Source organism: Saimiri boliviensis, chromosome 19, assembly GCF_048565385.1.
Source record: "Saimiri boliviensis isolate mSaiBol1 chromosome 19, mSaiBol1.pri, whole genome shotgun sequence".
NCBI lineage: Eukaryota > Metazoa > Chordata > Mammalia > Primates > Cebidae > Saimiri > Saimiri boliviensis.
This window is the reverse complement of record NC_133467.1, coordinates 46,386,803-46,530,579: the sequence shown is the minus strand read 5'-3', so window position 1 is coordinate 46,530,579 and position 143,777 is coordinate 46,386,803. Positions and strand designations below refer to the sequence as shown.

Sequence of the window (143,777 nt, the reverse complement as noted above, 5' to 3'; positions counted from 1 at the left end):
AATGGGGAAAGGATTCCCTGTTTAATAAGTGGTGTTGGGAAAACTGGCTAGCCATGTGCAGAAAGCAGAAACTGGACCCCTTCCTGACACCCGACACTAAAATTAACTCCGGATGAATTAAAGACTTAAACATAAGACCTAACACCATAAAAACCACAGAAGAAAATCTAGGCAAAACCATTCAGGACATAGGCGTAGGCAAGGACTTCATGACCAAAACACCAAAAGCATTGTCAACAAAAGCCAAAATAGACAAATAGGACCTAACCAAACTCCACAGCTTCTGCACGGCAAAAGAAACAGTCGCTAGAGTGAATTGGCAACCAACAGAATGGGAAAATTTTTTGCAGTCTACCCATCTGACAAGGGGCTGATATCCAGAATTTACAAAGAACTAAAACAGATCTACAAGAAAAAAACAAGCCCATTCAAAAGTGGGTGAAGGATATGAACAGACACTTTACAAAAGAAGACATACGGGAGGCCAACAAATATATGAAAAAATGCTCATCATCACTGGTCATTAGAGAAATGCAAATCAAAACTACATTGAAATACCATCTCATGCCAGTTCGAATGGCTATCATTAAAAAATCTGGAGACAACAGAAGCTGGAGAGGATGTGGAGAAATAGGAACACTTTTACACTGTTGGTGGGAGTGTAAATTAGTTCAGCCATTGTGGAAGACAGTGTGGTGATTCCTCAATGACCTAAAAATAGAAATCCCATTTGACTCTGAAATCCCATTACTGGGTATATATCCAAAGGATTATAAATCGTTCTACTATAAGGGCACGTGCACACGAATGTTCATTGCAGCACTGTTTACAATAGCAAAGACCTGGAACCAACCCAAATGCCCATTGATGATAGACTGGACAGGGAAAATGTGGTACATATACACCATGGAATATTATGCAGCCATCAAAAATTATGAGTTCATGTCCTTTGTAGGGACATGGATGAACCTGGAAACCATCATTCTCAGCAAACTGACACAAGAGCAGAAAATCAAACACCACATGTTCTCACTCATAGGCGGGTGTTGAACAATGAGGACACATGGACACGGGGAGGGGAGCACTACACACTGGGGTCTGTTGGGGGGAAATGGGGGAGAGACGAGGGATGGGGAGGTGGAGAGAGATAGAAATTACAGATATAGGTGAGGGGGAGGAAGGCAGCAAATCACACTGCCATGTGTGTAGCTATGCAACAATCTTGCATGTTCTTCACATGTACCCCAAAACCTAAAATGCAATAAAAAAAAATTTAAAAAAAAAGAAAGAAAGAAACTACCCCCACATTTCAGCCCCAGGAAAAGAATACACTCCCTCACTAGGACCAAAAGGAAACTTGTTTCTGGACCTCCTAATTTACCTGTTCCTAAAAAAGTCATAATTGAATACATAGTCAACATAGTCTTTTTATGTAGTTATGTGTATAATATACTATTTAAACATTTTATATCCATATATTTGTTACAAAATAAAGAGCTTTTGTCAGTGCCTATTGAGCATCACAGTGAATATGCAGTATTAAATTATAGCTGGTATCATAGGCACACACTATCATGCCCAGCTAAATTTTGTATTTTTAGTAGAAATGGAGTTTCACCATGTTGGCCAAGATAGTCTTGATCTCCTGACCTCCTGATCTGCCCTCATCAGCCTCCTAAAGTGCTGGAATTACAGGCGTGAGCCACTGTGCCCGGCCTGCAGTATTGAAGCTTAAACCAGTATTTTGTTTAAACAAATGCATAACCTAGATTGTGACATATGTATATAAAATGTTGGGAATCCAATTCATATCATTTATAATCTGTGTTATATAAATGCAGTACTTCCCATTATTAATGATAGTTTCTGGTGTGCATGAGGGGAAATAAAAACATTATACATAAAATAGTAATTTTGCCAGGCCTTAATCCAACTGTAAGCACATTTAAAAATATTCTTAGGTTTGAGATATTTATTTAATAAACAAAAGGAATACTTATATGTTAATTAAGACAAACGTTTAATAGTAAAAAATGAAGCTTTACTTCATATACATTATCTGATATATTTAAATATTTTACTCATCCACTTAAAATTTATTGTGCAAAGGTTGCTACAATTTTTTCAGATAAAATATTTTTGAGTTCAGAAAGATGTGTTTGAACATACAAAATAAAATTTATGTTTGCTGTGTGCCAATATTCTCCATTAAATTTTGGATTAAACAATTGACTTGAGATCTTACATTAGTTAACATTACAATTCCCACAATTTGAGATTTAAGAAACTATAAGAAATTTAATAAGGAGACAAAATATGATTTATGGCTTATAAAGAGTTAAGAAATTTAATAGAAATTTGCATAAAATAGAGAAAATAGTATCTTATTCTATTAAACATTCTAGGTTCTTTGAGGAGTTTAGATGATATTTCATACATGCTCAATTTTTATAAAGTATATATTACCTGTCATTCAGATAATCTACAAATCAAGTGCAGATGAATACAAGAAATTTCTTTGCTATATATGATTCATTTTGAAGTTGTATATACAATTAATTCATAAAGTTTTAAATTTAAAATTAGAGACTAAACTAGATGCATCTGAAGTCCTACAGTCCATTCATTTAAAACACACTTCCATTGAAATTGGAAACCCAGAACTTCGTATTTAAATGAAAATCATAGCTTAGGGAAGAGATACACACACACACACACACACACACACACACACACACATACACACACACACAGAGTGGGGTGGAGAGAGAGAGAGAAAATATACTATTGGAGAAAATAGGCATCTCATCTCCACTGCCATCTTAAAGATCTTCATAAAACTTGATGACAATAATCATTTTTTTTCATTTCTTAACTTTCAAATATATCCGATAGTTGATAAGGAGTTCTAGTTTTGCATGCTAAAAATTATGTATTATTTTAAAATATAATATTTTTGGCATTCTTGAGAACAGAAGCTATTGTAAATAGATGTTAGTCTCAATACAGTCAACCTATGTAGTTATTCAGACTACAAACATTCATTTTACCATACAAGCAGGAATCTCCTCAGATGGAGAAGTGAAAGAATTACAAAACTGTGTAAAAATAAGAGTCTGTGGTTTTATTACTACAAAGAAAAATATGTCAAGAACCACTGAATTGTGGGAATGTTCGTAATAAAATATCACTTACAAAATCATATTACGCTATCGTCCTTACCCATTGTATTCATTCTCTTTCCAACTCCCACATCACCTTTTCACATCCTTGATGAAGTCATAATTTGTAGTTGGCAAAATGTTTTTTTAAAGTATCCATTTATTATATAGAGAATAAACCAGTGGTAAAACTTTAATGATATTTTCATTGTTGTTGCTGGAAAGGGTGGTTATATCTGAAATCACAGGAATTGTTTTGTTTTAAGTTTTCTTGAAGCTGATAAGAATTTATTAGTTATTTTAAGTTCTAAATATTATTTGTAATACCATAACACTGCTTAAAATTTATTAAGTAATATTTCAGACATCACATAAATTTTTCATAAAGATAAAATGTTGAATGGAAAATGATGAATATTTACCCCAAAGCCAGTTCAGGATTCAGGGATATCAGTTAATAACAAAAATGTAGTTTTATGAAAATTGAAATATTTCCCTGAGATTGGAATATCTTATCTCAATAATTAGCTTAATATGCTCAAAAAACAAGAATATTCTGATATACATAAAATAGTTGCTGGTTATGAGTGTTAATAAATAGCATTTTAAATAATTATAGATTTCACAGCTTTCCTAAGAGGTTTCCCTTATCCTTGAGTTATTAGTTTACCAAGTTTTCTCCATTAACAATATCTTAGTTTTCTTATTTAAAAAATTCATAAATTTTGTATAATTTATTATCATGAATAAAAATCATTTTATGTAATAATACTGTAGGCTAGAGATAGCATAAAGTATTATTTCCTTGTTTTTTGAGATCAATAAGAGATTATAATTAAATTTTATATCAAGTAAACAAGAATGCATTTCATGAATTCCTAAAAACATCAAACGTTTATGAAGAACACTTAGTAACTTATTTAAGAACCCAATCGAGTATAAGGATAACACAATAAAAATATGAATTAATTAAAACATATTTTCCCTATAATATTTGCCTTAATATCATATTAGTGACTGACTTCAATTCATAGAGGAACAATTATTATACATACTCTTTATGAATTTCTGATGATTTGAAATTCATTTGTGTTAGCTTCCAGATAGAAGAAGGCTGTGTAAAATGTACACTTAAATAAGAAACAAAGAAAAAACAATGAACTCACTAATGTTTCTCTCATATGGAAAATATTTGTGATATTCCTCCTTTTGTTTTTATCTTAGAAATCAGCTTATTTTTCTCTCTTGCAACTTCTCTAACAATGAAACTGAATCATGGAGCTTTAGTTAATTACCTCACATATGTAGGCTCTCCCTTTCTAGACCTTGTTTGTACTTCCTAGAAACAAGGGATGTGAGACATTAGAAGCCAAATAAAATGAGAAGAAAGCCAATATGAGGAGACTTGAGAGTATTTCCTGGTGAAATCATGGGAACCTACATCAACACAGTATAACTGTGGCATTATAAAAAGGCAAGCAGGGCACATTTAGGCAGACATTAATTAAGAGATTCTGGCTCCTCATCTTTTCTCAAGTCTTGTGTGAAACATAAGGAATCTAGTTCCTCAGAAGAAAGGCAGGACATAGCTGGGATATGGGAGAGAGAGAGTTGATCTTCATATGATAGTGAAGTTAGAAATGAGAAGACTTGGAGTCAGAATCTGTGGAGGGTACAAGTTAATTAGGAACTATGTATTAATAGAAGACTTACCTAGAAAAATGGTATTTGCAGAACCAGGGAGAAGCAGAGGGGACAAATTGGAAGCTGTGCCCTGACTGCATCCAGATAAAAGGCCACAAATTACAATGGCTGCAAACAGTTTTTTTTTTTTTCATTTTTTTTTCTTTTTTTTTTTTTTTTATTGCATTTTAGGTTTTGGGGCACATGTGATGAACATGCAAGATTGTTGCATAGGTACACACACAGCAGTGTGGTTTGCTGCCTTCCGTCCCCTCACCTGTATCTGTCATTTCTCCCCATGCTATCTCTTCTCACCTCCCCACCACCCCGCCCCTCCCCCATTTCCCCCCAACGGACCCCAGTGTGTAGTGCTCCCCTCCCTGTGTCCATGTGTTCTCATTGTTTAACACCCACCTATGAGCGAGAATATACGGTGTTTGATTTTCTGCTCTTGTGTCAGTTTGCTGAGAATGATGGTTTCCAGGTTCATCCATGTCCCTACAAAGGATGTGAACTCATCGTTTTTGATGGCTGCGTAATATTCCATGGTGTTTATGTACCACATTTTCCCTATCCAGTCTATCATCGTTGGGCATTTGGGTTCGTTCCAGGTCTTTGCTATTGTAAACAGTACTGCAATGAACATTCGTGTGCACGTGTCCTTGTAGTAGAATGATTTATAATCCTTTGGCTATATACCCAGTAATGGGATTGCTGGGTCAAATGGGATTTCTATTTTTAGGTCCTTGAGGAATCGCCACACTGTCTTCCACAATGGTTGAATTAATTTACATTCCCACCAACAGTGTAAAAGTGTTCCTATTTCTCCACATCCTCTCTAGCATCTGTTGTTTCCTGATTTTTTAATGATCGCCATTCTAACTGGTGTGAGATGGTATCTCAGTGTGGTTTTGATTTGCATTTCTCTGATGACCAGTGATGATGAGCATTTTCTCATATGTTTGTTGGCCTCCTGTATGTCTTCTTTTGTAAAGTATCTGTTCATATCTTTCGCCCATTTTTGAATGGGCTTGTTTGTTTTTTTCTTGTAGATCTGCTTTAGTTCTTTGTAAAGATATCAGCCCCTTGTCAGATGGGTAGGCTGCAAAAATTTTTTCCCATTCTGTTGGTTGCCAATTCACTCTAGCGACTGTTTCTTTTGCCGTGCAGAAGCTGTGGAGTTTGATTAGGTCCCATTTGTCTATTTTGGCTTTTGTTGCCATTGCTTTTGGCGTTTTGGTCATGAAGTCCTTGCCTACGCCTTTGTCCTGAATGGTTTTGCCTAGATTTTCTTCTAAGGTTTTTATGGTATTAGTTCTGATGTTTAAGTCTTTAATCCATCTGGAGTTAATTTTGGTGTAAGGTGTCAGGAAGGGGTCCTGTTTCTGCTTTCTGCACATGGCTAGCCAGTTTTCCCAACACCATTTATTAAACAGGGAGTCCTTTCCCCATTGCTTGTTTTTGTCAGGTTTGTTGAAGATCAGATGGTTGTGGGTATGTTGTATTCCTCTGACACCTCTGTTCTGTTCCATTGGTCTATATCTCTGTTTTGGTACCAGTACCATGCTGTTTTGATTACTGTAGCCTTGTAGTATAGTTTGAAGTCCGGTAGTGTGATGCCTCCTGCTTTGTTCTTTTTGCTTAGAATTGACTTGGCTATGCGGGCTCTCTTTTGGTTCCATATGAAGTTTAAGGTGTTTTTTTCCAGTTCTGTGAAGAAGGTCATTGGTAGCTTGATGGGAATAGCGTTGAATCTGTAAATTACTTTGGGCAGTATGGCCATTTTCAATATGTTGATTCTTCCTAACCATGAACATAGAATGTTTCTCCATCTGTTTGTATCCCCTCTTATTTCATTGAGCAATGGCTTGTAGTTCTCCTTGAAGAGGTCCTTTACGTTCCTTGTTAGTTGTATTCCTAGGTACTTTATTCTCTTTGTAGCAATTGCGAATGGCAGTTCCTTCTTGATTTGGCTCTCTTGAAGTCTATTACTGGTGTATAGGAATGCTTGTGATTTTTGCACGTTGATTTTGTATCCTGAGACTTTGCTGAAGTTGTTTATCAGTTTCAGGAGACTTTGGGCTAAGATGATGGGGTCTTCCAGATATACAATCATGTCATCTGCAAATAGAGACAATTTGATTTCCTCCTTTCCAATTTGGATACCCTTTATTTCTTTTTCTTGCCTGATTGCTCCGGCTAGAACTTCCAGTACTATATTGAATAGGAGTGGTGAGAGAGGGCATCCTTGTCTAGTGCCAGATTTCAAAGGGAATGCTTCCAGTTTTTGCCCATTCAGTATGATATTGGCTGTTGGTTTGTCGTAAATAGCTTTTATGGTTTTGAGATACGTTCCGTCAATACCTAGTTTATTGAGAGTTTTTAGCATAAAGAGTTGTTGAATTTTGTCGAAAGCCTTCTCTGCATCAATTGAGATAATCATGTGGTTTTTGTCTTTGGTTCTGTTTGTGTGGTGAATTACGTTTATGGACTTGTGTATGTTGAACCAGCCTTGCATCCCCGGGATGAATCCTACTTGATCATGGTGGATGAGCTTTGATATGCTGTTGCAATCAGTTTGCCAGTATTTTATTGAAGATTTTTGCATCTATGTTCATCATGGATATTGGCCTTTTCTTGTTGCATCTCTGCCAGGATGATTTTTGTCTCGTAAAATGATTTGGGAAGGATTCCCTCTTTTTGGATTGTCTGGAATAGTTTCAGAAGGAATGGTATCAGCTCCTCTTTGTATGTCTGGTAGAATTCAGCTGTGAACCCATCTGGACCTGGGCTTTTTTTGGGTGGTAGGCTCTTTATTGCTGCCTCGACTTCAGACCATGTTATTGGTCTATTCAGGGTTTCGGTTTCTTCCAAGTTTAGGCTTGGGAGGATGCAGGTGTCCAGGAATTTATCCATTTCTTCCAGGTTTACTAGTTTATGTGCATAGAGTTGCTTGTAATAATCTCTGATGATGGCTTGGATTTCTGTGGAATCTGTGGTGATATCCCCTTTATCGTTTTTTATTGCATCAATTTGGTTATTCTTTCTTTTCTTTTTTATTAATCTGGCTAGTGGTCTGTCTATTTTGTTGATCTTTTCAAAAAACCAGCTCCTGGATTTATTGATTTTTTGAAGAGTGTTTTGTGTCTCTATTTCCTTCAGTTCTGCTCTGATCTTAGTTATTTCCTGTCTTCTGCTAGGTTTTGAGTTTTTTTGATCTTGCTCCTCTAGCTCTTTCAATTTTGATGATAGGGTGTCAATTTTCGATCTCTCCTTTCTTCTCATGTGGGCACTCATTGCTATATATTTTCCTCTAGAGACTACTTTAAATGTGTTGCAGAGATTCTGGTATGTTGTGTCTTCGTTCTCATTGGTTTCGAAGAACATCTTTATTTCTGCCTTCATTTCATTGTTTATCCAGTCAACATTCAAGAGCAAGTTGTTCAGTTTCCATGAAGCTGTGCGGTTCTGAGTTAGTTTCTGCATTCTGAGTTCTAACTCGATTGCACTGTGGTCTGAGAGACTGTTTGTTATGATTTCTGTTCTTTTGCATTTGCTGAGGAGTGATTTATTGCCAATTATGTGGTCAATTTTAGAGTAGGTGTGATGTGGTGCTGAGAAGAATGTATATTCTGTGGATTTGGGGTGGAGAGTTCTGTAAATGTCTATTAGGTTTGCTTGTTCCAGGTCTGTATTCAGGTCCTGGATATCCTTGTTGATTTTCTGTCTGGATGATCTGTCTAATATTGACAATGGGGTGTTAAAGTCTCCCACTATTATTGTGTGGGAGTCTAAGTCTCTTTGTAAGTCATTAAGAACTTGCCTTATGTATCTGGGTGCTCCTGTATTGGGTGCGTATATATTTAGGATCGTTAGCTCTTCTTGTTGCAGTGATCCTTTTACCATTATGTAATGTCCTTCTTTGTCTCTTTTGATCTTTGTTGCTTTAAAGTCTATTTTATCAGAGATGAGAATTGCAACTCCTGCCTTTTTTTGCTCTCCATTTGCTTGGTAGATCTTCCTCCATCCCTTTATTTTGAGCCTTTGTGTATCCTTGCATGTAAGATGGGTTTTCTGGATACAGCACACTGATGGGTTTTGGCTTTTTATCCAATTTGCCAGTCTGTGTCTTTTGATTGGGACATTTAGTCCATTGACATTTAGGGATAGTATTGTTATGTGTGAATTTGATGCTGTCATTTTGATGCTACCTGGCTGTTTTGTTGGTTAGTTGATGCAGATTCTTGATTGTGTTGATGCTCTTTTACCATTTGGTGTGTTTTGGGAGTGGCTGGTACTGGTTGTTCCTTTATATGTGTAGAGCCTCTTTCAGGAGTTCTTGTAGAGCAGGTTTGGTGGTGATGAAATCTCTGAGTGCTTGCTTGTTCACAAAGATTTTATTTTTCCTTCACTTATGAAGCTTAGTTTGGCTGGATAGGAGATTCTGGGTTGAAAGTTCTTTTCTTTAAGGATGTTGAATATTGGCCCCCAATCTCTTCTGGCTTGTAGGGTTTCTGCTGAGAGATCTGCTGTGAGTCTAATGGGCTTCCCTTTGTGGGTAACCCGACCTTTCTCTCTGGCTGCCCTTAGCATTTTCTCTTTCATTTCAACCCTGGTGAATCTGACGATTATGTGCCTTGGGGTTGCTCTTCTTGAGGAATATCTTTGTGGTGTTCTCTGTATTTCCTGGATTTGAATATTGGTCTGCCTTGCTAGGTTGGGGAAGTTTTCCTGGATAATATCCTGAAGAGTATTTTCCAGCTTGGATTCATTCTCTTCATCACATTCAGGTACACCTATCAGACGTAGATTAGGTCTTTTCACATAGTCCCACATTTCTTGAAGATTTTGTTCATTCCTTTTTGCGCTTTTTTCTCTGTTCTTGCCTTCTCTTTTTATTTCATTGAGTTGATCTTCGACCTCTGATATCCTTTCTTCTGCTTGGTCAATTCGGCTGTTGAAGCTTGTGCATGCTTCACGAAGTTCTCATGTTGCGTTTTTCAGCTCCATCAATTCAGTTATTCTCCTCTCTATGCTGTCCATTCTCGTCAGCATTTCATCCATTCTTTTTTCAAGGTTCCTATTTTCTTTGCGTTCGGTTAGAACATGTTCTTTTAGCTCACTGTAGTTTCTTACTATCCACCTTCTGAAATCTGATTCTGTCATTTCATCACACTCCTTCTCCATCTGGTCTGGTTCCCTTGCTGGTGAGGAGCTATGATCCCTTTTAGGAGGAGAGGTGTTCTGGTTTCAGGAGTTTTCATCCTTTTTGCGCTGGTTTCTTCCCATTTTTGTGGGTTTATCCACCTGTTGTCTGTCTCTGTCCCAGGGAGTTGGAGCTTTATGAGTTTCCATTGCACTACTGCCTTTTTTGATTTTTCTTTCAGGTCTGACCCGCCCAGCTAGCAGCACGCCTAGCCACTGCCTGCCCGCAGGGGCTTTGCTGAGCTGCTGTGGGCTCCGCCCAGCTGCCCTGAGCTCTTCCCTGCAGTCCTTTTTATATGGGCGTAGTTAGAACTGTCTCGGCAATGGTGGCCCCGCCTCTATTATGGCGGACTCTCTCTGTTGTGGCAGGTTGCCTCGGCAACGGCGGGTTGTCTCGGCAACGGCAGCCTGCCTCCGTAGTGGAGAGTCTCAGTAATGGCGGAAGCCCCTCCCCCACCGGGCCGGACCGTCCCGGTTCAGCTGTGCTTGGTTTGAAGGGCTCAACCCAGAGGGTTTCCAATTACTGTTTTTGTTTTCGTTGTTGTTGGGGGTGGAGGGGTGGGACCAACCGAGCCTGATCACCTGGCTCCCTGACTCAGAGTCTTTTCTTTTAAGTTGAAAGACACCGCGTTCCGGTCGCTTGTTGAAAAGGCACCGGGATCTCCCGTGCTGCGACTCACTGAGTCGGCTCAAACTGTGGCGCCGGCTCCTGGCGGATTTTCTGCCCAGGAATCTCCTGGCCTGACTCGCCATTTCAGATGAATGGGCAACTCTGCCGTCTCAGGGCTCTGCTCGCCAGCTAAGAGGGCTCCCAGCCCAGTGGCTTTTGTCCAGAGAACTGCAGCAACAGGGAGTGGTCACAGCAGCCGCGCGGGTGGAATCAGCCCCGCGGGGGCCAAAACAGCCGCACCGGCTGGGACTGCGACGCTGGTGACCCCTCTGCTTGGGTATCTCCTGGTCTGTGGGCAATAAGAGTTCGTCTGGAAATGCAGCGTCCACTCACCCTCTGCACTTTCACTGGGAGCTGAAGTCCTGAGCTGTTCTTAGGCGGCCATCTTCCCAACATCACCTAGGGTTTTTCATTTTTAATTTGATAATCATAGGTCATTAGCATGCCTATCCAGTTTGCCCTTAGGTGGTGGGAGTTCAAACACACAAAGACCCACTGTTGGTACAAAACCATTCTCGTCAGTTTGGAATAGGCTGCCATGGTTTTTAACGTTATTGCAGCATGTATATTAATTATGGAATTCAGATACAATTTGCTTATGTTCTGCTATGGTATTTGATCGAATCCTAATTACAGTGACCTCTTAGTTAGCTCAGTATGTGCTTTGCCCTCACGTGCACACTGTTTATTACTTTGTAAGATGCCACTATGAGTACTGAGATTTAGAGCTGTCGAAAGGCCGAGAACTGGAAACAGCCTTTCTTCCATGTTCTATGCATTGCAAATGAGAATAATAACATTTTGGGAGCTTTTAAAATCTGACAGAAGAGGAAAGTGGCCTTCTCTGGCAGGTCTGTGCAGAATAGAGTATTTCATTCATTCCCATGCCGAGAATGAGCACTGTGCTATGGCAGTTCTTTTAGGGTTTTTCTGTGCTCTGGGCTCATGAAGATAGTGCATCATGAGCTGTGGCAGCTGTACTCTTTTTTGATGACCTAAAAAAGGATGATTTCTGAGGAATAAAGGGCTCCCATCTTTGACAGTGGATGTGAAAAACCTTTCCTAGCCTAGAGCATTTATATCTATAACACATTGTAAAGTCAGAGTTCATGTTACCTGTTTTAACACATGACTCCAAGTCTCAGTACACAAAAGGGCACTGGTTGGCATTCTTCTTAATGTATTTAGTAAAGATCATAAGAAATCCTTTAAGATAAAGTTATATATATATATATATATATATATATATATATATATATATATAGGAATGGAAATTTTTATCTTAGAATGGATAGGCACTAAATATTGATGATTGAACAGTTAATGTTTTAGGACACTTGGTATAGTGCTTTGCACACAGAAAGAGATGACAGATGAGATTATTCTTTTGTGTCTTTTCACAGTTTTAAAAATTGCTATTGATTACAGTTCACATAGCAAGTTGCTGATAAAATGTCCATTTTTATAAAACATCTCCAACAACAACAAAAAAGAAATCCTTTAAAGTTTAAATGTCCAGAAAATAAAATTAAAATGTTAATAAAATTTTTAGAAGTTTAAAGGTCCCTGGAACAGGCATACAGATTGTCAAGAATGAACTAGAGTGCAGAAAAGCCATGTGACACCTGGCTTTCTGTGTCACATGGCTCCCTCTATGTTCATGGAGCTTCTTTGAGGCTATATTGATGTGACCATCCAGACTTCTCTGGCTAATACCTATTCTTCAACCACATTGGTTACTCTGACATGGGAATTGCCTTCGTTTTCTTGAATAGAAAGGACTTTAAACAATAATCACAAACAAAAAATAATCACAAACATTATAAACGAATATATGTGACAATACTTGGCTGAAACCAAAAGGAGTTTCAGTAGACAGAATTGTACTATGTTTGAAAATCAAAGTTTATGCAGCTTAAACTGTGTATAGACTGCAGTGCCATCTACTGTTTGTGAATGTCGGCGTATTATCAGGAAAACCGTGTATACAGTCACAGTTGCATTTCCTCACCAAGTTCTTCACCAAGAGTGAAATATGTTTTTGTGCCTTTTGGTTTCAGTTAGAGGCATATTTTGTGCAAGATGTATGTTAATGTGCCTCTACATTATGAATGAATTCTTTCAGTCAGACATTGTCTAAATCATAACTTATGATGCTTGGGAAAAAATCAACATTTGAAATTTCATGAAATTCTAATGTTTGTATGCCAAAATACGTCCCATTGTTAGGATGGAGGGAGATATGTATTTGTGCTCCCTGAAGTGGAGATTCCTAGTTACTGACCATCTCCATGTTTAGCATTTTTCATGATACTTTCATAAATATGACATCAACAGGAGAGCACTAATATGATTTTACAGATGGAATAACACATTTGTCTGTATTAACTGAAAGAGTGCAAATATTGGTTCGTGGTGACTTGAACTGACTCCTCCAAAAAGCAGGAATTTATCAACGTATCAGATAAACCCAGTTTCAGAATGATCAAGGAAAAACGTTTAGCTTTTTCTTAAATAGATGACAAAATACCTACATAGAGTGATACTTTAGTTAATGTAGTAAATGCATTTTCCAGACTGACATTCAGCTTAAATATGCCTGCATGTGATTTACTCCATAGGTAACTGATGAACGCATTCTTGTCAGATTGGGTACAGATGCTAAACACTATCTGAAGGTCATTCCTAGTCATTTATATTTCTTAGGGTAAAAGTAAAGTGATTTGAACTCTCAAAAGACCTTTGAAATAATTTATCAATGTATTAGATAAACTCAGTTTCAGAATGATCAAGAATAAACGTTAGCCCAAATAATGCAGCTAATTAACAGTGGTACAATTTATAGCCGGGGGATTTAAAATGGACTTAAAGTTCGGTCTTGTGTTTTATTTTTGAACTTGCTGCTTTTGCATTCTGTGAGTTCAGTTTAAAGACAGTTAGTCTAAGTCCATATTCAGCCCTCGGGCTAGAAATTGTGCCTCTGTTAATCAGCCACATTATCTGGGCTAACGTTTTTTCTTGATCATTCTGAAACTGAATTTATCTAGTACATTGATAAATTATTTCAAAGGTCTTTTGATAGTTCAAACCACTTCACTTTTACCCTAAGAAATATAAATGACTAGGAATGACCTTGACATAGTGTTTAGCATCTGTATCCAATCTGACAAGAATGTGTTCATCAGGTACCTATGGAGTAAATCACATACAGGCGTATTTAAGCTGAATGTCAGTCTGGAAAATACATTTACTATATTAACAGAAACATCACTCTGTGTAGGGGTATTTTGTCATCTATTTAAGAGAAAGCTAAAAAGAATGGAAATCATATGACAGTGACTTAAGTCTTTCTTCAAAGTGCATGTGAGTCTTTTGCAGTACTTCATTCAGCCAAGTATCTGTTCTTTGCTTAGAAGGCAACATCAGAAGGTTAGCATTCATCAAAAACACAGAATTTTATTTTTTTCCTATTTGTGTCTGCTTATTTTAGATAACTGAAACTTCACAGACTTCAACAGCAAACAAAGTTTAAAAAATTCAGTTCTGTACTTTAGCTTCAACTATTTCTATTTTATAATCTATAAGGCTCATGCCATAGTTCAGCACCAACAGGATCCACACAAAACTGTTAAAGCATCTTCTTATTCATCCTGTGTGATAGTTTTTGTTTGTTGTTGTTGTTTTTTAAGGTAAAAGTCCTACTTTCAGACCTTGAAGTGGAATCCCTCTAGTCAGAGTATAAAACTTGGGTTGTACCTTCTTATTTTCATTGAACAGATACAAAAAAAAAAAAAAAAAAAAAAAGGAACTGTGTTCCACCATTGATTTAGGTTGTCAGTCTATATGTTGAATTTATAACACCGAAGGGTCAGAAGGAACATAACAATGCCCTGCCCTATTCTTCCCCTCTATTTTAAAGTTTTAGAAAGGTAACCAGAAAAATGTTTCATTTATTCTTTAAAATAAGGTGCAAAGAAGGATTACAACAACAAACGTCCTCATCCACACCTCCAGCAACATCTCACTATTTAGCATAATCTACCATGAACGGATTCAGGGACTCACCTAGAGCTATATTCACAGCTCCTGAATGGAGCATGTTTGCTGTACCAGAGGCCTGCTCAATGGCAGCGTCTCTCTGTTCAGGGGTCATTACAAAATACATAGAATTTTCAAATGTGGGTTCGACTGAATAGATTTGAATTTATTTAGAAAGAATCAAAATACCTATTTAAAGATTGCAATATCTGATAATCATTTTTAAAGGATTTTATTAAACCTGATAGGTTTTCTAGAAATGAATAAAAATCAGTTCTGAAACCAAAGCTGATTTTAAGAAAATTTGAAAATGTGAATCAGTCCTATCCTACCCATAATATAGCTGCTCCAAAACTTTATCTTAAAGAGTCATTTTAAAATAACTATTAAAACATGTAACTGCTATCTTAATGTTTTGAAAGTACTTAAAACATTTAAAATATGAATATCACAGTTTAAAAGAAACCAGGGGAAGGAAAAATAGAGAAAGAAATGCCAATTCCAGTCCAAAGCTTTAGTTGCCAGGTTTTCTAAGAATTACTTTTACCAATGTATGAACTCTTATGAACAGAATGTAAGATGTAAATCCTGAGCCTTTTGTCTAAAGCGACATTATTGACTGCTGTTGTGATGCTCCAGTAATGTAATAAATTATTCAATTGCTGCAAAGCGCTGTTTTTGCCTTAAAATTTTGTGTGTCTTGACAACTATAGTATTAAAGGTATGGAGACTCTGCAAATGCTGGGCATGCTTGGCATGAGATAATGTGTTTTTATGAAATTGTAATATAGCTATGCACGTGTGTTTATTAAAAGAACACAAACTAATAAAAACGTGATTAAAAGTTATGGGATAAAAATTGTGTAAAGGTTGTGGTAAAAAAACGTGGATAAAATGTGGAAAAATTTTATGAAAAGTATAAAATTTATGAAAAGGAAGTTAAGAGATTTTTAAAAATCATCATGGGGAAAAATATAAAAATAAAAGCAGGCCCATGTCAGCAAGGCCGGAAGGGGAGCTGGAGTCTCCGCCCCACCATGTCCCTCCCAACCCTTCCCAGTCATGCCTTTATTACTAGCGTAGCAAGACAAGCCCCCCGTCTAATGGGGGGAGACAAACAGACCCTTTGCCACCTTCACCAGGGCTGAATCCTCAAATCTCTGGGTGATGATGGTTGTTATTTAAGAGCCAGAGGCTGCTGGAGTTGATCTGGCCTCCTTCCTCTCACCAAAGCAGCTTCTTCCTCAGGGGGCTCCCATCTTCTTATTCAGAGAGGCAGCTGAGGCAGGACTGTAGCGCTAACTGTGGACCAGGCGAGGGCACGGGCTGCTGGGGTGACCCCCCTTCCCCAGTGTACATATTGTATGTGTGTAACGTATATTTTAGCGGTTTTGGGTGCCCCGTGTATCTTACCTGGCAGAGGTTGGAGCTGGTACATGGGTGAGGAGGTTTTAATAATTATTTGCAGCTGGGAAACTTACTTATTGATAGCAGAGGACAGAGGAAGGAGGCGGGGACAGGGTCGTGGCTCCTGGTGATGCAACTCCTGTTTATTTTGCCTTTTATTTTGGAATAAATGGATTTAGCCACACTGCTCGGCCTGGTGTAGTCCCGTTTCCCTCACTGGGTCCTGGAGTTTGTGCCCCTGAACGAGGAGCCCCAGAGTGTCTGAGCGAGTCCAGCCGGGCTGTTGGGGACCTTCCAGGCCTGTTACCTGTGTGCTGCCTGGTGACACCTGGGGGACTTCCCGGGGGCTGCGGTGGCACGTCCGGCCCTGACACCCAGCAGGCTCAGAAGCCTGATCAGCGGTGGCCGGGAAGGCAGGTACCGGCACCCAAGGGCGCTGACTCCCGCCCACCCCAGGCGTCTGTCTTCCACCCCCCGCCTCCCTCTCCTGTCTGCGCCTGGTGGCCTGCGCTGTCTGTCCCTCCAGAGTGCCGGCTGCTCCGCGGGCTCCCTCCAGGCTGAGTGCGTGGCCCTCCTGCCCCCTCGTGGCCAGAGCCGGCTGCACGGGACGAAACCAGCTGAGCTCCAGAGGCTTTCCGGGAACAGTGTTCCTTGGAAAGGGTGGGGCCTTTTCACTGCTCCCAACAGCACCCCAGAAATGGCTTGTCCTTTCCCTTCCCCTGAGCTCCAGAGAGAACACAGTCCACAGGGAACGCATTCCCCATCGTCCAGAAATGGGTTTGACTCTCAGCCGAGGGACAGCAGGAGAGGTAGAGACTGTCAGGCCACAGGGCTGCCTGCGCAGCACCTCGGTGCTTGTCGGGGGACAGGAGGGATGGCGGGGCCCGGGTGACAGGGAGGCTCACTGGAGGTGGCGCACTTTGGAAAGGCAGTGTCAGGGGACAGCTTTATCTTGTTGGGACACATGACTCCACCACAAGGACATCACAGTGACTGATTCCCAGTGCCAGAGGCGAGGCGGTCAGCCACGTGGAGGTGTGTGTATATATGTGAGTATTTATAGCTATCTCTTGAACAGGGCAGGAGCATGCCACAGAGAGGGACGGTCACACCTGGATGTGTCAGCTTACCACTACAACAGACTAAGTCACAGATGAAGGGGGCTGCCTTTGGGGCTGGGGAGTCACAGAACAGCCGCCCAGGCCGGCGTCGCACCACATGGTAGAGCAGGAGCGGGGGGTCATCTGGGCGCTGGAGCTGGCTCTGAGGCTCTGGCTGCTGAGTGGCTGCACAGACCCTGCCAGAGGCAGAAGAGACTGTCAGCCTTTGGGACCCAGGCCCGGGCCTGTGGCTGCAGAGAGGCAGCGTCACCCTGGCGTACGACCTTCAGCTCCTCCCGGGCTCCCAGCAGCCAGGAACGCCCACAGTCAGCACAGGCACCTGGGCGGACGGTGAGGGTCCGGCTGACCTCCAGCGAAAGGAGCACATGCTTTTGGGCTGTCACTCGGAAGAAGTGTCCGGAGGAAGCGTGCCCGCCGTCAGGGAGGCCGAAGCAGAAGCCTCCGTCCAGGGCTCCTGGGGATGGGGGCATTGGGTCCACTGGCCTGAGCTGGCTCCCCACCCTGGGGATTCCCCGTGGGCAGCAGGAACCTGGGGCCTGCCCTCAGCACCCACCTCTGTGTGAGAACAGCACGAGCCCGCCGTCCAGCTGGGCCTGCGTGAAGCTGCACACCTCAGTGCCCGGCACCCCCCACAGCACTACGTGCCCGCTACTGGGCTGCCTGATGGTGTAGACCAGGTCCTCAGGCCCGAAGTCACCATCCGTGCTCCTCAGAGCCTCCGCAGGGATGGGCACCGTGGCCTCCTCCCACATCTGGGGACACGGGCCTGTGACGGTTCTGCCCTGCCATGCTCACCCACCCCTTCGTCCCCAGCCAGGGCAGCCACCAGGACTCCAACCCCACTGCAGGTCAGGCCTCAGCTGGCATCGAGGCTGGCACCACTCCGGCTCCCCTGCACAAGGGGACCTCCCCGACTTCACCTTCCCTGTCACCCCAGGGAAGGCCCCAGGGAAGGCCACCCTCCAGGCCCAGCCTCCCTGCTCTCCATCCGGCCTAGTCCGCATGTCCCTCAAGGCCAGCTTGTGTCCCCTGCCCAGGAAGGCCCCAGCTCTCACCCTCACCAAGTTCTCACCCCCCAGAAACCAACTCTGACCAACAGTGCTTCCTAATTTGCCTTGCTGATGGCGCCGGGGTCTCCTTTCAGGCCCTCCATGTGTGTCTGGGAGGGGCTGGACATGGTGGGAATGGTGATTTTGGAAATGGGCCCTCCTTCCAGCTGAGGGAGGGGTGGGACGCGCCGAGAGTGGGACATCTGGAGAGGTGGGACGCATGGGGGCTGATGGCTGGCAGTGTCCTCGGCACAGAAGCAGTGCTGGGATGGGCCGGGTGCTTCCAGAGCAGTTCCGGGCCCTGCTCATGCTGGGCGAAGGGGACCCCTCTTCAGGCCTCCCACGTGCAAGGAGAGCAGGCGCCGGTTCCTGAGGTCCTGAGGTCTGATCTTGCTCGGCAGTGCCAGCATGGGGCTCACATGCCCGGAAAATGGAGCCCTTTGGCATTCCTGGGCCCTCTCCCCTGGCCCCAGGGAGCCCTCAGGCCCAGCCCTGGCAGTAGGGGCCTTAATGTGGGGAGCAGGGCCCCAGCGCTGGGCTCCCGGAGCAAACACGGGTGGATGGCCCCACCTGGTGGCCGCGCTGCCACACAGCCGTCCCGGCCCGTGGTTCCTGAGCGCTGTGTCCCACTCACTCTTCAGCGGCCTCCCCGCCACCAGGCCGCCCTCTACGGGCACATCCTAGACCACCAAAACCCCCCAGTGCCCCACATCGGAGACAGCCCAAGTCAGCCCTCTGCGGAACCTTCAGTGGCTCCTGACCACGGAGGATGCCCCCAAGAGGCTGGCGGTCAAAGCCCTGCCGTGTGGGCTTAGTAAACGCACGCCACTTCTGTTCCAGCAGAACTACATGTGCAGTCATGACAGGTTCCAGCCCATGTCCGGGCCTCTACTTCCACCCCTGCTGAATGGGGGCCCTGCTCTGCTGGGGCACAAAGGGCAGGAGTTTTGGGAGCCAGGCCATGCCTTCACTTGCTGGGGTGAAGGTGGGAAGCTTAACGACTCCCGCCCTGGCACCTGCCCTTAAGGGCTTGTAAGTGATTCTGGCAGGTGTTCTGGTCCTGAGCCACAGGAGAAGAAACAGCAGAGCCACGTGTGGCCGCTCAGAAGTCTGCCTGCCGTGCCTGCGAGTGTCCAACAGCAAAACCTCCCGCCTTGCTCTGCTTCAGCACAATCTCACATCTCTCCTTCCAGCCACCGTGTGAAGCACGCAGCAGCTCCCCATTTGCAGAGGAGGAAACTGAGGCTCAGAAAGGGGGAGCTCTGTGCCAGGAGGGAGGGGATGCTGGCCTCATTCTCGAAGCAGACATGGGGGGGTGGTCCCAGGGATGCTCTCACCTGCAGGCCAGTGTTTGTGAGGAGGATGGGGGGTTGGTTGTTGACAAGCAGGACGGTGACAGTGAAGGCCACAAGATGGCTCTGGTGGTCCGTCTCAGAGGCATCCACCATCAGGACAAATCTGTCTGTCACTGTCTCGCTCCCATCATGCACGTAGCGGATGAGCTGCTCTTCCACCTAGGGGCAGGCCCAGGGCTGGCGGTCAGGCCCCAGCAGCACCCTCCGGGTCCTGCCTTTGGGTGCAGGAGCAGACTGACTCTTTCAGGGTCTCTGTTTCCACTGTGGAAATGGGGAGAACAAGCTCCAGCTCCCGGAGGAGTTGTGAGGAAGAAAGCAGACGCAGTGTGGAGAGCAGAGGTGCTTCTGACACGCGACTCCCGACTCCTCTGTGTAAACCCCAGATGGGAGTCCCGGGGCTCCCTTCACTGGCGCCCGGAGCTGGCTGCAGCCCTGGGCCTGTCACAGCCACAGCTCTCTCCAGGAGAAGGCGCTGAGGGTCCTGGCTTGAGGTCCGTCCTCCTTCTGCAGGGCCCTGCAGGCTAAGGCCAGGGGTGCAGGTACAGGACCCTTTCAGGGATTTGCCTGAAAATCCCAGGTTGGCTCAGAGATCTCTAAACCCGTCTGGGGGCTGGGCTGTGAGCCTACAACATGGGGAGACCCCTGAGAACAACAGGTGGCATGTCTGCTCCTGGGGAGCTGTGGGTCCCGAGGGTGAAGCTTCCACCCAAACCAGGGACACAGCCCCACCCCCAACCTGCTGAACTTACTTTGTGACTCTGAACAAGCAGGCTCCTCTCTCTGAGCCCAGGGCTTTCCCCTGGATCCATGGGGGTCTGATGCAGCTCAGGGGTTTCTGCAGTAAGTTCCAGGAAGGGAGGCAGCCTCGCTGACAACCCAAACCGTTAGGCCATGGGAGATCTGCACGTGGGCCTGTCGAAGCAGGAGTAATGGCTGGAGGCCTGGCTAATGCCAGGGCTGGCACAGCGGCGGGCTCTTCCACAGGCTGGGAGCCGGCCTGGGCCTGGGGAGGAGCTGAGTGAGGGGCAGGAATGCTCAACAGGACAGGATCTGTCCCTGCGGAGTCCACCCCTGCCACCAGGCCACCTTGACACCTTGACGGCAGCCCTACAGCCATGACCCTACATCAGAGACAATCACGGCTTCATCGGCAATGCTGGCTTTTGGGGGGCGCTTTATTGAAGGGGGTTTGCTTAGGCTGTGAGAAAGTCGTGGGGGTTGGAGAGGGAGAGAACAGTGGGGGGTGGGAGATCGGGAGACAGGAACAAATATCTGGTGTTCTCAGGGAGCTGTCTGTCCCTGCAGACTTCTCTCTCTCCCCTCCTGGCGTCAGAGCCACTGGTGGGTGACTGCCCCCTGGCCTGATGTGGGGAAGCTCGCTGTTGTTGGGGTGAGTGAGAACACCATGACCTCTGTGCCCAAAGAGTGACGTGAGACAGTCCCTGCTTTTCTCTGAGCCTCAATTTCCTCATCGGTAAGATGGGAATGTTGGACAGGTGTGGTGGCTCACACCTGTTATCCCAGCACTTCGGAAGGCCAAGGCAGGAGGACTGCTTGAGCCCAGGGGTTCGAGACCAGCCTGGACAACACAGTGAGACCTCGTCTCTAAAAAAAGTAATACTCTGGTGTGGTGGTGTGCACCTGAAGTCCCAGCTACTCAGGAGGCTGAGGTGGGAAGATCGCTTGACCCTCAGAGGTTGAGGCTGCAGCGAGCCGAAATTGCTCCAGCCCTGGGGGACATGGAAAGACCTCATCTCAATAATAAAAAATGAGTGGGTAGCGGGGACCATTTCCTGACCTGCAGGGCTGCTGTGGGCTGCAGGACTGACAACATAGTTAGTGGCACGCTGGGATGTCCCTGGAGGAAAGAGCTGGCCTCTCCTGTTTGGAATTATGGACCCTCTTAAGAAGCAGAGAGAGCTGGGAACCCTTGCCCCATGGAGAGCTAAGGACAAAACTGTTCATACAAAGTCAGTTCATTCAAACACTTTTCCTACAAACTCAGTAGGAAGAGTAATACGGTAATTTCGAATCCCGGCCTATGCCCGCAGCTGGAGGAAGAGTCTTAGCTCTGGAAGCCTCTATAGAACTGACAGCTGGGGCAGAGGGCCTGTTGGAAGCAAGAGGAGAGCTAAATGGGGTGGGAGTCAGGGTGAGGCAGTGAAGGAGCAGAGAGACCAGGGAGGGACCAGGCTCCAGGCCAGACCCACAGCCTCTTGTTCATTTGCTCCTGGCCTTGAATAGAACAGAGCTCAGTGTGGCACCCGTCCCCATCCTGTGCTCACTTCCTTTCCCACAAGTGCCACTGGCCCAGGTCTTCAAGGTAGGGGACTTGGAGGTGGCGGCAGTAGCCATGCTGGGCTCCTGGTCTCCGCCACCTCGGCCAGGTCTGTGGGAGTGGCCGTGTGCACGTGTGTGTGCCCTCATCTGTCTGTGCCAGTAAGTGTGGACGTCATGGCTATTTCCAACTCCCTCAGCAGCCCAGGAAGAGCCCCAAGCCCTGCTTTGAGGGTGCTCCCAGCCTGCGTGGGGGGCTACACTTGGGCTACTGTGAGCGCGATGACAGATGCGGTATCCAGCTCCTTCGGAGCTGTGTGGGAGGCCCCCACAGAGAGCCAAGCATGGGAGGAGACTGGACTTGAGCTGATGCTGGAAGGACAGGCAGAGAAGGAAGGAGGTGACCTTCCAGTCTGAGGGTCAGAGTGAGAGCAGGGCATACAGGGATGGTGACTCCCACACCTCTTCCCTGGCCTGGCATTGCTGACTTTGAAAGGCAGAATGTGAGGGGTTGAAGTGGGACCCAGATGGGTGTACCTGGCAGGGAGGGCTTGTGTGTTACTGGGTGGGGGGGCTCAGAACTGATGGGCGTGTCTTAGTGAGCAGGGCCAAAGGGGCACCAGGTACAAGAAATTGAAGCAGGGTAGATCCTGCTGCCTCTGAGGATGGCTTGGGGGGACCAACAGTGATCAGGACAGGTGCTGAGCCTTGTGTGCACCTCTGTGCTGCCCCAGGCCTCTGGAGCAGGGCAGTGCCCCGGGGCCAGCACCCTTGGCCCAGCCCACCCAGACTCACTCGAGAAAACTGTTCCAGAGCCAAGTGGAACTGAGCCTCCCTCCCTACGCCCGCCCACCCAGGCAGGACAAGAAGGGCCTTTTAGTGCTGCCCCCTGGGGGCCCGGGGATGGGCCGCACCAGGTGGGCCTGGCGGCTGGCGATGACGGTGGGAGGGGAGTAGGGTGTGTGTGGCGCTCACGGAGGAAGTGTATAGGCTGCGTCTGGGAACTGGGCGTGCTGCACATTGTCGGTTCTGAGAAGGGATTTGAGAATGGCTCTCAGTTGAAGCCCAAGGACGTGGGAGCGTTGGAATCCCTCCTTGGCTGGAGGCTGGGCCTGGATGAGCTGACCGCCCCGGTCACCCTGGATGCTCCCTTCCCATCTCCCTGGAGGCCCAGCCCTTCCCTCAGGCCCTGAAATCTTAGGGGATCTGGTCCCTGCAGACAGGAACAGGGAGCCTGAGGATCCAGCACTGATTCACCCCGGGGGGGTCCTCCATTGACTCACTTCCCTTCCAGAAACCCCGTGATGCCCTCTCTGAGAGCTGGCTGCTCCATCTGAAGGGGAGAAGGGTGTGGCCTGGGCCCTGGTGAAGGAGGCTCAGGCCCTTCCTTGCTCCACCTTGCTCTTGGGAATGGTCCCGAAGAGGTAGCTGAGGCACTGAATCACGCATGGGAGGTGATGATGGGTGTGCCCTGAGGCTGCAGTTCTCATGGCATACCTCTCCAAAAGCAAACTTCCATTCAGCCTCAGCTGGGTCAAGCATCCGTGCTGGGACGAGGAGGTGTGGCAGTGGTGGTCCAGGGCTATCTGTAGGACAAGCCCCCGCTGGGGGGACAGGGTATCTGAGGGGCACCAGCTCTGCCTCTAGGAGGCTGAGAGGGTGGTGAGTGGGTGTCCCGCCTGTCACCAACAGGAGCAGGGAGAGAAGGGCAGAAAGAGAGCAGAGTGGCAGATAGACAGATCGGTCCACAGGGGAGCAAGTGGAGGGAGAAGGGGCAGAGCTGGGGAGCAGCTGGAGGGGTGTGTGGGGCTCCTTACGGGAAGGGTAGGGTGACACTTGCCTTGTTTCCTTCCTTGCAGCACTGCCCATTCCTGGCCCAGGGCATCTGAGGCTGCAGGACCCACTTCTCACTGGGTCCCTTTGGGCTCCAACATGGCCACCTCAAACTTGTCTGGCAAATGAAGTCTGGCCAGCATTGGGGTGGCCCCACTGGGTGTCTCAGACACTCCAAATGGGCAAAGCAACGCCCTAGGCCATCCATGCCTGGGTCGCCTGCCCTTGCTCCAACTGGAGAGCCTTGGCTAGCTAGAAACCCCATAACCTGAGATAGCGGGGTCCGTGTCCACCCCAGGGGAGATCCCTGGCAACCCCAGCCTGTGGTGGGAGAAGCGCAGCCTGCTTGACTCCTGATCTGGGGCCACTTCTGGCTCCTCCTGTCCTTTTTCCCTCCCTGAGGAACCCCTCTAGTTCCGCCAGGCTGGATCAGGGTCTCAGGCCCCTCACTCACCTGCGGATGCAAGTCTGGCCATCATAGCCAGGGTCCAAGCCAGGGCCAGGGCAGGGGCTGGAGGTGGGGCACAGCCCAGACTGCACCCCAGCGGGCTGAGCGACAGGACTTTTGAGATGTGATGGGCGGGCTCCAGGTCCATGCGGGGTTATGGTTTCTCTTGAAACCATAGAGACCTGGGTTTGAATCCCAGCTCTCCTATTTGGCTGTCAAATCTTGAAGTCCCCTTACCGCTCTGTGGCAGTTTCCTCATTTGTGAAATTGAGTTGATGAGGATTAAATGCTTTAATGTACCTCAAGTGCCTAGCCCAGGGCCTGGCATACAGTAGGTGCTCAATAAATGCTTATTCTTTCTCCTCTGACTCTGTCATTCTGCACATCCCTATGATTTGTGGTTTACATACAGCTTTCCACATATCACCTCCCTTGTGGCAAAGCTTGAACCTTCCCCTCCAGAGGCTGCTGCATACAGTTGGTGCAATAAATGCCTGCTGTGGTTGACTAAGAAACCAGTTGCTGCTGTTCTGTGGGGATTTGGGCAAACCTAGTACTTCCATCCGGGTACCCTGGGAGGCCTGGGATGGAGACTGTGCCAGGCTGGCCTCAGTGGCGGTGAAGCTATTGATTCCAGAACTTGTCCCTTGTTTTTCCTTCTCAAGTCAGCAGGACATTTGGTCCTCGTTAGGGGCTAACTACTGGACAGATATGGGCCTGGGGCTGAGGGGCTGTTGGAAGACTGTGTTTGGAGGAAAAGAGCTTTCTTTTCAGGAATGAGAAAAAGAAGAGAGAAGGCTTCTGCTCTATGAATCAAAAATTTGGGTGAAGGTCTCCACTGGCCCCATCTCCCCACTCTTTCTCCTCCCCATCTTCCCTGTTCTCCACCTACACAGATGTCTGCAGAGCCTCCAGATAGGGCGCTCCTGCCCACAGCTGAGATTCGTCGGGATTAGCTGGGAGCCTCCCCCTGCCTTGTTGCTGGCTCGACAGAGAAACACAGGCCTGGAAGATAATGGCAACCAGCAGGGCGGCAATAATCTGGCTCCAGCATCTCTGCTGAGGCTTCCCAGTTTACCAAACGTTCACGTGGTCTCTTGACAACCTTGGGAAGTGTGCGTGTTGGGAGACAGCGTCCCTGCTTCCAGATGAGGAAAAAGAAAAACAAGGGTGATTTAGATGATGTGCAATGATCCTGTTTCTGTTGCTGAGGCTGGAACCTGGTGACAGCCATGGCTGACTGCAGCCTTGACCTCCCAGGCTCAAGCGATTCTCCCACTAAAACCTCCTGAGCAGCTGGGACCACAGGCACGTGCCATGATGTCCAGCTATTTTTTTTTTCTCATAAATAGAGATAGGACCTCACTATATTGCCCAGACTGGTCTGCAATTCCTGAGCTCAAGCTATCCTTCCTCCTCAGCCTCCCAAAGTGCTGAGATTACAGGCATGAAGCACTCTACCCAGCCCGTATGTTTCTTGAACTCCTGACCTCAGGTGATCTGCCCACCTCAGCCTCTTAAAGTGCTGGGATTACAGGCGTAAGCCACTGTGCACCGCCCCATCTCTTTGTTTTATAGTGAAAATAATATTTTGTGAAAAGTACTGTGTGTTCTTTACACATTTAAGATTACACTATTAAAAGCTGAGATCTCAGTTTTTAATAGTATTGCAAATCTGCCTCTTTTTTTTTTTTTTTTTTTTTTTTTTTTTTTTTTTTTTTTTTTATAGATGGAGTCTCCCTCTGTCTCCCAGGCTGGAGTGCAGTGGAGCAATTTCGGCTCACTGCAACCTCCACATCCTGGGTTCAAGCGATTCTCCTGCCTCAGCCTCCTGAGTAGCTGGGACTACAGGTGCATGCCACCATACCTGGCTAATGTTCTGTATTTTTAGTAGAGATAAGGTTTCACCATGTTAGCCAGGATGGTCTTGATCTTCTGACCTCGTGATCCGCCCACCTTAGCTTCCCAAAGTGTTGGGATTACAGGCATGAGCCACTACGACCAGCCTATGTATTTTTTTACCGTATTTTCAGAAATCTCTTTGTTTCTCTCTCTCTATAAAGCATTGTTACTTTATGTTCTCTCTGATAATTCCAGTGTCTGTGTCTGCAGAGTCTACCTGTTGTTTCTGCTGGGTCTCAGCGTGTATTGTTTCCTTGCGGTGTTTTTGAGTTTTGAAAACTGGAGATCTCATTTTCTTTTCTTTTCTTTCTTTCTTTTTTCTTTCTCTTTTTTTTAGAGATGGGGGTCTCTCCCTACATTGCCCAGGCTGGTCTCAAACTCCTGGCCTCAAGTGCCGGGATTCCAGGCATGAGTTACCACGCCCAGTCGAGATGTTCCTTTTCCTTGGAACTTGAGCAACACAAAATCCTGAGGCCTGGTGGGTTGTGTACCCCTGGGGCAGATTCTCAACCAGGCACACTTCTGCCCCCAAGGACACATTTCAACATCCCGAGACATTTCTGGGTGTCACAGCTGTGTGTGCACACACATGTATGTCCCTGCACATGATATGGGCACTTCAGGGATAGAGACCAGGGATGCTGCTCATATCCTGCAGGAAGACTGACCCACCAGTGTCACCAGGGTGGGCTCCAGGCAGGATTTGCCTGTGCCTCTGCCAGCCACCTAGACCCTGCCACCCGGGACCACTCTACCTTCTCCCCTCATGGTCTCCAAGGCCACACTGTAGCCTGATTTCAAGCTGTAACTTGGAGGACCAATTTTTCTTCACCTTGCATGGAACCCCAAGGCTGAGAGGCAGTTGTTCCAGAGGTGCCAGCTCATCTCACGTTTCTGCTTTAGCTGCAGGGTCCAGCTCTGTGTGGGTGGTCTCCTGATGAAGTCACCCTGGGACAGACACTGTTCTGTCTCCTGCTTCCAGTCCTGTAAAATTGCCGGGAAACCCCAGGGCATGGGAGGCATCCTCAAAGTCAGATGTGGGCAGGCCCTGGTGGGCAGACCCCAGCCTCCTATCAGGGAGGGAGGATTCTCCTGGTCTGCCGCTGGCCTACCCACTGTGCTGCCGTCCACCTGGTGCTGGGGCTGTGGGGCACAGGCCTTCAGGACCCGCTTCCTTTCCTGCCAGGAGGTCCAGTCCTGGTGTCTTTATGTCCCCAGGAAAGCCCACTACCATCCTCAGGGGAGGAGGGCAGCTGCATGCTGGGCTGGCTTGGGCCTGTTCTGGGACACCCCTGCAGACCGGGTGCAGGTGGGGGCATGGCTCTGTGGGGTTGCAGTGGGCAGATGAGTGTGGAGCTGGATTCCGGAAAGGAATTGACCACTGCCTCTTAGGACCCCTCTTCTGAGACAGGGGTGCCTTGTGGGACAGTGCTCCAAAGTGCCCTGGGCACGAGGGGTCCCTGCACCCCCCACACACTGATGTTGCACTGGGGTCCCTGCACCCCCCGCACACTGACTCTGCATTAGGGTCCCTGTGTCCCCTTCATACTGACCCCTCATTGTGGTCCCTGCACCCCACAAACACTGACCTTGCATTGGAATCCCTGTACCACCCCACACACTGAGCCCGCATTGGGGTTGCTTCACCCCCCACACTGACCCTGTGGTCTGCACAGGGTCCCTGTGCAGGGATCCTGGACTGCAGAACCCATCCGTGATGTTGCCATGCCCTGGCTCTGGTGGCACTCAGTACCTCCAGGCTGGGCTCGGCAGGTGCCCCCAACCAGTACCTACCCCAGCACACCAGGAGTAGGCCTGGGCGGGGGGCAGGGAGTGATACCCAAGGGGACCTGCCCCAGCATCCTCCTGTACACTGGGGGTTCTCATTGTCTTTGGCTCAGGGAAGTGGCTTCTCCTGAAACCTGGGTTGGGCATGGCATAAAAAGGGGGGTGAGCAGGACCCCAGACCTTAGGAATCCTGAGTGGGGGGCAGAAAGACAGGCTCTGCCTCTGATGTATCTGGGAGCTGTCTGGGGGCACAGAGTGACCCCCTTCCTGGGGACGGGCCCTCCTGGGGAGATAGGCTCACAGGTTGTTGTGTGGGACTCAGCGTGGGGCAGCATCCTGGCCAGGATGAGGAAGGCCAGGACAGGGCTGGGGGCTCTGCGGGAGGCACACGCATGCCAAGCTCCCTGATCTGCTGCAGCCAGACTCCCTCAGCCTTGGCCGGGACCAGAAATCCGACGGCCATCCCTGCCAGGCTAGCATACCCCCGCTTAGAGGCCACCCCACCCCCCATCTGCTCCCATCCAAGCAACAGCCACCCTGTCCTGGTGCCCTGGGAAGGGGAAAGCTGGCCTTGGACCCGCATCGCAGCCTCCCGCACCCTCTGCGGGCCGTTTTCGGAGGTGCAGCCTGGCGTGAGCGGCGCCTTTCCCTGGAGAGGGGGCCCAGGGCAGCACCGCTGGAAACCGCTGGAAACCGCTGGAAGCCGCTGGGGTGGCCAGAGATCTGCTAACTCATCGAGGGTTCACCCCACCCCGTGTCCACTGACAGCGGCAGCAGTAGCTGCAGGCTATGCAGACTCAAGAGAGCCCCAGCCCATGTCAACACCAGGGGCCAAAACCGAGTCCAGGGCTCGGCGCGAGGTCAGCCTGGGGCTGGCCTGGGGAGCCCGATGGCAAGGGGGCCAGGAAGGCGCCAACTCAGGGACTGCGCCTGGGCCTGCCGGGGGTCTCCAGACAGAGAGGATGAGTGTGACGGGGTGCCTGCTGTCGCAGGGCTGAGTGCCAGGCCGGCCCTGGGGGCCCTGGGGCTAGATGAAGGTGGAGTCCAGAGCCCCCCTCGTCCTGCTGGCTCAGGATGGGGCCTCAACAGCTGCTTAATGGGCGTGACTCCTCCTGCTCCAGCTGCGTGATGCGCTCCCTCTTCTTGGCCACCTCCTGGGTGAGGAGTCGGTTCTGCTCCTTTGGCATGAGGATGGTCTGCTGCTGCCAGCACGGGCGAGGTGGACGTCAGGGCAGGGCAGGGGGGCCCAGAGGAGGAGTGGGCAGGGCCCGGCTGGCACAGGCCGCAGCCAGCAGCTCCCCCAGGCCCCGGGACATCTCGTGTCCCTCGGACAGTAGCCCCCCAGTGGCCAGGGACTCCCTGTGGCCCCAAAGTCCGTGCAGCCTCCGCTCTGGCCCAGGCGCGCCGCGCTCTGGGGCTACTAGGGCTCTGCGGGGCAGGGCATCGCCTGGTCAGGTGACACAGCTGCTCCGGGCTGTGGGTCCGCACTGCTGGGGCCGGTCGGAGAGCACGCATGCCCAGGGGCAGGGCCTTCCTCTCCAGGACAGGCCATGGCTAGTAGGGGGGCACCGACACCAGGAGCTGCAGCCGCGGCAGAGGCGGCAGCCGCGGCTGGTACCCTGGGGTGCCGTGGCGTGCTTGGGGCCCGGGGCTCCATCAGCCTCAGCAGCGAGGTGCGCAGGCCGGCCACGCAGTGCTTGAAGATCAAGTCGCTGCTGGCCGGGGCAACCTGGCACAGACCCTGGAGCACCCCGCGGAGCAGCTCGCGCGCGTCAGCATTCTGTCAGTGGGACTCGATCTTGCGCAAGTGCAGCAGCCGCTGGTCGTCCAGGATGTGGAACAGGGTGCGCTGGCTCTGCAGGAAGGCTCGGAGCAGTCCCTCGTTGCTGGGCGAGGGGGCAGGCTCGGAGGGAGGCAGTTAGCCCTGCTCAGCCATTATAGCTTGGGTCTCCTCTCCACCCGCCTTTGTTCCCGCGTGGCCCCATGGCTGGGCCGTCTCGGTGCGCTCCTGTATTTATTTTTAATAGATAATAAAATAATAAAATGGATTGTGTCGCCCAGGCTGGTCTCAAATTCCTTGGCTCAAGGGATCCTCCCACCTTGCCCTCCAGAGCGTTAGAATTACAGGTGTGAGCTGCTGCACTGGACAAAGAGAAATTTTATAGGCAGAACACTGTTGAGCCTTGCCATGGCATGATAATGTGGTTTCATTTTAATTTCTCCCCGTCAAATGTTTCTCTTTTTTAAAATTATTGTTTTTGGCCAGGCGTGGTAGTGTAAGCCTCTAATTCCAACACTTTGAGAGGCTGAGGCAGGAGGATCCATTGAGCCCAAGAGTTTGAGGTTACTGAAGCTATGATTTCACCACTGCACCCCAGCCTGGGCAAAGAGTGAGACCCTATCTCTATGCTTTTTTAATTTACATAATTGTACATAATTATAATTGTACATAATAATTATACATATTGTGATGTTTCAGTACGTGTACCTCCAAATGTTTCTGGGTGTGGGTATGAAGGGTCTCTGTTTCCTGATAATCATCACACAGTGTTGATTTTTACGTATCAATCCTTTTTCATGTTAATGTCAACTGAGAGGAAATGTTTGTAGATCATAAGCAGAAATACAGTTTGTTCAATCGGCAGTCATTTATCATCTCTTGGTATGTGCCAGATCCTTGTTTATCAGGGTTGGAGCTCTCTATCCTTGAGGAATTGCCCTCTATTTCTTTGAAAGCACTTATAAAACTAGAGAGTAACTGTCAAGGAGGAGGACTTGTTATGTGCAGTGAGGACACGGAGTCGAGCTTCTGAATTCTTAGTACACATTGGAAAGCTCAAAATATGTTTGCTGAGACATGGAATGAACTTCAATGCCCATCAGTAGTGGACTGTGTAGAGAAAATGTGGTACGTATGCACCATGGAATACTACACAGCCATAAAAACAATCGTATCTTTCACAGCAAGGATGGAGCTGGACACCATTATTCTAGGCGAACTAATGCGACAATAGAAAACTGAATGCCAGCCAGGCATGCTGGCTCACACCTGTAATCCCAGAATTTTGGAAGGCTGAGGCAGGTGGATTCTATACGGTCAGGAGTTTGAGACCAGCCTGGCCAACATTGTGAATCCTGTCTCAACTAAAAATACCAAAAGTAGCCAGGCATAGTGGCAGGTGCCTGTAATCCCAGCCACTTGGGAGGCTGAAGCAGGAGAATTGCTTGAACCTGGGAAGCAGATATTGCAGTGAGCCAAGATCATGCACCACTGAACTTCAGCCTGGGCAAAAGAAGAAAGAAGAAGAAGAAGAAAGAGAAGAAGAGGAAGAGGAAGAGGAAGAAGAAGAAGGAGAAGGAGAAGGAGAAGGAGAAGAAGGAGGAGAAGGAGGAGAAGGAGGAGAAGGAGAAGAAGGAGAAGAAGGAGAAGAAGGAGAAGGAGAAGAAGAAGAAGGAGAAGAAGGAGAAGAAGGAGAAGGAGAAGAGGAGGTGGAGGAAATGCCCCACTTTATCACTTATAAGTGGGATCTAAACATTAAGTGCACATGGACACAAAGAAGTAAACAATAGACACCTGGGCCTACTTGAGTGTTGCGAGTGGGAGGAGGGTGAGGGTCAAAAAGCTGCCTATAGGGTACTGTGCTTATTACCTGGGTGACAAAATAATCTGTACACCAAAACCTGAGACACACACAATTTACCTACATAAAAAACCTGCACACGTGCCGCCGAACCTAAGATAAAAGTTGGAAAGAAAAACAGAAAACAAGAAAACTAACATGTTTGCTGAAGAATGAGTGAAACTGTTAAAATATTTGTTCCTCACATAGTGTACAAAGCAGGTATTGCTTTGCTTAGGGGGATTATCTGTAAGATACAGGGATGCTATTCCGAGGTAGGGGAAACGCTGACACTCACTCTCCTGGTTAACTTCGGTGCTGTCTCCAGTGCACTTCATCTGCCAGGAACCACGTGTGTTTATGGACGACACACACACCCCGGAAATAGCTCTCCCTGGACACGTGTGGGTTCAACATTCCTGGTTTCAGCCATTCACAAGTTTCCCTATAGAGTTGTGGCTACATTGTTCCCAGTCATTTATTGTCCTGAGGTATCACTGTTTAATGTACATTTCCATATGATGGAAATTATATGATTTAATGAGGTTAATGAAGTTGGGGGGTTCATATAAGCCTCTGGCTGTACCTCTCAGAATAGAAACTCTGCTGTTGGCCTTTGTGAAAACCCATCTTGGCCAGACCCAGTGCCTCATGCCTGTAATCCCAGCACTGTGGGAGGCCAATGTGGGAGGAATATTTGAGGCCAGGAGTTTGAGACCAACCTGGGCAACATAACAAGACCCCATCTCTACAGAAGTAATAAAAATAAAAATAAATTAGCCGGGCATGGTGGCATGTACCTGTTGTTCCAGCTGCTTGGGAGGCTGATGTGGGAAGATCGCTTGAGCCCAGGACTTCGAGACTGCAATGAGCTATGGTCATGCCACTGCACTCCAGCTGGAGCCATAGTCTTATATATGTGCAGTTTAATCTCTTAAGTACCACAGTGAGTGTAATGGGAAAGTATATGAAATATCTGGGACAAAGCTTTTGAAATTGTTTTTCCATAGTACTTTCATTTTGCCTGTTTTTTTTTTTTTTCTTTTCTGTTTTTAAGCTGGATTTTTTTTTTCAAATTGTGTCAATTATAAGAAAGTTGAGGTAGAAAATTTTCCAAAACAAGTTTGTTTATTTATTTATTTATTTATTTATTGGAAATGGAGTTTTACTCTTGTTGCCAAGGCTGGAGCACAGTGCTGTAATCTCAGCTTGCTGCAAATTCTGCCTCCTAGATTTAAGTGATTCTCCTGCCTCAGCCTCCCAAGTAGCTGGAATTATAGACATGAGCCCCCACACCAGGCTAATTTTAAAATTTTTAGTAGATAGAGGGTTTTACCATGTTGGCCAGGCTGGTCTCGAACTCCTGACCTCAGGTGATCCATGCACCTTGGCCTCCCAAAGTGCTAGAATTACAAGTGTGAGCCACCATGCCCAGCCCATTTCCTTAGTTGAAGGAAGGAAGCTTGGTAAGTTGAAATGAAGCTGGAAAATTACCTTGGAGGTAATTTTCAAAAAAATTAGAAGCAACTGTGAAAACTTGTGTTTTGAATGGAACTGTTAGAAGTGTTTGAAGCTGGAAAGTGGTCAGAACCTCTCACTGCTGTCGTGCTGCCCTTACAGTGCTACAAGTACTGGCAAAAGCCCACATCAAAAGTTGTGATAATAATAACGGCTCAGCACTACCTACTAGGATGGTTAGAACCAAAACTAAACAAAATGGACAGCAAATGCTGACGTTGCTGTTAGGAATGCAAAATGGTGCAGCCACTGTGGAAAGCAGTTTAGCAGTTTCTCAAAAGATTAAACATAGAACTACTGTATTACCTGGAAATTTCACTTCTAGGTATATATTTAAAATAATTGAAACAGCACCTCAAAGAGATACTTGTACACTCATGTTCATAGCAGCACTATTCTGACTCCCTCTCTTTCTCTCTCTCTCTCTCTCTCTCTCTCTCTCTCTCTCTCTCTCTCTCGACAGAGTCCCACTCCGTTGCCCAGGCTGGAGTGCAATGGTGTGACCTCAGCTCACTGCAACCTCTGCCTCCCGGGTTCAAGCAATTCTCCCGTCGCAGCCTCTGAAGTAGCTGGGACTACAGGCACACACTACCACAACTGGCTAATTTTCATAATTTTATTACAGATGGGGTTTTACCATGTTGGCCAGGCTGGTCTCAAACTCCTGACCTCAGGTGATCTGCCCACCTTTACCTCCCAAAGTGCTAGGATTAGAGGTGTGAGCCACTGTGCCTGGTCAGCAGCAATCTTCTCAATAGCCAAAGGTGGAAGTAACTCGAGTGTCCATCAATAGATGAATAGATGAACAAAACGGTGCATATACATCTAATGGAATATTGTTCAGCCTTAAAAGGAAGGCAGTCTTGATATTTTCTCTACCATGACGGACCTTGGAAGCATTCTGCTTCATGAAATAAGCCAGACACAGGAGGGCAGCTGTTGTGTGATTCCACTTGCATGAGGTGCCTACTGGCTGTTGTATGATTTCACTAGCATGAGGTAAATTCATAGGGACAGAAAGTAGAATGCCAGAGCCTGGGGAAAGTTGGAAAGGGGAAGATATTGTTTAATGGATACAGAATATTTGCTAGGTATGATAAAACAGTGTTGGGTTACAAATAGTGGTGCCAGTTACACAGCAATGTGAATTTATTTAATGCAACTGAATTGCATATTTAGGAATAGTAAAAATAATAAATATTGTTATGTATATTGTACCACAATTTTAAAAAAGTGAGGCCAGGTGCTGTGGCTCACACCTGAATCCCAGCACTTCACGAGGCTGAAGCGGGTGGATCACTTGAGCTCAGGAGTTTGAGACCAGCCTGGGAAACATGGCAAAACCTTATCTCTACAAAAAATACAAAAACTAGCCAAGCGTGGTGGCACATGACTGTACTCCCAGCTACTCTGGAAGCTAAGGTGGGAGAATTACTTGAGCTCAGGAGGTGGAGGCTGTAGTGAGCCACAATCATGCCACTGCACTCCAGCCTGGGTGGCAGAATGAGATCTTGTCTCAAAAAAAAAAAAAAAAATTGTCAATCTAGAGTAGTGGCTTTTTCTTTTCTTTTCTTTTTTTTCAGATAGGGTCTTACTTTGCTTGTCATCCAGGCTGGAATGAAGTGGTGCAGTCATAGCTCACTGCCACCTCCATTTCCTGGGCTCAAGGGATCCTCCTGCCTTGGCTAGGAGTGCTAGGATTATAGGTGTGGGCTACTGCACCTGGCTGGAGCAGTGGTTCTTAGTGTGCTTCCCTGACCACCAACATCAGGACCATCTGGGAGCTTGTTAAAAATGCAGATTTTCACTGGCTGGGCATGGTGGCTGGAATTAGAACTGGGCACTGCAGTGAGGACGTCCAGATTTCAGGCAGCTGTTTAAGACTTCATACTTTGTAGGTTTGCAAATAGCCTCTTAGGTATAATAAGCTCATCGTCTTGTGTCATTTTACAATATAGGTACCATTATACGATGTAAGTTTTTTTCCTGAGTTTATCGGAGGGCCTTTTTGGATTTTACAGTATTGATCTAGGCTGGGCATGGTGGCTCACACATGTAATCCCAGCACTTTCGGAGGCTGAGGCAAGAAGATCACTTGAACCTACAAGTTTCAGACCAGCCTGGGCAACAGGAGGAGACCCTGTCTCTACAAAAACATTATAAAGGCCAGGCATGGTGGCTCGTGCCTGTAATCCCAGCACTTTGGGAGGCTGAGGTAGGGGATCACCTGAGGTTGAGAGTTCAAGCCAGCCTGACCAACACGGAGAAACCCTGTCTCTACTAAAAATGCAAAATTAGCTGGGTGTGGTGGTGCATGCCTATAATCGCAGCTACTTGAGAGGATGGGGCAGGAAAATCACTTGAACCCAGAAGGCGGAGGTTGCGGTGAGGTGAGATCGTGCCACTGCACTCCGGCCTGGGCAACAAGAGCAAAACTCCATTTCAAAATATATATATATTTTTAATTAGCCCGGCATGCTGGCATGCTCCTGTAGTCCCTGCTACTTGGGAGGCTGAGGTGGGAGGATCATTTGAACCTGGAAGGTCACGGCTGCAGTGAGCCATGATTGTCCAGGCTGGGCAACAGAGTGAGACTCTGTCTTAAAAAAATAAAAAATGAAGGAAGCATTGGCCTAGCAGATTTGAAATGGCTGACTGTAATCTTCCCTTTAGCCCTGTCTAGCTGTATCCCACAGGTTTTGGTATGTTATCTTTCAGTTTTTATTTGTTTCAAGAAACTTTTTGATTTCCATCTGAATTTCTCTGTTGACTCAATGATTATTCATTGAATCAACATGTTCTTTAATGTTGTTTGATTTCCATGTATTTGTCTAGTTGCCAAAGTTTCTCTTGGTGTACATTTCTAGTTTTATTCCATTGTGTCCAGAGAAGATATCTGATATGATTTCAGTTTTTGAAAATCGATTGAAACTTGTTTTGTGGCTGAACACAGGCCCTCTGCCGGAAAACGTGAAAACATTCCTTGTGTTCATGAAAAGAGTGTACATTCTGTAGTGTTAGAATGCACTGTAAATATCTGTCAGCTTTATTTGGTCTAAAGCTCAGTTTAAATCCCGCTCTTTCTTGATTTTCTGTGTAGATGACCTGTCTAATCCTAAGGTTTGGATGTTGAAAGTCCCCACTATTATTGTATTGGAGTCTATCTCTCTGATTAAATGTAGTAATTTTACAGGCTGCTCTTTGTTAGAAAAGAAAATATTTGGGGGCTGCGTTTCATTAAAAGGAAAACCTTACCCAGGACTTCCGCCATCTCACTGTCTGCCTAAATAATGTTTTCTTAACTCCTGTATCACCGACAGGGTCTGAACCGGAATGAGGTGGCACAGAGAACCCGGACTGTGCAGAACGCTTTGTAGTGAAGACGTCTAAGAGGCAGCAGTGATCTCCAGTTTCCAAATGCAGCAGTGACATCGGACCTCACCTCAGGGTTCAGTGTCCAGCCCCAGGATATCAGAGGTCTGAGCTGCGGTATCTGTGCAGTAGGGGCAGGTGTCCCTAGGTGGAACCTGCTCTAGTGTGGGCTGCGGATTCTGCTCCTAGATGTGTAGTTTCCAGCCTGGTTCTGTGGCCTTCGCCCCAGTAAAATTAGCCCCCAACACCAGATATCCTGGTTTATGTGTAAATTACAGAAATTTGTTTTCCGTAGTTTGCTCCAAGAAGTAAGCGAGAAATCAGTCTGCAGACCAGTGTCAGAGAGCAACACTGAGAGGTGTTCTTTGTGTGAGAGCTGCATCCTAAATTGTCTACCTGGCCTCTGCTCCATAGTGGAGAGAACAACAGGGAATCTCACGTCTCATAATTGATGATATACGTCCTCCCTTTTCTTTCTATGAGAAGAATGCTCTTTTAAATGAGGTTTGAAAACCCACCTGGTCCACCCACCCTGGGCACTCTGATCTCTGATCTCCGTGGATCCCAATCTGGTTGAGCAACAGGATTGCTGGCGGGGATTAGAAAATACTCAGGCAGGGCCGGGCGCGGTGGCTCACGCCTGTAATCCCAGCACTTTGGAAGGCCGAGGCGGGTGGATCACGAGGTCAAGAGATCGAGACCACACTGGTCAACATGCTGAAACCCCGTCTCTACTAAAAATACAAAAAATTAGCTGGGCATGGTGGTGGGTGCCTGTAATCCCAGCTACTCAGGAGGCTGAGGCACGAGAATGGCCTGAACCCAGGAGGCGGAGGTTGCGGTGAGCCGAGATCGTGCCATTGCACTCCAGCCTGGGTAACAAGAGCGAAACTCGGTCTCAAAAAAAAAAAAAAAAAAAAAAAAAAAAAAAAAAAAAAACAGAAAATACTCAGGCAGCTTCCTAGAACACCTGTCTCAGAGTCTTCTGCACAAGACCAAGGAATCACTTATATGACAAGTGCTACAAGTGAGGCTAATTCTCAGACACGTGGGATCCTGGTGTTCTAGATCTGGAGACCAGAAACATGAGCTCCAGCCTTGCCATAAATCCAGAATCTCTTGCTGGGCTCTGGATTTACTGGATCTCAGCACCATGTCCAGGTGATTCCTGTGCTCAAGGAAGTTCCTTGTCTAAGTGTCCTCTGGACATGGGGTCAGAACCGTGCAGTCTGCTCTGGGTATAGTCTGATGAGATCCCTTAGAACTGGAGGTCCAGGGTTCCATCCTTGCGCTCATTCTTTTCCACAGCGGGTCACTCCTTTGGTGCCTTCATCCAGGCTTGAGGTTTTAAGTATCATTTATATGGTGTGACCTCCTAAATCGATTTCTCCAGCCCAGTATATTTTTCCTTTCCCCTAAACTCTGGAATTGTCTGTCCGACTGGCATGTGAGCTCCCTCACCTGCGTTCCTAGCAGAATTTTCTCCACTGAGTGCCTGGGATGTGCCCTCCTCCGTCTGCTTCTGCCAGAGCCTCCCCATGTCCACTGACAGCAGCTCCACCCTTCCGTCTACTCACTCCTTTTACAACGATGGGTGTCCTTGATTCATCTTCCTCACACCACTGATACAATCCATTGGCAAATGCTGTTGGTCCATCTTAAAATGCGTCCAGAATCCCCTCACATCCCACTATTTCCCCTGCTCACACCCCAGTCAAGGTAATGACATCTCCAGCCTGGAATACTGCGCTCACTTCCTGCTGTTTTCCCTTCTGCCTCTCTTGTTCCTCACCTCTTAGTTTTGTTCTTAGCATAGCAGTCAGAGATCTTTTAAAGGAGAAGTTGTACCATGTCCCTCTTCTGCTCAAAACTGTCCTCTACCACCCCAGCTGACTCAGAGAAAATGTCAGATGCCTCCCCACTCCCTGCAGGCCCACCTGCTCTGGCTGTCCCTCTGCCCTCACCTCAGTTTCTCTCTGTCCGGCCCTCCTGGGTTCCTTCCTCTTCTGGGAACACAGACACCCTCTTGCACTAGTGCATTTGAACTGGAGGTTCCCCTGTTGGGAAAGGACATCCCCAGACATCCTTGTGGCCAACTCTTTCCTAAAAGGTCACCTTTGCAATGTGGCACACGCTGTCCACCCAGCACAACAGCCGCCTTCCCTGTCCCCACTCCCCACACCCTGGCTCACCTGCCTCACAGCACTCACCACCTTCTAGCACTTTCTTTCTTTGCTCTGGCTGCAGTGTATCCATCATCTGCCTCTTCCCACTGGAACACATGCTCCACAAGGTAAGAGATTTTTCTCATTTGACTTCAATTATGTTCACCAGATGCAGAACCATTCTGTCCTGTGTCTGACCCACAACCAAGGACAGTTGAATGAGTGATCACTGCAGGGGACCTCCCTGTTCTAAAGGCAATAGCTTTATTAACATAACCTCAGGCCAAATGCTGTTTTGTGGCAACTACAGCACAAGGTCCCCTCACACTGACATCGAGGCCACCTGTGCTTTTCTCAGCAGGGCTGTTTGTATGGCCCCCTCCCCCATGTCTCCTCCCACACCAACCCTCCCCCCAACACTGCAGCTCACCATCAGCCTTCTCTCTTCAGGGAAGAACAGTTCTTGGGGATGGGTCCAATTTCACAAACAAACCTACATCTAAATTAGACTCTGATTAGAGTCATGAGTTGGGTATTGGAGCCAGCAGCAAGAATACTGGAACCAGCGCAGGCAGAGGGCAGGAGAGCAGAGTGGAAGAGGAGCCCTGGAAGAAGGGCAGGAGCTGAAATGGTCTGAACATTTGTCTCAGAAAGTGCAGAGACTCCTGTGTGCAGGGGAGACCCTGGGTGATGTCTGACCCTCTGTGATCACAGCTCCAACTGGACAAGTTTCCACTGAAGGGACAAGGACAGTGGAGCCGTGAAGCTAACCCAGCTGAAGACTGACCACATGAAGCCCATGATGGACTGAACCGCAACTGGGCCCAGGCCCCATCCACACTCGGCTCCTCACAGCCCTCCCCACCCCCGCCTGCAACAAACTCGGCACAGCAAACACGCAGGTTCTGGAAGATTCTCAGGTCTTTATTTCCTCTCTCAAATTTTAGGAATTGACTTATTTAATTAACTCCTTAACCTCTCATGGCAAATATTTGAGAAAACAAATTTATATTCAGGTTCTTATTTTCAGTAGGGAAGTAAGAGGCTGCAGCTCAGTGCACCATGAAGTTGAGACAGAGATGGAGATGCCCATCCCTGAGTCTCTAGCACAGGAAAGACGACTGGGGAGGGACACAGGTCAGCGTGGGGACAGGGGTCACAGTGGGCACGGGGTGGGCTGTCTCTCCACCTCCTGACATCATGCTAACAGTGACACAGACACATTCAGATGCCTTTGCAGAAAGAGATGCCAGAGGCTCTTGAAGTCACAAAGAGGGGGGGTGTGAAGAAATCCTGTATCTCCGTCCCACACAAGGCAGCTGTCTCAGGCTACAGAAAACAATGAAGCAATTCAAGTCAGTCATGGTAAGTGATGACACTCTGAACAGCCACACACTCAAAACGGCCCAATCAAAGAATCTCCCTTACCCAGTCCTTTCCCCTCTGCCCCGCCCCCACCCACTTGAGACCCCCAGAGTCTCACCTTTAGGAGTCATGAGAGACATGTCAGAGTCCTGGGCACTGCTGGTGCCTGGAGTGGAAGAAGCACAGGACCTGGCCAGAGGCTGCAGGACCCGTGGGACAGGAGGACTTGTGGTGTGGGTGGGCTCCTCCACATGCCTGCCCCCCCACTTATATACAACCTGAGATTCACGCCCTCTTTTTCCACTTGTGGGAAGAACATGTCCTGTGAGGGTATAGAGAGGAGGCTGGGCCGTGAGATCTTAGAGGAGCCTCCTAGTCTTGGACCCCAGAGAAGTTTCCAGAATTATGACTCAGAACCTAGGGCAGGATCAGAAAACATGAGGAAAGCAGGTGTGTGTCCTGCACCACCCACCCTCCTAAGGTCTGTCCTTAGCAAGGACCTTCCCCTGACTCATGAATGCTGAAATCAGGACCCCAACACCACAATCACCAAGGTGATGAATCTGTCCTTCACTGTCACATGTGCTTCACAGAAGACCAAGTGCTGGCACACAGGGCCCCAGGCAGGGTCGGCCCATGTGTGGATGGTGCTTCCCAGTAACCAGGCAGGGACCACTTCTACCTGGGGCTTGAAACTGCCATGGGACAAGAAAACCCAGACCCCACCCCTCAGCCCTTCCCTACCTAAGTTCCTCCTCCTCCACATCAAAGCAGCAACCACAGCTCCAGGGACCAGAGTTCCTGGGACAGCTAGGCCAGCACCAATGGCCACAATGGGGATGGTGGGCTGGGGAGATGGCCCTGGGAAAGGAGAGAAAGGTGAGGGTCCCTGACCCTAGGCCTCCGCCCTGACCCTGCTGGAAGGCTCCAGAAGGGCTTCTGCTTTCTCTGAGAAGAGATGTGACCCTCATCCCCCTCCTCACCCCACCTCAGAGTGAGGGGCTCTGGCAGCCCCTCATGCTGCACATGGCATGTGTATCTGCTTTTTTCCAGAAGGCACTACCACGGCCGCCCACTTCTGGAAGGTTCCATCCCCTGCTGGCCCGATCTCCACAAGCTGTGCCCTGAGTTTGGTCCTGCCCATCCCGCTGCCAGGTCAGGCACTTCACATCTCTCATGGGACACCCCAGCAGCGTCCTTGTGATCGTCCTGAGAATGGACACCTGGGGTGTGGAAGAAAGCACAGAATCCAGACACCAGCCTGGACGCAGGACCCTGGGATAATCTCTTATTCCTTGGAAAGTTCTAGTCTCTGAGGGAGGAACAGCGACTTCTGGTCCTGATCTGAGTGGAGGTCGAGGGACTCACAAAAGCTGAAATCAGACCTTCAAACACACTGAGTGTGAGGCAGAGAACAAGGCCTGAGGAAAAAAGTCACAAAGCTCAAGATGGATGCAGGGTTCAAGGGGAGTCCCTGATCAGTATTCCAGGGACACTCTTCCCCTCCATTTCCTGAGAGACGCCATCCCTTAATTGTCCTAGAGAGCAGAGGGAGCCCTCAAAGGAATCTCAGGAAAACTCATGCCATGCTCCATGCGAGGGAGCGCGATGTTCTCTGTGATCCTATTTCCCCCCCCTCCTCGGGGAGACCGTCCCGGGAGAGCTACAGGAAATGGGGAAGGCTCCCCGGGCCCCTGGGACCCCGCGCCGCCGCGTCTCCTCCCGTTCTCCAGTTATCTGTGGCGGCGCTCCAGGCGCTCAGTCTCGAGGTAGGGTCTCGCCCTCTTCGCCGAGCGGCCCACCTCCCACTCGCGCTGGGTGATCTGAGGTCCAGGAGCGCGGGTCCTCGTTCGGGGCAGTGAAGTCCTCGGCGTCCTAGGCTTGCGGGTCACACCCGCGGAGGAGGCCCCCTCGGGCCCCACGCGGCAGCCAGTCACCGACCGGACGGCCTGAGACCCTGGCCCCCCGCCCAGGGCAGCCCCGCGCCCGCCCCACCCACCCCGCGAGGACTTTGGAGCCTCTTGGTCACACTGCGTGCCTGGGGCCTGGCCAGGCATCTGTGTGTGGAAACCAGGGAGAGACCCCCAGGCTGCGCGCAGCCCCTTCCCCTTCCCTTCTCGTCCCGGAATCCCCTGAAAATGAACGGGGTAAAGGCGCTTGGGGCTCTCCCGGGTCGGAGGTCCGGGGTGTCCCGCGGCCTCGGGGTGGGTCTCGGACCTGAGACTCGAGGGAACCCGGCGTCGCCGGGGAGGGGGAGGGGTCGTGACTTGCGCCCCGGCCGGGGTCACTCACGGGCCTCGCTCTGGTCGAAGCAGCGAAGCAGGGTCCAAAGGTTCCTCGGAAAGTCCCCGCCTGGCCTTGACCCTCCGAGCCTCCGGGTCCCAATGTCCGACCCCGCCTGCTCCCCCCACGGTGCCCGCGGCTCCATCCTCGGGCTCGCGGGGCTGCTGTCCATCCGCACGCACTGCGTGTCGTCCACGTAGCCGATTTCGAGGTACTTGGACTCCCCGCGGCGGGGCCGGGACGCGGCGGTGCGGAAACACCTCACGGAGCGGGAGCCTGGGGGCGAGGAGGGGCTGAGACCCGCCCGACCCTCCTCCCGCGCGGCTCCCGGGTCCTGCGCCCCCGCCGGCAGGCCCCTGGCTCCTGCCCGCAGAGGCCGTTTCCCTCCAGACCCCGCACTCACCCGCCCGTGTCTCGGTCCGGGTCCCGAGAGCAGCAGGAGGAGGGTTCGGGCGCCACGGACCCATCCTCGGCGTCTGGGAGAACCTGAGTCCGGGGGTGACTGGGGACTTCAGAACCGGGACCGGAGACGCAGATCGCCCAGTGGGAGTGGGAACTGGGGACGCGTCGAGAGTGTCCTGGAAGAAGGGGCAGACACAGGTGGGGAGAAGTGAGGCTCAGGGGAGTGGGGATCGCCAACGCTGCGCCTCCCCGGTGCAGACGCGGCCTTCGGAGCCCAGACCCTGAGAGCCACACCCGGCCCCTGGGACTCTGTTCCGATCCCTCTCCTCCTACACAGAGGCTCTTTGTCACACTGTCTGCCCGAGGCCTGGGCAAGGATCTGTCTGTGGAAACCAGGGAGCGACCCCCAGGCTGCGCGCAGCCCCTGCCCCTTGCCTTCTCGTCCTGGAATCCCCGTCCGGACGGGGGCCTCCCACCCCGTGGCTCTCCCCTCCGACTCCTGTACAAAGAAACTCACCAGGATGACCTGATGCCGGAGAGTGAGCTCGCCCTGGGAGTGAAGGCGTAAAGAGGGGTTTTCTCTTCAAACCTGGTGAAGTCTTGTCTGAAGTCACCGGATAGAGATTCACATGGAGACGAGTTTCCTTTTAGGTAGCACAATATTGGTAATCCCTGAATGATTAAGATTCCAATCAATAAAAGACCTGTGTGAAAACAGCATTGCAATTAAACTCTCAAAGCTTCTAAGTTTTACTTTCCCGGACTGGATCTGTGACTCTGGGTTGTTGCATGTAAAACAATCTTCATTCCCTAGCTGGCATTTCCCCCTGTGCGTCCAGAACATCTCCTGAATATAAAGAAGCAGGGTGCGTTCCCGTACATGGCAGGAGCCTGTAGTCACCACCTGAGCATTGCGAGTGCTCCGGGCAGTCCCAATGCTCTTCCCCGATGCTCCAGCGCTGCCTGCTTTCGTGAACGAGGCACATCTAAGCAGTGTGCATATTTTATTTGGACACTTGGTATCGTTGTAACTTTTTTTTTTTTTTAAATCATGGGGAGGCCATTAGTTTTTAGGCATTCCCACAAGATGTATTCAATACCGAATGCAGAGAACCCCGGCTGGGCTCTTGCACCGCTTTAGAATTCTTTCCTCTCCCTCTCCTCCCCTCCTGCTTCTCCAGTCCTTCTCTCTGCCCCTCTCATCCCTCACATCCTCCTCTCCCGCAGTCCCTGCCACCCTGTCACTCCTGAATTGTGGCACTAACACCGTCCCTCACTTCCTGCCCGTGTCTCTTCTCCCCACGGTGCTCGCCAGTCCTGCTAATGTGACTCAGGTCGTGTCATTTCTTCGCTTACCACGGTTGGATTTCGGTCTGCCATTTTGCTGTTTGTTTCCAATTTGTCTCATATTTTTGTTTCGTTTCCTCCTTTGCTACTTTCGTATATGTCAAACATTTTTTAGTTGATGGTTTTAATTATCCTGATGGCTTTTAGCTACACTTCTTTCCACTAATTTTTTATTGTTGTAAGAGTGAAAACCCTATTCCTTGACTTTTCACAGTGAAGTTCAGGTCATATTAAACTACGTCCAAGGAAATAAAGGACATTGGTAACAGCGTAGTTTTATTGAACCTACCATTACGCTATTATTCTTGTATGTATTATATCAATATGCATTATAAACTCAATGATACAATGTAATACTTTCTGTTTTAGACAAGCAGCCATATGTCCTCAGGAAATTGAGTGAGTGTGTATGTGATACGTATATGTGCCTCGTTTCTGTTTTTAATTCTTCCTTTCTCTGTATCTGGGTCAACATCTAGTATCATTTCCCTTCAGCCTGTCAAATTTCCTTTAAAATAATATGTAGTGCAAGCCCCCAAGTAAATGAATTTTATGGTTTTGATGATCTTTATTTTTGCCTTCTTCCTCCCTCTTCTTTTTTTTTTTCTTATTAGGGCATTTACATGTAACAAAATTCACCAGTTTTAGTTGTGCTGTTCGGTGAATATCAGTAATTATTTATAGTGGTGAACCTACCGCACTACCCAGTAGAGAAACACTGAATGCAAAGAACCCCCTGCTAGGCTCCTCCTCTGCTTTAGTGTCCTTCCCCTGCTCCTTTTCCTCAGGCCCTGCTTCCCCAGCCCTTCTCTCTGCCCTGTCACCCCTCAGACCCTCCTCTCCCCTCAATTCCCACCGCCCAGTCACCCCTGAACTGTGGCACTGTAGAGAACAGTTCCTTTCCCTAAAAACTTCTTTCATCCCGTTTCTATTTAGTCCTTGCCTCCCACCCTCACCCCTTCCCCTCACTCAGCCACCACTGTGCGTTCTGTCACTGCAATAGTGTAATTTATTATTTATGCAACATGTATTTTGATTTTATTTTCCTGGCAGCACAATAAGCCAGGACATGCTGAAACTAGAAATCACATCCACTTTCCAGTGATAGAAAGCCCAGTCCAGGGAGGTGAGAAGGAGACAGTCCTCATTAGCGCTGAGGATTCAGGGAGAACAAGATGGGTTGGGCAGGGAGGTTTCTACTTGGAACCTGGCGGTTGAGCAATGACATCCCCCTCCCCACCTGAAAGCCCATCCTGGGCGTCCACCTCCTGGGAGCAGGAGCAGCGCAGCAGCACCACCTGGTGGTCCACGCACTTCCTTTTGCAGATCATGCACAGCCCTCTCCTTCCTAGGCACCTGGGACTTCTTCAGTGGACACCAGCCTGTGTCAACTTTCCTGTAAAGCAAAAGAAGCGTGAGGTTGCTGGGGGAGGAATGGTGTCATCTCCACCTTTGGGGTGATCCATGTCACCGTGTTCAGGAGAAGAGCCCGGGCTTCCACCCCATGCAGAGAGGAGGCTCCAGCCATAAAGGCACCTGTGGAGAGGTGAGGACCCATTTTATCTACACTGATAGCCAAGAGCCTGCAGACCGCGGGGAAGGCTTCCCCTCAGCGCTGTCCTCGCAGGTTTTTCCAGGAGTCAAGGAGTAGCCCTGTGCATGGCCTCTGGTGTTGTGCACTGCATGCACACTTAGAAGTGAGGTCACCCTGGCTGGGGGTCCCTGGGCTGCTGGTTGTTCTGGGTGCTCAGTGTCCAGAGAGCAGGATGAGGAAGAGGATTTGTTCCAAACAGTAACTATACTCTCTGAATTATTTTTTTCAGTAGGCTTTGTGTCATAAAATGTAGGACTCCAGAGGGGAAAAAAAACTGTCTAAAATTTGTGTACTTTAATAACAAGTAAATGCCCATTAGCCACCAGGGATAGATGTTTGCAGGGCAAACCGAAAGCTCCATCATTTGCCCCAGCTCAGCAATAAACTCTTTCCTCCCCCAAATAAAAACACCTCCTGACTTTTAGGGTCATCCTTTCTTGTTGTATTTTATATTTTTATAATCCCAAATTATAATTTAGTTTTACCTTTAGAACTATGCTTTTGTTCTCCTTTATTCTGTAGATTCTTTCTCAAAATACATATTCTGTGGTAGAGTTTCCCACAGTGTGCGTTTTGCTGACTGCTCCCCAAGGTGTAGTTGGCTATGTATTTCTATAGTTTGTATTGCCTCGAAGTCGGTGACTGGCTATGGAGGTTAGCTTAGTTCAGGCTTGATTTCCTTTTCACTTGCTCTTGTCTGCTGGTACTCTACTGCGTTCTTCCATCAAGAGGAAGAACCTAACATTAGCTTTTTTTTTCTTTATTGTGTTGTTAATTGCCATTGCTGTTCAATGGCTAAATCTGTTAATTCCTTATGGGTTGCAAAACAGTTTTTATAGTCTCAGTATCTCATTCCTTCCTCATTTATTATCTGAATAATTTCTAAAGTAAGAGATTTACCCTCCTCTACTGTTTGTTTATGACTAGAAACTTGTTCATTGAGAGACTAAGCCAAGCATCGACTCCCTTATGACCCAGCAATTGCACTCTTGGTTATAAACCAATAGAAGCACATGTATGTGTGTGCTAAAATACATGAAAGTATTCAAAGCAGCACGATTTGTAAAATCTGGATATAACACAATCGTCTATCAACAGTGAAGGGACAGGAAGTGTAACCTATTTATAAAGTGCAGCATTTGACAGCCTTGAGAATGACTAGCCTATGACCACAGACAGAGATGATGAGCCCCAGGGGCGTGATGGTGACTGTGTAATGCCATTCAGCCAGAACCTGAAGAACAAATTTGTGTTAGAAATCAAGAGTGGCTCCTCTGGGGTGGGGGAGGGTGGTTTATGGCTGAGTAGGACCCAAAAGTGTTTCCCTGGGGCTGTGATTGCTGTGGTTGGATGTGGGTGTTGTTTGCCGCAGGGTTCACTTTGTGAAAATCCGCTGCCCACTTGAGGATTATTCTCTTTTCTCCATGCATGTTGTCCTTCACTCAAATATACATTTCTGATGTTTTGAAGCAATTCTATCTACAATAAGAAGAATTGCTCCTACTGCACATCCTTGCAAATGCTGCATTGAAAAATCGGTGCAATTTTTCCAGGAAATAAGTACATATAAAGAGGATAATTGACGACAAGAGCAGTCGGCTTGGGAGCTGACACCACAAAAGCTTTGGGAATGGATGTCGAGCTAGGAACCAGGAATCAAAATACAGAGAAGCCTATGGGAGGTGAAGGATGTGAAGTGATGCCCCAGGAGTGCATGAATGAATGAGTCATGGGCAGTGGCTCTGGGCTTGGCTGGCAAGTCACGAACTTGGGGAAAACAGAGTTAAAAAATTGGTATTTAGAGGAGAGAGGTACTCATAGACCTCTTACTACACAGAGAATGTGTGAAGATAGTGGTTGTGTGTGGATGCTTACTAGAGGGTCTTTTGGGGATGGGGCTCTCTGTGATCAGGTTGGTGAGATGGCTTGACGGGTGATGCCACTCAGCCACACAGGGCTTGCTCATGGAGTCCCTGCACAAAGTGGCCGTGGTGGCTGGGATGGACACTGCATGGGCACAGCAATCGCATCACCACCTTGGTGACAAGGCTGACCTGGCAGCTGCCACCGTTGAGGGCCCAGCCTGCCAAAAGCAGCTGTTACTTTGGATGGAGACAAAACAGGAAATGGTAATTCTGAATAAAATGGCATTATGACAGATAAATATGCCAGTAATGATATAGTAGAGGTTTAAATAATTTTGAAATGATGAACAAGATTATACCAACGGGAAGAACTTACTATCAGTAAAGAAGTTAAAATGGTTTTAAAACTTTTTTTCCCTTCAGGCATATCCAGGCTGTTTTGAAAATAAGTTTGACCAAATCTTCAATGAAGTTTACTGAACTTATACATAATATCCAAGAGAATAAGGAAACATAGAGAGAGCTAGAAAACTCATTATTGTTTAGGCACCAATAACACTGATCCTAAAGCCAGCTAGAGAATAGATAAGAGAAAAGTATGATAGGATAGGCACTTCTAAGCAATTAGACATAAAGATACTGAGAAAAACAGCAGTAGACGGTGTCCACCAATGAGCTATAAACAATTTAAAAATCCTGCCCAGGTTATGTATTCCAGGAATACAAGAATACTTTAACTTATCTGCAATGCATTTTACCACTTCATTAAAGAATAAAAGACAGAGACGGTCCCATTTCACCAGATGTAGATGAAATCCAACACTCCCTCTCACCTACATTTCTTCAGTTATCTCCACTTTTAAGAGCTTGTGATCATTTTTCACGTTGGCAGCATGCAGAATAAAACTGGAATGATACACAGAAGATCAGCATGGTCCCTACACAAGGGTGACATGAAAGTTCGTGAAGCAGTCCATATTTTTAAACTCTCAACAAACTAGGTATTGAAGGAACATACCTCAAAATAATAGTAGCCACCTATGACAAACCCACAACCGATATCATACTGAATGGGCAAAAGCTGGAAGCATTTCCCTTTAACATCAGCATAAGACAAGGATGGCCTCTCTCACTGCTCCTCTTCAACATGGTGTTGGAAGTTCTGGCAGGAGCAATCAGGTCAGAGAAAGGAAGGATATTCAGATAAAAAGAGAGGAAGTCAAATTGTCTTTGCAAATGACATGATTTTGTGTCTAGAAATCCTGATTGTCTCAGCAGAAAGGCTTCTTAAGCTGATAAGCAACTTCAGTAAAGTCTCAGGATACAAAAATCAATGTGCAAAAGTCACAAGCATTTATATACAACAACAATACAAAAGCGGTGAGTCAAATAATAAATAAACTCCTATTCACAATTGCTACAAACAGAATAAGAGGGCCGGGTGTGGTGGCTCATGCCGGTAATTCCAGCACTTTGGGATGCTGAAGCCGGCAGATCACCTGAGATCTCATTTGAGACCAGCTTGGCTAACTTGGTGAAATCCAGTTTCTCCTAAAAATGCAAAAATTAGCTGGGCATGGTGGCATGCACCTGTAATCCTGGGTACTCAGGAGGCTGAGGCAGGTTAATCGATTGAACCTGGGAGGTTGCAGTGAGCTGAGATGGTGCCATTGCACTCCAGCTTGCGGAACAAGAGCAAAACGCCATGTCAAAACAAACAAACAGACAGAATAAGATGCCTGGGAATACAGCTAACAAGGGAATTGAAGGACCTCTTCAAGGAGAATGACAAATCGCTGCTCGAGGAAATGGGAGAGGACACAAACAGATGGAAAAACACTCCATGCTCATGGATAGGAAGAATCAATATCGTGAAAATGGCCACACTGCCCAAAGTAATTTATAGATTCAATGCTGTTTTCATGAAACTGACATCTCTCACAGGATTAGAAGAAACTACTTTAAAATTCATATGGAACTAAAAAGAGAGCTTGTATAGCCAAGATGATCCTAAGCAAAGAGAACAAAGCTGGAGGCATCATGCTACTTGACTTCACATTGTACTACAAGGCCAGTAACCAAAACAGCAGGGTGCTGGCACAAAAACAGACACATGGACAAATGGAACAGAACAGAGAACTCAGAAATAAGACCACACATCTACAACTATGTGATCTTTGACCAACTTACCAAAACAAGCAACCGGGAAAAGGTTTCTTATTTAATAAATGGTGCTGGGAGAACTGGCTAGCCATATGCAAAAAATTGAAACTGGACCCCTTCCTTACACCTTAGACAAAAATTAACTACGATGGATTAAAGACATAATTGTAAAACACAAAACTATAAAAACTCTAGAAGAAAATCTAGGCAATGGCATTCAGGACATAGGAAAAGTCAACAATTTCATGAAGGAAATGTCAAAAGCAATTGCAACAAAAGCCAAAATTAGCAAATGAGATCTAATTAAATAAAAGTGCTCCTGCACAGCAAAAGAAACTATTATCGGAGTGAACAGACAAGCTACAAAGTGAGAGAAAGGTTTTGCAATCTATCCATCTGACAATGTCTAATGTCCAGAATTTTCAAGGAACACACAAGGACATGGTCCCTACACAAGGGTGACATGCAAGTTCGTGAAGCAGTCCATAGTTTTAAACTTCAAATTTTCAAGGAGGACACAAGGTTCTGTGTCCTCCAGGAAACCCAGGTTTCTGCTGGAGCTGCGAGGTGCAGGGACACCCTGAGAGAGAATGTGGAGGTTTTGCTGATCATGGACTGAGAATTCCAGGGGGTGCAGTGGGAAGATTTGTGGAGTTGGGGAGGGAGGATGATGTGGACAGAAGAGGAGTGTGCAGAGCCTCGTGGATTCAAGTGCAGAGTATGTGGGGGACCCAGCGTGACTGACACAAACAGGGAGAGGGCGTGATAAGCTCAGTCGTGGTGGGCTTGAGGAAGACGATGGTGCTGAGGCTGTGGGAGACAGGGGAGGAGGAGAAGGGGTGGCTCTCACCTGGGCTCTGTCCATGGAAGTGAGGATGGTGGAGTGGTTGGGTCTCCGTGCTGTGTGGACCTTTCTTGACCACCTGATGACAGTTTGGAGTTCCTGACACAGCAGGCTTCTTAGAGGATTGATTCTTGACCCCAAGGAAAGGAAGTGAGCTCATTCTAGGTCTCAGGGCTACCCTGATGCCTTCTTCAGGGGGTGCCACGTCTGGGTCCCCCGTGGATCCCAGCACAGGAGCCCTCTTCTGCCCTGCTGAGGGGACCAAGGCCCAGGGGAGCTGTGCTCAGATTTCATAATGCCAATATATAGCTCCGCACCTTGGAATATTATGTGGACGTGGAGGTGTTTTTCCCAAATAAAAGAAAACTAAGTAAATGGGACCCTAAAAAAAAAAAAAAAAACAACTGAGCAATGGAGAGTAGAAGAAAATTTTCCTACTTTTCAGTTTCCCTGAATGTTGGTCTCAAGGGGCTGGAGAGAGAAGTTGCAGGGAGAACAGAAACTCGGAGAGGGCTGGAGCTCCCAAGCGCTGCTCACCTCCACTAGAAAGACGCGCGGGAAATGGTTAAGGCAATTTCACATCACTTTGAAATTCTGTAATATTAGGGAATTGTAGTAACTCTCTTCAGTGTAATAATAATACTGTTGTCGGAAACATGTTATTTTTTAAGAGATGACCACCAAAGTATTTAGAAATGAAGGTCATGCTGTTGGCAAGTGATTGCCTAATGTTTCAGCAAAAATCGTGGACATATAATTTATTACATACACAAAGGAAATAATTAGATCTATGGTGACAATTATATTCTTTCCAACTTTTGGACTCTGAAATTTTTAAAATAACTTGGAAGAAAAAATTAAAGCTAATACTACATAATCACATGAGAAATGTTCACAACGTCATGTTGAATGAAAATTAAACTTCAAGACTGGCTGAGGTGACTCATATCCAATCCCAGAGCTTTTAGAGGCTGAGCTGGGAGGACCACTTTAGGCCAGGTATTTGAAAGCAGCCTGGGCAACATGGCGAGACCCGATCTCTCCAATACACTAAAAAGTTAATGAGCCTGGTGGCAGGTGCCTGTGGTTCTGGCTACTTGGGAAGCTGAGTAGGGGGATTGCTTCAGCCTGGGAGTTCAAGGTTACAGAGAACTGTGATCATACCACTGCAATTTAGCCTCAGTGACACAGCAAGACCATGTTTCAAAAAAAAAAAAAAAAAGTGAGAGAGAGAAGAAAAAAAAATAGATCAGGCCTTTCAAAGCATTCAAGAGCATGTGCATGAGAATGTCAGTTGTGTGTGGATGTGTCATTGTGTCGAGAGTGTCTGAGTAAGCATGTGTGTCAATATGTGTGACAACATCTTTTTGTCTGTGGGCAATGGTGTATGAGTCTATGTGTGCATTCATTCATTCATTTATTCACTCAACAAGTATATTTAAAGTAACAGTCACTGTTCGAGGCAGCTGTGAACAATCAAAATCACTGTCCTTGTCCTCATAAAGCATGTATGCTAGAGGACAGAAAGAGTATAAGCAATTAAAATAAACACATTCATAGCTGGGCACAAATGTATGTAATCCCAGCACTTTGGGAGGCTGAAGCGGGAGGACCACTTGAGGCCAGAAGTTTGAGAACAGTTTGGGAAACATATCAAGACTCCGTTTGTACCAAAAGTAAATACAAAACTAGCCGAGTGTGATGGCACACACCTGTAGTCCCAGCTACTTCGGAGGCTGAGGTGGGAGGATCACTTGAGCCCAGGAGTTTGAGGCTATGGTGAGCCAAGATTGCAGCACCGCATTCCGGCCTGGGTAACAGCACAACCCTGTCTCTCAAAACAAATAAGTAAAGAATTCTTAAATGTTAGTAAAAGGGTTGCGAACAAAAACAAAGCAGGGTGGGGTGAGGGGGATGGGAGATGCCAAGTGGGCAGTGCAGAGACAGGCTCCGGTGGGCATGAGGAGAACGTGGGGCGGGGGGCGGGGAAGGGAGCCCTGGAGATGAGTTTCAGGCAGGGGAGTGGCTGTGCAGAGGCTCTGAGGTATGGACACCTGGGGTGCTGGATAAACCGTGATGCCTGGGCGGGCCTCGGTCTGGCCCCACCGCACAGCCACACCTGGGTAAACTGGGCGGTCACCGGAGAGGGCCTTGCCCACGACAGGGACTTTTCACCATGGTCTCCGCCCTCCCCACACCCCAGTTCCTCTGCCAGAAATGAGCGCGTGATCACGCCTCGGGCGCCCTTCCCGGGAAGAAGTTGCGCACGTGTCACTGCTGTCACAGGAAGCAGGAGCGCTGAAAAGGAAGAAGGAGCAGAAGAAAACGTTTCTTCTTTCCGGGTTTCTGGAGGGTGGGCCCGGAGGGCTGGAGAGGGGATGAGGAGACAGAAACCTCAGGGGCGGCTCCAGAGCTTCCCGCTCCTCCCGCGGGTGGGGTCCCCGGCTGCCAGAGGCCGCTTCACCCCGCCGATGCCCAGCCCGGCTCCGGGTCTCTGCCTGACCCACCCCCGCTCCTCCCTCCGCTGCTCCGCAGAATCCGAGCGCGGCCCGCGGCCGTGCGGATGGGGGAGCTGCCGGGCAGAAACGGGGCGACACGGAGAGGGGCCGCTCGGTGCCAGGCGCGGCTGGGGGCGCCCAGGGGAAGGACCCGGCTTTGTGGCCGAGGCCAAGGCCGTGGCTGCCGGCTGCATGCTCTGTTTTCTCAGCCGCTCCGAGGACTCTCGCCCACGGCAGCACCGAGGCTGTTCTTCACGGACCACCCAGTCCAACCGCTTATCCATTGAGAACTGCGCACATAGGTCAGTTTTTGATACGAATTGCAGCAGGAAAAAACCTGGATGCACAGTTTGAAAATGATGAACGAATGACACCCTTGGAACAGCCCTGATGATCTGGGGTTCAGTGGAAAAGGAACAGGACAAACTTCACGAAGAAATAAGAGAATTTAATCGAAATTCAGGCTGTCGCTGTTTGTATGGAAAATGGCAACTTTAAAGAAGCAGAAGTCTTTGAAAGAATATTTGGTGGGCTGGGCGCGGTGGCTCACGCCTGTAATCCTAGCACTTTGGGAGGCCGAGGCGGGTGGATCACGAGGTCAAGAGATCGAGACCATCCTGGTCAACATGGTGAAACCCCGTCTCTACTAAAAATACAAAAAAGAAAAAAATTAGCTGGGCGTGGTGGCACGTGCCTGTAATCCCAGCTACTCAGGAGGCTGAGGCAGGAGAATTGCCTGAACCCAGGAGGCGGAGGTTGCGGTGAGCCGAGATCGCGCCATTGCACATTGCACTCCAGCCTGGGTAACAAGAGCGAAACTCAGTCTCAAAAAAAAAAAAAAAAAAAAAAAAAGAATATTTGGTGATCCAAATTCTTATATGCCTTTAAAAAGGAAATTGCTTATGATAATCTCTCAGAAAGATACATTTCATTCCATGGAGTAAATGAAGAGTTATGTGAATTATGTGCTAAGTGAAAAATCATCCACCTTTCTAATGAAGGCAGCCGCAAAAGCATAGAAAGTAAAAGAGCAAGAACAATAACTTCTCAAGAGAAACCCAATGGTAATGATGCTGAAATGGAAACCGAAGCTAATTTGGATACAAGAAAAAGGTCTCACAAGAATCTTTGCTTATCTAAGTTGAAACATGGAACCCAACAACAAGACCTTAATAAGAAAGAAAGAAGAGTAGGAACTCTTCAAAGTGCAAGAAAGAAAAAAGAAAGCAGAAGAGCCAGTGAAAGTACGATACCTGTTTCAAAGGGTCAGCTGGTGACTCCTGGAAAGCACTGAGCTAGAAAAAGACAGATGTGGCTTTGGGAAGAAGACAAGAATTTAAGCTCTGGAGTGAGGAAATTTCGTGAGGGTAACATCTAAAGTACTGTTGCAGTATAAATTCAACAACCTGACAAATGTCATGTTAAAAGGCACAATGAAGAAACTAAAATGGATTTGCTCAGACAGTGAAGACTGATTGTGTTTGTAAAAGCTTGGTGAAAGGACAATTAAGTATTTTGGTTGCTACGTTTTGTTTGAAACTTGCATCATTGATGTATTTTAAAACTTTACATTGTTACAGTATTTTTCTGTGACCATCAATTAATATGAGGGTTTGTACTATAAGAGTTAAAGTATATGCTATCGTATTCTTTAAGAACTTGATTTTGATAAACTGTAAATTTGTCGAAGCCTGCTACATTAGCATTCCCACGCACAAATCCTGTTCCAATGAAAAAATTAAAAGCTGATATAAAAAAATTTAATTAACCTATTTTGTATCTGTAGGCTGACCTCAACCCTGTAACGTAACCCATTAAAATGAATTTGCTAGATGATTGAATAACAATAGTCCTTTGGTATGAGAAAATGACTTGGTTTATGGCCTTAATATGCTACTTAATTACTTAAGACATGTATTAATAGAATGATAAATGTACAAAGTAACCTATAAGTAACATTCTTTTGCTTTCAATGGTTTCATGTAAAGAAAAAAAAACGTGAACACAGTAATACCCAAGGACACAAGTGAACGATAGACACTGGGAAGGGAGGGTGGGAGTGAGAGCTGAAAACTGCCTACCGGGTGCTCTGCTCACTACCTGGGCAATGGATCATCTGTGCCCCACACCTCAGCAGTGCAGTGTACCCAGCTAACAAGCCTGCCATGTGCTCCCTGAATCTAAAATAAAAATAAATTTTATTATTACCCATGAAACAAAATCTGTACTATTAGCAAGAGTCATTTTGCGTCTCACTTGGAAACAATTTGACTTTTGTTCCAGTGTTTAAACTTTGACAAAAATGGTTTTGAATAGATCTGTATAGCCTGATGCCATAAACATAATATAACCTGATGCCATAAATATAAGATTCTCTGATACATTCATTTAACATATCAATATCGGGCCAAAAATAATATTGTGTAAAGTTTAAATAGCTATTGACTATGAGCACCTTGACGTCTATGATAGGTAATAAACAAGGCCATACATACCTTACTAAGCAGTTTTGGTTTTTCACTAACATTGCATTTTTTAAAGATTTAAACTCACAGAATTATTGAGCATATTGACTTGTGTGCTTTATTTAGCAAGTGAGTAAAAATATTGGAATAATAAAGCATTTGCATAAAAATCAAATGGAAGTGTGTTGTAATCTGTATTTTACTTCCTATTAAGGTTTTATACGTTACTTTCCCATGGTTCCTGAATTTATCTTATTATATACTATATATAATCAGAAACATGGATAATTTTTTAAAAGAAGAATCTGACAGCTGCGCGGCGACGCCCCCCTGTGGCCACAGGGCTAAGAACGGTGGCCCTTAGCTCCATCCTCACCTGCTCAGCCGAGACCTCCCCTGGGTCTCCCTGGGCTCCCGGCAGCAGGAAAGGCGTCTGAACACAAGAGGGCGCCCCTACCCCATGTCACGGTTGGGATCGGCCGCGTCTGTGTGGGTCTATTGATGGGCTTTTTATTCTATTCCATTGATTTAAGCCTATTTTATAACAATGTCGCACTGCTTTTTATTATTAGAGGTTTATAGTAAATCTTGAAATTACTCAATATGCATCCTCCAAATTCCTTCTTTTTAAAATTATTTCAGCTATTCAAACTTATTTATATTTTCATAGAAATGGTAGCTTCAGCTTGCCAATTTCTTTTAACATTTCCTTTAAAGCTCACTGGTGTCTTAATTGAAAATGCACTTAATTTAGTAGCTCAGTCTTGGAGAAGTAATAACACTGGATATTCCACTTCTTGAATACGCAATTTCTCTGTTAATTTTGATCTTCTTTACTTTCTGTCGGTAGTGCTTGTAGACTTTAGTGTAGAAATTATACACACTATTAAAAAATTGATGCCTGAACATGGTATTACTTTGCTAATTTTTATTTTGAGACAGAGCTTTGCTCTTGTTGCCCAGGTAGAATGCAATGACGTGATGTTGGCTCACTGCAACCTCTGCCTCCTGGGTTCAAAAGATCTCCTGCCTCAACCTCCTGAGTACATGGGATTGCAGGCTTCCACCACCATGCCCGACTAATTTTGTATTTTTAGTAGAGAGAGGATTTCGCCATGTTGGCCAGGCTGGTCTGGAACTCCTGACCTCAAGTGACCCACCCACCTTGGCATCCCAAAATGCTGGGATTACAGGAGTGAGCCTCTGCACCCGGCCTGTTTTTATTGTATTAATTGAGTTGTGTTATTTAATTTGCAGTTTATTTGAATCAAACACTTCCCCATAAACCAATCTGGAGTGACATATTTTTTTTAAATTTGTATTTGAATTTATTAACTTCTTGCACTGAATTTTTGGTCTTTGTTCGAGAGAAATCATTGTTCTTGGTTCTTTTTTCTTCTAATTTTGTTGTCTGCATTTTCTTTTTTTAATCTGAGTAATGTTGGCCTCATAAATCCAGTTGAAAAGAGTTGCATCCTTTAATTTCTAAAAAGGTGTGTGTAAAATTGATGCTATTTTCAACTGTGTGTTTCATATAATTCATCAGCAAAGCCTTCTGGACCTTCTGTATTCTCTATGGGAAGGATTTCAATTACAAATTCAATTTCTACAATTTATATATGGCTGGTCACATTTTCTATTTCTTCTTAGATCAGTTTTCATGAATTTTCTCTCTCAAGGAAATTGTTCATTTGGATGTCAAGCTTATTGGCATAAAATTATTAATATTCCTTTTCTTGACCTGAAGGTCACAGTGGTCTGATGTTCTTTTATTCCTGTTATTGTTAATTTGTATCTTTTTGTCTTGATGAATCTAGTTAGGGTTTTATAAAATTTACTGATTATTTTCCCGTACAAGCAAGTTTAGGATTTGTTAATTTTATTTATCTTTCTAAGTAATTGACTTCAGTTTCATTATTATTTCCTTCCTCTGCATGTTCCTTTTCATTTCTTATGGCAGAAGCTAAGTTACTAATTTGACATCTTCTTCTTTTCTAATAGAGGTACTTAAAAATGTCATTTTTTCTCTATTATTTCAGCTGCACCCCATAGATTCTGATTTATTTTACTTTAATATCCTTCAGTTTAGAGGATTTCCTAATTTCTCTTGTGATTTCTACTTTGACAAAATTGTCATTTAGAGTTTTGATGTTTAATTTCTAAATACTTGGTATTTTTACAATCATGTATCTTAGTCCATTTCGGCTGTTGTAACAGAATACCATAGTCTGTGTGGATTATAAACAAAAGAAATCGATTTCTCACAATTCCAGAGCCTGGGAAGTCCAAGGTCAAGACAATAGCGGAATGAGTGTGTGATTCAGGTGTTTCCAGATTCACAAATGGTGTCTTTTCTCAGTGTTCTTACATGGTGGAAGGGGCAAAGGACCTGAATGAAGTCCCTTTTATAAGAACAGTAACCTAATTAATAAGGGATCTGCCCTCATGACTTAATCACCTCTTAAAGGCTCCACCTCCAAACACCATCACTTTAGGGATTAGGTTTCAATATATGAACTTAGGGAATGACCAAAACATTCAGTCCACAGGATCACCTTATTGCTACCAATTTCTAATGCGTTTTCATATGGTCTGAAAATACGTCTTGTATGATTTCAATATTTTCAAATGTATTGTTTGATGGCCTGAGATATAGTTTCTCTTGGTAAATGTATAATTCACACTTGAGACAATATATATTTTTTCACTGATGTTCATATGTATTTATATACATAAAGTCTGTGTGGTTAATGTTTTTGTTTTTCTAGTTCTTTGTTGGAATTTTCTATAGTTTTTAAATTTATTGCTAAAGTTTTAACATATCTAATCATGCTCATAGAATTCGCCGTTTCTCTCTGTAATTTTATCCATTTCTTTGTGAACTCTGAAGTTAAGCTATTGGGCGGATTTCTGACTGCATGTCTTTTTGTTGGATTGATGCTTTTGTTATTGTGAAATGTCTCTCTCTCTCTTTTTTTAATCTCTGGTAATACATTTCATTTGAAAATCTCTTCTTTACTGGTAGTAATATAACCGGTAGCAATATAATGCTTTCAACCCCCTTATGCTTACTGTTCATGTGACATTGCTTCTTCCGTCAATTTTCATTTAACTTAGACCTATGTGTGCAGGCGTTAGTCTGTTTTCACACTGCTAATGTTGTAACCAAGCGAGTTGTAAGGAAAGTGCCACACTCTGAGATAGAATCAGGAGTTCTTTGTTGCCAGTGACCAAGAGACAGCTAACGCTCAAAATTCTCTTGGCCCGGAAGAAGGGGCTTGATTCCTTTTTACACTTTGCTTAGAGAAAGGGGGTAATCACCCCCTTGCATTTTGTAAGTCCAGGAATATTCAAGTTGGATTTAGAATTGGAATGATAGAAGATCCAGTCACAGACGCCATCGATTCTTTGATTTTTGTCTCTTGGATTCCTCGTTTTTCCTGATTATCCACTCACAAGTTGACTCAGCTGGGAACCTGACCATGAATGTAGTGCTTTCTGGCTGGGCTCCGCCCCTCATCGGGAAGACCAGGTGAAAAGGTAAAGAAACAAACAAAAACCTGAATTCTCCCTTGGCAGTGTGGGTCATATCCACTGTCTGGGATTTAAAATGCCTCTTCATGTGCAAGGCGAGGTGGTCTGACCTGGAAAATGCTCGGTGGCATTTCTGGCACCGGAACGGGCGTTGCCCAGTGTGTTTACCGTAGTGCCTGGTCAGTTCATCTGAGCAGACGAATTTCCATCCACAGCCCTGGCAGTCACCGTGGTAAGGTTTCTCACCTGTGTGGGTTCGCAGGTGTGCCTTGGGATGGGAACTCTTTGTGTGGGTGGCGGTCCTTTTCTGGGACACGATCGTCTTCCCCTGTTTGGCCTGGGCTCCTCGGCAGGCAGGAACCCGGCGGCTTGAGCTCTTGGTCATGGAGCGGCGGACTTGCGGCTGAGTCTGGTCAGGCAGGAAGGATGGGTAATCGGGCCCTGGGTGGGGATGGAAGCCGGGGAAGTGGCAGGCAGGGTGACAGTCCCTGCTGCTCAGCAGTTCCTCAGGTCCCAGGGGTCGGGGGCTGCCGCCCCAGGGGGACGTCGTGTGCAGCCCGCCGTGGCCATGGCTGGGAGGGGTCCAGCGCCTGAGTGGGTGCACGAGGAGACTCCTCCTGCTTGATCTGGGGGTACGGGCGCTGCGGGCCGCCGTTGTGGGGGCCGCCACCACCACCACCAGGTGGCTGCTGTCAGGGCCGTCTTCGCTGCCGCTGATGACAACTGGCTGTGTACTCGCTGCCCGGGGGCGCTCAGTGACGCCTTCAGCACGAACTTGCCAGTCACCCCAACAGCTGGCAGCTGCAGCTGCAGCGGTGGAGTGGACCCCGGCTCCAACTGCGGCTGCAGCAGGTCCGCCGCAGAGCCGCCAGAGGGGCTCATGTTGTGGATGTCCTCCAGGTCGAAGGAAGCCGTCGGAGGGGGAGCGGACTTTCTGCCACAGAGGAGGCCTCCGCCCGTGGGGTCCCCACGTCTGGGTCGCCCCGCCGGCATCGGACAGCCGAAGCTGCAGGTGGAGGGTGCGCTGGCAGGGCCGCTGCTCGACGGGAACGACGAGGAAAACGCGGATGCTGACAAGGGTACAGTGGCGGCCACCGACTGCTGATGGACAGCGAATTGGAGAGAACAAGGCCCAGGTCCAGGAGATCGTTAGGCTCCTCGGTCTCTCTCCGGGGCAGGGGGGCCAGGTTGCTACGGCTGCAAGCTGCAGTGGCTCCGGCAGGTCTGTGGCCACGGTCGCCACCACTAGGTCCCGGCGTGGCCAGGAAGCATTGGGGGAAGTCCTTCATGTGGGAGAGCTCCTCCTGCCAGCGGCTAATCGGGTTATTTGGAGCACCTGCTTAACACAGTGTCCTCTCCCTTCCCGCCCGGCCAGACGCCAACGTGGAGAAAGGTGGGAGCAGCGCCTCGCTGACAGCCCTGTTAGACCCCCCAGGTGGCTGCCGCATGAATGTGAGGGCCCAGAAGGTCCTCGGGAGCCCGAAGCATCTGGGGCACCTGAGCCCCAAAGTCAACGAAGAGAAGACTTAGAAACGAAGCCAAAACCCAAACCCCCAAGTTGCCTGACGTCCTTCTTCTTTAGATTAAATATAAATTAGAGTCATCCTTTTTAAAAAGTTTCTTTGTTTACAAAGCTCTTAGAAAAGTAGACAATCTTATAAAAATAGACAATCAGCAAGGCAAGAAAGTAGGCCCGGTGGCCGGGCTGCCCTCTCTTCCACTCACCAGCGTCCTCCACCACTATCATGGTCACCTGGGTTGCTGCCGTGGGCGCAGGGGCTGTGGCCAGGGCAGTGGGCAGGAGGTGCCACTCGGTGAGGCTGCCACGGCGGAGAACTGGTGGGTGCTGCAGGGCACGGAGTCTGGGGAGCTGGAGTCTGGATGCACGGAGTCTGGGTGCGCAGAGGCCACAGGCGCGGGTCATGGGCCTGTGGGTGGGGAGGGGACCGGAGGGGCGGCGAGGTCACTCGGCGGCTCCTGGTGCCTCCGCTGCCTGCCACGGCCTCTGCTCCCCACGCGCCCGCTCCTTCTCTCTGGGAAACTTGGAAAAACTCTTAATATGTGCAGATTCCTTAGGCTTTCTTGATTCTTTCCGGGCCTTAAGGTAGATTTAGAGAATTATAAATTCTTGCAACAGAAAATCTGCATTAAAAAAGTCTTCCCCGGTGATCTTTAGGCAGCTCATCTACAGACAGGTTCTTAGACACCCTGGCAAGTTTCAATGTTGAAAATTGTTTCCTCTTCCCTCAAAGCAATGACAGGGCAGGTGGCCAATGGACGGGGCCGGAAACCGAGGCGGCCCCCGAGGGCGCGTCTAAGGCAGAAGACAAGGACCGCATCCTAAAGCTCGTCCCGTCCCGTGGAGCTGCAGCATTTCAGATCAATACTGCAAATACCCCCGAACTGCCAAGGAACACGGCCCAGGCACCCTCTGAGGAGGGATTCTCACTTTTAATTCCTCTGTTCTTCATCTTCTGCTCTATTGGAACCCACAACCTTCGAGTGGATCTCTCCCGTTCTGGGAGCGCAGCTGTTCCTGGGACTCGGCTCCAGCTGCTGCCCACTCTGGCCTAACCCGGCTGTGCCGTGGAGGTGGCGGCCCCTTTAAGGCCCCGCTGCGCCTGCGCCTGGGGCTCTCGGAGGAGGGGCCGGAGCGGAGGACCAAGCGGCCGCAGGGGGGCGGTGGGCGGTGGCTGAGACAGCGGGGGTGCCGGAGGGGAGGGGCGGGGAAGGGCGTGGTGGGGCGGGGCGGGGCGGAGTGGGGGCGGGGCGGGGATGGGAGGGGCGGGGTGGGGGCGGTGGCGGGGGAGGGGAAGGGCAGGGGAGGGGCGGGGAGGGGAGGGGAGGAGCGCGGTGGGTGCGGTAGCGGGGAGGGGCTGGGGCTGGGAAGGGCAGGGGAGAGGAGGGCGGGGAAGGGCAAGGGAGGGGAGGGATCGGGAGGGCTGGGGAGGGGAGGGGAGGGCAGGGGAGGGTTGGGGAGGGGAGGGGAGGGCAGGGGAGGGCTGGGGAGGGCTGGGGAGGGCAGGGGAGGGCTGGGGAGGGCAGGGGAGGGCTGGGGAGGGCAGGGGAGGGCTGGGGAGGGCTGGGGAGGGCTGGGGAGGGCAGGGGAGGGGAGGGGAGGGCGGGGGAGGGGAGGGGAGGGCGGGGGAGGGGAGGGGAGGGTGGCGCCGCCGCTGGGAGCCGCTCAGTGAGTGCGGCGCTTCTGGAAACGCAGGACAGGCGGGCGGGCTGCGGAGGGCGGAGGCGCGGGGCGTGGCGGCCGCCATGCCTGTGGGAAGTGGAGGTTTGCCGGGAAGTCCACCAGCGTTTGTGAGGTGAGGGCGCCGCGCCAGGCCGCGGGCGGGGAGTTCGGGACCCCGGCGCGCAGCTGGGTTGACGCGCGCGGGGGCCTCCGCAGCGTTTGCTGGGCGAGCCGGCCGGGGCGGCCGCCGGGTTGGAGTCCCTGCGCCGGGTTCCTCTCCCCGCGGCCGCCGCAGCCCTCCTCTCGGGGCGCCGGGAGGAATCCCGCTGGCGGGAGCGGGTCTTTGGGGCTTCTCAGATGATCTCACCGGGCGTCCTTTCACCGAAGCGCAGCAAGACTTTTGGAGCGGTGTCCTCGCTTTCCTTTTTTTTTTTTTTTTTTTTTTGCTGGTAAAGCTGCTTTCCACAGGAAGTCTTTTCTTGAAGTGCTATCATTTCTTTGGGGTACAGTGTTGCTCACCCGAAGGAATGACTCCCAGTGCTCGAGGACGTTAAAGTGATCTGCTGGTCGTTTTAAAGCTTTGTTCTGAGCTGACACGCGTTAGTAGCTTTCTTTTGTTGTTAAATTTTATTGGTAAAATTTCACCTGTGAACCAGCAGCTCGGTTTTCTATTCTAAAATGCTAGCTTTAAGATTTCTGAGAACTTTGTGTCAAAGAAGTCTTTGAAAAGTTACAGAAGTCTGTGGAAGAAGTTGACAATTTGAAATGTCCAGGTGGGGGGGCAGTGGATCACACGTGTAATCCCAGCGCTTTGGAAGGCCAAGGTGGGCAGACCACTGGAGCCCAGGAGTTCCAGACCAGCCTGGGCAACATGGCAAAACCCCATCTCTACTGAAAATACAAAAATTAGCTGTCTGTGGTGGTGTGTCCCTAGCTACCTGGGAGGCTGAGATGGGAGGATCTATCAGAGCCTGGGAGGCTGAGATTACAGTGAGCAGTGATCTTGCCAGTGCACGCAGGCCTGGATGGCAGAGGGAGAACCTAAAAAAAAAAAAAAAAAAAAAAAAAGTACAGGTAATAAATTTATACTAAGTAAAATTCACCACAGATGAAGAAATAGAACATTGCTAGATTGGGGTATATATGTAAGAGTCACGTTGTTGGTTTTAGAGGTATCAGATATTGTTGAACATTTTCCCAAAGTGGTTGTAAAACTTATCAGGGAATATTCTGCTTATCCCACATCCTTGCTGATGCTTGTCAGTTGAAAGTTATTTTGCCATTGGAGTAGAGGTGCAGTAATGTATCAGTGTGGTTTCATTTTGCCTTTTCCTGGTATTGAGGTTGAGTATTTTTTACTACCATTTATATGTCCTCTTTTGTGAAGTGCCTGTTAAATCTCTGTATCCTGTTTTCAGGATATGCTTGTTTTTCTGTTGATTTGTAACACTTTATTCTGGTTATGTGTCCTTTCTAAGATATATACATATTGCATTTCTCTTTTTTCAAACTGTAGCTTGCCTTTTCACTCTTTTAATGGTGTTTTTAAATGAATGGAGATTCTCTATTTTTTTTTTTCTTTTTTAGACAGGATCTCACTCTGTTGTCCAGGCTGGAGTGCAATGGCACAATTACAGCTCATTGCAATCTCGACCTCCCAAGGCTCTGGTGATCCTCCTGCCTGAGCCCCCAAGTAGCTGGGATCTGCAGGGGAGCACCATTATGCTCAGCTCTTTTTGTATTTTTAGTAGAGATGGGGTTTTAACATGTTACATAGGCTGGTCTGGAATTCCTGGGATCAAGTGATACACCTGCCTTGGCCTCCCAAAGTGTAGGGATTACAGGCATGAGCCAGTGTACCCAGCCTGAGTTTCTTAATTTTAATGAAATTATACTTGATCAATCTTTTCCTTTATGGTGACTGCTTTTTGTGTCCTGTTAATCAATGCCTAACCTAAGAATATGAACACATTTTTTTCTGTGTTAACCTCATAGCAATTTTATTTTAGTTTATGCTTTTTTTTTTTTTTTTTTTTTCAGACAGACTTTCACTCTATTTCCCAGGCTAGAGTGTGGTGGCATAATCTCAGCTCACTGCAACTTTCATCTCCTGGATCAAGCGATCCTCCCACCTTACCCTCTTGAGTACCTGAGACCATAGGCATGTGCTACCATGCCTGGCTAATTTTTGTGTTTTTTTTTGTTTTGTTTTGTTTTGTTTTGTTTTTTTGTTTTGTTTTGTTTTGTTTTTTTGTAGAGATGGGCATTCAACATTTTCCCAGGTTAGTCTCAAACTCTTGGGCTCAAGTAGTCTGCCCACTTCAGCCTCCCACAGTGCTGGGATTACAGGTGTGAGCCACCCCACCCAGCCATGATTCACTTTTTACTCTACTAAAAAATAGCCATCTCTACTAAAAATACATGGATGTGACTGTTTAATGTAGCACCATATATTGAACGGAACATCCTTGTCCTTCTGGACTGTGTGGCACTTTTTTTCATAAATCAGATGGCTGTATGATCATCTGATTTATGAAATCAGTGTGGGTCTGTTTCTGGACCAACCTGAGCAGCATAGTGAGATCCCATCGCTACAAAAAATCATAAATAAAGATGTAAAATGTTTTTAAGTGGGTAGAGAAGATGGAGTCAGAGGTGATAATTTATAAATGATTGTCAATTTTTGGCTACATACAGGTGTTGGTAAGTCAGATCTGTTGGGAGTTTAGGCAACATGTATTAAGAGAATTATGTGTTCAGAATGATTGCTAGATGTTCACTGACTTCAATTAGATGTTATTTGAGATTCACAGAGCTACAGGTTTTATTATTTTATTTATTTATTTGTCTTTTAAAAAATTTTACCATCTTCCTGTCAAGGCAGTAACTCTATACTTAATTGTTCTTAAGTATACCTAATTACCAGGAAAATTTTATGGATCATATCTAATTGTTAAGCCATTAAAGGACTGACGTGATGTAATGTAGACAATAGTATTCTACATAATAGTTTCAGGACTACATCAATGAAATTGTTTCTTTTTCTTCTTCTTCTTCTTCTTCTTCTTTCTCCCCTCTTTCTTCCTCTTCTTCTTCTTCTTCCTCTTCTTCTTCTTCTTCTTTTCTTCTCCTCCTTCTCCTCCTTCTCCTCCTTCTCCTCCTTCTTCTTCTTTCTTCTTCTTTCTTCTTCTTCTTCTTCTTCTTCTTCTTCTTCTTCTTCTTCTTCTTCTTCTTCTTCTTCTTCTTTCTCCTTTCTTCTTCTTCTTCTTCTTCTTCTTCTTCTTCTTCTTCTTCTTCTTCTTCTTCTTCTTCTTCTTCTTCTTCCTCTTTTCTTCTTTCTTCCTTCTTTTTTCTCCTGCATATAGTTTGAACATATCTTCTTCTCTTTGCTTTCTTGAGACAAGGTTTCGCTCTGTCGCCCATGCTGGAGTGCAGTGGTGCAGTGGTATGATCATGGCTCATTGCCGTTTTGACCTCTCAGGCTCTAGCAGTCCTCCTACCTCAGCCTTCTTAGTAGCTGCTGGCATGCACCACCATGCCAGGCTCAGTTTTTATTTTTTGTATACAGGGTCTTCCTATGGTGCCCAGACTGTTTTCAAACTCCAGGGCTCAAATGATCCTCCCACCTTGGCATCCCAAAGTGTTGGTATTACAGGTGTGAGCCATCACTCCTGGCCATTTTAGTTTTAATAATTTTATATTTTTCTAATTTAAAATATTTATTATTTATGAATGTAATATTGTTATGATTATTTTGTAAGTGTTTAATCTCATTTTCAAAATAAGCTTGTGGAAATTAGAGATCTTGTTTCTTATTTACTACTGTATTCTCAGTGCCTGACCTTGCCTGGTATGAAACAGATATTCAATAAATAGTTGTTAAATGAATGAATGAACCACATTCAACAATTCTCTAAGTATCACAGCTTTCACTGTCTAACAAATAAAATAGCTTGTATAGAATAGAGTCACAGTTAACCTGCCATAAAAGGAAATGTCAATGAAAATAGACCTTTGTATGTGTAGCTGCTAAGATTTGGGGGCTTTTGTTACTGCAACATAAACTAGCAAAGCTCAGTGAGACTGCAGATAGAATATACATATATAAATAGACCAGATAGACCAGTGGATGAGATTCCAAAGATAGTTCAATCATCATTAACTAACCACACCCACACTCTCTTAATTTCCTAACAGAAAGAATGGAATTCCTGTTCACTAAGATCTGCCCCAAATATTCCTTATTTTGTGAAAACTTCTCTGGCTACTCAGGAATCTCCCTGCTTCAGCCTCCCGAGTAGCTGAGATTGCACGTGTGCACTACCATGCTTGGCTAACTTTTTATTTTCAGAGACAGGGTCTTACTATATTGCCCAGGCTGGTCAGGACTGTTGATTGCATATGACAGAAACCCAGCCAATTCTAGTTCCTCACCGCCTTTCAATCTGCTCCTTTCTCAGTCTTCCCAGTCTCAACAAATGGCAGTTCCATCCTTCAAGTTCCCCAAGCCCCAAATCTTAATGTTAACCTTGATTTCTCTCTTTTACGTCATAGCTCGTATGAAGGCCAATCATGTTCAGACCCAGGCGGAGGTTCCTGCTGACCCAGGCTCTCACCAGCACATTGTCCTTTACTGTCCTCCTGAGGGTGTCTGGAGCTTCAGTGCTGTGTGCTCTCGGCCTCCATGCTGGGGCACCACTGACTCCTGCTGTCCAGGGCTTCCAGTGGACTCTCCGAGGCACTGATGTAGAATCTTCCCCATTCGGTTCACCAAGAGCAGCCTCATGCGGTGTGGGCTGACATGAAGAGCTGCCAGATCTAACAGGTAAAAATCACGAGGCACTGCCAGCTGGATGGGGTCAGAGAGTCCTCTCTCCATTACGATTCAGATGAGAAGGGAAGATTCCATAGGCCCTAAACATTGCAGCATGACCCGCATGTGCCACCCACGAGCTGCAGTGCGTGGTCAGGTGGAAGTTATTTGACTTCAGTAGAGGACAGTGTTCTCTTCAGGCCTTTTCCTCAGTGGCTGGATCTGCGTCCCTCTCCTCTCTCTTCCCCTCTCATCCCCCAGTCTCCATCCCCATCTCTCTCTCTGTTTCCACCTTGCTGTTCCCTTTCACCTGCTTTCACCTCTTCAACTTTCGTGATTCCCCCCTCCCTGTCCACCACATTTCCCAGGCTAAGGCTCCTGAACTGTCCTGTGTGGGGAGATGTGTCTGGATTTAGGTGGTGCCCTCTAGATGTGTCCAGGATGGGGAAACATGGCTCAGCTGCCAGTATAATGGTTTCAGAGAGTGGCCACTTTTGAAGGCCTTTCACATTTCCCATTCTAGAATTGTGTAGGACTTAAAATTGATGGGCCACAGTAGAATTCTTGGTTCCTCATGACCTTGTGGTGGTCACCTTCTTTCACTGAGCATTCACATGGTGGCTATTAGGTGCCAGGCCCTGCTCTGGGCTAGGGGCACCATAATGAGTAAATGTCAGATCACTACCCCATGGAACCCATCACTGCAGGCATTGAGAGGAGAAAGAAAGGGGCGTGGCCTGTTTGTGTTCTTTTCACGTGGTCACCTGCCAGTTCCTGGGGGAGTGGGAGCCAGTGCAAGGAGAGAAGCCCAGTGAGAAAGGCAAAGGGATGATGTCAGACCCAGGAGCTGAGGCTCACATTCCCCTGCAGCTGGGCAGCTTCTGGAGTGGACAAGGAGCAGCAGGGAACATTGTGGCCTGGTGTTCTGGGGTTCACTGTCTCATCTCATTCCTGTGGGTGCCAGAACTTGTCCAAAGGGAAGACTCAGTGTCTCTAACAACAGCAAGGCGGAGACAGAAAGTGTTTCAGAGAAGCAGGAATGATTGTCTGCCATGGAAACAGTATATGGATTTATAGTAGTGTGTCTCTCTAATAACTAGTTAGCATGTTCCTGTTAATTGAACATATCGGTGGTGTAAGTTTCCTTGGATATCCTCATCTTCACGTAAGTTTATCTGTTCCCCTATCCCTCCCTTCTTTCCTTCTTTTCCTTCCTTCCTGGGTTTTCTGATCAGGGTCATGTGAGGCTAAAATCCAGAAATGGGCTAGCTATGCTGTTTCTCTAGAGCTCAAGCTTTTATTCCAAGTTCACTGCAGATATTGGAAAATGTTTCTATTCTTGTTTGTGGGGGACTGAGGGCCCTTTTTCTGTGCTGGCTGTCAGCCAGGAGATACTCTGACTTCAGATGCCACCTGCTTTCCTCTTTACCTGTCTTTTCTATCTTTCAACCAATCACAACTCATGGAGTCCTTCTCAAGCTCCTTCCTTCTCTGACTTCATCTTCTCCAACCAGCCACAGAAAGCTCTGTCATGTATGGAGTGATGTGATTCAATCCACTTCATGCAGGTAACCTCATCATCTTCAGGTCATGTAACTGTCACATAAAAACATAATCACAGGAGTGGTGTCTCATCACCTTAACAGGCTTCAGAGACAAGGGTATGGCATGTTTGGGGACCATTTCAGAAATTCCATCTACCACAGTTGGACACTCACATTCCCCCATCTGCAAAATACATTCATCCTCTCCTCTAAAGTTTCCAAATTTCATGTCATTAAAGCATTAGTTCAACATGAAAAATGTCACATAGGCCACATCAGATCCAAAGTTTAAAATCTTATCTAAAACATCCACACCAGGTGTCAATGAGGCTTCTGAGGGTGTCCATTAAGTACAGATTATTGACATAATTGCCTTACCTCTGACGACCTGTGAAACTGAACAAACTGCTTATCTGCTCCTAATGTGGAATGGCGGGACAGGCACAGAATAACAATTACAGTGATTCTAGTTCAAAAAGAAGGAACATGGAAGGGAGAAAAAAGTCACCAATCCAAAATAGTTTGGAAATGGAGCTGGGCAAAATCCAGCAGGAGGTACTTAAGTAGGATCCACAGCCTGAGACTGACCCTCCATCCTGTGGGACTTTGCTTCTGGGATCTTTGCTCTGCATTTCTTGAAACCATTATTGTCTATCTTATTTCCCCCTACTCCTTTGGTTCTTCCCCTTTCTCCTCATGGCATCATCCTCTGCTTAATCCTTGGTCCATCGCCCCCAGCAGAATTGGTCAGATAGTGCCCGTGTCACGGTCCTGACTGTCTCCACGAGGGGCTGTCCTTGTGAGCCCGTGCTCCTCTGAGATCGTCTTCACTGTCCTGACCTCTCTCAGTCATGATTGCTTTCAGCTGCCCTGGCTGGCTTAGGAGAAAACCTAAGACTATGGAGACCCAGAGCCATTCTCTGCCCTCTCTATCTCCAGGAGAGGAAGAAAATAACAGGGATCTTCATGGAGAAATGACCCACGTGAGGGCCTGGACTCTCCAGCAGTTACAGCAGAGGAAACTCCCTGAGGAAGCATGGAGTAGCTGAACGCCCAGACTGGGAAAGCAGGGTTGTGTTAACCACTGTTTAATCCTCACATGCTCCCTGCCCCAAACTGCTAGCCAGTGAATGACAACGGACTGGGAGTAAGTAATAGGCCTATAGAACCATGATAAAGAATTGTCCAAGGAAAGACCCTTTTACTCTTTTTGCAAGGTGAAATTGCTGTATTTGATCTAAAGTTTTCTGAAAGGCAGCAGCGAGTTTCTGGAGGATGAGTTACCTGCTTTGCACAGGGAGGGTGAGGCCAAGGCTTTCGTGGTATATCTGCTGCCACTGGGTGATGAGGGAGCCTGGGAGAGTCTTAGTCTTTCTGGACTTGAGTTTTCTCATCAGTAAAGTAGGTGCTAATTGTACCTCTCTGAGGTCCCTTCCTGCTTAGTTTTCTCTGAGTCCTTGAGGGACTGAGATGGTCTTTAACACTGCCTGGACCTCTAACCTGCCTCTGACCTCTCTGGGTCTGACTCCTGACTCTGGCCCCTGTGTTTCTCCTTCAGAGCCTGAGCTGAGTTCACACCTGGGAAGCTGAGAACTGAGGGAACAGATGGAAGAAAGTCAGCAGGTTTTGGTAAAGAGAAGAACCTGTAAAGGACAAGTCAGCGCTAGAACAGGTGAGAAACAAAGCAGGGGAGATTAAGGACAAACTGGGCCAGAAGCCTCAGGGGAATGGGCAATGGGCCTGTGATCATTCAGCCAGTCGAGGGGCAGCGCAAGCTGAGCAGCGGGGACTGGGCAAGACACTTAATCCACAGGAGTCTCCTGACCCTGGTGAGGAAGAGCCAAAGGGGGGATCAGAGCTGGTTTATAGTGAGAGGCAGCACCAACTCCAAGAGGGGGAGGATTTGACCCTGAGCCCCACCTCAGACCTAGGAGCCTCCACCTCGGGGCTGCCATAGCAGTGGATGCTGTTCAGGTCAGTGTGGGTTAGAGAAGAACCATGCTTGGAGAAGGGTTGGAGATGTCTGTTCTTACATTAAACAGCTCTGCCCTAGGTCAGGTGCCAGAGTAAGTGTTTCTTGCCAGTATATGAAGCAGTGATACTTACACTATTCCTCTGCACTTTCAGTTGAGGAAGGTCTCTATATGATATGAGTATTTACTGGGTGTACTTGGGGTTCAAATAGTAGTGTTTCCCCAAGCAACTCAAGCTCATGAGAGAAAGAACACAATGACATGATTTCAAGAAAATATAGTAGTTCTCTGAAAGTGGGGTGTCATGGCAGCCCAGAGGATGGGAGTGTAGGTGAAGACATTGCTCCTAATGATAAGGGGAACCATAAGAGGAATTCTTCAGAGTAGTCCCGTTTTTCTTCCAGTGTCCCACAGAAGATCCTGGGATGTGACTGGTGTAGAGCAGGGGTCTACAGGTGTAGGAAGGGGGCTTGCTGCATCTTGGGAGAAATTATAGCATTCCTGGTAGGACATTTTGGAGAGGATTGTTGGTGATTGGATTGGATATCTATAGTCAGTTTTATCCTATCTTCAGTGAACACTGCTGAGACCTTCCTTAGTGCCAGACCCTAAGCTGGGAATCATGAACACAGAGATGAGTAGATATGATCTCAGCTTTCACAGAACTCTCAGTCTGGTGAATAGCGAGTTATGAGAAATGTAGTGATGGTGGCTTCATTAGAGCAAGTGGCTCATGCTGCATGGAGATGACCTCAGTGGATGACCGGGTCCCCCTTCTGGTTGTTAATCAACAGCTGGCTGACTTGCTCTGGGACAGTGACCCTGGATTTCTGCCAGGTGTCAGCATCTTAGGTACAAGCAACACCTCAGTTTTCTGTTGGGTCAAAACAGTTATCACTGCCAAGGTGATCAGAGGACACTAGTGACATCAGTAGCTCCTGATGAGGTCCTGGCCAGCTAGGGAAATAAAGATGTAAGTTTAACAACAATTCTAAATTTGTTCTTAACATCATGAGCAGAGAGTATCTGTCTTCTAAGTTAAATACTTTTTAGACTTCAAGATTCACCCACGTCCAAAATAAAATCTATGTCAGCCATATTACTGCCCTGAGTGATTTTTCCCTGTCCTTACCAGAAGCCTGCACTATCTGGAGCACTGAGGCTGTCTCAAGCCAGCTGATCTGCTCTCTGGATTCCAGGGACACCCGCAGAGCCAGAGGTTGAAGGCACAGGCATTGCTATCTCTGACCGTTCTGACTCCAGGTTGATCCACCCCAATGCCCATTATTAACCACACAGTAACAGGATGCCACCAACATTTTGATTTGAGGCTGTCATGTCAGAATTTTAATAAAATTTAATAGATATTATTTTTTAGAGTACTTTTAGGTTTACAGATAAATTGAGCTGATAGCACAGGGAATTCCCCTATTCTCTCTTGTCCTCTGGAACACAATTTCCTCTATCATTAGTATCTTGCATTAGTGTGATAGATGTTTACAATTGATCAATCAATATTGGTATGTTATTATTAACTAAACTCCATAGTTTACGTTAGGGTTCATTCTTTGAGTTTTATAGTTCTGTGGGTTTTCACAATTACCTAGTGTCATGAATCCTCAGTACAGTATCACACAGAAGAGTTTCACTACTGAAAACCTCCTTGTGTTCAAACAATTCATCCCTCCTCCACGTTTGGCAATCACTGATCATTTCACTATCTCTACCATTTTGACTCTCCTGGAATGTCCTAGTGTTGGAATCATACAGTGTGTAGAGTTTTTAGACTCGTTTCTTCCTAGCATTATGTATTTAAAGTTCCTCCATGTCTTTTCATGGCCTGATAGCTCATTTCTTTTTATAACGGAATCATATTCTGTTGCACAGATATACCACAGTTTGTTTAGCCATTAACTTAGTAAAGGACATTTTGGTTATTTCCAGTTTTTGACAAGTATGAGAAAACTGTTGTAAATACCTGGATGCAAGTTTTTGAGTGAACATGTTTTCACATTACTGTGGTAAATACCTAAAACTGCTATTTGCAGGATTATGTGGCAAGGCTATTTTTAGCTTTGCAAAAAACAAAAACAAAAACAAAACAAAACAAAACAAAAACACCTGCCAAACTGTTTTCCAAAGTGACTAGCATTTTGCATTTCCACTAGCAGTGAATGAGAGTTCCCGCTGCTCTGCAACTTTGGCAGCCTTTGGTATTGTCACTTGTTTGGATTTGAGCCTTTCTATTAGGTATATATTATAGTGTAGTGGCATCTCTTTGGTTTAATATGCAATTTCCTAGTGACACATGATTTTGAGCATCTTTTTCATATGCTTATTTGCCATCCGTATGTCTTTTCTGGTGGAGTATCCAGATCTTCTGCCCATTTTTAAATTGGGTTGTTTGCTTTATTATTATTGAGTTTTAAGAGTCCTTTATGTATTTTGGACACCAGTCTTTCATCAGAGCTGTATTTTGCCAATATTTTTTCCCAGTTTATCACTTGCTTATTCATTTTCTTAACAATGCCTTTCCCAGAGCAGAAGTTTTTAATTTTAATGAAGTCCAACTGATCAATTTTTTCTTTCCTGGGTTGTGCTTTTGACATTGTATCTGAGAAGTCATCGCTATGCCCAAGGTCACCTAGATGTTCCCCTATGTTATCCTCTAGGAGTCTTACAGTTTTGTACCTTGCATTGAAGTGTAAGATCCATTTTGTGAAAGGTGTAAAATCTGTGTCTAGATTTATTTATTTTTTACATGTGGATATCTAGTCATTCTAGCACCATTTGTTGAAAAGACTATCCTTTGCCTGTTAAATTGCCTTCGTGCCTTTCTCAAAGGTTAGTCTATTTCCGAGCTCTGTATTCTTTTCTAGTGACCTATTTGTCTGCTTTTTTTCTTTCTTCACCAATTTCCACACTGTTTGGTTACTGTAGCTTTATAATTAGTGCTGAAGTCGGCAGTGTCAGTTCTGTGGGCATTTTTCTTCTGATCTTTACTATGAGAACCTGGTTGGGCTCCAGGTGATAAAACTTAGAAAAATGTGAGATCCCCACTAAATCTGGGCCCCAAGGAGTTTTGAATGCTCAAGGCAGGCCACCCTCAGCTTCTAGTAATCTGTCAGTACCATTTAAGTGCTGGCTTCAGCAACTTCTGTTCCTTGTATTTGCCTGTCTGTCTTGTTTTCAGCATGGCAATTTGCCCTGTGACCTCTCTTCTAGACCCGCTAATAAGATTTGATAATTTTCAGTTTGTTCAGCTTTTTTCTTGTTGTAAGGACAAGTGGTGACCTCCTGGCTCCTTGCAGGTTGGAGTAGAAACCAGAAATTTTATTGAACAAGTTACTTGTAATGAAAGTCAGTAATCACAAATGTAGAATTGAATAATTTCCGTAGATATGTAGAATTTTGTAGCCATCACCTCAGTCCCCTCTTAGAATACAGACTACCTTTCTTCCCTCCCCAGATTCCCCAGAGGTTCTTTGCAGTCATTTTCCAATCCCTGGTCACCATGACAGAGCCTGAACAAAATTAAAATTTGGGAAACAGACAACATTACATTTCAGCTTTTATTAGATTGGGATTTTATGTAATGGACCATTGTCTTAATCTTGTGTCAACTAGAGGAAAGATTTTATTCTTAAGGACTTTCTTTATGGGAACTTAGTAGTTAGTCCCATTTGTTGCTCTCCTTGAATTGGTTCGTCTATGCTGGTAGCAGATAGTTGCAATCAAACCTTGTCCAGTGGGCACAAGTGAAAGCGCTAAAAAAAAAATCCTTCTATTAGAAATGTAGATGATGAATTTGCAGATAATGTTATGCAGAGTTACATTTGTTTGTTTTTGAGCCGGAGTTTCACTCTTGTTGTGCTGGCTGGAGTGCAATGGCATGATCTCAGCTCACTGCAGCCTCTGCCTCCTGGGTTCAAGCAATGCTCCTGCCTCAGCCTCCTGAGTACCTGGGATTACAGGCATGCAGCACCATGCCAAGCTAATTTTCTATTTTTAGTGGAGACAGGGTTTCTCCATGTCGGTAAGGCTGGTCTTGAACTCCCAACCTCAGGTGATCTGCCCTCCTCAGCCTCCCAAAGTGTTGGGATTGGAGGCATGAGCCTTCATGCTGGAGTGCTATGTGCAATCTCAGCTAACTGCAACTTCTACCTCTAGGGTGCGAGTGATTCTTGTGCCTCAGCCTTTCGAGTTGGCTGGGATTACAGGCATGCAGCACCACGCCCGGCTAATTTTGTATTTTTAGTAGACAAAGAGTTTCTCCATGTTGGTCAGGCTGCTCTCCAACTACAAACCTCAGGTGATCCACGCACCTTAGCCTTCCAAAATACTGGAATTACATGCATGAGCCACCACACCTGGCTGGGAGTTAAATATTTTACCATCTTTTTTTTCTTTCAGAATTTGGATTGGTAACATGGAAAAGACACTTCTCACCTGCCTGAAATGCCCTTCGTTATCTTCTTCTAGTTGCAAGGGCTCTGCAACAGCCCTTACAGTGCTCCCACAAAGGTAAGTATAACATTTTAATGTAGTCCCTTGCTTTTTTTTCTTCTTTTTTGTTCCTATAGGGATTAGCATACATGTATGTGAAAATATAAAAAGAGTACAGATAGGCACCTGTAACTAGTTTTCTGTTGCTACCTATTAACGCATTATAACAAGTTAGTGGTTTGAAACTACAGAAATCAGGAAAGATTGGGTTCTCTGATCAGGGTCTTAGGAGGCTGAAATCCAGTTATGGGCTGCCTGTGTTTTTCATCTAGAGATCAGGCTACTCTTCCAAGTTTACTACAGATGTATCGGCAGAATTCCTTTTCTTGTGGGTGGAGGACTGAGATCCCTTTTTCAGTGCTCCTGGCTCTCAGCCAGGAGACACCCTGACTCCAGAGGCCACCTGCATTCTTTCTCACTTTTCCCATCTTCCAACCAACAACAGCCCATGGAATTCTTCTGCAGCTCCTATCCTCTCTCTGACTTTTTCTTTTCCTACCCACTAGAGAAATCTCTGACACTGAGGGAGTGATGTGATTAGATCTGGTGCACTCAGGAAAGCACAGCCTTTGTATTAGTCTGTTCTTGCAGTGTATAATTAATGACCTGGGTGATTTGTAAAGAAAGAAGTTTAATCAGATCATGGTTCTGTGGGCTGTGCAGGCTTCTGCTTCTGGGGAGGCCTCAGGAAACTTACAGTCATGGTGGAAGTAGAAGCAGGCACGATCTTCACATGGCCAATGGGAGAGAGAGAGAGAGAGGAGCGGGGGGAAGTGCTACATACTTTTAAGCAACTAGATCTCATGGAAACTCTCATGAGATGGCACTTGGGGGATGGTGCTGAGCCATTAGAAACCTTCCCCATGATCCAATAACCTCCTGCCAGGTCCCGCCTCTAACACTCAGGATTATAATTCAACATGAGATTTCGGTGGGGACACAGAGCCAAACCATATCACTCTTTAAAGTCATATGACTGCCATGTAACAATGTAATCACAGGAATGTCTTATCAGCTTACCAGGTTCCAGAGATAAGGGTACAGCATGTTTGGAGACCATTTTAGAAATTCTACCTATCACAGTTTAACTTCTATTCCCCAGACATTCACATCCCTCACAGATGCAAAGTACATTCACCCTTTCACCTAAGGTTTCCAAGTTTCGTGTCATGAATGCATTAGTTCAAAGTGAAAAATGTCATGTAGCTCTAATCTGATCAAAAGTTTAAAATCTCATTTAAATCATCTACACCAAGTGTGAATGAGGCTTCTGAGGGTGTCCATTAAGTACGGATTCTTTTTTGTTTTTGTTTTTGAAAGTGAGTCTTGGTCTGTGACCCATGCTGGAGTGCAGGGGTGTGATCTTGGCTTACTGCAACTTCTGCCTCCTGGGTTCAAGCGATTCTCCTGCCTCGGCCTCTTGAGTAGCGGAGATTACAGGCATGCACCACTGGATTCAGCTAATTGTTTTGTATTTTTAGTAGAGAAGGGGTTTTGCCCTGTTAACCAGGCTAGTCTGAAACTCCTGACCTCAGGGGATCCATCCCCCTAGGCCTCTCAAAGTACTAGGATTACAGGCATGAGCCACCGTGCCTGGCCCAAATACAGATCCTTGATATAATTCCCTTACCTCTGTTGACCTGTGAAACTGAACAAACAGCTTATCTGTCCTCAATGTGCACTGGTGGGACAGTCACAGAGAAACGACGCTAGTGATTCTTGTTCAAAAAGAGGGAAAGTGGAGGGAACCAAGTCACTGATCCAAAACCATTTTGAAATGGGGCTGAGCAAAGTCCAGCAGGAATTTCTTGATTGGGCTCCTCAGCCTGGAACTAACCCTCTGTGACAGGGGGCTTTGTCTCTGGGCTCTGCATATTTTTCTATCGTTATTGAAAACATTTTATTTTTCTTCTTCCCCCACTCTTTTGGTTCTTCCCCTTTCTCCTCATGGCGGCATCCTCCACTTAATCCTTGTTGCATCATCCCAGCAGAATTGGTCAGATATTGCTGGTGTCATGGTCCTGACCATCTCCACGAGGGGCTGTCCTTGTGAGCCCGTGCTCCTCTTCACTGTCCTGACCTCTCGCAGTCATGATTCCTTTCAGCTGCCCTGGCTGGCTTAGGAGAAAACCTAAGACTGTGGAGACCCAGAACCAATCTCTGCCCTCTCTATCTCCAGGAGAGGAAGAAAATAACAGGGATCTTCATGGAGAAATGACTCACATGAGGGCCTGGACTCTCCAGCAGTTAGAGCAGAAGAAAGTTTTTGAAGAAGAATGGAGGAGCTGAGAGCCCAGGCCGGGAAAGCAGGGTTGTGTGAAACGCTATTCAAACCTACGTGCTCCCTGCCCCAATCTAGCAGCTAGTGAATGACAGCTGACCGAGTGTAAACACCAGGACTATAGAACTGTGATAAAGGGTTTGTCCAAAGAAAGGGGCTTTTACTCTTTTTGTTATCACAGTGGACATTGCTGTTTTTCATCTAAAGTTTCTGAAAAGCAGCAGTGAGCTTCTGGAGGGTGAGTTACCTGCTCTGCACAGGGAGGCTTAGGCCAAGGCTTGTGTGGGATCTGCTGCCACCAAGTGGTGAGGGAGGGAGCCTGGGAGAGTCTCAGTCTTTCTGGGCTTCAGGTTCCTCATCAGCAAGGTAGGGGCTTTTTGTACCTCTCCGAGGTCACTTCCTGCTCTGTTTTCTCTGCATCTCTGAGGAATTGAGATGGTTTTCAATACTGCCTGGGACCTTCAGCTGAGACCTGACTCTGTGTGTCTCCTGCAGAAGGCTGAGCTGAGTCTACACACTGGAATCCCAGAGATCAGGGAACAGGTGGAATAAAGAAACTCAGCAGGTTTAGGGGATGAGAATAATCCCCAAAGGACAAGCCATTGGTAGATGAAAACCAAAGAATGGGAGAATAAGGGAAAACTGGGACAGAAGCCTGAAGGGAAATGGGCACTGCCTGTGATCATTTAAATTCTCAAGGAGCAGCATGAGCTGAGCAGTGGGGACTGGGAAACTTACTCCACGGGAATCTCCTGCCTCTGGCCAGAGAGGCATAGGGTAGATCAGAGCTGGTTTATAGTGAGGGGCAGCTTCAACTCCAGGAGCGGGAGGATGTGACCGTGAGCCCCCACCCCAGACCCAGGAGCCTCGACCTCGGGGCTGCCGTAGCAGTGGATGCTCTTCAGGTCAGTGTGGGTTAGAGGGAATAACCGTGCTTGGAGAAAGGTTGGAGATGTTCATTCTTAATCAAACAGCTCTGTCCTGGGTCAGGTGCCAGAGTAAGTGTCCCTTGCTTGTATATGAAACAGTGATACTTATACTATTCTTCTGCATCTTCAGTTGAGGGAAGTTTCCCATAAATATTTATTATTTACTTTTCTTTATATTGGCTAAGCACTTGTGATTCAGGTATTTAATGTCTCTAAAAAAACACAAGCCAGTGAGTGGAAGAACACACACAGATCATTTCAACAAGATACGGTAGTTCTACCCAACTGACGTGTTGTGGCAGCCTGGAAGATGGGAGGGTATGTCAGAGGACATTGCTCCTAATGACAGGGGGAGGTGTAAGAGAACATTTTCAGATTGGCTGGGTGCAGTGGCTCACGCCTATAATCTGAGCACTTTGTGAGGCCGAGGTGGGTGGATCACAAGATCAAGAGATTGAGACTATCCTGGTCAACATGAAATGGTAGACCATTTCTACTGAAAATACAAAAAAATTAGCTGGGTATTGTGGTGTGCGCCTGTAGTCCCAGCTACTCGGGAGGCTGAGGCAGGAGAATTGCTTGAACCCAGGAGGCAGAGGTTGCAGTGAGCTGAGATCATGCCATTGCACTCCAGCCTGGGTAACTAGAGCGACACTCCACCTACAAAAACAAAAAAAAAAATTCAGAACAGGCTTGTCTTCCTTCAAGCTCCCACAGGAGAGGATCCTGGGGCCACGATGGTGTAGGGCAGGCGCCTCTTTAGGGAAGGGGATTTGCAGCATTCTGAGAGAAAGAGCATCCTTACAAGACATAGGGGGCAGAAATGTAGGTGAAAGAGTCGGAGGTTTCTGATCAATTTTATTCAGTCATGGATGAACACTGCTGAGAGGCCTCTCTGTGCTGGGCCCTTAGCTAAGAACCATGATCACAGAGGTGAGTAAAATAGGATCCCAGCTTTCACACAATTCTCAGTCTAGTGACTGGTGATTGATGAGAAGTGTAGTGATGGTGGGTTCATCGGAACCAGTGGCTGATGCCGCATGGGATGACCTCAGTGGATGGCCTGGGCCAGTGACCCTGAACTTCAGCCATATTTCAGCATCTCGAGGTGCAGTACACCAATACCTCTGCTGCATGTTGAGTCAAAGCAGTTAACACAGCCAAGGTATTCAGCCAAGGTATCACACTGGTGATATCAGTAGCTATTGACTGTTTCCAGCTGGGGAAACAAAGAAGTAAATTTAGTAAGTCTTCTAAATTTGTCCTTGCCATAATGATAAATAACTTTATCTTGATAATGAATTATATACTGGCAAATTAATTATAATTTGCCATAATGAGAAATAACTTTATGCTGAGTACTGCCGACACACAAGCCCTTGAGGACACATGCCTGAGGATTCTGATGAAGATAATGATGTCCAAATATGTACACATTTGGACCTACAGTTCAGCTTTGAAACAGTGGAAGACCCAGTTTCAAATTCAAGGTTGCTTTGAGTAGAATCTCACTTTACCTCTCTTTGCATGGCAATGGGGCCAATCTTCCCTAAGCTGTACCTTACAAGAAAAGTAATACTGGTAAGATTTCAGAGTTCAGCAGACAGCGGTAAGTATTTTAGTGCCAATGATTGAGATCTACTCTAACAGTGTCCAATATTATTAAATTCTTATCTTCAGATAATTTAAAATAAAATATTTAGCACTAAACTTTAGCCTCGATGACAAAATAATTTAATCAAATTTTTATTGTTCCACAGCATCCTGAATATATCCCATATTTATTTAAAACTCTGTAAGTATGCCACTGGTCAGAAAAATGTTTTCTCACATATGTATTTATATTATTGAATACTGTTTTGTAGTTCATGAGAGGTATTTGGGGAATAATAAAGAGCCACACACTGTTAATCTACTTAGCTCAATTAAATACATTGCTCCACAGAGGAACATATGTCTAAATCAATCACATTCATAGTCAAACCATTTTATATATTTGTTACCTACTATTTTAAGTAGTATTAAAAGTGTCACTAACTAGATAATATCTTATGTCTTTTGTAATTATGAGCTGCTTAAGAACATGAACACATATTTACTTATTTGCACATTTTATATTGCCTCTCATACTGCTTGTTGTTTATAAAAAAATCTGCTGCAATTAAAAAGTTAATAAAAACAATAAAATAAAAATGGTTTAAATTCAAAAGACAATCATAAGTTCTATCTGACATAATAAAAAGGAGGCCAGGTGCAGTGGCTCATGCCTATAATCCCACCACTTTGGGAGGCTGAGGCGGGTGGATCACGAGGTCAAGAGATCAAGATCATCCTGGTCAACATGGTAAAAACCCATCTCTACTAAAAATACAAAAATTAGCTGGGCATGGTGGCACAGCCTGTAGTCCCAGCTACTCGGGAGGCTGAGGCAGGAGAATTACTTAAACCCAGGAGGCAGAGGTTTCAGTGAGTCGAGGTCATGCCATTGCACTCTAGCCTGGGTAACAAGAGTGAAACTCTGTCTCAAAAAAACAAAATTATAATAATAATAATAATTATAATAATGAGAAGTTATCTAAACAGTATATGTAACAAAAGCATTTTTGTTGTTGTTATTGTTGTTGTTGTTGTTTTGCTACATAAGTAAGAAAACTTCCCAAGACACACAAAGTGGATTTGAACAAATTGAAAATAAATGCTATATCCTTGGATAGGAAGACTCCAAAAAATAATGTTGCTCTTGTTCAAGTCGACTGACAAATTTATAATTTATTCACTATGCTCCCTGGAAAATAATTAATACATCCCAACCATTGCCACAGGACTTGCAGTGCTTCACTGAGGGAGAAGACTTCCACGCCAACTGAGCTGAACCTGGCCACCTTTGGCAACCGGCTTTGGCCAAAAAAAGTAAGAAAAATTGATTTGTACCATTTTGCAGAGAAACTTGAAGAGTTTCATTGTGGTTTGGCCATGCTTTTCTCCAACATCTGCTTCAAAACTGAGATGGAAACTTTATCCCACATTGTGGTTTCAGAATGAATGTCAAAGCTAATATAGATGTTAAGATGAGATTAGTAGATCATCTGTTACTACAGAAGAAAGCGCTGATAGTTGGGAAATTGTTGCATGGAGGTTCATTGTAATCTCTACTTCATATGTGCATTTGGAAAATTTTAAAAGAACATGTTTGCAAAACGCTAAAAATGAACCACTATGACATGTTGTCATTAGAAAGATATCAATGATTTAATCTAAAATATTATTCTAGCCCTAAAAAGTCCTTCATTTAAATTGAGAAAAACATTTGATTATCAAATCAAACTTGAACCTATTTTTGTATAATGTATATGTCTATGTGCAAATTAATAATTTAATAGAAAATATTACATATGCATATTTTAAACACTAAATATAGCTCAGGCCACGCAAAGAGAATGTCTCATTTATTCTTTAAAATTCTGTCTGTTATATATGGTTTTCTCTAGTCTCTAAAACCTCAGATGTCTATATAGAGTAGGGTTTGATTTAAAAAAAAGTTATGTCCATCAATTTTTATTTGGCTACAAAAGCTTACTATATTTAGGAACAATCCAGAATTGCAAGTTGGTTTATTGAATATATTTTTCACTTTCTTCCCTCTACTTTTAATGTGGTGCATTATCCTGTAAATTACATTCAGATTATCATCTCCTTAAGTTTATAAAATGTTTTTCAAAATAAAAGTAAAAAAAATAACAATTGTAAAGTTTCTTTTTAAGATACAAACTTCATGAAACATTATGTTTTTTGATAAGCATGATATCAGCAACATATTTGGTTGAGAATGAAAGGCAAAGCTTTACAGAAACAGGAATATCTGAGTCAAAATTTTCCATAATTTGTTTTTATGTATTATATTTCACAAAATGCATGTAACTGGATTAGTTCTGCAATAGATTAAATTTGTTTTCTCACAAAATAGAACTTAAACAAAAGCAGGTGCTGTTTTCTGATGGAACACTATGAACCTATTTCCATAATGAGTTTTACAGACACATAAATCTTCAATTCACATTCTGCATTTTATAAAAGTTGCCTGCTACTAAAACCTTCAAGAAAACTACAAATTTTAAATTGGTTGTTAATTTGAGGGTCTTTGAACATTTAGACATAAAAAGATAACTTTAAATTCCATAGCATTTACAGACAAGAAGAGCATGCTATTTTAAAAAATTATTTAAACACTTTTCAAAGAAAATTGTTTCATTAACATTTTAATATTTATTTTAATATCATCAGATAATACCTCAACACCTTACCATGAAATTTAATTATATGAGTTAAATAAAATACAATTTGACATTTAATGCTCACATTGAACTTATATCTGTTCACATAGAGAACTATACACCTTATGTATTATATTGCAAAAACATTAACAATGGAAACATATTCATGTTGCTTAAAATAGTCATGTATACGCTAACCTGAATTTTTATTAATGCATCAAATGAAATAAAATAGTCTCAAGTACAATTTAATATATATCTTTAGTTTTACATTTTATGTATCACAGAATGGTGCAGTAAAGTATGAAAAATATATTGAGCTGCTATCTAGGAGACTAGAATAATTAAATAGTCCTGTGTCCTAAATAATCAAACTACTCTGAAAGCATATTTGTTTTTTATTAGTGTCACATTTCTGTGTAATATTTAAATTTCCTTGAAAGCCAAAGTAAATAATTTAAAGCATATCCTAATTATAAACATAAAATTGAACAATGTCAAGGTATAATTTAAAAATTTAGAACAGATTTTAAATAACAGTTGTAGATATTAACAGAAATATGGAATCAGTTGCCTTTAATACTGGACTTTTAATTTTACATATTTTTTCTCGAGTTCAAAGTAGAAAATATGATGGAAGGGTCACAGGATCCTTAGGGTGTCACTTTTCCAGCTCAGAACCAGCCACCTTTCCATCTGTGGCTGGTAGCATCTTTGCTTGAGCTCTTTTCAGGTCACGGGGCTGGTTCCATCCACTAGGCCCAGCAGGCTGTGCTTGGCTCATGCTAGCAGCTCAGATTCTGTGCCTGCCAAGAGTGAGCAAGGCATAGAGCAGTGAGGTGTGTGTAAGCCAGTGTGGGTTCTGGCCACTGCTCACAGCCAGGTGTGCCAGCTGTGGCAGAGTGGGCAGCTCTAGGCCCTGGCACAGGTGCTGGCACCCAGTGAGGCTGTGGCTGGATCAGGTGTGTTAAAATTAGCTTCCACTGTGGGTGCCAGGCAGCTTGGAGACACCAGAAACTGCAGAGCCTCAAAGAGTGTCAGCCCTGGCTTGGGGAGCACCTAGATCTAGGCTTCCAAAAGGGCCACTGCTCTTCTCTCTTCGCTCCTTTTAGTGATGAGTAGGGGCCATGTTTCATCCCCGTTTGTGTTATAGCTCTTTCAGTCCCATCATTTGGCAGGTCCTGAGTTTTTGTTCAACGTCCAAGTAGAATGAGTGGAAAACTGGAAGGTGAGCATGACAGAGAGAAGCTTCACTGAGCAACAAAACAGCTCACCAGAGATCCAAAGTGAGTAGCTCTTTCTTGCAGCTGGTAGTGCCGATGTCTGTGTGAGTCTGGCTGAGTCTGGGGTTTTTATATGCTCAGAAGGGAGGAATTGAGTGCTGATTGATCAATAGGTGGCCGTGGATGAGCCAAAAAAAGCACCATAAGTTCTCACTTCAAGCCACAGACTCCACCTGGAACTGGTAACCCATCCCTGGCTTGAAGGTTGAGTTTCAACAGGGACCCACCCTTTGTGCCCAAGAACCTGTCTGCCTGCCACCATCTGCATTCAGTACAACTCAACCACTCTGTTTTCACAGAGGAGAACTTGCAACCCTGTGCCAAGCTGCCATTAGCCCCTTCCAGTCTCCCTCCTGTGCTCCTTGGCACCCCAAATCTGGAAGACACCAAGGCAGTGGTGGGGGATATTGTCAGTGCTGTCTTTAGTATGTGCACAACTGGCTGGGTTGCAACAGCACTCGGGCTTGACCACAGCTTTCCTCCAAAATTATTGCAGGTGCCAAGGGAAAGGCAGAGTCCAGGGAGTAAGAACAGAGACATCTGAGCCACTTGGCGCTTCCTGGTCCCCAAGAGTGCAGGGATCCTGAGTCTGGAGCTGCAGCTGGATAGCTGCAGCTGTGTCCCTGAGCCTAGCTCTTCTGCCTCACCAACTCAGCAGGGGGCAGGCTTCCCACCTGTTCCTGGCTCCCGCTGGCTCCATGGAGTGTGCAGCCCTGGCTGTGCCTCCCCCACTGCAGCTGGCACCCCCACAGAGGCTGCTCCAGATAGGCCACCACTGCCATCAGAGGCAATTCTTTTAAAAACTACATTTTATTTAATGAATGATATTAAACACAAATAGCTAATTTTAGAAATATTGTGTTTTCCATGTTATAGTTACCCAGTGACTATGGAAATTAAATATGTATTACAAACTGAAAGTGAGAAAATCAAGACATAAAATTTTGTTTGTTTAGCCCATTGAAAATAAAAGTCAGAATATGCTTCAGTAAGGCTACCTGTGAATTAAAAAAACATAATTATTACAACAATCTATTACAGTTATTCCTTAAGTGATTCCTAGAAGTGACAATAATTCATGCTCTTAAGCTAATGATTTCATTTTTTTTCTCACAGATTAAATATAAGCATATATATTTATAGCCAATTTAAAATATTTTTGACATGTGAAGTAGAGCATGGCATCAATGGTGATACCAATAAGAAATTAAAATATAGCATATTATATTAAAAGTTGCTGTTTATAAACATGTTGTATTATTGGTATGTCATTTGCACATTTTTTCTCAACAAGTCTTGCTATGACCATGAAGACAGAAAGCACTGGAGCTATAGCAAACAGAAAGATATTTAATATAGGAATTTAGAAACAGCTCTTATAAAACAGCTGTTTTATAGAAAATCTGAGGAAGAAAAAGCCAAGGAAATCTGCCAGTGACTTCTAGAAGATCAAAATTGTTTAGTTAACATGGGAAGTAGTCATTGATTTTCTCAGACTTCTGCAGCACTAGTGGGAGTATTTTGATAGACAATGTCCACAGTCACTAGCAAAACCTTATGTCTGTCATATGCATGTCCTGTCCCATGTGATTCTTTGCTGCACCCACGTGAACAGGAGTGATACTTGCTTCTGTTATCCCCTCCAATGCTTTTGTTAATGCCTTGTATTTGTGGAATACAATCTAAAATTCTGCTGGCAGGAATTATGAAGAAATAGATGTTCTGGGCTTCTAGTCTCTACGACACTGGGAAAAGAATACACAGAAAATTTATTATTGAGTGGCTAAAAGACAAAATGAAACAAACTCAAAATAGTTTTTAAGGTTTATACCTTTTAAAACAATTACATGGGACCTTAAAGATACTCTACCTAAGCAATACAATCTCCATTGCAGGGCATTAATCAACACACTTAACTAGGTAGTCTCTTCAAGGAAGCTCAACCATATCTGAAAAAGAAAGAATTGCAGTCCATATATATAATTGTTATTAGAGAACCTTTGTTTTTGTTCTTGAGAAAAATCTGAGAATTCTCTCTTCTGTGTTATTCTTGTCTCTTGTTTATAATTGTCTCTATTTTTATATGCATAGTGAGAGTTAGAGCTACAAATAAGTATATATACCTAAGATCTTTATGGATTTGTGCATTGTAGACATTTTGTGCAAATCAAATGATACAATATGTGGTTCTTTGTGTCTTGTTTCTGGCATTTCACATAATTTATCCAAGGCATTCATATTGTAAACAATGTGTTTTACTCACCTATTTAAACTAAGTTGGGGTAGAAGAATACAGTGCTGAATATCTCAGTTACTGAACTCATTAGAGCTCTTAGTTTTCTCTTGAAGTCTGATCTAGATAGGTAGATCCAAGTATCTGGCTGATTATGTCTCTAAATCCTAATCATTCATTACTTTTCAGAAAACCTCAAACAAAAGCATTTTAGGAAATTCCTCCCACCATCTGTAGACCAGACAGTTATTATTACACACTCTAAGAATATTATGCTAGCTCCTCATAATATCCAACAAATTCTCATTCAATTTGTAGATATTACTATGAAATTGTACATTCTAAAATGGTAAGGCCAGAATTGGTCTTATTTGCCACTATATTCTCACTTTCTAATGCAATTCTTAGAACATAATAAATACTACATGTGCAGCTAACAAATATATGAACAAATAAAAGATCTAATATAAAGAAATATTGCATTGAAGTTTCCAAGAACATAATGAATGAAAATTCTAAGTGACAAATGCCAACAAAATCAAGAAATAGATTGAATGCCAGATTCACAGTCTAAGAAAATATCATTATGTTTAGGTTTTAAATAATTACAACAAAATTTTATTTCATAGTGCTGATTTTGAAACTTTTCCTGGATCTTCAGTTTATTAAAAAAAGATAAAGTGATAGGGAAGGAGAAAATAAAACTTAAAATGAGGAGGCTACCATCACTTAAACTATCATATGTTCGATGGTTTGGCTCCTTTCTGTGAAATCCCATGTTGAAACTGATCTCCAGTTTGTCAGTGTGGAGAGGTAGGGCCTACTCCAAGGTGTTTGGGTCATGGGAATGCCTTCATGTTTTTGGGGTGAGATGGGGTTGTGAAGTTTAGCTTCAGCAGGAATGATTATGTTTCTGAGAGAGCAAGTTGTTTTAAAAAAAATCTGTCTTCCTGGTTTCTCTCTGTTGCTTTCTCTCTCACCACGTAATGTCTTTGAACCTGCCTGCTTCTTCTCCACTTCCTGGAATAAATGAACTCTATCAGAGTCCCTCACCAGGTCCATCTGCCCAATCTTAGACTTTCAGTAGCCAGGATTGTGGGCATTGACTTCTTTCTATTACAAAATACCTAACCTCAGGAATTCTGTTATAGAAACACAAAGTGTAATAAACCAATGTATATAGTAAATTACAAAGTAAAAGGCAGTATAAATTACTTATGGAATGGATAGTACAAAATCTATTTACATTTGAAAGAATAATCTAGTAGATAGAGAATGCAGATTTTTATTGTAAAATGAGATACCCATGTCTCAAAAGAGAGAGAGAGAGTTAGAAAGTAGTAAAATAATTTTCAGCATAGTTTGCAGAATAAAGGTGGACTGAAATATGAACACGTCTTCAAAAAAACGAATAAAATTTTGGAGCATATTCATAAAATAAATGTGGACTGAAATGTGAAGGCATTATAAAATCCATAATATTCTCAACCCCAGGAAATCAGGGTTCATTTCTCACAGATAATCAGTCATGTGAAGTCTTTCATTGAACCTGTTAAGCTAAGAGCCAGATCTCCCTAATCTATGGAAACTTATTTAAAGCTTATTTGACAGGCATCACTGAACAAAAGGAAAATTGAGTCCTGAGTGGGTGCACAACTGGGTGATTGGGAAAAATGTTGAAGCCAGAACATATGGGTTCAGTCCTTTATACTTCATATTCCCAGTGTCCTCACACAGCCTCATTAAGTCTCCCATTTTTCTGTGGCTCCACTATAAACTGGCTGGGGTGTCTGCCTCACATACTCTGAGGGTGACTGAGAACCACCATGGCTCTCCAAACTAAGACTAGGAGACACAGCAAGGCTTAGGAGCCTAGGGGAGCAGCCTGTGGTGTCATTTGAGATGTTCTGGGAGCTGAAAAGTAGCATTGTGTCACAACTCTACAAATTGAGGACAACATACTGGAAGGTGATTCACAGGCTAAAGCCCAAGTCCTAGATTGTGAATCCCTTAGCCGAGACCTTCAGCATTTTCTGCTTTCTTTTGAGGCAGGTTGGAGAGCTCCAGTGATCCTTGAGATCTGTGACTGCTGCATGTCACGATCATGGCATCTTAGAACCCTGAGTGTGAGAACCAATGAAACCTCCGTCCCAGTGATATGCAAATGTGTCCTTTCTCTAATCAATCTTCTAATGCAAATGTTAGAAGTTTTAAAGAACTTTGTTAAATTTTTTAATTTTTTTGAATTGTACTTTAGGTTCTAGGGTCCATGTGCAGATCATGCAGGGTTGTTGCATAGGTGCATACTATATGTGGCATTTCTCCCCATGTTATCCCTCCCCACACTCCCTACCCCCTGCTGTCCCTCCCCTAGCCTCCCCCAACTGCCCCCAGTGTGTGATGCTCCTCTCCCTGAGTTACATGTTTGCATTGTTCAACACCCGCCTGTGAGTGAGAACATGTGGTGTTTCGTTTTCTGTTCTTGTGTCAATTTGCTAAGAATGATGGTTTCTAGATTCATCCAAGTCCCTACAAAGGACATGAACTCATTGTTTTTCATGGCAGTGTGGTATTCCATGGTGCATATGTGCCACATTTTCTTTGTCCAGTCTATCATTGATGAGCATTTGGGTTGGTTCCAGGTCTTTGCTATTGTACACAGGGCAGCAATGAATACACATGTGCATGTGTCTTTATAGTAGAACGATTTATAGTTCTTTGGGTTTTAAAATGCTTTTTCTGGCACTTTCACTTACTGCTATCTTAAATTTGGGTTCTCTCTCAATGATTTGCTCTTTTTTTCCTTGCCTCCTCATAAGTTTCTGTTATTTCTCTTATTCCCATTTATTTGCTTTTTTTTTTGGCTGAACTACCTTTACAGTTTCTCTGTCTTATAGCTGTTTGTTTAAGTAAATTTTAACCATTTTGCAAGGTAGTGATCCAATTATTTTATATAGGTACAGGATTGTGTGTGTGTGTGTGTGTGTGTGTGTGTGTGTATACACACAATTACTGTGTATATATCAACACTATATTATGTAAATATATGCATAACACACCCATGGAGTCCACATCCACACACATTGCTTTGAGAAAGGCACTTTGTTCTGGGAATGAGGCTTATAAGCAGTGGGTGTGGGAATCAAAGTGAGGCAGTTTAACTTCAAGACATTAAACCATGGCTCTAAACCATGACACCATATTACTCTCAGCTGTCTTTTTCACTTTGGATACTGATATACAACAGACACTTCATGCTAATTCCGGGAAATGATCATTTTGAAATGTGCAGGAAATGTTGCCTGTTCCCTTCTTTATCTGGATCCCTTCTTCACTATGACTTTGCTTTTTCTCACCTAGGATTACTTTTCTGACACATGCATGGGTACGTCCCATTAAAGTAAGAGAGTTGTACTTTGTGTAAGGCACTGACAGAATCTCTCTTTCTCCATATACACCTGAACGTGACTGTCCTCTTTCTCCGTTCCAATTGTTTAACCCCAAATACCTTTTACCTTTTCAGATGTCACAAGGATGTGACTGAGTAGTTTCAAGGGCATCCACTTTTGCTTCCTCCTCCTACCTTTGAATCCTGCATCTGCATTGCTGGGTCTCAGGCCAAAGAGGAAACCCTTGTTTCCCATTCCAGGATATTTTGATGACCAACTTTTCTTATGTTGAGAATTTGAAGGACAAGGGCAGATAATGAGAAATGGATAGACAGGGACCTGTGTTCTGAGACCTGGGCCAGAGGACTGATGGAGGTGGAGAAGAATCTCAGTGATTCTGGCAGGCATCATGGATCACGAAGGGCCAGAGGAGTGGAACATATGGGCACAGGGTGAGAGGCCTGTGACAGGACACAGCCTATCTCCTTCACAGCAGAATGTTAATAGGCATTAGATTTTAATAAACAGAGAACATATCTCTGAGTCAGCATCAAACATTTCTACAGTCCAGAAGAAGGAATAGCCACAGCACCTAACCTCACCTTCCCTTGTGAGTATGGGAGTCACAGGGCAGTGAGAATGGAACAGCGTTTATCTGAGGTTAAAGCCAATGCTTCTCTCTCTTTAGTCCACACTTACAGTAAGGTCCATTGGATGCCGTGGCTACAAGTTTCTGAACTTCTGGCTTTTGAAGGAAAGACTTTCTCACCCTCTATGCTGAAGGTATTCTATGTATTATGAAATCTGGTTAGTGGCTCTTATCATCAAGAAATCTTGAAAAGTACAAGGCACTCAGAAGGCCTACATTAATAGTTTCCAGCCACTTAGAGACATCAGAGGGGTTCCTGCCAAGGGTGCACTGACCTTTTTCATCTCACTGTCCTAGAGTTAGTGGGTCTGTCTCTGGTCATCTTGAAGGAGATGGATCATCCTTCACTCCCTCTACTTCAGTATCTTGTGCATCTTCCTCAATGGTTTTGCCATGTTGTTTTCATAATGATTGTCCAGTTGATACTAAATCTTGAAAAAAAATTCCAAAAGAATATTTAATTCTTTTTTGGTCTCAGTTGTCAATTGCCCTTTTACACGAATCTGGGGCAGATCTAAGGGGCTTCTTAGAGCTCATGTTTTATAGGACCACAGTCTCTGGATGTAGATCCTCAATGTCCACTTCTTAAAGATACATTCCATCCCACATTCTCTTCCTATGATGTAACTTCAAGACTGCTACTGTTGAATGTTCTAGTCCCTTTACTTTGTGTAGTGTTGTGACTATAGCTGATGTTTTACTCTAGCATAATAACACTTCTCCTGACTCTGTGGGAATCTTCACTGTGGAACGGTAACTACCATGCTGTGAGCAAGCCCAAGTGGCTACGTGAAGAGGCCCTTTGAATATATTCGAGGTAACAGCCCCAACTGAGGAACCCCAGACATCAGTCAGGATCATCTGCTAGACTGGGAGTGGAACATCTGTTGCCATTATTTAATTGGTGATCATGAAAATGACCATGTGGTAGGTAGACAGACTCAATTGACTCACTAGAATCTGGGTTTTTATCAGAACTGGGTTTTGCTTGTTTTGTCTTGTTTTCTTTTTTCCTGACACTAATGTGTTCCCACTGTAACATAAGGTGATGATGATGTCTCAGGTCTAGGTTATCAGTGAGAATTCACAATCTGTGTGAATTTTAAGTATAAACACATTTTAAAGCAGACAGTCTGCTCCTCTGTCTATTTTCCCCTGGGTGATGCTGTTTGCTTTTTTAAACAGCTACAGAAGTCAATGTGGGTTAAACCTTTTGGGTTCTAGCTCAGGCATTGCTGGCAAGTTCTCAGAGAAGCAATGCTCCTCAGGCTGCACCATTTAGCCCATGTCTGCAGATGGCTGTTCTATCTAGGTTTTTGTAAGTTCACTCTGATGTTCACACAGTGATAAAAAACACTTAATAATGCATTTCTCAGAATGTGTTTTTGTCACCATAGGACACATGCCTGTTAAATCCTCATTTTTGCCCAAAGATTCAGTGACAATTTAGGTGTAAAATAAATGTTCCCCCTAAAGTGATGAGGTGCAGACTTTATTGTATCAATAGGAGGGAGCTCCCACACTTGCAAATGCATTGTACAAAATCCTGTCTGTCCATGATGTGCAAATTATGTTCCTGCCTGAGATCATTCAGCTGGAATCACACACCCACGTATTTCCAGAATTCCATCCAATAAATTCACAAAGCAGTTGAAAATCACAATATACACTTTAGGTAATGGGCCATTAGAGATTATTTTAATTGTAGAAAAGCATACAAAAATATTTTGCATTTTACATATTTTTTATTTAACTGTAATAAAGTGACACTAAAACAGAATAAAAGCCCGAACAGTATGGTTCCTTTGCTTGAACAGTGAAGGACTCCCTTGTACATGCAGTTCCCAAACAGTCAGCTTTCTTTATCTTAATCATCTGTGGCCAGTGTAAAAGAAAGGCCTGACAGGGAAATTTAAGGAGCCAGCCGGGTAACGCCATATGAGGGAATTCTTGGCTACATTCAAAAAACTCAGACTTCCACTTTCAAAATCCAGAAACACACCAACCCGGCCCAGAGGTTTCTCTACATAGTGAGCAAGCATTGGAGAGCTGGTCAAGAGACAGAAATGATGATTCACCTTCACACATAAAAGAAGAAATATGTCCACAGATGTAATCATGGTGCCATTCTTCCTTATCTGGGAGTCCTTACAGACACCCAGAGCCCAGTCCCAAGAGTCGTCCACATCCAGCTCCCAATAGTGTTTCCCAGAGGAGAAGCCCTGGGCTCCCCATGCAGCAAAATAGTCAGGTCTGTCAGAATTCACAGATCCACCTTCCCGTTCAGGTCTAAACATCCAACTTCTCACATCCTCAAACAGGCTGATATTGTGATTGCTTACTTCATAATTGAAGGAAATTTCCACTGTAGAAAAAAGAGAATGTTCCAGTGAAAAGCAGCTTATACATTCTTAGGTTCAGATAAGAAAGAGACTCTCACTAGAAACCACAGGTCAAGATTAAAAGGCAACTTTTGTCTGGAAAAATGATGGAATCAGAGGGTGTTAGGATACCTGCATAAGTACATGGCTAAACTACAAGGACCACAATTTCTATAAACTCAAAAATATAAGGGGAGGATTGTCATGCCTAAGTCTAGTCAGCTACTTCTTATAACAACGGAAAAACTGGAAGCTCTTGCACTGCATCCAAGTCCATGGCAATAAAATATATGTGCATTTCCTCTTCCCTGTCAGGGAAGAGCAGGAGGCTGGGGACAGGAGACGAGGTGGGGAGCCATTCTTACACCTAAATAAATTATCACTTTGCCAGAAATATGATCTGCCACTTAAGTAAGCAAATTCATACTTAAAGAGAAAATCTGAATCCATCTTCTGGAAAGTGCAGATTCCTTGCAGGAATTATTTGACTTTCATGCTGGATTTCAGCACAGACTTCTTTTACCTGCCTGATTGATCATGATCTGTCCTGGAGTTCTATCTAAGGGCTCATCAACCACCAAATCACTTTCCTATTGTTTGCAGATTCTCAGATTTGCATTGCTATTTAAGTTACTCATAGGGGGTGTTTTGGTTGATTAAAATGCACATGATTAAAATTACAAATGCTATGAAACTTACAAATGCACCTGAAATTTACTTAAAAAAAAAAAAAAAACACTGTCACCAAATCACAATCATTAACAGCACTTAATTTGAAGTTGAAATGTCCTGAATTAACTCAGTTCTGTATACCTCATGTAATACTTGTATACATGAAATTTTGTCAGAGAATGTTTCTAAGTCCTAAGGAGCCATTCTGCATGTTTTATGTTTTTCTAAGTAATATGTTATATGGCTGATTCTTATTACATTTTACCAGCTTTTAGTCTGTCTGATGATAGTGAAACTATAAATATAAAGACTTATTCACAAACTAGTTTCTTCCAGATGAAATATCATTACACTAGGAAAACTGCCCATAGAAACCATACTTGAAGACATTACATATTGATCCCAGCAAGACGGCGACACTCACCTCGGAAGCGGTTGAGCCTGTGCACCAGTCCAGTGATGGGCCCTGCAGTTAACTCTGGATTCACAGGCTGGGGCATGTGCAGCAGCACGGACTCGCTCCTGCAAGGAAGCAGGTGCAGTTGGTTAACCTTTCTGGTGTCTGTGTTTAAGAAATAGATTCCAACAGGAAATCCTTCATTCAAACGCACTTCTGATATTGTCATGTAACTCCACAATCCTAGGATGGGTTTATGGCTCTCTTAGGGAATCTTTCTAAGGATTCACTCCATTTCTAACCTACTACCACTGAAAGATAATTGCCTCTCTCTCTATCTGCCACCAAATAGTTTGTTTCTAATTATGATTCTGAATCTTAAAATTAGGCAACTATATTCTAGTAACTTCTGCATTGAACTCTTCAAAACATTACCCCCTGAGTCACTTGGGAAAGTAAGAAAAGATTAAAATCTGATACAGGGCATAAGAAAACATATTCAACATAACACACGAACACCTGAGTACACACACATACACACACAATCACACTGACACATTATGTTAACAAATTATGTTTTCACTTTGTTGAAAACAGCTTGATGTTTTTCATAGCACACCTTGTGCTTCGGCCTGCAATGATGACCAAAAACATACCTTGCCATGATGTCTCCCAAATCCTGTAAAGAGAGAGAGAAAAAAGATACTTCTTTAGAAAGTTGTTATTCTGGCTGGGTGTAGTGGCTCATATCTGTATTTCCAACGCTTTGGGAGGCCAAGGTGAATGGATCACCTGAGGACAGGAGATCCTGACTAGCCTGGCCAACATGGCAAAACCTCATCTCTGATAAAAATAAAAAAAAAAATTAACTGGGTGTCATGGTGCATGCCTGTAGTCCCAGCTACTGGGGAGGGTGTGGCAGGAGAATTGCTTGAACACAGGAGGTAGAAGTTGCAGTGAGTTGAGATTAGGCCACTGCACTCAGACTGGGTGACAGAACAACACTCTGTCTCAAAAGAAGGAAGCAAATGAACACACAAGTTGTTAGATTCTACCTGTCTAGTCTTTAGGTTTTGAAAACTTTCGAAGTACTACATACTATCACTGCAGGTCTTTTAAAATGTATTCTCATTTCTCACATTAATACCAGTAAGGCCAATTGACAGAATCTGTTTCTGATAAATTCAGGACCCTGGATCTGAGTGAGAGAGAAAGGTTGAGTAGTGACTGTGCATTGCTGCAGCTGTCTACAATGTGGTCTTTTTCAGGGCTAGTTCCTGAGGGGTAATGTGGCTCAAGTCAAGGGCATTTCAAACCTAGGACTGCCCGAAAAAAGGAAGAAGGAAATGTTAGTTTCTTCATAATTTCTATGTATCATCCAACATAGACAAAAATATTATTTTCACATGAATGTTTTCTCTTCCAGAGTTTTAATGAAATGAACTGGAGAAGAAAGCTTGAGGTGGAAAATGTTCTGTGGAAATCTATCTGCACAGCTCCATAAAGCTTTGTTTCTATGATTAGGTTAGGAGTTGTAGTTTATCTCTATAACTAGGTGGGAATGTCTATCACCATCAATGCAGGAGATGAAGTATGTCTTTGGTACCCAATGAAAAGCAAAGATGTAAATGTCAGCTAATATGAAGTGTCTCAAGGGACATCCTCAGTTCTTACCTGGAGCAGCTCCACATCTGGTTTATGACACATTTCCATTAGTTCCCGATACATTTCTTTCAAGTGCTGCTTCTTTTGATGCATGTTGATGCAACTTCTCTGGAGTTGTGAAAATATCTCTTGGTGTTCCTTGCACAGTCTCTCTAAATGTTGTTTTTCTTCCTCATGGATAACTGGATGCAGCTTCATATACTCAACCCTGATCATCTGTGCACGAAGAAGTGCATAGGCCTGGAGAGACATGGATTTTGTAGGTTACATACCCAGGTCGACTTCCACCTCACAGAACCCACTAATTCATCCTGACCTTTCCTTCATTTAATTTTCATTCTTTACAAACACTAGGATAAGTTAAAAAGATCTTCCTTAGGGGAGACCAGGATGGTTGAAAGGAAGCTTCTCTGGAGTGCAGCTCCCACTGAGTGAGACACAGAACCAGAGCGATATCCACAGTCCACCCATCTGACAAAGGGCTAATACCCAGAATCTACAAAGAACTAAAACAGATTTACAGGAAAAAAACCAACAAACCCATCCAACAGTGGACAAAGGATATGAACAGATACATTTCAAAAGGAGATATATGTGAGGCCAAGAAACATGAAAAATGCTCATCATCACTGGGCATTAGAGAAATGCAAACCAAAACCACATTGAGATACCACCTCACATCAGTTAGAATGGCGATCATTAAAAAATCAGGAGACAACAGATGCTGGAGAGGATGTGGAGAAATAGGAATGCTTTTACACTGTTGATGGGAGTGTAAATTAGTTCAACCATTGTGGAAGACAGTGTGGCAATTCCTCAAGGATCTAGAAATAGAAATTCCACTTGACCCAGCAATCTCATTACTCGGTGTATACCTAAAGGACTAGAAATCATTCTATTATAAAGACACATGCACACATGTGTTCATTGCAGCCCTGTGTACAATAGCAAAGACCTGAAACCAACCCAAATGCCCACTGATGATAGAATGGACAAAGAAAATGTAGCACATATACACCATGGAATACTATGCAGCTATAAAAAATGATGAGTTTGTGTCCTTTGTTGGGACATGGATGAACCTGGAAACCATCATTCTCAAAAAACTGACACAAGAACAGAAAATCAAACACCACATGTTCTCACTCATAGGTGGATGTTGAACAATGAGAACATGTGGACACAGAGATGGGAGCCTCACACACTGAGGTCCATTGTGGGTGCTGGGGGGAATAGTGAGAGGGAAGGTAGGAGGGATAACATGGGGAGAAATGTCAGTTATAGGTGATGGGGGGATGGGGGAAACAAACCACCTTGCCATGAATGTACCTATGCAGCAATCTTCCATGACCTGCACATGTACCCCAGAACCTAAAAAAAGACCTTCCTTCAAAATGTTTATAATTCATCAATTCCTGAACACCTGCATAAAAGCCCTTTAGATTTAAATGTTTAAATATATGTCCTCTCAAATCTGAAATACCACTAGAAAACAAGTAAAATTTATCATTGATTGTTAAATCATCATCAACAATATATATATTTGTTACTCAATTAGTCTGTAGTCTCAAATCTTTGTCCTTCACAGCCTAAACAGTCATTCTTAGTAAATGTTGTCAGTATATTATAATCAGGGTCAGAAGCCATCACACAAAAAAGATCTCAATAAACATTGTAGCCCCCATCTCTGAAACTGACCACCTCTGCTCTGTCTCCTCCCTTCTTCTGTCTAAAGCTACAGTCTCGCCTCACCATTCTAAGAACATGAATCCCCATTCCATTGTGTTTCTCCTCCCAATACTGACAAACTGTTCTCTCACTCCCCTCGTCATTTTCGTTTCTTCTCCTCAGCTTTTCATCATGTTACATTTTCTCCTACTCAAACAGGCATCATGGTCTGGGTCCTTTGCTATCAGATTTCACTAGCACAGGCATAGTTCTTAAATTACTGTTTCCACCCACTTTTTTCCCTAGGAGCAACATCATATTTACTGCTAAATGCCTTTATTTCTCATTTACATATTATTTAATCAGTATTACATAATTCATCTCATACAGAAATCTCTGCCTGAAATACTGATTAATTTTAAGCACACACTGGCCTCTCAGAATTTACATATATATATATATATATTTATATATGTAAATATACATATATATATTTACTTATCTGAAAAACATTTCCAGAACACCTGAACAATTGTTATGTTGAACAGTCAGGTTGTTTTCCAGGCTATAAATAAACATATGACAAAATCTGGCATATAAGAATTTCAACTCAAGTTGCTAATATAAATGTTCCCGGCATGCCTGTCTCAAACATGTCCTGAAGACACATGATCTCATACTTACACTCCAGAGGATGCTTGTTTCTACCTCCTCACTTAGATTTCTCTGATTTTCTTGAATTTTTTCCCATATAATCCTCATTTGCTTTAAGAGCTTCTCCTGCAAAAGAATTATGAGGGTGAGCAACAGAAAATCAAATACCATAGATTCCATACTCTGAGTGAGATACGCAGGCAAGGGTTAAAATGTATGAACAGACTAGAGAGAGGAAAATAAACCAAGTTTTTTCACTGCTCATCCTCAGTATTTTCAAATCTGAGGTTTCAGATGTATAACAGTTTAGGGAACTGGTGAGTGAAGATTTCTTGTAACCTAGGTAATGATCAGTGAAACACCCTTCCACTATGCTGGCCGCCTGCTTTTGTCATTTGTCCAGTAAGATTAAATACATTTCCAAAATGTATTTTCTTTGTTCTTGTAGTTTTGGTAGCTTTTCGATGCCTTTAGTGTTATACTGTAGAGTCAAAGTAATAGTGACATTCACTTAATCACCCTCTTTTTGGGTGCAGGCTTTGTGAAGGCAGGTATAGTTGCATATTGAATTCAAAATTTCATCATTGGTACCTCCAAAAGCACCTGGCACTCAGTAAAGGATGGGGTGATCACCACAATGGTTCTCATCTCCCTTCTCATCTCTTTAACTCCTCCACCCTCCAGCCTGCAGGTGATCCCAGCACTGTGTCTTACCCGGTGTTCTTCAGCTGCCCCTTCAATGGGACAGTGTTTGTGAGCCCCGTGCTCCTGAGAGTTAGAGCACAGCGAGCAGAGCAGACTCTTGTCCGTGGCACAGAACATCTTCTTTGTTTCCCTATGGGTCCCACATACTTGTGTCTCAGAGCTCAGGAATTGCCAGACACTGGCTTTCCTGGCAATCGTCACTAAATTCTTCAGAAAAATGTTAGTTTTGAAATCCTTTTGATGTGATGGCTCCCTGCACGTAGGGCAGTTGGCAGGACTTTGGGCTTCTTCCCAGGAAAGGCAGAGGCAGGGTCTACAGAAGCTGTGCCCACAGCCTATGGTGACAGGGTCTACCAGGTAGTTCAGGCAGATGACACAGGTGAGTTCCTTCTGGAAGGCCTGTGGGAAGTCTGAGTCCATTTTCCTGGGGGAAGAAAACCACAAGAATTTAATCTTCTGCCCTGGAGAGACAAAGATCCAAGCAAAGTCTCAATCAGGTTGTGATCAAATAACATCTTGTTTTTTTTTCTAGAGAAGAATTGGCTTTCATTTGCAATGACAGAGATAGGACAAATAGAAAACTGAGGCACTAAGAGCCATCAACCTCTGCAGAAAAATGTGATTGTTCTCCAGTCAACGCACAACCAGCTTTCCAAACCCAACTCTTTTGCACAGAAGAATGTCAGTTTTTTGAGGTGTTAGTGTCCACCAAGTTGCTTGGGCTTCTAGGATTTAATCAAGCTATCAACTCATGGGGTAGTTACACTCTAAATTGCCAGGGACTGGTTTGGAGAAGGGATGCTAACTAAGCTCTTCTACTCTCATCGTTTGATTTAACTGTAACAAGGATCCCTCAGAGTTGTCCAGAGGGCCCCTGCTTGAAAATAAAGCAGAGGTCATTCTTTGTCCAAAATCAGGCAAAGCTAGCCTTTACACTCCAAGGCAAAACAAACCAAGGTAAAGGCACTTCTCCAAGATAGAACAAACAATCATCATTTTTTAGGCTGCTGTGTTCATTCAATCAACAAAAACTTTGTGGCATGTTTACTATTCCTGGACTGTCTGTTAGTTTGGGGATATATTGATAAAATATAGAAGGGTTAACAGAGGATAGAAATGTTTTCTAAGCCCTTTGGAAGCATTGTCATTACTCTTTCACACAGTCAGAAAAATACTCAGTATCATGCAATAATAAAAGGCACTAGACAGTAAGGTGGTGTTTTAAATGGAAGGGTGGGGGGAAGAAAACGTAGGCCAGGCAAGGTAGCTCAAACTTGTAATCCTAGCATTTTGGGAGACCAAGTCAGGCAGATTTTTTGAGCTCAGGAGTTCTAGACTGGGCGACATGATGGCAAAGTGTCTAGATCAGCCTGTCTCTAAAAACACACACACACAGCCGGGCCTGGTGGTTTATGCCTGTAATCCAAGCACTTTGGAGGCCAAGGCAGGTGGATCACTTGAGGTCGGGAGTTCAAGACCAGCCTGACCAACATGGTGAAACCCCATCTTTAAACACACACACACACACACACACACACACACACTATATAGATTATATATGTAAAGCCCAACATGGTGGTCCATGCCTGTAGTCCCATCTACTTTGGGGGATGAGGCTGAAGAATTGCTTGAGGTATTAAGTAGAGCCAGTAGTGAGGATTATTTCCACCACTGCACTCTAGGCTGTGTGTCCCTGTCTAAAACAAAGAAAGAGACAAAGAAAGGAAAAATCTAAAATCCTGGTTTCTACACAGTATAAATACAGAAACTCTCTATTTCTGATATTTCTGCATAGTTGCCCGTGAGACTTTCCTACATGGATAGCCATTTCTGGCTTTCTTCCACAGAGGAACTGAGGTTTCTGAAGAGACTTTTACCGTGTTTTAGAAAAAAATGTTTGCCCAAATCATTCAAAGCACTCTACCTATGTACAGGCATACATTGCAACATAGGCACATTTTCCCTAGTAGAGTAGAATATAACACATTTTTACACATAGATTACAACACTCCTAACCCATTTACAGAGTCTTCAGAGATTAAAGAATTACTAGATATTTGGAAACTACTGCAAAATGATTATAATCTATAAAACAACTAAAAAATACGTTAAGTAAAAAATTAATCATAACATTAATTTGAGGATCATGCAGCAAGACAGATGACAAAAATGTTTAATTTGTAAATAGGTTAAATGGAGCTTGTAAACCTATGGGTTATGTTTAAAATAATTTAAAAAAAGAAATGGAGCTGTTTTTAAAACTCAGAAAATGACATCATTTCATCTAAAAAAAAAAATCTAAGTTTGCAGATAAAGTCCCCAAATTTTGTTTGTTTTGGTTTGTAACCTAATAGCAGCTCCTACTCTGGAAAGTGTACACTTACCTCAGAAATAGATCTACGTTCTCACCAAAGCTTGCTGTCCAAAAAGATGAAGTCAGCTCAGGGATCAGGGTCTCACGGCGCAGTGGCGGTAGCTTTTGGAAGTCTCCAAGGCCAGTTGCAAAGCCACTCTGTGGGTGCTGGAGAAGAATGAGCTTGGCTCCTGCGGTGTCCTTTTATACGTCTCTGAAGACCACACCCCTTTCCTCTAATTGGATTTCAGAGGGCGTAGGTGGGTGTTAACACAGTTGATTAAGTTTCTTCAAAACAAAAGGTTTTTTTTTCATTTTTATTTTTATTTTTTTCTTAATGACGTTTCGCTGTGTCGCCCAGGCTGGAGTGCCGCGAAGCTATCGCAGTTCACTGAAACCTCCGCCTCTGAAGTTCAAGCAATTCTCCTGCCTCGGCCTCCCAAGTAGCTGGGATTACAGGTGCCCGCTGCCGGGCCTGGCTAACTTTTTTTTTTTGCATTTTTAGTAGGAGGGGGTTTCACTATGTTGGCTAGATTTATCTGGAATTCCTGACCTCAAGTGATCTGCCTGCCTTGGACTACAAAAGTGCTGGAATTGCAGCCTGAGCCACAGCCCCCAGCAATTCACTTTTATGGTAATGTAAGAATTTAATCTAAGGCTACTCCTGGCCTCCCCACTCCAGAAGGAATATTTCTCCTTCTCCTTGTGCTGCAGATGAAGCCTTCCAAGGGCCTCTCAGCAGCCGTGGGACATATGATTCCCTCCTATATTACCTGGCACTGCTCAACCCAGCTCAAGGGGTATAGGGAGAAAGTCTAGAAAGCTCTAGCCAGGTGCAGTGGCAGGCACCTGTAGTCCCAGCTACTATGGAGGCTGAGGCGGAAGAATCGCTTGTGCCTGGGAGGTGGAGGTCGCAGGGAGCCGAGATCATGCCACTGCAATGATATAGTGAGATTCTGTCTCCAAAACACATAAATCAATAAATAAATATAAAAAAATTGATGATTAGGAATACAATATACTAAGATATTTATGACAAAATATAAAGTAAGCAGAAATCATATAAAATTGTAAATAGAATTTGGTTACTTTAACAAATATAGAAAAAATTAAAGGGATTTAATCAATTAGTATAATAATTGTGTTATCTTTAGGGAAATATTGGGAGAATTGTTTCCTTATTGTTTATAATTCTTTCCAATTTTTTTTGTGGGTAAGAAGTCAATAATGAGAATAACACTTTCAGTAGATTTCAAACACGGTGTATTCCATGAAGCTGATTTTCTAACTTGAAAAGAAAAATGATGATGTCCCTCCTTGACAAAATGCCTCATCATTAGAAACATGGTTTGTTTAGGACACATAGCTTTTTCTTCCTTATTTCTATATTTGTTTCATTTTCTCCAAATAATAGTAAAGATCTAGTTTGTGTCTCTATTTGATGTTTACAATTCCTGAAACAACTGAGCAGTGCATTGCACATAATAATTTCTCACTAAGTAAATTAAGCTGAATGTTGAATTTCCATCCAAACCTTTGAAACCAAAGGAAGAACTGTGTCTTCATCCTTCTTTTCTTGTATTATTTCTTTCCCCTGTAACAAAGGATACAGCGTGTTAACACAAGATACAGAGAAAGAGAATGTGTGTGTGTGTGTGTTTATATGTGTACATGCTTTACATATGGTAACCACATCAATTTTTGTATTTGTAGCAATGCCTTGTAATTTTGATTCAGAAGCCCATAGCATTTTATTAAAATTATGTTTCATTTGATTGTCTCATCTGTTTATGGGAGCTGCTAACAGGGATTCTGTGTTTCATTTACCATATACTATTACAAAATGTGAGTTTTGTGCTCAATCAATCTTCCTACCTCAGGCTCCAAAATCACTAGGACTAGTCACGTGCTACAATGCTCAGCTAATATTTGTACTTTTATTTGTCGAGATAGGGTGTCCCTATGTTGCCCAGGATTGTCTCCAACTGCTGACCTCAAGCAGTCCTCCCACCTCAGCCTCCCAAATTTATGAGATTAAAAGCATGAGCCACTGCTCTGGAGCTTATTTATTTACGTCAGAGTTTGTTCTTCTCTTCCTGGTCTATTGCATGAACTATCTTAGCTCCTACTGTAAAATATTCTTCTGCCGTGGTCATGTGAAACATTACAAAATTGTTTCTGATGATTCTTCATGTTTTATGTCACATATTCTAACATGATAGTGTGACTTTTTAAAAAAGAACAAAAAATAAAATTTTGGCTAATCACAAACAAGACTTTAATGATCACTGTTGTGCTATAACTTATTATAATGCATTAAAAAATCAGGACTTATTTATAATGTGCCTTGAGACAGATACTTCAGTCACTTGATTTCTCAGACCTCAATTTTCTTCTCTGTGAAATACTAATACAAACTGTGTGTAATTTATTTTGAAGAATTTGGAAAATTGTAACTAAATACTCTTATCAAGAATGATTGCTGTTTTCTATATTGTTGTTACTGTTGTAGCACTGAACCACTTACCACTTTTAAGTTTTTGCTCAAAGTGAAAATATAATTAATTAATACGTATTTCATAGACGATGATTTTTTTTTTTTTTTGAGACAGTCTCTCTCTATAGGTCAGGCTGGAGTTCAGTGGCATAATCAGCTCACTGCAACCTCTGCCTGCCAGGTTCAAGCAATTCTCCCTCTTCCTGAGTAGCTGGGTCTACAGGCATGCGCCACCATGCCTGGCTAACTTTTTGTATTTTCAGTAGTCGGGGTTTCATCTTGCTTTCCAGGCTAGTCTCGCACCCCTGACCTTGTGATCAGCCCACCTCTGGCTCCCAAGCGGCTGGGATTACAGGCTTGTACTACCTTCCCTGGCCAGACTAGTCTTTAGAGATGATTGAATGTGGAAGTTCAGTTGAGAAGTGACTTGTTCAAATTGTTAAATTAGAAATATTCAATGTTAAAATGGTAGCATGCTCTTGTGTTTCTCTTCTGTAACATTTAGGCAACTAATAAAGACCATACTGTTTTATCAACAGGCATGTCATCCATGCTCCAAGCAGCCACAGCAAGTATTCAAGGGAGTCATTTTCAGGAATTTCTGATGCTCTGTTTGATATTGAAACCAAAGTGGATCTTTGCAAAACTAAGGGAGAAGTGAAGAGAAAGACTGCTGTTGCAGCCTTCACAGTGCAGGCAGCTGCAGAGGCTTTGAAAGAAGCAGCCTGAGAGGGTTCTTTAGAGAATCCATATAGATTTTTGTGGTATATCATTCAGAAAGGCTTATGATGGGTATATTGGTGAAGTTTAAAGGAGTATATTAGAAATAAAGCTAGACATTATATACAGTCATGTGAGTGTTCATATATTTATCTGTGTATATATTGTTCTTTTATTTCCTTGTTATGGACTAAAAATAAAAAAATAATAATTAGGCAAAAAAATAATAATTATTCTGAAATGGAAGAATCAAACTCAGTAAAACATCCAAGGGGAATGGGTAAATATGGTAAAACTCTCATCTGGCATTATCAGGGAATCAAGTCTAATCTGCTCATGTCACTTCACACATAGGAAAGCATCAGTGTGTCCTAGAGCGCACTGGGGAACATGCACAACTGCTCCAAGGCGGAGGCCTCACGCCCTGCCTGGCCCCCCAGGGCTCAGAGGATCACTAGCTCAGCACATGGTTGAGAAACTAATTAAATTACACTTTTAGTAAATGTAATCACTGTATAGCATAAGAAATAATTTTTTATTAAAAGTATTTTATATAAAACACTATCATATAACACACAAGGTAGAGAAAAATAGTAATGAAGTGAACATTTGTGAACCTACTAGCTATATTAAGAAAATAATATTTTCAATATCTTTGGGTCCCCTATGTATTCACAACAGTTGTGCTTTTTCACTTTCTTGAATTGTTATGTTTATTTCCTGTTATTCTTTATGATTTTATCATACATAGCTATATTATTTACATATTTTATGTTTGTGTTTTATGTAGTTTACTATTTTTTATAAATGCAATCATGCCATGTATATTTTTATGGTACTTAATTTTTTCCCACAGGTCTTTAAGTGTTCAGATAGATAGATAGCATTTATTCAAATGAAAATAAGATTCATGGACCATCAAGACAAAGAAAATACATAATAATGTGAATACGGAAAGTTAATATAAAGAATGATTAATTACAATAGAATTTGAGCAATGAAATATTGTCTAGTAAAGTGTAAGGAGAAGTCTAAATCATATGTGATGAGCACATATAAGGAATTGCCATTGTTTCCAGGGTGAAGTCTGAGAAGCCAATGAAGAGTCCCCTCACATCTTGCCCTCACTGAATGTTGAAAGTTGCTGTGGTGTTGCCCATGAAAAACTTTTGGTCAGTCCAAAAAGTATCACTTGCTCAGAGGGAAGAACCTGGTACCTGGTACCCAGAAGTGCCCGGATGTGGCTGGGCGGTGTCCGAAGGCTGCGAGCAGGTGCTCACAGGCAGAAAGCTCATGCAGCGGCTGCCAAGCCCAGATGATGTGGACATGGCCCTGGAGATGTACAAGCTGTCTCTGGAGATTGAACGACTTGAGAAAGAGAGAGACAAATCGGTGAACACCCATCAGAAATTTTCTGAAAAAGAGGAAGCAAAGGACTTATTTTTTCCTTTAAATCAATACACAGAATCTTCATTCATCAACTCTACTCTTCGTTAAGCACAATCACTCTAAAAAGTGTCTGGGCTAGAACTTTATTACTGCGAGAGAAAATGTGTAGTTATTGGTAATCCAGCCTTTTGTGGCTCATACATCTACTTTCCTGGACTTGAAGTACTGGGGGTGGGTGGCACAGAGTAGGCCGAGGCGAGGCGTCGCCACAGCCCGGACGGTGCTTCTGCCACTGCTGCTCCGTGGAGATCGTCCGACGCCTGCCGGATTGTATCTGCCCAAGACGCGAGTCTGGTTTCATCGAGGGGCTTCCAGAAGAGACCAGGGGCACAGAGGATGGTTCTGCCCCCTCCGCAGCCCTCACGGACTGGAACCGCTGGAACCGGCTGCCTTTGGAGAACGTGGACCAGGACCTCAGGACCGCAGGGCCGCAGACAGTTCGCTCTCGGCATCGCTGACGGCGGCGTCGAGACCCCCACGCTCCCTCCGGGGGCGCAGGCTGACGACGGCAGGGACCCCGAGCGCCGGGGGGAGCGAGAGCCCGAGTCCCGGCACCCGCCCCCGGGGCCCCGCGCCGCCTCCCCCCGCGGCGGGCCACCGGCCGACACGAAGGCGCCCCCACGCTGGAGGGGGTCGCCCGGCGCCGACGGACATCGCGCCCGCCGCCGTCCCCGGCCTCGGTCCCTGGGGAGCTCCGCCCTCCGACCCCGCGGCCCGCGGCCCGGACGCCGTCCTCACGCGGCCGCTCAATCCGTCTGAGAACGCGGCCCCCACCGGCGGACGGAGAAGACCCAGGCCCTGCCCGCCGCCCCGGCCCCGAGGGGCACCGGGCTCCGGGCGGGAGCGCCCGTGTGCGAGGACGACCGTGCGCCGGGCCGGCGCGGGCGGCGGCTGCCCTGCACCCCCGGGTCCGCGAGGCCGCGGGGTGCCCTGGCGGGAGCAGGGGGTGCCCGCCCGCGCGCCCGCCCCGACCTGCCCCTTCTCCCGCCCTCGCCGCTGTCCCCGCCAAGCACGGCGGCTGCCCCGGCTGGCGGAAAAGCCTCACGGGACAGAACTCGGCCACGAACGCCCCGGGCCTGGCGGGGCTGAGCGTCTCCGCGTCCTCCTCCGCCTCCAGCTCGCCCGGAAACGAGAACGCCGCAAGGAGCCCCTGAGCCCGCGTCTGCCGGCACCACCCCGGTCCGCACCCACCCCCGCCCGGGGGACCCGAGGCTCCGGGGAAAGTGCGGGGCCTCTGCCCCCCACCCCCGGCCGGCGCCACTTGGCCCTCGCAGACCGTGTGCCCCGGCGGCGCCGCTCCTGGCTGGTCGGCACCGCGGGCCCGGCCTGTACCGGGGCGAGACCCGAGCCCGGCCCACGGGCCCCCTGGCTTGGGAAGGCCTGCGCCATACGGCCCCTGCCGGGGCACCCCGGCCTCCCTGGCCTCGCTGTCTGACCGCACCTTCTAAGCGTTCAGTGGCGGAAAGGTTTTTATAATTTTAAATTATTACTGCTTTGAAATAAATGGACGTTTTCGCTCACATGCTGCCCATGCGTGAGCTGTGGCAAGATGGGGCCCAGCTGCTCCGCCAGTGCTGCGAGCACCGCCAGGACAGGCCGTGTGGGCCCCCCAGCCTCCGCCTCGGCTGCCTCCACAACCCAGAGTTTGGGGGCTCGGGACCATCAGGATGACCAGCAAAATTCAGGAACAAAACTGCTACAGCAGACTTTTTTAAAGGAAAAAAATATGTGTATCTTGAAAGTTATTTAAAATACACCGCTTACAAAGGAAAAAAAAAAAAAAAAAAAAAAAAAAAACTTGGGTTCAATCCACACTTCAGGACTCCCTGGAAACTTGCCTTCTGGGCCACTTGTAAAGCTATTTAGGTAGAAATGTCATCTCTGAGGTGCTCCACTGCAAATTTGAAAAAAGGCCAGTATCAGAAGAAGCTCTTGGCTGCTGAGGTCTCCTGGTCACCATGAACTTGAAGAAGTGAATGCTATAGCAGCAGCCTTAACTACAGAATCTGGGAACTGGTGTACCCCTGCATACCATCTGGGCCAGATACTGGAGATGTCATTTCCAAAGCAGATTGGAAGCACGTTTTTGGAATTCTCTCCAATGTCTTCTACTCAAAAAGACTGACATCTTAACACTTGACTCTCTCTCTCTCTCTCTCTCTCTCTCTCTCTCTATATATATATATATATATATATATATATATATATTTAAAAGGTCTAGATCTATTTATGTAAAAAATCAAGAGCGAGTGGATAACCCAAGTTTGGATAAATGGTGCATAATAAATTTATTCATTTTTTGCTGTTGTACATTGGATTTATTTTTGTATTTTGGTTTTGTGAGCATGTCTGCTCATGCAAATAATCAAGAGATTCTCTTTCCTAACAGCATCTTCCGATAGGTGGAATATCTGGGTTATAAAATTTGTGGATTGTCAATTCTACTGAGCAATGCAACTTACTGTTTTAAAGTGATTTCATTTATATTTCTACTAACAGGGTAATCATATTACATAAAAATAATAGAAGTATAGTTGATTGTGGCAAGTTAAAGAAATATAAATAACTCACTCTTATTAAAATCCAAGGGGCGCAGTGGCTCACGCCTGTAATCCCAGCACTTTGGGAGGCCGAGGTGGGTAGATCATGAAGTCAAGAGATTGAGACCATCGTGGTCAACATGATGAAACCCCGTCTCTACTAAAAATACAAAAAATTAGCTGGGCATGGTGGCGCGTGCCTGTAATCCCAGCTACTCAGGAGGCTGAGGCAGGAGAATTGCCTGAACCCAGGAAGCAGAGGTTGCGGTGAGCCAAGATCGTGCCATTGCACTCCAGCCTGGGTAAGGAGCGAAACTCTGCCTCAAAAAATAAATAAATAAAATAAAATCCAAAGGATTTGAGGGAAGAACAATTTATATATTGAGCATCAAATACTTCAAATAAGTTTTGGAAGACATCCAGAGGAGTGTAACTACTTTCTTGTAGTTTATCAAAATCCTGTAATAAGGTTAAGCAGGTAGGAATATAGGCACATTTGTATTTCAGAAAGCATTCGGGCCTAGATGAAATAGAAGGGCTTCAACCCAGCAAGAGAACAGAACAAGTGTGTGTGTGTGTGTGTGTGTGTGTGTGTGTGTGTGAAAAACAGTCTGACTCTGTCGCCCAGACTAGAGTCAGTGGCACAACCCCAGCTCAGTGCAACCTCTGTCATCTGGGCTCAGGCAATCATCCAATTTAAGACTCCCAAGTAGGTGAGATTACAGGCGTGCACCATCATGCCTGTCTAATTTGTGTGTGTGTGTGTGTGTGTGTGTGTGTGTGTGTGTGTGTGTTTTGTGGAGATGGAGTTTCACCAGGTTGCCCAGGCTGGTCTTGAACTTCTCGGCTTGACTAGTCTATCTATCCAGGCCTCCCAAAGTGCTGGAATTATAGGCATGAGCCACTATTCCAGGTCCTAAAATCTTTTCTCATGGCAACTGCTGTCATGTAAACTTTACCCTCAGAAAAGATAAGACTACCCTCATCTGTTGGATTTCAGTTTAGGTGCTACTTCTCTTAGGAAGACTTTCAGGATGACTGTCCCTTCCTTTGTATCACCTACTAGACCATGAGCTCCTTAAGGATTGAGTTTTCATTTTTTAAATTTTTTAAAAAATTTAATTTTCGGGACTCATGTGCAGAACATGTAGGTTTGTTACTATTTTGGCTCCAATCCCTACCAATATGGAGAGTCCATAGTAGACACTCATTTTGTGAGTAACCAGAGAAGTGCACACACGAGATCCTCTGAGACATTCTGGGCTTTGAACAGACGAGCTACACTGCATTGTAGGAATTGCACAATGCCTTTGTTACGGGGTTTGGCTGAGCATGCCAACAGACTTTTTGTGATGTCATTGATAGAGTTGGACAGCGTTATAGATGTGGGACAAGGTGAATATTATTATTCTATAAAATGCACCAAAAGCTGCACAATACTTGAAAGCTGTGTAAACTTCCAATCAATTCTGCCAGCATGCAAGAAGCATTTCCCGCAAAATATTGTATGCAGTTCTGTGGCTTAGGAACATACTTTGGCAACATATTTAATATCACTGAGAGAAAAACAGTTTTCAGAGACAGACTGCCTGGGTTCAAACCCTACTTAATTTGAATATAACTATTCAAATTATTGAAGTTTCCTGTTCTTACATTTATTAATCTTTAAATGAGTATGAAATATTATTTATCTCATGGGGTTGCTGTAAGAATTAAGTAAGCTAGTACTTAGAACAGCTTGTAGCATATAATTTGTAATTAATAAATGTCTGATATTTTCATTTGAATGACAGTATATTTTAGTTAGGTAATGAAATACTGCTTTTTCTCTCTTACCTATTCTGCGTGATGACACAGTTGTAGTATAATAGATGGTAACTTTTTCAGCCTCTAGCACTAAAGTTTGCAATTATTGCTCATTCTTTTTTATGCATCTCATAAGTGCTCATTGTTTATTTCTGTCTAATTCAGGGCATTCTACACAACACAGCATTGAATTTTTCCTGAAAAGTGAGAGTAGTAGAAAGCCTTTCTTCTCTACACTTAGGTAGATAATATACAACATTTTAAGAAGTGTTTGAAGCAGTTTTCAAAAAACAACATTTATGGAAGACTCTGCATATATGTATCTATGATTACCTTTTCTAACTTTTTTGGATCTATCTTTTGAAGCATAATGCTGATCAAATGACACCTCAGAAAACATACTAATTTGCAATGCCATGGATTGATTAAAAAGACAGCCACTGCATCTTTTACTAGGACATGCTTTTATAAGGTTTATAATTGTTTTAATGTCTGTTAATATGTAAATGGTGACTTTTATTTAGATTTTTACTTTTTCAGTTTCTAGCAAGGTTTGTTAATTTTTAGTTTATAGAAATGACCGAAATCTGCAAACTTTAGATAATCTGTTAATACAAGTATGTGTAAACATTGGTGATTTATTAAATCATGGTAAACAACAACAAAATCTGCTAGTATGGCGACTGTGTTAAAAATATCTTTTATACACTATTAAAGATAATTATGCATGTAATTAGTCTGTAAATAGCATCTGGGTGCCTTGGCTAAGGCCTGAAATTCCAGCACTTTGGGAGTTGGAGGCAGATAGATCACCGGAGGTCTGCAATTTGAGACCAGCTTGGCCAACATGGTGAAACCCCCATCTCTACTAAAATTACAAAACTTAGCCAGGAATGGTGGCAGACACCTGTAACCCCAGCCGCTTGGGAGGCTGAGGCAGGAGAATTGCTTGAATCTGGGAGGCAGAAGTTACAGTGAGCTGAGATCATGCCATTGCACTCCAGCCTGGGTGACAGAGGGAGACTCCGTCTCAAAAAAAGGTAATAATAATGATTATTATTCTGCAAATAACTATTATATAATTTTAAAAATATGAATACATACATTGCTTTAGATATTTGTGTACATATATGTAAAGTATCTGTAGTGAAATTATTCAAAAAGGTGTATGAATTGAAAAAAGCTTTTATTTTTATATAAAACAATCATTATGAAATGGTCATAAAATAGTAAAAATAAGAAAAAAAGCTTAATACAACTAATTCCACTAAGCATTATATATACAATTATATGAAACACAATTGAGTTCCTCCAACACTTTTTTAAACAAGGGAGTTACACAGTACAGATGTGTTGTAATCCCAGTTAATGTTTTATCTTTGGACATATTCTGTTAAATAATGGCTAGGCACTTAAGCAATTATCATTTTAAAACTCACAGTAAGAAATAAAATTTTAAAAGTTAGCATGTGGCTGGGCACGGTGGCTCATGCCTGTCATCCCAGCACTTTGGGAGGCTGAGGTGGGAGGATCAACTGAGGTCAGGAGTTCCAGACCAACCTGACCAACATGGTTAAATCCTTTCTCTCCTAAAAATACATAAATTAGCTGGTGTAATGATGGGCACCTGTAATCTCAGCTACTTGGTAGGCTGAGGCAGCAGAAGAATTACTTGAACCAGGTAGGGGGAGGTTGCAGTGAGCCAAGATTCAACCATTGCACTCCAACCAGAGCAACAGAATGAGACACTGTCTCAAAAATAAATAAAAGTTAGCATGTGCAAAATAAAAACATATTTAATGAAATAATTGTTTTACATAAAATATTTCTTTGAACAAGTTGTGTAAAGTCAACTTTCTTGCATCCCAAACTTGTCTGTTGAGCTTTGAGCCCCCAAGTGTGGTTTTCTGTACTATATAAATCTAATCAGCCAATTTACCCCTTCCTGTGCAATCTAATCAGTTTCAGGAAGTGGGTGTGGTCCTGTGTGGGCCCTTACACACTAAAAGGATGCCCATCCACGGACCTCTCCTTCAGTGAGGACCCACTGGATTTCTGGCTTTTGGGCTTTGGAGCACCAGGAGTTACTTCTAATCTGGTTATCGACAGAGCTTCTAAAAAGACACCATTCATAGTAGTCTTGTGAGTATCAAATTTACAGTAAACCCATCATGCTTACTTTTTCTCTTAAAAATACTTTAAATTTACCTGACAGCATGCTTGGGTCTTTTCTAAGCAAACAAGTAGCTGTCCTAGTGATTTTACATCAAATCAAGATAAAGTGTCTTTTATTTGTAACAGCATTTTTGTACCCTTGCTATTTGATTTTTTTTTCTGTATTGTTGGATTTTTTAGGTATGAAAAGATATCTTTCCAGGGTTTCATGCAGTGATAGAACCCATCAAATACCTAAAATGTTCACTGAAATGTGGGAATGTAGTAATGGTTATTATGTTCACCACAGTAAAATTTAAAAATGTTGAATTGCTTTGAAAATTCTTGTTGGAAAAGTCCTATTTGCTGTCTCTTCACAATTTTCAGTTTGCAGACTACACTTGAAAGCTGTTAAAAATAGATCTAACTGGCCTAGTGTGCTGGCTCATGCTTGTAGTCCTAGCACTTTGGGAGGCCGAGGCTGGGAGATCTCTTGAGGTCAGGAGTTAGAAACTAGCCTGGCCAAAATGGTGGAAAACCGTCTCTGCTGAAAACATGAAAAAATTATCCTGGCATGGTGGTGGGTGCCTGTAATACCAGCTGATTGGGAGGCTTAGGCAGGAGAATTGCTTAAATCTGAAAGCTGGAGGTTGCAGTAAGGTTGCAACAAAAGAGGAGGGAAGGAAGGAAGGAAGGAAGGAAGAAGAACTGGGGGCTACACTTCCATTAACTGCATTTCTGAATTTTCTAGTTGAGCACAGAAAACCTAAAGCATGTCTTCACTTTTGTTATTTTAGAAGATAATTTATTAGTTCTTTATGAATTCTTGCTATTATAGTTTAAATACTATTTCAGAATGTGAAAGTGTTCTCTCTGATCATCTGAATTGACTATGGAAAAGTTTCTAAATTAAGACATTATTTACATTCAATTTATTGAAAGGAAGAGTTTTGATGTTAAAGCTAAAAGGACTAATTCAATGAATGATAATTTTGGGAGTTAACAGTTGAAGTCCACTTTGATTGATTAATCAATCTTAGATAAAACCTATTCATAGTTGTCTAAGAAAACTTCACAGGTGAGTTTGGAGGCAGGGAGTATAGAATAATAGCGTAGATACTAAGTGTCTTTCGTATATTATCATCATGGAATCTTTGAGAGAGATAGAATGACAGAGACAGGAAGAGATTCAGAATGTGCTTCTTCATTAATCAGCTTATATAAGTGACTCAGAACGCATCCCCACATTGACTCTCTTCCCAGGATTTAAGCTTGTCTAAGTAATTGGGAATGATTGAGAGCACTGCTTGTTTAACAATAATACCATGAGGACTCTCGTCTCATTTTCCCATTTGAATCACAATTGAATCTTCATATCCATGGGTTTCATACCCATGGATTCAACTAATCTCAGATAAAAAATATTTGCAGGAAGAAAAAGCAGCTGTACATGCATTTTTTTGAGACAGTCTTGCTCTGTCACCCATGCTGGAGTGCGGTGGCCAGATCTTGGCTCACTGCAACCTCTGCTTCCTGGGTTCAAGCGATTCTCCTGCCTCAGCCTCCAGAGTAGCTGGGACTACAGACATGTGTCAACATGCCCAGTTAATTTTGTTGTATTTTTAGTGGAGACTAGGTTTCACCGTGTTAGCTAGGATGGTCTCAGTCTACTGACCTCATGGTCTGCCAACCTCAGCCTCCCAAAGTTCTGGGATTAGAAGCTTGAGCAACTGCACCCAGCCAAACATGTACATATTTTTAACAATCTTCTTGCTGTTCCTAAGCAATCTTCTAAAAAAGGGTAGCTGAACAAATTAACAAGTAAGAGCCAACTATAGGCTTCCTACAAGAAACGCACTTCACCTATAAAGACACATCGAGATTGAAAATAAAGGGATTGGAAAAGCTATTCCATGCAAATGGAAACCAAGAAAGAGCAGGAGGAGCTACACTTATAGGAGACAAAGTAGATTTCAAGACAAAAACTGTAAAAAGAGGCAATAAAGTTTATTATATAATCATCAATTCTTTAAGAGAATATAACTATTATAAATATATATGTACCCAGCATTGGAGCACTCAGATATATAAAGCAAACATTATTAGAGAGACAAACCCCAATAAAATAATAGCTGGAACTTTAGCACCCACTTTCAGCACTGAACAGATTATCTAAATAAAAAATCAACAAAGAAGCATCAGACTTAGTCTATACCATAGACTAAATGAACCTAATACATATTTACAGAATATTTTGCCCAACAGCTTCAGAATACACATCTTTCTCCCCAGCACATACAACAGTCTCAAAGATTGACCGTATGGTAGGACACAAAACATTTTTTTAAAACATGAAATTACATTAAATATGTTTTTCTATGGGATATGACAAAAGCAGTATGAAGGGGGAAGTTTATTTGTAATAAACACCTACATAAAAAAGTAGAAAAACTTCCAATAAACAACCTAATGTTGCATCTTAGAGAAATAGCAAAGCAAAAGCAAAACAAACCCAAAATTTGTAGAAGAAAAGCAACAAAGACCAGAGCAGAGGCCACACGTGGTGGCTGATGCTGGTAATCTCAGCACTTTGGGAGGCCGAGGCAGGCAGGTCACCTGAGGTCAGAAGTTTGAGACCAGCCTGCCCAATATGGCAAAACCCAGTATCTACTATAAATACAAAAACTAGCTGGGCATGGCGGCTGGAGCCTGTAATCCCAGCAACTTGGGAGGCTGAGGGAGGAGAATTGCTTGAACCCAGGAGGCAGAGGTTACAGTGGGCTGAGATTGTGCCATTGCACTCCAAGTTGGGTGACAGAGCAAGACTTCATCTGAAAAAAAAAAAAATTAAAACAGAAAAAATTGAAATTGAGACCAAAAAAATACAAAAGACCAATAAAATTTCCATAGTACCTAGTGCAATCTACAAGGCCAATGCAATCCTTATCAAACTACCAATGGTGTTCTTTACAGAAACAGAAAAAATAATTCTAAAATGTATATGAAGCAACAAACAAAAGACCCAGAATAGCCAAATAAATCATGAGCAAAAAGAACAAAGTTGGAGGCATCACACTGCCTGACTTCAAGTTACACAACAAAGCCATAATAACCAAAACAGCATGGTACTGGCATAAAAACAGACACATAGACTGATGGAGCAGAATAGAAAACCAAAAACTAAATCTGCATAATTACAGTGAACTCATTATTGACAAAGGTGCAAAAACATACATTGGAGAAAGGATCATGTCTTACATAAATGGTCCTGGGAAAATGGAGTATCCATAGGCAAAAAAATGAAACTATTATAGATAGTTTCTCACCAAATAAAAAAATACATAAAAATGGATTAAAGACTAAAATCTAATACCTGACACTATAAAATTACCAGAAGAAAACGCTGGGGAAATGCTCTACGACATTGGTCTGCATAAAGATTCTTTGTGTAAGATCTCAAAAGCATAGGTAATCAAATTAAAGCAGGCAAATAGCATTACATAAAGTGAAAAGGCTTCTGCGCAGCAAAAGAAACAACCAAGTGAAGAAACAACCCATAGAATGGGAAAAAATACTTGCAAACTGCACATCTGACAAGTACTAATAACCAGAATATATAAGGTGCTCAAACAATCCAGTAGTAAGAAAACCACAATCCAATTTAAAATGGGCAAAAGATCTAAAGAGACATGTTCCAAAAGATGACATACAAGTGGCGAACGGGTATGTGAAAATATCCTCAGTGTCACTAATTATGTATATTTTTAAAAAGGCAAAACTACAATGAGATAGCATCTCACTCTAGTTAAAATGGATTTTACCCAAACGCTAGGGAATAGTGAATGCTACCGAGGGTGTGCAGAAAAGGAAAGCCTTGTACACTGTTGGTGGGAATATAATTAGTGCAACCACTATGGAGAACAGTTTGGAGCTTCCTCAACAATGTAAAAACAGTGGGATCCAGCAATCCCACGGCTGGGTATATACCCCAAGTAAAGGAAATCGGTACATTGAAGACATCTGTACTCCCATGTTCACTGCAGCACTATTCACAGTAACCCAGATTAAGGATTGACCTGTGTCCATCATTGGTTGGATGGATAAAGAAAGTCTGGTACATACATGTCCGACCAGCAGGAGCTGGTCAGTAGAACCGAGGATGCCAGGAGGAAAGCTGGCATGGCCTGCAGCACATCCAGCAAGGAAATGCAGAGCCATGTGCCCCCGAAGGCCAAAACCCGGGACCGATACTGTTCTCTCGTGGCGAGGCTCATCATGTATTTTCCAGACATTCCTGACAAGAAACCTCAAGTTTCCGTCAGTGATCCTAGGAACGCTCTCCAGAGCCTGCCACGCTGGCCGGCTGCAGGAGCCACAGGAATTGGCCTCCCCGGACGGGACAGCCGGTGGGCGGCCTTGGCGCTGTTGGGCAGCCGATGCTCCTCTCGGGCAGCTGCCCGGGGAACCTCGGGGACGCCCCTCGGCATGACTGTGGTGCCTAAGGCAGGTCTTCAGACCCGGCTGCCACTCCATGGGTGGCACAGCAGCAGCAACGTTGCGTCCAGCAGGCGGCGCTACAGCCGCAGCGGTTCCAGGCTCAGCAGAGTGATGCGCAGCAGCAGCAGTTCCAGGCAGCGGTGCAGGTGCTGCGACAGCAGCAGCGTCCAATTACAGTGAATCGTCAAAACCAGCAACAGACACAGCAGCAGTCTCATGCTGCTGCAGGAGCACAGGGCACAGCTGCGGCTACAGCAGCAACAGGAGCAGCAGCAGCAGCAGGCTTTGCGGGCCCAGTGTCAATACAGAGCCACCAATGCAGTAGCTGCAGCCTGCCGCCTCCCAGGTCCCGCCCCAGCAGCCGCAGCAGATACGTCACCCACAGCACCACTGACCGCTGCCAGAGTCCTGGCAGCCTCCAGTTGCTCGGAGCGCACCACCGCAGCTCCCGCCACAGTCACAGTCACAGACGGAGCCTTTGGTGTGGCAGGTGCAAGCCTTCCCCCAACAGATGCTGTATGCCCAACATGCCTTCTGGACGCTCTGACAGACCGCTCTCAGCGGTGTCCCCTGGAGACCCTGTGCCTGAGAGCGCCCTGGAGAAACGCAAGCATGAGCTGGAGGTACCCACGCCCCCACTGCCCCCGGTGCCGCGGACCACACAGCAGCACCTGCCTGGCCGCTCCTGGACGCCGCCCTGGCCTGCATCTGCCCTCCGTCCTGAACGGTTCCCTGCCCCACGCCTTGGAGCTGCTCAGCACCAATACCCTTCCAAAGGAGGCAAATCAGATACGCATCTATTTCAGCGAGCAGACGAGTGACTTTAAATAGAATGGGAGGCAGGTTTGCCCTAAGCAATTCCCAGCTAAAGTTTAACTGAGTGATTTGGGGGGCTCAAGAAATTTTCCTTTCACAGGCACAAAGGGAACTCAGGGTCTCCTGAGAGCATCTTGTGTGTGAGCTCGCCGCACCTCCACTCTTTCTACAGGAGAACACTCAGGACGCGAGAGAAACTCTTCATACACAGTTCTCGATTCTCTGATCGCAGTTTTGGGTTCAGGCTCCCTGCTTTCCGCATCTGGACGCCGCAGGCGGAAGCCAGGTTCCGGATCCGCTGCTCGGCTGCCTCTGGAGGGAGCCTGGGCCTAGAGGCTGCTGGCTCCACGCTCCCAACTGAATCTTAGCCAGGAGGAGCTTCTGTCCAGCACTGAGGGCACCCGGAGGCATCGGAGATCCTGTCCCCCGTACCCCCGCCGGCTCTCAGTCGATGGCAGCATCCACGACTCCCTGCGCTTTGCGCCACTGTGGACTGTGCAGCCCTTGCAGGAGCGCGGCACCTTCCTGTGCTGCCCACACTCGGGACCCCGAGCAGTTCTCTGGCGACGGGAGTTTCCCTATGGTTTATTATTTATTTATTTATTTATTTATTTATTTGAGACAAAGTTTGGCTTTGTTGTCCAGGTTGGGGGTGCAGTGGCCCGATCTTGGCTCACTGCAACCTCCGCCTCCCAAACTCAAGCGAGTTCAAGCAATTGTCATGCCTCAGCCTCCTGGGTAGCTGGGATTGCAGACCCGACCACCAGCCCAACTGATTTTTTATATTTTAGTAGGGACGGGGTTTCACCATCTTGCCCAGGCTGAGCTCAGGCAATCCGCCCGTCTCAGCCTCCCAAAGTGCCTATACTAGATCACTGTATATTCTACCATATTAGCATAGTTTTAGTGTAGAAATCATCCAGCAATGCTAGTTTTCCTTACTTGATGCCCACCTGTTAAATATTAGTCCACGTAATCTTCATGAAAGGATTTTGAGGAACAATTTTTTGAAGTACATTCTGTCTGGTCAGTCGTAACTCGATTCAAAACCCCATTCTGCCTTCTCCTCGCTGTGTGACCCTGGGCATACTGATGAACTCCTAATCAGGCCACAGTTTCCACACACGTAAAATTGTCATAGCTACCTTCCTAGATTTTTTTTTAAAGGAAAACAAAAGTAATATTATAGATAAATAAATGTAAACTATTTAGGAGAAACCTCAGTTCAAATTACGAAGCATTTAATGTGTTACACTTTCCTCAAAGCTTCATGTTGTTCATATTACCCTGCCCTGTGAAAGTTACCTGATGAAGTCTGAACCCCCTGTTCTAAATTGTTCTCTTCTTCCTTCACCCTAAAAAAATAAGATTTTTAACCCTCTGTTAAATCTGTAACAATTTTATGATTAATTCCTATTAAAATGGCCACAGCTATTAAAGTTTAAAACAGGCTAAGGATCCCTTACCTTGGGACCAGAAGTGCTATGGATTTTTTTTTATTTTTTAGAGTTTGAAATATTTGAATATATATATATATATATATATATATATATATATATATATATATATATATAAAATGAGTTATGTTGGGGATGTGATCCAAGTCTAAACAGAAAGGTCATTTACGTTTTGTGTACACCTTATACAAATACCCTGAAACTACCTGGACATAATATTTTAAATAATTTTTGCATAAAGCACAAATCTGACTGCATTTTGACTGTGACCCATCACCTAAGGTCAGAGGTGGAATTTTCCACGTATGGTATGATGCCAGCACTTCAAACGTTTCAGATTTTGGTCATTTCAGATTTCAGTATTTTGGATTAGGATGCTCAGTCTGTGTGTTATTCCACCTAGGATTTTTCTTTATCTAAGGGTAGACTCTAATGACTTTGAAAAGATAAGAGAATCTTTTCCCCTTTGCCAGGGAAGAATATATTTTTTTCTCTCTGGAGTGTGAAATCACACTCAGTAAACGTTTACCCTTCCACATACAACACTAATGTGGCTACATTATTACTGAGCTCTTACATGCCTAGATTCAGCTATTGAATATGTATATTAAGTCTGCAGAAGGCCCAAATATGCACATTTAGATGGACTAGGGAGGCGGGGGGCAAGCTGCAGCTGAGGCTGCACCCTGCACTCACAGTGGGCCAGCTTGAGTACGGCTGGGCAGAGGCATCAGGCTGGGGGTTGACGTGGTTCTCAGGCCTCCAGACCTACGTCTGGGGCTGAGGGACAAGGGCAGTGCCACAGGGGCACAGAGCTGGTGTCCCAGGGGCTGGGGATTTCTGCCGATGCTGGGGTGGAGGCTTGGGTCCCACTGTCTGTAGGATGCAGGAAGGGCCGAGTGTGGATGGGGTCCACACTTGCGATGCTTCCTGAATGTCTGCATTTAGCACTAAGCCCTTGCCTGCAGCCCTGGACTCGGGGCTTGGGGTTCAGAAGAAGCTTCCAGAGTGGCACTGGGCCTGAGGGGCCAGGAGCCCATCTCTGGTGCTCAGCAGTCCCTGGATCCTTCCAGGAGTTGACACTTGGTCAGGGAGGCCTGGGGTTCAAGGTGGTCAGGGTTCTCACGGGCAAGCTGCAGATGTTGCCGGCTGGGCTGAGGAGCTCCATCACATACCCCAACACGGAGACACCAGCTTCACATAAGATCACAGTCTGAGCAGATGTGCATTTGGGAAACACGTCAGCGAGGACAAGGACCAACTGGAGGAGCAGCTGCCCTGGACAGTCCAGCCTGGCTCAGACCAGAACCCGGCAGATTGCCAGGAACACATTCCTTCTCTATGCAGTGGGGGCTCAGTCAGCTTCCCTGGGTCGTCCCTGACCTGGGCTCTCCTGTGCCTGGGACCAGTAAGGGAGGGAGCCCTGGGCCCTAGTTGGGGGCCTGGTGTGGGCAGGGGAGGGTTTCAGAGCCGGAAGAATATGTGTGGGCTGAAGGTGGCAATGCTGGGATGACAATGGGCCCAGCAGGGAGCCTGGGGTCGGGGGACGTGGGTGCCAAGGCCCAGAAGCCGGGAGGAGGCAGGAGGGACCGCACTGTGCCTAGAACCTGGGAAGGGACTGAAGGGTCCCCAAGGCAGGTCCCCAGTTTAGAGTCTCAGGTGTCCTCTGCTGTAGCCACAGATGTCCAGGGAACTGGAAAGCCCCCTGCATGGAGCTGAGTCGGGCAGGGCTGCACACCCATTGCGGGCACCCCAAGTGCAGGGTGGGCCACTGGGAGCTGGCCTGGGGGTGCAGCTGCTCCCCGGCTGACAACAATTCACCAGTGGCTGCCCTGGCTCAGATGTCCCTCATGGCCATGGCGTGAGGACACAGTGGAGAGTGGGTGCCAGCTCACAGGTCAGTGAGGACAGTGCAGGTGTTGGGGACTCGGGGGAGGGGAGTAGCACGCGGCAGGCCCCTGGCCAAGCCTGGACGACGATGGGGCACGTGGAAGGGCAGGGAGTGCCATGTGCCCGGCTGTGCACTGCAGACACTGGGGCCCTCTGCCGCCCATCCTGGCGGCCACAGTGAGGATGTTCTGTGCTCCTTGAAGGGCATCAAACTCCTCCCTTCCTGGGTCCTTGGACAAGGCATGTTGTCTGGGATCCCCCAACCAGTCTCACAGGCTCTGGTGAGTATGGCAGTGGGACAGAGCCACTCTTGGCCCAGGCTGCAGTGAGCGCTTGGCCAACCTGGCCACAGGCTGGTCACTGGGGACCTGGTGTCTGCTGCCCACAGGCCTAAGAACCCCAATACCAGTCCCAGCCCAGGCCCCCCGAGGCTGGGCAGATGAGGGTGAGAGGGCCCTGTTCCCTGGAACCCATCCTTGATAAGCTGGGCTGGGCTGTGCAGAGACACCTGCTCTGGGGTTTGTGGGTGGGGACACTTCTGGGCCTGCTTCTGCTGGCCCCAAGGACAGATGTGGCCGCCCTGGCAACAGCCATGCCAGAGGCTCGGGAGCCAGGAGAGCACAGAATCCAGGCCGGCCAGCACCCCATTAGTTACAGGGGCTGCAGATGCAGAGGGGCTCTCTGGGGTATCAGCACCAGGAGGTGGATAGGGGCTGCAATCCCCCAACCCAAGGCTGGGACAGAGGATGAGCCAGCCCCCACCCTTGCCCACCCAGCATTCCCCAGGGCCTGTTGTCACCCTGCACACAAGAAGCTGTCCCAGGCTGTCATCATTTTACACTGCCCAGGCCCTCCCCTCGGAATCCCTGATTAGTGGCTATGGCCACCCTAGTCCCTCCCACTAACCCTGAGCAGGGACTCTGCCCCCATCTGCTCTGCTGCCCAGCCCACCCCCGTGTGGCGCATACTGGGCTGGAATACAGGATCCTAGGATGGTGCATGAGTGGGCAGCCCCAGCACCCAGGCAGTGGGGGGCCAAGGAGGAGATGCCCCTGCTGGGCACAGCACAGTCACTGCAGACAGTGGGTCTGCCTCAGCTTTGAGGACCCAGCAGCACGCAGTAGGTGCTCAGTAAATGCTAGAGGAGTAAGTGAGTGTCCACGTGGTGCGAAACTCCTGTGCCCGGGAGCCCAGCCCAGACTCCAGCACTGTGGCGTCCATTTCTCCCAACCCGAGGCCCCCTCAGCGACACCCTGAGGCCCCTGTATAAACGCATTTCTTCCAGGTCCATGTGGACCTCAGGGCCCACTGGGATACCCAGGACCTCGAGATGTCAAGGTCCCCCAGACTGGGGGTAAAGAACTGTGTGGAAGGGAGTGAGATGGGGTCTCAGGAGCTTGCTCCTTCCACCCCACCGCCATCCCTGGCCACTCTGTCCTCCTGTAATTCCAAGGTGCAGATGGAATTCAGGGTCTCAAGGGCCGTAAGAGTGCAAAGGTGACTTCCTGGCACCTCACTCCTGCCATCGCTGCTCCTGAGCCCGCCCCTGCACCCATGTCCTCAGAATCCTCCATGAGAGCCCCCAGCCCTCTATCATCCGTGGGGTCCTCTCACCTCCGCCTTGCTTAGGGGAGGGTGGCTTTCTAAGGTTCACAGGTGACACAGGTGTGAAAGGAGTCAGGTTGAATAGAGACCGCACACTGGCCCCAGATCCATGTCCTAATGATTCTGCACTCTGGAGCCCCCAAGCGCCGGTTCATTCCCCGGAGGCCCTGGGCTCCTCAATTCCAGTGCTGGCATCCTTGGGGACCTGGTTCCTGCAGGTGGCAACCCTGATCTGCATCACGCTGGTCCTGGATCGCCACACCCTCTATACTCCATGGGCCCCTCTCCTGCCACAGCCCCTGGGATCTGCCGGCCCCACTCAGCCTCACTGAAGCGTTTTTCTCCTCGGGGCCCAGACCTCATCTCCAGTCCTCCACACTCACCTCTCCCAGTCTGTCACTCAGGGCGAGGTTGGAGCCCTGGTTCCACAGGAGAGGATGGTTCAAAGGGGCAAAAGGAACACAATGAACCCTGAGCCACCCCCAGGACTCAAGGCAAAGTGAGGACGGGAGGAGAGATCTGTGCCTGGCCCCTCTAGGGATGTGAGCTCTAGGGTCAGGGCTGGCGTTGGGGGCGCCCATAGCTGACATCGTCCAGTCAATTGAAAATGGCCAGGCATTAATCGTGCTCCTCTCTCTGTATATGGCTCCTTCTGAATGCTGATGGGTTGAGGCAGGTACAGAAGTAGTGAAGGAAAAGCCCCTGATGTGGAGAGTTGACTGGAGATGAGGCACAGAGTGGCTGCAGGCAAAGTGAATGTGCCCAGACTCAGAGCAGCAGCCCCTTCGAGAAGGGAGCGTCCAACAGCAGTGAGACCTGTGGGCTCCAGGGCTGGCTCCCCGCAGACCTGGCCGTGTGCTGGCGCTGTGCTGATGTGTCCTTTCCATCCTGTGAGGTGGGTGGGGTGTGGATGGTCCTGTTTTGCACGTGAGACTTTGCAGAGGCCCAGGGAGGCTTGGTCATCACATGCGCAGTGACAGGCAGGCAGGGGGCTGAGCCAGGGCAGTCTGCTTGCAGAATCGCTGCTCCCAATCCGGGCGCCCCACAGCTGCCTGGGCAGGAGGAGCCTTGCAGCATCAGGAGGAGGAAGACAGGTGGGGAGTCGGCGTGAGGTGCCACGTGCACACAGGGCAGGGCCTGCGGGGGTACCGTCTTGGTGGAGCAGGAGTGGGTGCTGGGGCAGGTGGTGCTGAGGTCAGCAGGGGGCTGCAGTGACCCTGAAGGACTTGATGGAGCTGCAGGCACGGGGAAGCGGGATCCCGGTACTAGAATTGGGGAAAATTCAATCTCTGGAAGGAGAGACTGTGAAATACGGCTGTGGGGCAGGAGATAAGGGGCTAGGAGCTGGGGTGCGGGGGTGCATTGAGGAATGGGGCATGGCCCTCACATGTGAGGATTGGGGTCTCCAGAGTGGAGTGGCACCTGGGCCTCCTCTCTCTCCTAATTGCTCCCTATCCCTCCACAGGGCAAGCTGGGCGCTCCTGGTCTGCCTGGCCTTCCCGGATGCCAGGAGCCCAGGGTGGCACCGGGTGTGTGCCCCTCCTCCTTTTTACTTCCCGGACTTCGGATGCCAGAAAGCACAGACCAGCAGAGCTGCGGGAGGCCCTCAGGAGCCTTTAGCCAGCCCCCAATCTACAGATGAAGACAGAGGCCCCGAGAGCAGCAGGGGTTTGTCCCCGGCCACCTCGTTATGGGCAGCACCTGGGCCTCCGTGCCGCTGCTGCCTCCGTGGCCTCTGTGGGCGTCCTCTGCCCCTTCCTGAGTCGGACTTCTCATAACTTATCAATTTCCGCACTGCTCCATCCTCACAGGGGCTCCTGGGCTTTCCTGGAGTCAGTGGGGAGAAGGGAGCCCGGGGAAGCTGGGGGACAGGGAGAGGGTGTCAGGGGAAGGGTGGGAGGGGGTGGCGGCACCCCGTGGGCAGTCATGCCCCAGGGGATGTCCACTCCCTTCCCACCAGGGCCTTGGCGAGAACAGGGCCTCATGGTAACTGCAAGGGAGAGAAACAGGGGTCAATGTCCAAAGGGGTTTGTTTGGGTTTTTCTGACAACCCCACTTCCCCGCTGTGGAACTCTAGGTTCCACAGGGTCAGCAGGTGCCACTGAGAAGTCTAGAGCTAAGGTCGCTGCAAGGTCCCTTCTGCCCCCTGCCCACCGAGCCCCAGCTCTCCCTTAAGCCCCTGACCTTGGGGACAGCTGGGGAGAAGCTCCTCCCCCTCTCTGTTTCCCCGATAGGGAACATTGGGGGCGATGGCCTCCATGAGTCCCCCAGAGAGAGGGCGTGTGTGGCATGAGTGTCCTCTCTCCATGCTCGCAGGGAGTCTGGGTGAGCCAGCTCCCTCCTCACCCCAGCGGGAACCCCAGCCCCTGCCCCACGCTCCTGACTCAGCCCACCTCTGTCCCTAGGGTCCTCCCGATTGATGTGTGTGGCCCTCTGCCTCCCTTTTCCCAGGTCATACACTCTAGTCTTTTCTCAGGGGTCAAGAGAAGCCCCTTCCCCGGGGGGCCTCCGCTGTCTCACGGTGGTGACCCTGGAGCTCTCCTCCGGGCCTCTGCCCCAGGAATGGCCCCTAAGCAATGACCTCTATTTCTGTGTCTCCTCCGGGGCCACAAGGTGCCCTGGGAGGCATTGCAAACCTGGGTCCCCCTGGAGAGACAGTCACTGGGAAGGGGTGAATGGACAAGCATTTCGGGTGAGGGATGAAAGTTGGATTTCTGCCCACGTTGGCTGGGGAGACAAAAAAGAAAGATGTGGGGAATACCAAAATTTTTTGAGGGGGGAAAGAGGTTTTTGACCTCAATCTCTTTGCAGGGGGAGCCAGGAGAGTCGGGATCTCCAGGGTGAGCCAGGTGTCAAGGTGAGTGACAGCTCCAGGGCCCTACTTCCCCCCAATCCCCTTCACCTGCTCACTGCACCCCCCTTTTCCTGTGCCCTCCTTGAGCTGGAACTCCTCTGCGGCCAGGAGTCTCTGTTCCAGACCTTCCCCTCTTACCTCTTCGTCTCTTACCTCCAGGGGAAAGGGACGAGGGCCTTCCCTTATAGGCTGGACTTTCTGTGTCTCTCTGAGGGCGGTTGGGGGTGGCTGAAGGTGTCTTGGAAGCAGAGGCTGCACCCCTGATCTTCCAAGACCCCTGGTGCCCTCCACTTTTTCTGCTGCATTCACATGGGCAGCATGGGGAGAAAATAGAGTCGGGGCAGCTGGGAGAGGCACGACCACCAGGGCCTAAAGGGCCCTTGGGTCAGGTGGCTGTGGCCCCGAAGGGAACCGTATGATTTTGGGGGCATGGGGGCTGAGTCCTCTCAACCCCTGTGAATGGCAGCCCTGGGAATATGGGTGTCTGTGAGTGAGGATCTTGGAGTGTGGGGAGCCCAGGAGTCGGGGGATGCCTGGGAGGGAGGCTCTGGGAATGGGGTCTCCTAGGAGGATGCATGGAGTCTGGGATCCAGAGAGAGAGAGCTGCCCTGTGGCTGGTCCGCTAGAGCATTAGAAGGTGTGCAGTGAGTGCATGAGGTGGGGAGGGGCGCAGAGACCCTCTTCCTAGGGAGGCGGCGGGCGCTGCCTGTGCAGAGGGGGAGGAGGGCAGTGCCTGTGAGTCTCTGGTGAAGGGGTTGAAGGGGCTATGACCTTGGTCCTCGTTTTCTCTTTGGATCAGGGTCTTGGTTTTCCTGGAGACCCTGGTTCCCCTGGAAAAGGTGACTCGGGTGAGTCTTAGGGAGGGGAAGGGTTAAGGAGGGTGGGGTTTCTGTGAGGAGGCTCCCTGTGGCTAAAGGGCTCTGGTGCTGGGAAGCTGGGGATGTGACAGGACCAGCAGGGCCATGGGAGGATTGGCAGTTTTAGGGGTGATGCCAGCCAGGTTGGGGCCACCTCTGGCCTTGCTTCAGCCCTGCAGTGCCAGGACAGTGCGAAGGGTGACTGTAGCCAGGACGGTGAACCAGGGCAGCCTGTGAATGACCAGTGACCCCGCCACCCCCACTGAGCCCCAGCTTTCAGCCCCTTACCCCTCTTCTGTGCCCTCACTCCTGAGGGGTCCCTGGGCTGGAGGCCAAACACTCACCCACCGCAATTCCGCTTTCCCTAGGGATCTCCTGGTCCTGCTGGGGAGAATGGACCCCTGGACCACTTGGCAGGTGGGTGAGTGAGGTGGGCTCTGGGACCTTGGGAGGCCGTCCCCGGCCTGTGTGGTGAACGGGCAATGGCAGGTGAGGTGTGCAGGGAGATGCCTGCCCATTTCACAGCGGGGCCTCTGCCTGTGTGTGTGTGTGTGTGTGTGTGTGTGTGTGCAGTGTGTCTACACTGTGTGCCTGTGTGCAGTGTGCCTGCCTGTGTGCAGTGTGTGTGCCTGTGTGCAGTGTGTGTGCATGTGTGCAGTGTGTGTGCAGTGTGTGTGCCTGTGTGTGTGCATGTTTGTGTGTGCAGTGTGTGTGCAGTGTGCAGTGTGTGCCTGTGTGCAGTGTGCCTGCCTGTGTGCAGTGTGTGTGCATGTGTGCAGTGTGTGTGCCTGTGTGTGTGCGTGTTTGTGTGTGCAGTGTGTGTTTGTGTGCAGTGTGTGTGCCTGTGTGCAGTGTGTGTGCCTGTGTGTGTGTGTGTTTGTGTGTGCAGTGTGTGTTTGTGTGCAGTGTGTGTGCCTGTGTGCAGTGTGTGTGCCTGTGTGTGTGTGTTTGTGTGTGCAGTGTGTGTTTGTGTGCAGTGTGTGTGCCTGTGTGCAGTGTGTGTCTTTGTGCAGTGTGTGTGTCTGTGTGCAGTGTGTGTGTCTGTGTGCAGTGTGTGTGCCTGTGTGTGTGTGTTTGTGTGTGCAGTGTGTGTGTCTGTGTGCAGTGTGTGTGTCTGTGTGCAGTGTGTGTTTGTGTGTGTGTGTGTTTGTGTGTGCAGTGTGTGTTTGTGTGCAGTGTGTGTGTCTGTGTGCAGTGTGTGCCTGTGTGTGTGTGTGTGTTTGTGTGCCACAGGAAGGGGCAGCGTGGAGCCTGGCTTCCCAGGGCCTCATGCTCTCTCCCTTCCCATCCCACCTGCGAGGGCCTGCCAGCATGCGCGGTTCCCAGGGGTGATGAGGAGTGAAGCCCAGGTGAGGGAGAGACTGTCCTTGGGTGCTGGGGCCTCCCCTCTGCCTTCCTGACCCTCAGGCGCTTCTGTCTCCAGGTGTCCACCCATCGCCACTCACCTGTCCCATGCTGAACCCCTTTGGGCACAGGGTTTCCTATAGCTGTTGGTGACTCAGGGGCTCCCAGGGTTCAGCCCCTCCTCCCTGGCTCACCCCTCCCACCTTGAACCCCTGCCCCAGTTCACACCCCCTCTGCTGCCCTCCAGACACATTCCCTGTGCGTGTTTAAGGGCCTCTGGGTGCCATGGGTGCCCCGGGGAAGAAAGGCCCGTCAGGAAGGCCTGGCACTGATGGTCTGTAGGACTCTGGGGCCCAGTGTGGTCACTGCAGGGAGGGCTGCAGCTGGCGAGGGGGTCTAACAGCCCAGGAGGAGTGCAATGTGGGGGTGCTCCTCCCCAGCGCTAAGGTCCCCTGTAATCTGCAGGGTCAGCAAGACCAACCTGGAGCCACAGGCCGGGCTGGGCCTTCCGGTCCTGTGATGAGTGACTGGGATGGGGTGGCGAGGGGTGAGCCAATGCCCTGCAGGAAGTAGGGGGTGATGGGAGACCGGTTTCCACCTCTCCCTGGAGAGAGGGACTTCCTGTCTCCTCAGAGGGATCCCACGGCTTCCTGGCCTTGGGGGCAATGCTGAGCTGAGGGAGAGAAGGGGAGTGACAGCCACACAGCCAGGTGTGCCTCCATCACCCTCAGCCCTGAGGCCTGAGCGACCTGGAGGGTCCCGCTCCGCTCCAGGCCCGAAGCCTCCTGGTCCCTGCTCAGGGACACCCACAGACCCTGTGCCTGGGGCATTCTCTGTGTCTTGGTCCTTCTCCCCCGTCCGTGTGATGACGTCCTCCTGACCACCTGCTCCCAACTCTAGGGGCCACACAGGTCTCACTGGACTTATTGGGCCCCCTGGGGGAGCAGGAAGAGAATGGGGATCGGGGCCATCCTGGCCCTCGGGGCTCCCCTGGACAGAAGGGGAGAGGTGAGTGGAGGGCCTGGTCCTGGAGGGGAGGGGGAGGGATGGGGATTCAGGTGGCACTGGGGGTGGGGTTAAAACTCAGCTGTGGGTGAGGAAGCAGATGGTCCGGAGTGGAGGGGGAGGAGGGCCCAGCTGAGCCAGGTCCCTCTCTAGGGACCTTCCCTAGGGTACCTCAAGAGCATCCAGTCCCATTGGTCCTCGAGGCTCTCTGGCCTCCCCGTGAGCACTGCCTCTGTTCCTCCACTAAATGCAGAACTCCACTGTTCCCTCATATGACCTCCCGCACAACACACCGAGTCCTCAGGGTCGCCGTCTGTCCTCACCCTTCCAGTGCTTCCTCCCCACACTTCCAGGACTCCAGTGTCCCAGGGTTTCCTCAGCCCTCCTCCTCCTGTAGGAACCAGGGCTGCTGTGGCCTCAGGACCCGGCCTCTGCACTCCTCTGAGCCCTGTCCTTCCCCTGCTGTGACCGTCTCTTTCTTGTTCCTGGTGTCACAGGGACCTGCTGACCCAAAAGGAGCCGAAGGAGCTGCAGTGAGTGACCCATGTTAGTTCTGACCTTCGTCCCCTCCCACTGGACTACAAACTCTCTCTCCAGAGCAAACAGATTCCCCCAGGAAGCCCCTGATTCCCAGGCAGGAGACTGACTTGGTCCTTCTGTGACCTTGATCCCATGTGTGACCTCTTGACCTCTCCATGACCTCATTTGTCCTCACCCAGCAGGAGAGGACCAGGCTGACCCCAACCAGGGCTGTGCTGGGGAGGCCTTCTGGGTTTTCTGCAATCTGGCAGCAGGAGGGGAGCTTCGCTGACTCTGGGATGACGTCACAGAGGTGTGAACTGGCCACTGGCTGCCCCTCCTCCGCCTGTGGTGCACCCCCTCAGGGCCCAATGAGTTGGGGGTCCTGGAAATGGAGAGAAGCTTTTGGGAATTCCTACTGGAGGAAGGATAGCGAGGACTCAGTCTTGGGTCATTTAGGGCACTGGGAGACGGGATAAGGAGACTCTCCCAGAGTGCTAGACTCATTCACAGATTAAAATACCGGCGTCCAGCTCTGGTGCGGTGGCTCATGCCTGGAATCCCCTTGCTTCAGGAGGCTGAGGCAGGAGGAGGGCTTGAGGCTGGAATTGGAGGCCAGCTTGGGGACACAGCCAGGAAAAGAAGTGGTTGCGGGAGGCGGGGGTATCCAACTACTGGGCCAAGGTCCTCAGGAGGGACCTGCCGGTGGGGGAAGGCATGTGACTGCCCCACGGGACGCCAGGTCTCACCCCGACCCCCTTGCGCTTGCATTTCCTGGCCCTCTCATGGGCACATGCAGAGACCCTTCCTTGTCTCTGGAAGGGGAACTTGGAGCAATTCCCACGGGACCCTGGGAAGGACGGAGGCCGGGATCTGGGTCCCCTCTCAGTACTCAGAGCGTAGCCAGGCCCAGGGCTCCTGCTCATTGCCTGAGAGCATGGGAGGTCGCCCAGGGTGCGCGCCCGGCAGGGCCCTGCTGTGCTACCCAGAACCAGGAGGCCTGGCCGCAGTCTCTGACCCCTCTCTCGCAGGGGATCGCGCAGGACGCGGATGCAGAGGCCGGTGTGGTGGCTGCAGCTGTGGTGCCAACTGCTCGGGTGAGGCGGGAGGAGCGCGGGAGCCCGGGAGGCAGAGGCTGCAGGGAGCTGAGATCGCGCCACTGCTCTACAGCCTGGGCGCACAGCGAAAACCCATCAAGGAAAGGGAAAGGAAAGGAAAGGAAAGAAAAAAGCCAGAGCTCAGGGCAAGAGCCAGCGTGTGGTCTCGGGCAGGCTCGGTAGTGAGGATGCTCTGATTTGCCGGGTCCTGCGCGGTCCCCAGCCTGTGCCTGGCTGCAGTGCCCTCCCTATGGTCGTTGTCTGCCCGGACCCATACCCAGCCCCACGCCTGTCCTGCCCTCTTCCCAGAGTCGCGTGGAAACACCCGTGCAGGTACCGGAGGGCGGCCCCTGTGTCTGTCTCCCGCCCAAATACCTTGCCACGAGGAACACGTGGCCTGAGACGCGCATTCCGTCTCTATCCTTAAAGCCTTCACCTTTTAACAGGTCTCAGTGGAGACGTGCTTAGGACTTTCACGTGGTCCTAAACGTCCGAGCGGGAGGGAGGGAAACTCTGCCCCCATCGCGGCGATGAGACCGCGCGTGACGGGGACTTGGGAATCCGCGCGCCCGGGAGCGCCCCTCGGCCGAGCTCCGGGGAGAAGCACCTGGGAAGGCGCCTAGGCGGCGCGCGGCGACCGGCGCGAACCGCGCGGGCCGCTCCAGACCGCGGGCCGCCGAGGGCCGCCGCCGCCGCGCACGCCCGGCCCGGCGCTTCCCCGGAGTCCCCGCGCGGGCGCGCCCCGCGGCCACGGCCCGCGCAGCGCGACCCCGGCGGCAGACGGCGCGCGTGGACCGATGGTTTGTTCGCGGTCTGCGAGCTCGGGCCCGCGAGGGTGGCTGCGGGACGGAGACGGACCCCCGGGCGCCTGCGGGTCCGCGCTCCGGAGAGGACGGGGCCTTTCTCCAGGCGAGCAGGTCGGGCCCCCCGCCAGGACTTCCCCACCGGGCTCCTGGCAGGCAGGGACCTGACGCCTGAAACGAGGACGGGCCGGGAGAGGGTGTGGGTGAGTCCCCTTTCACTCCACTGTTTCCCGGCGCAATTCTTTCTAAACCTGAAAACAAAGCCCACAAGCCGTCAGGGACATGACGGAGAAGCAGACGACGTGACCACACCAAAGTCACCTGCACCTGCAGCGCAGCCGGGCCGAAGGACGGCAAACGGGTGTGGGCCGCATTTGTGCAAGTATCTGTGTAAGAGCATTGATTTCAGCCGGGCTCAGGGGCTCCTGCCTGTAATCTCAGTGCTTTGGGAGGCCAGGGCAGGAGGATCGTTTGAGGCCAGGAGTTGGAGACCAGCCTGGGCGACATAGCAAGATCTCATCTCTAAAAAAAAAAAAAAAAAAAAAAAGCACAACTCGATTTCAGCATTATTTACCATAGTAACAAGAAAGGAAGAAATAATACGCATTAAGAGGGGCATATTTAAATAAATCCCAGTACATCCATACAATGCAATGCTGTGAATTTGTGGAAGAAGCTGGTCAGGGGAAGTTCCAGTGGGTCACATTCTAGGTAGAGGGAATAGAGAAAGGAAAGGCTGAGACTGCAAGGAGTTCATGTTGTTGGAGGAAACGCACAGGTCAAGTAGCTGGAGCTTCGTGGCTGAGACCTTCAAAGAGAGTGGCTGGGATGAGGCAAAAGAGACAGGGGAGGCCAGACCTCACATACCGGGATGGCCACAGCAACAAGTCTGAACTTCATTCCAAGGCCAGTGGGAAGTTGCTGGAAGGTTTTCAGTGATGAGTCACAAAATCTGATTTCTATTTCACAAGATCCTCCCGTCTGCTGTGTGGAAATGGATGGTAGGGGTGTGGGACAGAAACGGAGAGCACTGGTGAGCAGTGCGGCAGCTTGGGAGAGAGACCATGTGGCTTGCATGGGGGAGGCTGCAGAAGAGTGGCGAGAAGGCACCAGGGTCAGGGGATGTTTGGAAGAAGAGTCAGTGGAACTTGTTGATGGATTAGCTGTGCAAGCTGAGGGAGGAAGGAGTTGAGGAAATCCAGTTCAGTGCTGGTCATGATTAAATTGATGTAATATTCAGAGAACTGGATAACAGTGGCAGGAAGAAATCTCTCAAGCTAGTATCCAGGGGGCTAATGTGTCTATGCACTATTAGAGCTGTGGGGAAAATGTTCTTAATTTATGAAATAATGTGTATACATGCGTGCTTGTGTCTGTCTGTGATGCTATGTAACAGAATGTCAAATAGATTTTTTCTATTTTCATGGTCCGAAGCCAAGCAGCCACCTCTTGCTGGTACTGAGAGGTACTAATGAAGACTTGACTCTACCACTAACTCCTATGTTATCTCCTTCCCTTCCTGCAAGCCAAGGAGGGTGAAGGGAGAAGTCTCACTGGGTGCACACAGCTTCCAAACAGCGGGTCTGCCAGCCCTGGCCCAAACTGAGGATGTTTGTGTGTCCTCTGGGGAGACCTGCATCTTGCTACTCACCTGAGCATCTGCTTAGACATAAAAAAATTGAAGATAAATATTTTTAAAATTAATAGTTTCCTAAATACCAGAAATAATTAGAAATAAAACAATAAAATTATATTTACACCAGCATTAGAAAAACAGACTGTTAGGAGTAATCCTTATAAGAAATTTGCATAACCTCTACTTAAAAATGCGTACACTTCGTAAATGGACAGCAATACATAATAATTTTTAACAAATTTTTGAATCTATCTACTAAATATTTTACAGAAATATGAGTTTTTCAGTTTAATATGAGCTGTTAAAATGTCTAATTCTGATCCCAAAATGATTTTCTTTGCAATTTGACAAAATAATTTCAAAGTTCATCTGGAAAAAGAAACAGTTGAGATTAGGGGAAAAAAAGGAAGGGCAGTTGTGAATGCTCCCTATGAAATGCTGGGTATTTCATAACGTTGTTCTGAATGCATTTCAAAACAATGTGTTCTTAGAAAGCTGCACAGACTCTAGAATTCACAGATAAACTGCTGAGTGTAATGATCTTGAAACAGAAACATGAATTTAACATTTCATAGTGAAGCGTCCTAACGCTGTATAAGGGATAGGTTTTCTTACCAAAGAGTATTTGGAAAGTCATCTGTTTCATTCAGGAAAGAAGTCTAGGTGGAGATGTAACTCATACCATGCACTGAAATAAATTGTAGTATAGTAAAGAGATAAATGTAAAAGCAATGTGAAACCACTCCGGAATTCTTTTAAGGATGCTAAAATAAAATGTAGGCAAACATATTCTAATCTTGGTTTAAAAATTTTTAAGAAAAAAGGAAGCATTGAATGAAACCATATGGGAAAAAAGAGAACTGACAATATAAAGCTGTCTGTGGGTGCGTGTGTGTATGTGTGTGTGTGTGTGAGTGTGTGTGTACACATAGGAAATTAAAAACAACTAGAGAAAAATCTTGTATTTTCTACACGACATTTTACTAAGCAATTGAAATGTAACTTATTAAAAAACATGTAAAAGATACAGGGAGGCATTCATAAAAGAAGACAAAAAACTAATAACTTTTTGAATGTCCAGCTTCAACAGTAATCAAAGAAATGCATGTAAAACACTGATATAATGCCATTTTTACCTCTGAGATTTATAAATATTAAAATGTTTATAACCCCCAGAGATGTGAAAGGATTGACAAGTATTCTCATACGCTATTGCTGGCCTATTCTTTTTTTACTTAAAACAATTAAAAATTGTGTTTGGGGTACAGGTGGTTTTTGGTGGAGAAGTTCTTTAGTGGTGATTGCTGAAATTTTAGTGTACTCATTACCCAAGCAGTGTACACTGTGCTCAATATGTAATCGTTATCCCTCACCCCACTCCCAAACTTCCCCCCAGCCAAGTCCCTAGAGTCCATTATATTACTCTTATGTGGTTGCTCTATTCTTTGGCTCACTTCTGGAAAGCATTTTGATGATACAAAATTGAAAGCCTTATAAAATTTATTAGAACATCGTCCATCAACTCCCACCCTCCAATTAGTAAGAAGGACATTTAAGTATTGCCAACTTTAAACATATTTCCAGCGAAATTCTGGCAGTCTGGAAGTGTGCTGTAGAACCTTTAAGTTCTTTGCTGTTGTTGTTGTTGTTGTTGTTGTTTAGATGGAGTCTCACTCTGTAGCCCAGGCTGGAGTGCTGGAGTGCTGTGGCACCATCTCGGCTCACTGCAACCTCTGCCACTTGGGTCCTGGTTCAAGCGATTCTCCTGCCTCAGGCTCTGAAGTAGCTGAGATTACAGGCACATGCCACCATGCCCAGCTAATTTTTGTATTTTTAGTAGAGACAGGGTTTCACCACATAGACCAGGCTGGTCTATGAACTTCTGACCTTGTAATCCACCCACCTCGGCCTCTGAAAGTGCTGAGATTACAGGTGTGAGCCACCCTGCCTGGCCAGAACTTTTAAGTTCTAATGAATCATTTGACCATTTCTTGGAATTACCTCCACACTACTTTTAAAGAAAACATTGGCCGTTCGTCAATTCATCGTTGACAGTTGGGGCAATCTTTTATCCATCTGTTTTTAGTCTTCCATTAAAGGGTATTAATTCAAGCCAATGGGCTATGGAGACCTTCAGGGTCTTCTCTTTACCAGCCATTGAATCTTTTGATTCTCATTCCTTTGAAATGCACATGCTTGGGCAAAACTACATTGTGTCCTCCACAAGCCTTTAGTCCAATTTTGGGGATTAGAGTAAAATTCCTAGACCAGTGAATCAAGCTGTAGCATGACTTGGAACCACCTGAGACAGATGATAAAACAGGTTGCTGGTTCCCCGGCTCCCAGAGTTTCAGATTCAGTAGATCTGGAGCAGGTCCTGGGAATTAGCATTTCTTTTTTTTTTTTTTTTTTTTTTTTTTGACACGGAGTTTCGCTCATTACCCAGGCTGGAGTGCAATGGTGCGATCTCGGCTCACCGCAACCTCCGCCTCCTGGGTTCAGGCAATTCTCCTGCCTCAGCCTCCTGAGTAGCTGGGATTACAGGCACGTGCCACCATGCCCAGCTAATTTTTTGTATTTTTAGTAGAGACGAGGTTTCACCATGTTGACCAGGATGCTCTCGATTTCTTTACCTCGTGATCCACTCGCCTCGGCCTCCCAAAGTGCTGGGATTACAGGCTTGAGCCACCGCGCCCGGCCGGGAATTAGCATTTCTAATGAGCTCCCAGGTGACGCTGATGTCGGTGGAGAACCACTGGCCTAGAGGAAAGTGTTTCTAAGGTGAGCGGGACGGGCAGTCACTTGGTTTTTGAGGGAGCAAAAGTTTGAATTAAAAACATGGAACTATGATAGAACAATTTCAAGTAAGTATCAGCCAGTGTGTGAGAGATATCCTAGCCAGACTCAGGCAGTCACTTACTACTTTTTAATGTGAATCAGCCCTTGGTTTTCCAATTAGGCTTTATTTTCCTCAAGGGCAAATTCCCATCTTAAACATTTTTGGAATTCTCCATGGTTATTTGCACAAGTAAAGAATCGCTAGAGATTTACTAATTGAACTGAACTCATAAATCAAACATACGCTGAGAAGAGAGAGTCCATAGAAAGTTCTAGACCTGTAAGTGGATTAAACACTAAATCCGAAATAGGTAGAATTTAGGATTTAGTGTGTAGCCCAGTTAAAGACTGTCACTAAATCCCCATCTTTCCGTTATCGCAGTTATAGCTGATAAGCTGAATAAACTTTGAGGTTGAAGATTTTAATAGCGATAAACCTCCTCTAAGAGTCCCTGGATGGGCTTTATTTTGGGATGCCAATAATAATGGTAATCATGGGACAAGTGTGGTATTATTCAGTTCATCCCAGTTCTTAATAAGGTTGCAGGACAAGAGAAGGGGAGTGAGATAGATGTAAATAAAGGAATTTGCTCTGCCCGGAAAACAATTTTTTAAAGCCAACATTTCTCAAATATCGGCCTCACAGTTTTTTCTTTCTTTTTTTCTTTCTTTCTTTCTTTTCTTTTCTTTCTTTTTCTTTCTTTTGGGAATGTTTCTTGGAAAAAGCTGTTGAGATTAGGTATTAAATGTTCATTGTCTCCTTTTTTAAAAATTTATTTATGTGGTTATAAATGGATTTAATTTTATCCCAGACATTGGGCAATATCCTATGTTCCCCTGATGAACTTGGGACTGTGGTATCCTTTCCAGTTATAGTAATAATGACGGCTAACTTGTTCATAGCACTCACAAATCACAAAGCACTGTCCTAAGTATTTGACAAGTATTAATTCAGTTAACTTATAATAGTCCTATTTTATTTTTTTATATAGTTGAGAAATCTGAAGCACAGAGGGATTAAGTAGCATTTCCAATGTCAGCTAGGAAGTGACACAGCTGGGATTTACGCTGGTCAGATTCTAACCACTATGCGGCGCTGTCGGCTCGATGCAGCTGAACTGCAGGGGATGCCGGGAAGCCACGGGCTTTCAGGTCAAATGACCCCTGTGAAATTCCGGTCTGGTCTGTGCTATAGACCTTTCTGAACCTCATTTTTCATCCATATATAATCAAGGATCCTGATAATGACTTCACAGATTTTTTTTTTTTTTTTTTTTTTTTTTTTTTTTTTTTTTTTTAAACAGAGGCCTGGTGCCAGGCTGGAGTGCAGTGCTGTGATCTCCGCTCACTGCAACCTCTGCCTCCCCAGCTCAAGCAATTCTCCTGCCTCAGCCTCCCAAGTAGCTGGGATTACAGGTACCTGACACCACACCCAGCTAATTATTTTCTGTATTTTTAGTAGAGATGGGGGTTTCATCATATTGAACCAGGCTGGTCTCCTGACCTCCTGACCTCATAATCCACCCACCTCGGCCTTCCAAAGCCCTAGGATTACAGGCTTGAGCCACCATGCCCAGCTTAACTTTTTGAAGAAAACTCTTCTCCAATTTCCCTTTAAGCTACTGACATTCACACAACCCTGGTCTCGCTGTAACCTCACAGTCCAGGAAGCCACATATCATGTGCTTTGGCTCTCACAGGTCACTCAGAGGCAGGGCAAGAACAGAAAAAGCACTGGTTTCAGAGTAAAAGAAAACTCACGTCCTATTCCCAGCACAGTCAGTCTCTAGATGTGTGAATTTCTGCCTGACGTTCAATGTCTCTGGGTCTGTATTTCCATTTATTTCATAGAGTGGTTATGAGGATTCAGTGAAGTAATATATGCCAGGTGCTTAGGCAAGGGTCAAGCAGAGCAAATAGTAGCTGTTGACAGTTTTCTTCTTTCCTTTGCCTTTATCCTGAGGGATTTTAGTTTGGAAATTTTATAGCCTCTTTGATGCTGTAAAATGATGAACCTGGCCCTCAGTGGATCTGTCAACACCCGGAAATTACATGGAAAGTTGGGTATGCTCTCAAGTGTCTCTGTTAGCTTCCTGGGGCTGCTTTAACAAACTACCAAACTGAGTGGCTTAAATAACATACTCTTATTGCCATAGAGTTTGAAAGCTAGAAGTCTGAAATCAAGGTGTGAGCAGGACTGGTTCCTTTGAGGGCTGGGAGGGAGAACCTGTTCCATCCTTCTCTCCCAGCTTCTGGTAGTGCCAGGCCACCTTGGCTTATAGATGGCGATCTCCTTGTGTCTCCTCCATACATACTCATCTCTGTGTCCATATTGCCCCATTATATAAGGACATCAGTTATATTGAATTAGGGCCCTCCCAAATGACTTAATTTTAAGTTAATCATCTGCAAAGATTCTATTTCCAAATAAGGTCACATTCATAGACACCGGGGTTAAAACTTCAACATCTCTTAGGGGAAAAACAATTCAACCCATAACAGAATCTAGCTTTCATTGGATTCGTAAAGATGTCTGTGGCCCTTCCAAAGACTAGGAACTGTTGACTGTAAACTCTTCATAATGGCTTATCCCATACCAACCTAATCAACAAGCTTGTATACTTGAGACTGGCCATGTTGTCTTGAGTGCCAGATCATGGAGAAACACTAAAGTAATTCTTTTTAAAAAATAGATATTTTATTGCATTTTATATTTTGGGGTACATGTGAAGAACATTGAGGATTGTTGCATAGGTACATACATAGCAATGTGGTTTGCTGGCTTCCTCCCCATCACCTATATCTGGCTTTTCTCCCCATGTTACCCTCCCCAACTCCCCATCCCTGCTGTCCCTCCCCTAGTCCCCCCCCCGCAGAACCCAGTGTGTGATGCTCCCTCCCTGTGTCCATGTGTTCTCATTGCTCAACACCTGCCTATGAGTGAGAACACGTGGTGTTTGATTTTCTGTTCTTGTGTCTGTTTGCTGAGAATGATGATTTCCAGGTTCATCTATTCTGACGGGGTTGTTTAGGCATGCACTAATGGGAAGAAAGTACAGGATGTCTGTTTCTACATCAAACTTTATTCCATTGGGAAACTTTATTCCATTGGTGTTTAGTTAAAATATTGCTGTGCTAAGAATTTCTCAAGTCTCATTCTAATAAAGTCTACAATCCAGTGAATGACACATAGTCACCAAAAAACACGTGTGCTGGCATAATTATAAATTGGGAAGAGTGCTGGAATAGAAGGAGGCATGATTCTATAAAGTTACATAATTTGGCTTGGCCAGGTGCAGTGGTTCACATCTGTAATCCCAGCACTTTTGGAGGCTAAGGCAGGTGGATCACCTGAGGTCAGGAGTTCGAAACCACCCTGACCAATATTGTGAAACCTTTTTCTATTAAATGGTGAAACCCTGTTAAAAATTAGGCCGGGTGCAGTGGCTCAAGCCTGTAATCCCAGCACTTTGGGAGGCCGAGGCGGGTGGATCACGAGGTCGAGAGATTGAGACCATCCTGGTCAACATGGTGAAACCCCGTCTCTACTAAAAATACAAAAAACTAGCTGGGCGTGGTGGCGCGTGCCTGTAATCCCAGCTACTTGGGAGGCTGAGGCAGGAGAATTGCCTGAGCCCAGGAGGCGGAGGTTGCGGTGAGCCGAGACCGCGCCATTGCACTCCAGCCTGGGTAACAAGAGCGAAACTCCGTCTCAAAAAAAAAAAAAAAGAATTAAAAATACAAAAATTAGCTGGGCGTGGTGGTAGATGCCTGTAATCCCAGCTACTCAGGAGGCTGAGACAGGAGAATCACTTGAACTCGGGAGGTGGAGGTTGCAGTGATCCAAGTCGTGCCATTGCACTCCAGCCTGGGTGACAGGGTGAGACTCTATCTCAAAAATAAAAAAAAAATAAATAAATAATTTGACTTGACCTGGATTAGCCAGGTAAGGCTTTAGTGAGGAAATGATGCTTCATCTGTGTTTGGAATGATGAATTAAAGTGCACCTTAAGGGAAGAGTATTCCAGGCAGAGAAATAGCCCATCCAAAGGCTCTGCGGTAGGAGTGAACATGGTGCACTGGGCAAAGGAGAAGAAAGCCAGAGAATTGGCAGTGGGAGAATGGGAATGATGTGACATGAGGTTGAAGGGCAATCTGGGCATTGTGAGCTGAATTAGGAACTTATCCTAGGAATTTATCCTAGCAGAAACAGGACACCACTGAAAGGCTCCTCCCTTGTCCCCAACCTGTATATCAATCTGTATGCCTAACTTGCTAGCCCTCCAACATCTTGACATTCTTAGCCTTGATTCTTTAGAGATACTACTTTATTCTGACTGTGTTCCCATTACTCTGGCTTTGCTTTTTCAACTTCATTTTTCTCTGTCTGCTCCTATTTTTTTGAGAGGGAGTTTTGCTCTCGTTGCCCAGGCTGGAATGCAAAGATGTGATTTGGACACAATACAGCATCCACCCCCACTGGGGTTGAAGCAATTCTCCTGCGTCAGCCTCCGGAGTGGCTGGGATCATAGGCACCTGCCACCATGCTCGGCTAATGTCTGTCTGCTCCTTAACTATTGCTTTCCACTCTCTCCCTGAGTGATCTCACCCTGTTGCACGGTTTCAGCTATCACCCTCTTATAGATACCTCCAAAACTTTCCCCCCAGGTTACAGTTGCCTTTTTTCATCTGCTTACAAAATAAATAATGTACAATTTTGGTCACATGAATATATATGTGGTCTGCCTAAGCCCTGCTTTGTAACTCTGTAGGTAACTGCTTTGTAGAGGATGTTTCCAAACTGGCATCATTCCAGCTAATAAGACAAATTTGCTACAGGGCAGAGGGAAATGTGTCATTGCTAAAGAGGTGTGAACACTGACTGGTGGGGTGATGTCAGTAAAGCCTCCCTACTCACCTGTGGAAACAACTGACAGACAGTGTGCCCTTGTGTGCTCTCCTGATTTATAAAACACATGCTTTGAATTTGCTGAGGCTTCCGCTCATCTACTCTGAGGCACCCTGACTCAAGGCTTCAGTTGCCCTCTGCTTACTTCTATGTGGGCATAGAGCTTCCCCCAGCTGAGACGGCATGGCAGGAAACCAACAAATTAATGCACTTGAAGGTCACCGTGGCGATGTCAGAAAGTCAGACTGCAGTGAACAGCTTGGTGGGTCTGATTCTCAGGCAGGGATGCTTCTAAGGTGACGACTGTGGAAGATAAAGAGGAAGAATAGAGAAAGAAAGGGAGAAAGAGAAGAAAAGAGGCAGGGAGAAAAAGATGCCAAAAAATAGTTGCTAAACACTGTGCGATTTATTTTCACAGTTGTAGTTTATTTGATCTTCACAGACAGCCTGGTAAGGTATGTTTTTGTTTTGTTTTGTTTTGTTTTGTTTTGATTTGGGGGTTTTTTGTTTGTTTGTTTGTTAAGATGGCGTCTTGCTCTGTTACCCTGGCTGGAGTGCAATGGCGTGATCTCGGCTCACTGCAATCTCCTCCTCCCGGGTTCAAGTGATTCTACTGTCTCAGCCTCCCAAGTAGCTGGGATTACAGGCACCCACCACAGTGCCTGGCTAATTTTCATATTTTAGTAGAGATGGGGTTTCACTGAGTTGCCCAGGCTGGTCTCGAACTCCTGAGCTCAGGAAATCCACCCACCTCAGCCTCCCAAAGTGCTAGGATTATAAGCATGAGCCAGGGCACCCAGCCCAAGGTAAGTATTTTTTATATTTTAATTTGTATAGGCTCAGAAGCATGAAACACGTCTCCTGAACTAAAAAAATGAAAACTAGTAAATTTGTTCAGCAAGTTGGGAATCACTCATTGTTGCTTTCTTTTGAATTTAATGTTCTTTCAACTATACAACAAAACCTTCATCATTGCTTTGGTGAATTAGCCAGAACGTTTGAGTCATTCTGGGTTCTGTCACTGTCGTGAGGACTCAGCTACCATTGAGTCCTCTGTGCGTTTTTATTTGCACAACTTGTCCTAAACCTGTACGTTTAAGTTAAATCAACACAGCCAGAAACCCAAACCAAATACCTGAGAGCAAATGTTTGTAAACCTGGGACCCACCAGCTTAACAAAGACAGTCTCCTCTGTCCTATCCCCTAAAATCCTCCCATTTTATTACAATTATTTTTTCTTTCTGGTCTAGATTTCTCAACCTGATTTGGCTCAGCTCATATTCTTGGACATGTGAGCTGATTTTTACTGGCTTTAACTCAATACTAATTAGGGATTTGCCTCCTGGGCCACCCTTTGATCCTCCTGGACTTACTTCAGGTCCCTGAATGCTTCACGACCCTACATGAAAGCAAAATTCTCATACTTGTCTACCTGGCTGGCACTCAGATGCTCCAACATTGAAACCGTCTAGTGCAGGGGAGAGTTCAGAGAGGACAAGGGGAGAAGAACCCAATTACAGAACAGCCTTTGGGTACTCCAGCACTGGCTCTCATAAGCAAGTTGTACTTACCCTCTAGCAGGAATGTTATATTGAGAATTTGAAGGAAAGCTTGTCTAGCAAGAACTACCTGCTCTAGTCATCCTTAATGGTCTATATTGGGCAAGCGGTCATTCCACCAAATTCAGGTATGTAGGGCAAATTCCTTTCTCTTCAACTCAATAAGTCATTCTATCATGGGGGTACTCCAAAAGGTTTTGTACAAACCTACATTAGCATATAGTAATCACTCCCCAACAGTAAGTTTCTGTGATGAGTCATTCCAATAAATGTACCTGTACTTGTGGATTTTTTTCCCCATAGTATCCAGAATTTTGCTGCCATTACCCATGCACTGTGAATTCTTGGAGAGGTTTACGTTTTCATAATCACCTGCAGCCATGACTTCCAAACATCGCCGAATCATTCTCTGCTCCATGCTTGCTGTTATTTCTTATTATTCACATCTTGGCACTGATGGAACATAGCTCCAACCCCTTTCTATTATATTTACAGAGAAACAAATTACTTAAAGTCATTACTGCAGTTCTAAGCAGATAAAAGGAGCTTATAGTCAGCACCAGATGCACCATAAGACTGGACATAAAAATTTCTCATGGAAAATGTCTGCACATGGCTTGTCCACCTCTTTCAAAAAATCTGTCTTTTTTTAAATTATACTTTAAGTTCTGGAGTATATGTGTAGATCTTGCAGGATTGTTGCATAGGTACACACATGCTATGGTGGTTTGCTGCCACCAACCCCCATCACCTACATCAGGCATTTCTCCCAATGCTATTCCTTCCCAACCTCCCCACCCCTGCTATCCCTCTTCTCGCTCCCACCCCCCAACAGACCCCAGTGTGTGATGTTCCCCTTCGTGTGTCCATGTGTTCTCATCATTCAACTCCCACCTATGAGTGAGAACATGTGGTGTTTGATTTTCTGTTCTTGGGTCAGTTTCCTAAGAATGATGGTTTCCAGCTTTATCTATGTCCCTGCAAAGACATGAACTCATCCTTTTCTGTGTCTGCATAGTATTCCATGGCATATATGTGTCACATTTTCTTTGTCCAGTCTATCATTGATGGACATTTGGGTTGGTTCCAAGTCTTTGTTATTGTGAACAGTGCTGTAAACATACGTGTGCATGTGTTTTTATAACAGAATGATTATAATCCTTTGGGTATATGCCTAGTAATGGGATTGCTGGGCCAAATGGTATTTCTAGTTCAAGATCCTTGAGGAATCACCACACTGTCTTCCACAATGGTTGAACTCATTTACACTCCCACCAACAGTGTAAAAGTGTTCCTATTTCTCCACATCCTCTCCAGCATCTGTTGTTTCCTGATTTTTCAGTGATAGCCATTCTAACTAGCGTGAAATGTTATCTCAATGTGGCATTTCTCTAATGACCAGTGATGATGAGCCTTTTTTTTCATATGTTTGTTGGCTGCATAAATGTCTTCTCACACCAAAGCGCCTGCGGTTTGGGTGAAGCAGCCTGAAGCAAGTCAACGTGCCACTGCCTGGGGCCCAGCTCAGAGGCTACCAGGGATGCCCCAGTCTGGTTCCCTGGAGTTCATAGCATCCTGTTACCTGGATCTGCACATGGGGGTGCCTTTCTGCATCTCGCCATCAGGTCAGTGCTCCTCCAAGCTCCCTCCTGCTGGCCTGGAGACAGCAGCCTGAAGCACACCCCTACTGCACTCCAGCAGAGCCCTCCAGACCAGAAGCCCCACAGCGGTTAGCCCTGGCTTGGACACTGGGCCTGGGGAACCAGAGCGGGAGCTGGCCGCCCAGCTCCAATCCTGTGGCTCCAGAGTGCCCCGTCGCCAATAGCCATGTGGGTGCAGACGGGTGGCAAAAGTGCCTCGGGCAGGGTCTGGGCTGGATGAGCTGCTTGTGCTCACAATATTGAGGCCATTTGCAGCAAGCTCTGACAGCCCGAGCTCCAAGGTGCAGCTGCAGCCACCTGCACCAGCACCGCCCAGACTGTCTTGGGGCGTTTCTTCAGAGGAAGCTGTCAGCATCCTCAAGTTGCAGGGGCTCTAGACCCAGCACTGCTTCAAGAGGCTTTTTCTCAGGGGCGGCCTTCTCTTCTCAATGGCCTGAAACCTCCATCAATTCCCACAAAATTTACGCGGAACACAAGGACTGGCGCGCATAGGTTGCACACGTCGGTCACTGAGCCACGTGCAGTGATGGCACCTGAGGCGCGCACGCTGCACACTGTGGCTCGCCTGCAGAGGCTGGGACACGCACACGCCACACACGCACGCTGCACGCTGTGGTTCACCTGTGGAGGCTGGGACACGCGCACGCTGCACGTTGTGGTTCGCCTGTGGAGGCTGGGACACGCGCACGCTGCACGTTGTGGCTCACCTGCAGAGTCTGGGACACGCGCACGCTGCACGTTGTGG

General features: G+C 46.1%; 1 protein-coding gene, 1 long non-coding RNA gene, 1 other non-coding gene and 3 pseudogenes across 9 annotated transcripts; 3 read left to right on the top strand and 3 right to left on the bottom strand.

The window, feature by feature from the left end:
• Positions 1 to 29,357: 29,357 nt before the first annotated feature.
• Positions 29,358 to 29,873, bottom strand: LOC141582197 (suppressor APC domain-containing protein 2-like; annotated as a pseudogene).
• An 18,470-nt stretch (positions 29,874 to 48,343) lies between these two features.
• LOC141582353 (U6 spliceosomal RNA) lies at positions 48,344 to 48,451 on the top strand. The gene has a single exon (XR_012515219.1). It is a non-coding gene; the product is annotated as a U6 spliceosomal RNA (small nuclear RNA).
• A 4,402-nt stretch (positions 48,452 to 52,853) lies between these two features.
• LOC141582196 (telomeric repeat-binding factor 1 pseudogene) lies at positions 52,854 to 54,822 on the top strand (annotated as a pseudogene).
• Positions 54,823 to 58,826: 4,004 nt separating this feature from the next.
• On the bottom strand, positions 58,827 to 60,420 carry LOC141582195 (Krueppel-like factor 4 pseudogene; annotated as a pseudogene).
• Positions 60,421 to 62,135: 1,715 nt separating this feature from the next.
• Positions 62,136 to 103,869, top strand: LOC141582124 (uncharacterized). Of its 7 annotated transcripts, none has more exons than XR_012514963.1 (8): positions 62,136 to 62,286; positions 66,708 to 66,978; positions 70,069 to 70,182; positions 74,897 to 75,007; positions 79,960 to 79,994; positions 81,022 to 81,109; positions 83,649 to 83,756; positions 103,556 to 103,869. It is a non-coding gene; the product is annotated as an uncharacterized LOC141582124 (long non-coding RNA). The 7 variants fall into 7 exon arrangements; XR_012514961.1 differs by lacking the exon at positions 103,556 to 103,869 and adding an exon at positions 88,039 to 88,177; XR_012514962.1 differs by lacking the exon at positions 103,556 to 103,869 and adding an exon at positions 84,250 to 84,785.
• Positions 91,712 to 100,799, bottom strand: LOC141582147 (tripartite motif-containing protein 43-like). The gene is made up of 7 exons (XM_074389677.1): positions 100,551 to 100,799; positions 98,176 to 98,590; positions 97,492 to 97,587; positions 95,149 to 95,379; positions 94,131 to 94,153; positions 93,502 to 93,599; positions 91,712 to 92,389 (listed from the first exon to the last, which is right to left on the bottom strand). The coding sequence occupies exons 2-7, from the start codon at positions 98,584 to 98,586 to the stop codon at positions 91,896 to 91,898; spliced, it is 1,353 nt and encodes a 450-aa protein (XP_074245778.1). The 5' UTR covers positions 98,587 to 98,590; positions 100,551 to 100,799; the 3' UTR covers positions 91,712 to 91,895.
• Positions 103,870 to 143,777: the final 39,908 nt, after the last annotated feature.

Bases quoted from the DNA above. Each gene is read 5' to 3' on its own strand.
- LOC141582147 (XM_074389677.1), bottom strand. From the start codon at position 98,586: ATGGACTCAGACTTCCCACAGGCCTTCCAGAAGGAACTCACCTGTGTC. The intron at 97,588-98,175 runs GTAAGACACAGT...ATTCTTTTGCAG, and splicing joins GGGCAGCTGAAGAACACCGG to GAGAAGCTCTTAAAGCAAAT. The intron at 95,380-97,491 runs GTAAGTATGAGA...ATGTCTCTCCAG, and splicing joins AAACAAGCATCCTCTGGAGT to GCCTATGCACTTCTTCGTGC.